Source organism: Microchirus variegatus (assembly GCF_963457635.1).
Source record: "Microchirus variegatus genome assembly, chromosome: 12".
Taxonomy (NCBI): domain Eukaryota; kingdom Metazoa; phylum Chordata; class Actinopteri; order Pleuronectiformes; family Soleidae; genus Microchirus; species Microchirus variegatus.
This window is the reverse complement of record NC_139813.1, coordinates 23882518-24026696: the sequence shown is the minus strand read 5'-3', so window position 1 is coordinate 24026696 and position 144179 is coordinate 23882518. Positions and strand designations below refer to the sequence as shown.

Sequence of the window (144179 nt, the reverse complement as noted above, 5' to 3'; positions counted from 1 at the left end):
AATGATAATTCTATGACTGTGATGTGATTAATAACTGATACAACTTGGTTTTTTTGCCTCTTCACTGTCTTTTATATTTAAAGAAATTGGTCAAAATCAAAGAGATTATAAAAGTTTTGTTCGTCCACTTTTGGTCCGACTTCCTTTTATGTCGGTTTAAACATGCGTAAAGCTGCCGGGACACAAAAACTAGCCCTTTACCCAAAAATTAACCATCACACCTAAGTGCTTAATCCTAACCCTAACCCTTCATATAAACCCAATTCTAACCCTAACACAAAAACCAGGTCTGAACCCAGAAAAGGCCCTTTAAAGACATGTGTGCTCACAATCTTTTGGGTCCTCACAAAGATACAAATACTAGAACACACACAAACACACACATGCAATTAAAAGCTGCAGGATTACTGTCAGTAATGTGACCTAATAGCAGCTCAGGTCAGATTATGACACATGATAATCCCACGGGCCACATGTCCTTAATCTGCTTCACCTAGCGCATGTGTGTGTGTGTGTGTGTATGTGTGTTCTTCTTCTGTATTTGTTGCCTCTTTCTGTCATAAACACTGACTTTGTCAAGACCAGACGTCCTCAAAGAGACAAGAACCTGGTCCTAATGAGGCAGAACCTCATTTCTGAGGGGACTGCTGGTTATGTTTAGGGTTAATATTTGGATCGTGGTTATGATTTAAGTTTAGGGATTAGGCTTTTGGGTCCTGAGAAGAATAGCTGTACAAACGTGTGTGTGTGTGTGTGTGTGGAGACAGAAAGACGATATGCCAAAAGCCAACGGCTAAAAAAAACTCCATGAGAACTGAGTTTACTTTGTTTGCTGAAGATCATCAAACTGAAAAGCCATCATTTTGCCAAGTTAAGCTCACTCAGTTTCATTTGCTTCCTGTAAAATATGCTGAAAACATGGAAAGATTGATTGATTGATTGATTGAAGCTGCCCTTGCTATGAAGGAGAGGCAGTCGTGGGTCATACTGTTTCTGTTAAAACTGCATGAGCAGCAAATCAGAACCTCGCCGCTGAATTAACACAACATTAACATTTAGCCAAAGACGGCTGATTACAGCTGTGAGGCACAGGCTGCAACCATTACACCGTAATTACATTAGCTTAAGTGAATAATCAGCAGGAAACTCTGATAATTGATGTTGATCGGGAAAAGAAACAAAGACATTGAGCCAATTCCAATTCAACCCTTAATGTTAACTGGCCCTCAAAACCAAGTGCTGAGGGTTATTTTGTCACTTAGAAATGGGACACCCCTTAAATGCAGATACGTCTTCAGACTGTAGGGGGCAGAATAACGCGGAAAGCTGCGTACAGTCTGTCAACTCCAAAAAAGAATAATACAATGGTTTTCATAATTTTTATATCTCTATTAACAAAGAAAATACTTATAATTTGTAGAGTACTCGTTTCGCTGCTTTCGGCACCATCTTTGCTATGTCAAAACACGCAATGCATTCTGGGTAGCCCTTGCTCCCAAGGGTGGTCTCGGAAAATCTCAATATTGAGGGCGATACAGCCCTTAAACTTGCCCCTCAACTTATTTTTTCCGAGAATCGGGACAGCACTTGAACTAGAGGGAGCGCACATTTTTGAGATTGAGGGTTAAGATTGAGGATTAGGATTGAGGGTTAGGATTGAGGGTTAAGCAAAGAATTGGAATTCACCCATTGACTCGATTTGGTATCACTTTCACGTCCTTTGTGTCTAGAATGAATTGTGTCATGAAGGAGTGAAGGTACAAAGACAGGAAGGACTCTGGATGTTAGGTCTAACCTTGTACTTGGCCGTCAGCTGCTCGGTGGCTTCCTGCTCCTTCCTCAGGTCTCCCATCATCCTCTCCTTCTCTCCCAGCAGCCTTTGCTTCTCCTCGGCCAACATGAACTGATCGCCCCTGATGGCCTCTGTCTCCCTCTCCAGCCGCTGCTCCTCCAGCTTCGCGTAGTCCTCTGCGTCCTTCTCCACCTCCAGCTCGCCGTCGTCCTCCTCCGCCTCTTCGTCCCAGCTCTCGTCGCCGCCGCCGTCGCCGTCGCCGTCCACCTGCTCCTTCTTCTGTTTGCTCCTCCACTTCCTGTGGTTGAGCTGCGCGCGGAGGCGAGCGATCTCGTTCTGGAACTCGCGCAGCAGGGCGTCCTTGGGGTCCTCGTTGACCCGCGGTTGGTTCTGGATGTTCTTGGCGCGGTTGGCGTAGCGCAGGGTGGTGAGGGTTTCGTCGTAGTGCTGCGGCGCCGGGCCCAAAGTGGCGACCATGACCGTCTTCGCGTTCCCGCCTAAGGAGTCCTGCAGCAGCCGGGTCAGCTTGGAGTCCCGGTAAGGCACGTGGCTGCTACGTCCGTCTGCTAGCGCTGAGATCACGTTCCCCAGAGCCGACAGGGAGAGGTTGATCTTGGCGGCTTCTTTCAGACGTTCTCCCTGGACGCCGGTCTTGGCTTGGCGTTCGCTGCCAGCCAGATCTACCAGATTCAGGCGTCCGACTCGGATGTGCTTCCTCCCGTCCGGTCCGGGCTGGCTGCACTCCACCGTGATCAGGAACAAGGCGTGAGACCTCGAGGAGTGCTCGTTCATGTCCGTCGCGCCGACCGCCCTCGCCTGGTTCCCCACGTTCATCACCTCCTCGATCTCCTTGATGCTCTTGCAAACGCACGACGTGAGGTCTTGGACGTAGACGCCGGTTTCCGGTCTCTCCCTGAGCTCCAGGGCTCTGGCGGTGCCGTGGTTGGGGTCGAGGAGATCCCGGACCTCCTCGCGATAGATCTCGAGGTAGGACGCCCGCACCAGGTACTGCCTGTCCGACTGCGAGCGGGAGATGTGAGTGAAGATGTGGTCGAAGGCGTTGGGGATCACGCCGCGCTTCTCCGGGTCCATCCACGCGCCCTGCATGGTGTACGTCTTCCCGGTTCCGGTTTGCCCGTACGCGAATATGGTGCCGTTGAACCCCGCGAGCACCGAGTCGATCAGCGGCCGCACGCTCTCGTCGTACAGGTCCCGCTGCTTGGAGTTTGCGTCGTAGACGCCGTCGAACGTGAACGTTTTCTGGGGCTCGCTGGCCGTTGCGCGGGGGTTCCTGAGGATCACCTGTCCGAGGCCCAGGTCCATCTGCACGATGCCCCCTGCTGGCCCGTTGGACTCCTCTTTGCGGTTCAACGGGCGCAATCGGACGACCACCTTCACCGACTCGCTGCTTTTGTTTTTCGACATGACTGCTGTCTGATTATTGTACAAAATGATGAATGATTATGAATCCTTCTCAGCGTAAGTATCCTCCTGTGTGACATGTACAACCATTGATTTCTTATTTTTATATCAAATTCAGTATGGCTTCTTCATCATATCATGAACAACAATGGCTTCACAGCTTCATATTACAAATATGAGCAGAAATAATGAGATGCCACAGTGTCTGGAGGCTAATTATCTTTGCTTATTGTCTAAAAACAAACGATCAGCAGCAGCAGCAGCTCTCACGCGGTGGATCGACGCTCCATTGCAGATCCAGGTTCCATCCGTAGAAGAAGAAGGAAAAAAAACAAAAAACAAGACATCCAACGACGCCGGTAACGGATTCATTCAGTTCACGTCACTATAATCACGTCACGTTCATGTCTCGGTGTCAAACAGCCGGTAACATCCGCTCCGCTCCGCTGCACACATCCGTGTCCCCCTCTGTCCCTCTGTCCCTCCGACCGTCGGTCCCTCTGTCCCCAAAGTCCACCGCCGAGGACTGATGCTCGAATGTGGATGTGGATGTTGAGCGGAGACACGGAGCTCTTCTCCTCCTCCTCCTCCTGCTGCTGCTGCTGCTCCTCCTTCTCCTCCTCCTCCTGAACGCAACACACACACACACACACACACACACGCACACACGAGACACACACTCACCACCACACCCCACACCACTGCGGTGGCGAGCAAAGGATCATGGGAAATGAAGTGCTTTTCATATGCATAGATAGATAGATAGATAGATAGATAGATAGATAGATAGATAGATAGATAGATAGATAGATAGATAGATAGATAGATAGATAGATAGATAGATAGATAGATAGATAGATAGATAGATAGATAGATAGATAGATAGATAGATAGATAGAAAAATAGATAGATAGATAGATAGATAGATAGATAGATAGATAGATAGATAGATAGATAGATAGATAGATAGATAGATAGATAGATAGATAGATAGATAGATAGATAGATAGATAGATAGATTGCTCGCTAGCTTGACATCTTGCTAGCTTGACATGAGATTGATAGATAGACTTTTGTAGAACAGTTAGCATATATACTATAAATTATATATATATATGTATATGTACATATATGCATTTCATTTTATCTAATTTCAGTCTTATTATTCTCTCTTTTTAAAAATTTTTTTTATTAATGTTGTATTCAAAACTCTCCTAATCCTCTAACTATTTCCTATTTTATTTTCCTTAAATTATTCCTCTCTCTAACCCCTAACATTAAATTACATTATAAAATACATCAATGTTGTATATTATGTTGTTACAGTATGTTGACTTCTATATAAATACTTATATACATTGTTTTTTCAAAAAAGTTCTAAAATGAATAAAACATTTTTCTTACATTTAGTTTATTGCATTACCTGGTTTTATCTCATTTTCATGTCATTTAAATAATAAGGATGTATTATAAATTATCTTCAAGTTTAAAAAAATATATAAAGAGGAATAAAAGTAAATGATGATCTATGAATAGATAAGAGATATGAATTTGAAAGTGATTCTTATGGGATAACAATTTCAAGACTTGTTTAATATTCAATAACTATAACACTCTTTTCAAATATAACACAACAGCACCACCTGGTGACACAGCTGTGGAACACACCTTGACCTGCGGCTGTTTCAATGTCACCACAAGGGGGCAGAAGAATCCAGTGAGCATGGGTGACAGTTTTCCAGGTGTGGGAAGGTGACACACAGACACTGTGGGAGGATATATTCTCTCTCTATATATATAGAACCATGATGTTCTCTGTGTGTTATTCATGTATAACTGCTGATGAAGCACTAAACCTCGGCCATGTTGTCACTCAAAACACGACGTTACTCGTCTCTCGGAGGGAAGCGATGTCACAACCGCTGACTGATGCCACCTCATGTCGTTGTGTTGAGTGTAAACTGGCAGCAGAATCAACAGAGTTCTGAAAGAATAAACAGTGTGTGTGTAGGTGTGTTGACATCTCTGTGGCGTGGAGCCAGTGATGAAAATTACCCACATGATGTGGATGAAAATCCCCTTGACTCGTGGCGTTACCCTGTTTGAATCACACCCGAGGAAGTTACAGGTCAAGGTAGATTTGGTAAATTTGAGAACAGGATGAGGGGAATATTTGCACGTCAAACTAAATGTACTGTGCATTGTGATTAATGTCAAACGTTTTAGTTTTTCCTGGTGTTTTCCATTAAAATTACATGTTTTGTTGTGATTAATGAACATTTAAAGCTCAAATTGTGTCACATGTGTCATAAAATATAGAGTATGATGCAACCCAGTGATTCCCAAAGACTGGGTCGGGACCCACAGACGGGTCGCGGGTGATTTTTTCCGGGTCCCCAAACAAATTTCCAGAATTTTTCCAACCTTTTATTTCAGATTTATACAGGATGTTTGGGAAACAAAGACGTGGTCTGTTTGTCTAAAACTGAGTCAAAGTTGCCTGTTTTCGGAAGAACTCGAACCAGGAAGTGGGAACTTTGCCAGAAGCTATGTGCATTTCAACGAGCGAGAACAGGAAGTAAAAGGAATTTTCAGGTCAATTTATTTATTACATTTATTTTTTTTAGCCCCCAAAGGAAACTTTGGTATGGATTTTATTATCCATTTACTGGGAAACCTATTCATACATTATCAATTATCCATAGAATGTTGTGTTAACTATTCTGTTTAATATTTAGCTTTTAAAATGCTATTAAATGGCCCAATAAAATATGCAATTTTTTTCCAACTATTGCTTCCTATTTAGCTTATTAATATAATAGAATGACATGTTTTAAAGGCGCCATATGTAAGAATGTGGCCAAAAACGGTTACTACACTCAAATTCAAAATACCGAGGTCTTTTAGGTTTCGTTTTCTGACGTGACTGGCAACCCGTGGTTGCTCGGCAGCTGAGACTCTACCGACTGCAATGATTGGTAGACGGCGGTAGGTGGCGCCACATGCCAAAACATGATTTCAAAACATAAACATGATTTGCAGTCTGCAAAAGTACTTTGGCTGTACTGTTGTTGTTGGTGAGTTCAGTTTCAAGAAGGGGGAAAAGCAGTATTTATTCAAACTAAACATAAGGATGGAGCTTCCTGTGATCAGCATGCATACCATATACTGTCGCTCAGTTATTCCCCCCCCCTCCCTCCCTCTCTCCCTTTCACTTCCTGTGATCTTTCCACATTTTACTCTTCTTTAAAGCAAAAAAATACTCACCAAAAAAGTCATATAATTGACTTGTCAAACAGGTACACATGTACACACACACAACTCCCCGACTTAACAGCTGTAATTGTGAGCACAGTGCGGTCGTTTCATTTGCATGGTATAGAGCGTGAGAGTGTGAGGCGAATCCATGGGGCCCCTCGCAACAAAAATTCAGGAATGCACACTGATCTGGGAAGACGAGTTCTTGCATTAAAAGACGTGATTTATTACAGTAACACAGATTGTTTCCCCCCCCGGAGAAGGAGGAGGAAGAGAGAGAAGACACGATTAGAATATGAACCACGACGAAAACTAAGTTTCAGCCTGGAGAGAATCTCCAATAAAACTATCTGCGTGTCTCTTTACCATCTGTTTCGGGCTCGTCTCTGCGTGAGCTGGTTCTGGGTGAGATGTCAGCATCTGTTTTCTTTTTGGTCGTACTACGAGCACGCCTCAGCTAATGGCGCTCTTTGTTTTTGACATGAAACCTCATTGTACGTGATTTTTCATTTATGTTCCCAGAGGAAGGGAAAGTGTTCTTCATTAGCCTTAGGATCGCTGTGGAAAAGAACTGTTGTATATTTGTGAAATTACACTCATTTAAACAGTTTTTATAGGAATTGATACACTATGTAAGTTGGAAACTTTCCATATGAATTAACAGGAATTATTGTGAATTAATGGGAATAAACTGGAAATGTTCAAAGTTGAAGGTTGGGAACATAAATATAGTTGGTAAAAAATAATATTAGATCTATGGTTTTTAAGGTTTAACTAGCAACCATTAAATCAAAATGTATTATGCTAAATGTAAGCTAAACTTAAGCTAGTGTGAAATAACTCCACAAACAAAGGCATACGTGGCATTTTCTGATAAATAATATGATTTAAAAAAAAAAAAAAAAAATGCAGATATGTAGATAGTTAGCTGAACTAATAGAAGGGTATTCAAAATATTTTACAACTGATGTGTGAAATATTGTGTGGCTACATAAAACCACGTAGCAGGAGGCAGAAGAAACAGCATCACATTTGAGGTAGCTAGCTAGCTAGCTAGCCCCATGAAAAGCTAGCTTCTTTAATTAAATGGTGCTAGCTAGCTAGTTAATTCACCAAAAAATGAACCGACCAAACTATCGTTTCCATGTTTTACGTACATTTTTGTTTGTTTGTGACATAAATCTTTATCCGAAAGTGGTAAAATTCCAAAATCTACCTCTTCCAGCCACAGCAAATGTGAATATTTAGATTCAGGGAACACTAATGACAACTTATACACTGAGAAATTCAACTTATTATTGAAGAAACCTACTGAAAATGTAAGTAATTGTTTAAAACAATGAAGGAATAACCTCCTGCCTTGTTTTTATGTGCATTTTTACTTGAAATTCGTCACATAAATTGGGCATTAAAGCTAAATAGACAAAAAACGTGTGTCAAAACAAGATAGTTGCTCATCTGCAGAGCCAGTCCAAGCCTTTATGATGAGTCCTTCAGCTGCAGCAGTGTTTAAACTGTGATCCGACTCATTACACCGACAACACTTGACTTGTGTCAATATTTGATCGTTCACACTGTCGGCAGACGGAATTGATTGGACGTGTATTTGGTTTCAAAGCTGTTGACATAATGTTCATCTTTGTATGTTTACCACTGATACAATGTGACACTCTATTGTGAGACACGCTCAAGTACATGTCTCTGGGACATGTCCTCAAAGGCTGGGGTAACAGGGAACTCAAACTGGCAACCGTCTTCCACTGTGTGCTATATACTAGCGTCCCATATCAAAACAAACACTTTCATTTTGAAATTCGCTCCGACCTAGAGTGGGGAAAAAAAACAACTTTCAACAACATTTCGATGTGTCTAGCTCATTTATGTAGGGTGCAAATCGCCAAAATTCAAAAAGGTCGACTTCCTGTTGAGTTGAGGCCATGGTCTTCCCGCCAAGTTTCAGGAAATTCCGTGGAGCTCAATCTATGCCAAAGTTATAGGGCAAAATTCGCCAAGGGTTGCCATGACGAGTGCCATGGAAGGACTCATCATAAAGACGTAGATTTACTACGTAGATTTGTAGAAACGAAGATAGAGTTGTAGGAACATACGTACATGGATTCGCAAATTGCCAAAATGAACGCCAAAATTCAAAAAAGGCCGACTTCCTGTTGAGTTGAGGCCATTATAGGGCACTTCCTGTATCGTGGCGAATGGGTTGCCGTGGTCACGCCGTTTTGAATCCGCAAAAACTTTCGACAAGTTTGCTAACATTGATAACAAACAAATATTATGCCTCAGCCTTAGCTATTGTGCGTTAGCTATACACTGTGTTTAAAAGACGTTGAGGTCGTGGGCCATGTTTTCATTATAAAATTTAGTGGGGGGGCCGCATGTAATCGATTGGGGGTGGGCCGCATACGGCAGTTTGTCACCAGTGCTCTAAGGTTAAAAAACTACAATTACTGCAATTTATCGTGTTAAATTCCAATCAATTATCAAGCTTGGGGGCCCCATAAAGGCGTGGGCCGGCCCTGCATCGGGGGGTCATGAGGGTGAAAGATCCCGAGCATTTTCCTGTTTTCCACAGTTTGTACACATCCTGCACCACAAGGGTCAAAGATGTCCACTACTTTATTTATTATTTCTTTCTTCTTTCACAAAAAGGTGCAGCAGTTTGTTTGTGCCATTCTTTTATTCCTCTTTCTGTCTTTCTTAATGCTTCCTTCTTGGTTTGTTTCAAGTCTGTACTCGGCAGTGGAGAGCAGGGCATACTCAGCATTCCTTAAGGAGTGTCTTAGTCCAACTACTCTGACAGGCGGAAGAAGGAGGAAAGAGTTACTAACACACGCACATACACACACAGCCAAGTTGAGTGTAATGCTTTGTACAAGCACTTTACAGCAGGCTAAATGCCCGGGACTCTACACAAAGCAGAGGATGTGGGGGAAACGCCCGTCATTGGCACACATGTACTTATATGTATATGACATCACTTTTTGCCTGACTCACAGCTGGGACAGTCACCGCATCAAAGGCCAGCTTCAACTTACCGTGAAAAAACCCAACACACCCCGGCCACGAAAAGGATCCGCGTGAAACCCGCCGCCATGTTGGATCTGTACATACGTCTCTCCGCTTTCCCGGAAACGGAGCTTTGAGCCACAATGTCGGAGCAGCGTACGTAGTAGCCGCTGCTGCCCGCCGCTGTCACTCCGAGACACGCCCCCTTGTATAAGTTAACGTAAACAAGCAGGGCCAATCGCTGTAGGGAAGGGAGTTGACTGAAAGCAACGCTGGCCAATCGCAGGGTAGAAGAGGCGGGGTTTACGGCCCAGGGTGTCGCCGCGGCGGCTCCCACCCATTCGAAGGCGACGGCGGTCGTCTACATTTTCAGTTCTAATCTCTCCCGAGATAAAAGGGTGAAATAAATCCACGCACTGACAGCGGAGCTGACACACTTTTCACCTCGACTTTTTCCGTCCTATCTCCTCTCGGTCGAGCTTGCGGCGGGGCTCTGGAATGACGGGGTGTGCCGTGAATTTGAATTAGCTCGCCGTTAGTTTGAAGACAGAGTGAGTCGGGATAGAGAGAGAGTAGTGTGTGTGTGTGTGTGTGTGAGAGTGAGTGTGTGTGTGTGTGAGAGAGAGGGGAGCCATTTTGTCCCGACTGTGTGGGAGAAAAGAAAGAGTGGAAAAGAGGAATCACACGGGAGGATATCCTATTTTTTCTCTCTCTGTGTTCTCATGCTGTAGAGAGTGGAAAACAGTCGGACTCGGGACTTGTTAACTCCTCGGACACGTCTACGGACACGTTATTTTGGGTGGTATTTAGCCAACTAGCTCGCCAGGCTAATCAACAAATCCCAGCTTGTTATAATAGTTAACAGTCACTTTGGCGTTGGAGCTGGCTTTAGACTTGACATTTGCGTGTTAGACTGTCACCTTTTCTTTTTTTTTTTTGGGTTCATATCTGGGTTAATAAAAAACACAAGCTGTTCTTCCAATGGCGAAGAAAACGTACGACTTGCTGTTCAAGCTGCTGCTGATCGGAGACTCGGGCGTGGGGAAGACCTGTGTGCTGTTCCGCTTCTCCGACGACGCCTTCAACACAACCTTCATTTCCACCATAGGTAAGGAAACCCGGGGACACTGTGGTGCCTTGTGTTTAGTCTAGTCTGACGGCTGGGAAAACTCCCTGACAACTGCCCTTCAAGCGGGACGTGGTTATTCACGGCAAACCCAGTTAGCCTGTGTGCTATTGGCATGCACCGCCTCTCCGGGCCTGCACGGGCTAGCCGGGGTAGGTACTAGCTTGCAGTAGCTTCACGAACTCCCCCCTTTTGTCAGCCACTTTTTTTTTTAAAAACGCGCGGAACTGTAAATGACAACAACTGGGTGTTGATTTGAAGCGGAGCTCGCCAGCATTGGCAAGTAGAACCGGTTTCAGGACGTGGGGAAGAGCTGTCATGACAGTTGACCCAGAGGCTGCTAAGCTAACGAGGCTAGCAGTCGTAGCAACACAGTGACAGGGCCGGAGCGGCACTAAAAATGATTCAAGAACACTTTTGTATGACTACAATTTCGCCCAGGTTATGATTAGCGTCTTTAACTCAAATTAAACTTCCTTCCTATGACGTAAAATAACCCTTAATTTGTCCCACTTTGAGAAAATGTACACTGCTGAAGCAGCACAATAAAGAAAGTGAAGGTAACGCACTGTAAACCGGCATCATAAACATAAGAAGGTACAATAAGTACATTTTTTACTTTATATAATATAAAGGGGGTGTGTATTCACACAATTACTTAAGTAATTTCTAGTCAAAAAAGTCGCTGAAAAAATGCACCTATTAGATGTACAGTATGTTCTGCGATACTTGTTTATTATTACTATTACAATGATGTTCAAGCAGCATTCTTATGCTAGGCCTTATCTAAAAAGAACTACATCCGTTATGGAGATAATGTGTCGTACAATTGCAATAATAGGGCAATAAACTGATTAGTTGTTTGGAAGAACATTTGTAAGCTTTTTATTATGAAAGTATTTCCTTTGCAGCCACTTTGAGCAAATATCTGACGTTTTGAACACAAATACACAACAGCAGCATATTTAGGGTTGAATATAAACTTCCAGTCCTTATAGTTTATATCACTAGTTTGAATCAGTCATGTATTTATATCTAATTGTACTGAGAAAACCAGACTTTCCTCTGAAATGTAGCTCAGAAAAATGTTAAAATGCATGTTCATACAGTTTTTGTCCCGTGTCCTTTAGTACATGTACACAGAGACATTCCATGTATCCTCAGAGGAGAACTATAAACAATTCATCATAGTGGCATCATCAGCTTTTTTCCTCCCTCTCTCCGTCCTCCACGCATGCGTCCATCCCATCGTCATGCTCTCATGAGTCAAGTGTCCAGCTATGTGAAGTCCCTGCACGGCCGAAGTGAAGGCTCCATTTACTCGCGTTGCTTAAGATCAGCGCTGAGTAATAATGTAACGTTAGACGTGTTTTGCTAAATCCCAGTGAAGTGTTTGCTGCGGACTGGCATTAAATCCCTGATCTCTTGATTGAGCTTTGCGCTCATGCCAGGTTTTTTCGCAACACAGGTGTTGACAGGCAGACTCCTCCTGAGTGTGTGTCGGAAGGAGGCACAATTGTTTGTGTCCCAGACACATCCCGGATAGATTAAATTTGTTCGTTTACAGTTATGAACCACAAGTTTTGTTGCGAAGCTTGGCGTCACACGTAGGTGTTTATGTATTTGTCACTGTTTTGCCTTTGCTTTGTCTTGTAATCCACCTTGTATTAAAGTAATATCCTCTTCCTCTAAATGTTGAGTAGTAAAAAAAAATAAAAGTAGGAGCAGAGTCTTGGTGATGAGCGTTAAAGCTGTCATATCTGAGCTCTGCCAGTTCACGACAAAGACGTGTGATGTGGAGATGCGCGGGAACAGACGGACTGACCTTTGCCTTATTGCACTGGTACTTCCCCTGTTTTGTTGTGCTCTTAGTCAAGTATTGATTTTGAATTGGAGGTTGGTAGTTTATGTCTTTCTGGGAAAACCCTTACCCAGCAACAGCATGTTTTCCATGTAGCCCTGCATAATATTCTAATGTTTCAAAGACGCTAATGTCGTCGTTTGCAGGCAGTGAAAAGGTTAACGCCTAAGAGAAAGGCTCACATTGTCCAACTGGATTTCATTATATTGTGAACGGGGATAAATACAAGGCACCATTTAGTCCAGAAAGTGCTCACTTATGTTTGTCCAGAACCACAGCCTGTCTGAAAAGTCTCTGTGGGAAGGAAAGCGATGCAAAGCAACACAAAACGATTACAACTCACTTGTCGTTTAGTCACATGGCATCGCTGTCATCATCGAGGTAATTAAGTGGATTTCTTAGATCTTGTCAAGTTCCAGTCAGCTTATCACCACTGGCCCACTTGGCCTGTCGATCAGAGCCGTACTGGCTATTTTCACTAGCCTAGCTGCCAAAACACTGAAGTTACTCACTTTATAGTTCAATAATCACAGTAATTCATATTGCATTACTTACAGTAATGACGTTCAATTTGTTCCCATCATCGTTGTTATTATTAACAGCCCTTGCCTGAAGCAAGGATACGAGTGAGGCAGTACACAAATTAGTTAAGTATGTGTACGTTTTTAATGAATCACACCCTTGTTTATACCGTGTTGTTTGATATTATGGTCCGCGGGCGTCATTTGTGTCTTGTTCAGACCGATCTCTATTGTTTGTTGTTTGAATGGAACACAGGATTTGGCCGCTTCTTGAGAACTCTCTGGATGAAATTGGCTGCTTGGTAAATCCACGTACGAATCCTTCAAAATAGTCACGTTTCTGGTCTAAACAACGTAATGTGTTTAAGGTATAGATGAGTTTTGTACTTTGGTTTTTATGAGACGGGCCATAAGGCAATGTCCACTTAAAGATATTTTCTTTTTTAAAACAGGCTTTGTTGCTTGTGCTGCATTTTCCTATGTTGACTGTCCTGAAAAAGTCGGATTTATAGACCTGTGGTCCAACTTGTGATAACTTACTATATGATTGGCATTTCAAACTTGTAGTTTTGAAGCACAGTGTGATCACTGACTGTCATTGAATAGTTTGGAAACATTTAATAGATGTATTACGTAGATTTTTATGTATTTCAGATCTGGCATCTGACTAAGGTTAGAAGACTTATTCACGAGATTTGCCCAGCCAAACCAGGAGAATAAAATTTGTTTGCATGAAAGCATTATAGCACAGTATAGAAAAGACACTACATAGGTCTTGTTCTAAACATACCTGTGACCTTTTAGCACATGATGTGACCTACATTCAGGACATCAACGCAAACCAAAGACCACAAACTGTGAGGGGGGGGAAACAGAGTTTACGAGGAAACGGCAGAACCAGGACACAGAAGTGTGTTCTTCCTCTGACACAGTGCTCATACCTTTGGAGACGCGGATGCTTCTCAAAATACCCTCGTCTGGAAAGCCCCCCTCTCTCATCAGTCACTCATCCTCATTTCCAGCCCCTTTCTCTGCACCCCCCCTGCCCTCCTTCTTCCCCTTATATCTCTGGGTTTAAGCATATCAAGAATGCTGAACATGCATAATGTTGCATTGTGCAATTGCTCTCAACAACCACAACATGCATCATGCATTTTGCATGGAACCTGGCAGATGGACTCGGTGGGATCTGCACTCGTGGCTCCTCTTGGATTAAAAAAAAAAAGAAAGAGGGAAAGCCGGTCATAAATCATGACGTCTGTCCACGTCTCTAGTTATTGAGTCGGTTTCGCACTATTGCACAACACCAATATTTTCTTGACGCTTTGCCAGTGCGCTGCTCCGAGGAGAAGACTGCCCTGTGTGTGTGTGTGTCCGCTCCTCACTCGGAAATTGCACACAAATTTGTGGTGCGTGCTGTCAATTGTGAGCAGCAAAAGCTCAAATGTTTTGTGCTGAATAATATCGCTGCAAACAACTGCGTTTCATTTGCAGATCATCAATATCCGAATTCCTGCTGTCCCTTTTCATTCCATCCATCTGTAGCTCTCTCTCTCTCCTCGTCCCTCCTCCCTGTCTCTGGGGTGTGAATAATATTACGTGAGTCATACTTTGGCACTCAGGTCGTTCATTATTGTGTGACCCTGCCCCACCTAGAGCACAGCTGGTTCTCGCTCTTTTAAGCTAACCACAGTTTTTGACGAGAGCAGAAGTTGATCACTCCGTGTTCAACAGGAAGAGGTTATTTAATGGCCAAATGTGGGGTAAAAAGGGTTCTGAAGCGACAACACAAAGCTTACACTTTTTGGCCAAGTTGTTTTGTTTATTTTCCCAATGAATCGTTTGGTCCATAAAATGTCAGAAAATGCATTTTCATGACGATGTTCTCGTAGGTCTTGTTTTGTCCTCAAACCAAAATGATTCATTTTTAATGATTTCTTTGTGTTAAGTTGCAAAAAACCCTGAAAACATTCACATTTAAGAAGCTAAAACAATCAAAAATGTTGTTTTAATCATGAAAAAAGCGTCAAACCGATTAATTGATTATCAAAATAGTTGACGATTCATTTAGTAATCAATTAATTGTTTAAGCTCTATAACAGACATATTTTTCACCTCCGCTAGTAGCATATGTTTTCGTCGGAGTTTGCTTGTTTGTCTGCCAGCAACATAACTCGAAAAGTCGCAGACGGATTTGGATTATATTTCGTGTGATCTGTAGACACTATCACTATTTTTATTTGGTGGGGGGGCTGAACTGCCTTGGACGGAGAGCTGTGCTCTTTGAGTGCTTTTCTATTCTAATATTGGATTCCAAATAATGACTTGTTCCAGTTGCTGCTTTTCACTCCATTTGTGTTTTAACATCTTCGAACTTGAGCAATTCAGGGGATTTTTCACTTTTTTGTATTTTTTTAGGTTTTGTTCAATTTTACTTAGGAAAAGTAAAAGTCTCCACTCGTTTTTAAGTAGTTTTCCGTAAAACACTGCATGAGTCATTTCGAGAATTGGCTTCATACCTGCTACCCCAAAGACAAGAATTTGAAAATGACAACCGGCTGTGACAAAAATATGTACGGTGTCTCTTTAAACTTGTGTGTGTGTGTGTGTGTGTACGGCTCTTCACCTGCCAGTTAAAGCTCCAAAAAACAACAACTACGGATTATAAAGGGCATGAAACGCAGGATTAAACTTGAGGAGAGGCCAAAAGAAGAAAACATGGAGGAAATAAACTTCTCGTCTCCAAACACACACACACACACATCATCTGTGTCCAACAAGAATGTCATTCCAAGTCCAGTCTATTACAGAAAGTGAAAAATAAAGTTTCCACTGTCGAAAAGTTGGTTATTATTAAATAACGTTGCAAAAAAACATGCAAGTAAAACGCATATAAAGTATCTATAATCTCAAGTTTCGGTGCAGCTGCGTTAACGCACTCAGTAATGAGGTTATTGTGGTGAATATAAACATGTTCTCAGTTTTCATGCCATAACCTGATTTCACTACCTTGTTGGTGCTTGTGTGTGTGAGCAGAGGCTCATTGTGATCCAGCTGCTGATCCCATAACTCAGCTGCTCATAGGCTCAAGGTCTGTGCATGACACGGCAGAATCAGGAAGTGAAAGAGATATTGTTATTGTCTGCGTGATGGAAACAGCTGTCACTCGCTTTCCATTTTTCCTCCCCTCTCTTTAAACGACCGCGGCTGTTTCTCCTTCTTTATCGTTGATGTCTCCATTTTTTTATCTGTTCATCCTGACATCGGTGCTTCGATCGCCATCTGTGCTTCCATTTATGTAACTTTTCTTTTTTTAACCCTATGCGCTGTTTGTTTCTTTTTGCTTCACAGGAATAGACTTCAAGATCAAAACTGTTGAATTGCAAGGAAAGAAGATCAAACTACAGATTTGGTGAGTCTATATCAATAACAAGAAGCCCCTCTTTACTCTTTTTGCTCACGATTCAAAATGAAATTCAGGACAATTTAGTAACATTATAAAACCATATATGTATTAGATTATCTTCTTTCCTCCATCTGATTACTTTAATTATGTCAAATAATGCAAATATAATAGCTCAACTAACTATAATGGTCCGTGTCTCCAATCTACATCTTATGTCTGCACTGCAGTGCAATTGTGTATAGATTTTTCGATAAAAATAATGTATAATTTAAATATTTAATACATGAAAAGGGAAGTGACTAAAAAGAGACTAAAAAGCGACTTGCGCAACATTTATCAAGTTCCTAAGAACAAAATTGCGTAATAATTAGCTGATAAAAAAATAAATAACCAATGCACAGCCATTTGATTGCTCGTTTTGTTTCAAATCGGTCCAAATATGTGTTTTATTACACTAGATTTAGACTTGTTAATTAATTTTGTTATGTGTGTGAGGGAATCTTGCTGTAAACACAGTTGTCTTCTCTTAACAAAGTTTGCTCCACAGAACAGTAAATTATAGAGTTATTTTTCTCTGTTTATGAAGAGGTGACCGTCTCCTACACATCGCACGCTAGAGTCACATTATTAATTATTTCAAGGCTAATTATTTAATGTCATCTAGAAGCCAGAGACGCACGCCTGCAGATCCACACCCACTGCTGTGTAACACAATAGTGGTTAAAAAAACAAACTTTTGCTGACATTTAATGCATCACTTGGGGAGATGTGTGTATGTTTAGCTGTTTTTGATTAACAGCCTTGTTGACGCAGGATTTTAAAACAACATTTTAAAGTGTTATTCAAGCAAGAAATGCCAGAATTAACGATGTTTCGCGTCTCAACTGTTGAATGTTTCTGTGATACAGAAGAAAAGGTATTTTCCATCTGGTGAAATTCAATCTGGTGCTTTTTATTCTGTTTTGGACAAAGAAGTATTTGAGAGAATAATGGAGAGGTAGAAAATATTCAATCCCTGCTCATGTTTACTTTTCTGTAGCACGCATGCTCTCCTCAAAGACGGCTTAGAAGGAATCAAATCACTGAATATTGATGGGAATATTCCAGATGATGCAATTAAAGTTTTATTGAGGTCAATCAGATTTCTTTGGATGGTAAATTATGTCATAAGTAAACAGTTTTTCAGGCAAATTAGAGTTTAATGGGGGGAAACACTGGTAATAAAACCAATTTGTTTTGAATTAAATGAATCATCATGTGGTGCCACCCACATGGTCGTGCATCATCGGTGACACATGAAGGTTGACTGGTAGTTTCCCCAGACAGGAAGTTGTCACTTCGCGACAGAATTGTGACAGGGTGGTGAAAGTTTTGCCGGTGGTGAATTTTAATGCGTGCCAACCAGATGTAAATAACATGGTCTCAGACGCATGATAATAAGGCCTTTTTTCACATGGAAACAGAAAGTTTTCTCTTTTAAACACGGCATAAGACCAGCTGCACGGCACTGTAACATGGCTACATACGCAACTTTATTTATACGTTATTTAAACGCAACTTTATTTATACGTTACAATGTAAACGATGACAGAAAAGGAGATGGAATGAACCAAATCAGGGTGGCATAGGAAAGGAAAGTTTTTTTCATAAATAAATTTCATGGTTAAAACAAGATTTCTGATTGTTTTAGCTTCTTAAATGTGAATATTTTCTTTGTTTCTTAACTGAACTGTTTTGGTTTGTGGACAAAATGAGACATTTGAGAATATAGTCATTTTCAGATTTTTTTAATTTTATGACATTTTATGGACCAAACGATTCAACGAGAAAATAATTGACAGATTAATCGATTATGAAAATAATCGTTTGACCCAAGTTCAAGAGACGGAGAGAGAGGTGGGGTTATGACATCATTGTTTTCACAAAGTACCGTATTGGTTGTGTATACAAACAAAATTATTTCCCAAAATGAGCGTGTAAGGGTTCCCAAAACACCAGCTCTGTTTGGATAAAAAGCTGTTGGGATTAAAAACATTGAAGGGAGATTTTCCTGGACTTGTTGTCATTTGTTTGGCCCCTTGTATCAGCCTCCTTTTGGTTGAGCAACAGAAAAGGAATAAAAACAACACATTAATAATCATCACTTTGTGTGATATTAAACTGTGACAGATTAATATCACACTTAAGATAATCAAAGCAGAGCTACGACACCAGATAAAGATAATAAGCTAATGCATTTTTCCTTTTTAATGATGAGTCAGAGGAGAATATCTTATTTTAAGAACACATAATTATGTTGTGTTATTGTGTGTTTTTAGGGACACGGCAGGCCAGGAACGGTTCCACACCATCACCACCTCCTACTACAGAGGAGCCATGGGCATCATGCTGGTCTACGACATCACCAACGCCAAGAGCTTTGAGAACATCAGCAAATGGCTGCGCAACATTGACGAGGTAAGAACAGAGTCTTCAACCCAGCTTCATCTTCTTTTTTTGTTTTTATAGAGTCTTTGCAGTGAGTTATGATGTTGGCGTCGATGTCGTCCTCTGTTTTATCTTCTGGCTTTAATGAAAAAGAGGAACATGGAGAACTTGTTTGCTGATTTGTGTCAAGTGGGATCATCTGAACATTGTTCATTTAATCGCTAAACTCAACTCAAATGGACGTTGGAGGACATTTAGAGCACGTTGATATACACTACCGTTAAAAAGTTTGGGGTCACTGATTAAATTTTTGTGTTTTCCATTAAAGGTCAGACTTATTTATCATAAGAGTTGCAAAATGAATAGAAAATATAGTCAAGACATTGACGAGATTAGAAATTATGATTTTTATTCCAAATAAAGAACCAGCAAAACTGTTTTCAGCTGTGCTAACATCACTGCACAAGGGTTTTCAAGGGTTTTCTAATCATCCAATAGTCTTCTAACGCCATTAGCAAACACAATGTACCATTAGAACACTGGAAATGGGCCTCTATACACCTATGTACATATTCCACTACAAAACAGACGTATGCAGCTAAAATAGTCATTTACCACATTATAAATGTATAGAGTGTATTTATGATTCATTTAATGTTGGATTCATTAAGAAAGAAAAAGTGCTTTAGTTTCAAAAGTAAGGACATTTCTAAGTGACCCCAAACTTTTGAACAGTAGTGTACATTTGAATCTATACAGAGCAATAACTACCAGATATTATATAGTAAACTCCACATTTCTTAGAAAGCTTGATCATGTCGGAATATTTGACAAAGGTGGAATCAAATGGACAAATGTAGATGATAAAATGTTCATTAAAGAAACCCTGATTTGATCTATATTGACAGAATGGTTGTTTTTATGTTAAACTGTTATCACGGACTATCCTCTGTTAACTGATTACATTTTTTTTAACCCATATTCCCCCTCCACACCTGGGGAATATATAAACACCAAAACAAGCTTCCACAATTACCTGAGTGCTGTAGGAGATCGTTAAAGACTGCGTCCATTAGAGGATTTAAGTGGATCTGTGAGGACCAGCGTTTGAATCTGTTTTTGCTCTAATGGATTTAAGGTCACAAGGTCGTTTCAGACTAATGTACGGTACGGTGTGGTTTGGCGACGTCAGTCTGAGAACAGGCCTGATATTTCAGAAAAGACGAGGCTGTCTGTAACATATGGTCTGTTTCCCTCTGCTCTGTCAGCGGTCGATGCATCTCTGTGGGTGATTGTGTTACTCATCCATGTCATTTTGCCCCTCCCTGTTTACACCTCCCCTCTTTTTGTGTTTTATTACTGTTGTCTTAATCCTCATCTCGGCGAGTAATCTCCTGGGATCCTGTCCAGATCAAACAACAACAATCAATAGTTCTTTATTATCTACCTTTTTATTATTCCAGGGTGAAACTAATCACATAATCAGTCTTGTAATTTTCCTCGCCCTCGCACGAGTTTTCTTCGACTCTGCTAAAGGAAAAGGAAACACATTGGCTTTCCTGCAGACTAAGAACATGACCTTGTTCGTGTGTGTAATACACTTTTTTTTCTTGACTCAAGAGAAATGGATTTCTGCTTCTTGGAAAAAGCTCCTCACGTCCATATTTGCATATCTCAGCTGTGACATCATCAACCCTGGAAGAAAAAAAAGAAGCTTTACTCAGAGCAGCAATAATCGATCGATCCAATGGTCTGTTATAGGTATAAAGGACGTTTTACTGAGCTCCAAATCTGATTTTCAGATTAGAATCAAAGCAAAGATTACGGAGGCTTCAGCACGTCTGAACGCAGTATGAAAATACATAAAAGCAAAATACTACAGGTCTTGCTCGATGTTGAGCATCTTTAGGTGAAACTGTGAGTTTATTTCTCGTGAATAAAAGCACACAAATGGAAGAAAACATTTAAACATAGTCGAGTGTGTTTGGGTTTTCCTTGGACACAAGTTTCCCACCACAGATTTAAATACCCTCAGATTTAATTAATTAGTTATTAACTAATTGTATTTATTTATTTATTATTATTTTAAAGGCTTTACATTTTTTTTAAGGGTTTTTAAGTAAAATAAAGACCCTCAGATTTGCATTAAGGTTCATTACAGATTAAATTCTCTGTATGTTGGCACTGTGACTGTGATACATGAATGTGTTTGGGAAAGTGTAATGAGAGTTGGGTAGTAATTGGTTGCTGACCCCAAGTTTCATTTATTTAGACATTCCAAAATTCCAAAATGTTCCTTTTTATCTCGTATCAGGTTCCTTGAGGGTGTCCAGAATCCACTGATCTAGATTTTAAACATCTATCTCTGTGATGATGGGCAGATCTAGATCTAAATCCACTTCTTTTTGCCCCCTAGTGGCCATTGTGGAGAATAGCGTTTATGTAACTTGAATGTTTTCATTTCCGCTTTGTGGTTGTTTGATTGACACGTGGGATCCCGTCCAAATAGGAACAAAGAGTCAAAACAGTCATTCCAGTTCAGCCTGTGTGTGTGTGTGTTTTTTTGTATTTGTTGCCCTTTTAGGACCTTTCCCTGGCATCAACACTTAACTCCTTGTCCAAAACGAGGCCAAACTGAACTGGTTATGGGTTAGAAATTGCCTGGTTATGGTTAAGGATGAAGCTTTTTTTTTAGGCTGTCTAAATGGATGAGAGTCCTTGTAACGATGGCTGGGTGAACCTGTGCATGTGTGTGTAAGCAGCTGTGAAGGTCAACGTTACACGTAAGTGTAAGCTATAATAATAATAATAATCTCCTTTCTTCTCCCGTCCCTTATCTGTTTTCCAGCATGCGAATGAGGACGTGGAGAGGATGCTGCTAGGCAACAAGTGTGACATGGAGGACAAGAGGGTCGTACCAAAAGCCAAGGGGGAGCAGGTCAGATGGTGCAGCCCTTCCTCGGCACACATATATACGCGTGCTGATTGGCTCATTAGTTGCCGCCGCTTCGCAGAGACATGATGAATCTATAGTCCTGAATATAGAAAAACCTTGTGATCACTTAATTACATTTCAGTCTCGTCTCTTCACACTTCGCAGCGTGACGTACGCAGAGCAGAGCAGAGGGTTTGTTTGCTTCAGCCTCGTTCAACACTAAAGCAGACAGACGCAGCAAAGCAGAACATATAGATTTGAAAAGGGTAGAACGTCGAGGATTGTGTCACTAATGTAGAGAATGTGCAGTGAGACCTTTTTGTGAACATTTCCTGGTTTCTTTGCTCTGTAGAACAAAGAAATCATTAAAACTGAATGATTTTGGTTTGTGGACAAAAACAAAGACATTCCATCACATCATAAATTCCAGGTTTGGTAAACACAGATCAATATTTATTTATTTATTTTACATATTTTATGGACCAAACAAGTACTTGTTGCTCCATAATCTGCCAAAAAATGTCTTGTTTTTGTCCACAAACCATAATGACTGAGCTTTAATGATTTCTTTGTTGTGTGGAGCAAAGAAACCAGAAAATATTCACATTTAAGAAGCCGGAAAATGTGCATTAATTCTTATAAAAACAGTTGACAATTACTCCATTAAGCGAGTAATCGTTGCAACCCTAGTTCTGTTGGCCACCGTATATCATAAATGTGACAAAATGTGTTGGGTTAATGTGGGCGGAGCATAATTCTTTGTTTACGTTGTACGCTTGTGCACCAAAAAAACGTAAAGCGGGCGCTGTATTTTATTTTCCGTGGAAACATGGCTACATGACAAGACGACGCAGTATCGTGTCTGGGTGGGAATCATAACCTCACGATGCAACGATTCCGTATTGATCAACATATTCTTATAACAATATTTGTCTAACTGAAAAAAACCTGACGTTAAAAGTGCAGGATTTCTCCGTTTATAACAAGTTGTATTGCATGAAGAGGGACGACGCTTTAACACCAAGTGGATATATTTTGACCCTCCCCAGCTGTGATGATGATGATGACGACACAGCATTTTCCCTGTTTTACCAGGAAAATCTGCTCAATCTTGTTGTGTTTTAGATGTTTGAAGAGCAATCTCACAGTGTTTTGAGCTCAGCTCAGCCAGAACAAGTGAAAACACGTGTAGCCTTCAGATATCTGGCTCATGAGCTAACGTATGAAGAAACCAGCAGTGACTCGTCACTCTACTCTCTCACACACACACACACACACAGGCATACACACAGCTGACTGACTGAGTGAGTGGTGTTTGACTCGGTCAGTGATACCTGATCTGTGCTTTTATTTTTGGACTTGGACTCTCATCTCTCTCTCTAACTCTTCTCCACAGATTGCGAGGGAGCACGGCATTAGGTTTTTTGAGACGAGCGCTAAGGCCAACATCAACATCGAGAAGGCTTTCCTCACGTTAGCAGAAGACATCCTCAGAAAGGTGTGTGGGCAACTCTTATTTATTAACAAGTATCTGTGTGTATAAGTGCTGGTCAGTAGGTTAACGCACGCGTGACGTCATGTTTACGTGCCGGGACACCGGAGTCCAGGCACCGTTTACCCGTTAGCTCCTTTAGCGCCGTTAGCGCGCCTACAGTCGAACTGTCGTGGTCTGTTTATTAAAGAGCAGCGCTACAAATAACTAGCGTACCTGTGTACTGCGTATGTGTGCCTCTGTTTTTAAAGTTTAGCGTTACTTTAGAGACTCATTTTAACAATCGGGAGTCACTTAAACATGACGTAGCGCACATCTTTATCCGGTCAGTCGTCATTTAAACGTGTCATGCATTAACGTGCGTTGACACGCCCAACACTTGTATATATTCTTCTCTAATTTCTGACTGGTGCTTCACTATCACAGACTCTTTGAAAAAAAAGTTTCATTATCCATGAATCTGTTGATTGATCATATGTTTTGTGTATCAGTTTTAATGATTTCTTAGTTATACGTAGCCATAAAACAGAAAAACAAAATATTCCCATTTTAAAAAGCTGAGTATTCTGAATATTAGTTAATCCCATCCCATTTTTGCAAACCTTTTTCACTTTTTACAGGCTGTATATGTCAGATATAAGGACGTACATGATTCGAGGTTTAAACCGTAAAGTTTAAATGCTTAAGAATGAATATTATGTGACACTTAACCACTTATACTTTTTTTATATATGCTCTGCTTTTACGATCCACTCGGGAGGACATTTAAACTGGTTTTTGTCCTCCAATGACGCCACACGACAGCAATTATGTTGCTTTATCATCATGAATTCTTTGATTTTTGATTACCAGACCTGGCATGAATGTAGGAGTGAATGAGTGTGAATGGTAAAGCAGCTTTGAGTGTTCATCAAGACCAGAAAAGTGCTGTATAAAGAGATGGAAATGAACATTATTGTTGCGTAAATCGGTACAGAATTATGATTTTGCTCTGATTTTCACATGTTAACGTGTTTATTTGTGTACTTGTTTGTGTGTATTAACGTGTGTTTGTGTATTTTTCTTTGTGTGTGTGTGTGTTCAGACGCCCGTAAAAGAGCCCAACAGTGAAAACGTGGACATCAGCAGTGGAGGCGGAGTCACAGGGTGGAAGAGCAAGTGCTGCAGTTGAACGACTTCTCCGTTTCGGTCACACTAACGTACACACACACACACACACACACACACACACACACAGACACAGACACACACATACACAAACCGACACGCACACACATCGTCTCTCTCTCTCTCTCTAACAGCTAACTCTAACTCTCTCGCCCTCTAACCTGTCCATCATGAGTTTTTCTTGCACACCGACTCTCTCTCTCTTTTATCAGAATAAAACAATAAACCACTTTCACGAGTTCATCCTCCCTGACCCCTCCTCCTCCTCCTTCTCCCCCCCACTCCACTCCTTCCTCCTCCTCCACATTTTTTCCACCTGATGATCATTTTTATTTCTGATAAAAACAGAAATCCACTCACGTTTCTTGTCATTTGTTTTAAAGGTTGTTAAAAAAAAAACTCAGAAAAAAGTAAAAAAAAAAAAAAGTGTGAAAAGACAAAACTCATGTTTTTAAACTTTCCTTTGCCTGAGCTCACACCCCCCTCCAACCCACCCCTCCTATCTCCACCCTTTAACCTCCACCCTCACATTCAGTCAGAGGAAATAATAATAAAAAAAACAAACAAAAAAAGAAGTCAGATTAGGATTAACATTTTGTACATTCTGTTGTCTAACCATATTCCGTCATTTATTTACCGGGGGGAGGGAGGCGTGACCAGCTCCTTTTGTACCGTGGGGGTTTAATTTTGTCCTGTGCCTTATATGGAAGACAGGGGGGCGGGGCTTTGTGTGGTGGGCGGAGCCACATCCACCCAAATGAAATTACAGTTTCATAAGTGAAGCAGAAGCGTTTGAATTTCTCCTCCGGCCAAGAGAACGGCATTAAACAACAGTATGTCCTGTTTCTTCATGTTTTTGTCGGTTTTGTTTTTTTCCCCTTTTTATTTGGGTTGAATTATTATTATTTTTATTTGTTGTTTTTTTTCCTGCATGCAGATTTCTTTGGGTTGGAACGCGTCGTTTCTGTAACGTTGTGTTAGCGTTTGCCACTGGGTAACTGTGCGGGGAGGGAGAGGGAGGGAGGTTTCACCAGTTCTCTTTGGAAATTCAAACAGTTTTGCAGATCCATTAAAAAAAATAAGCTTGTTTAAGTTAACTTGTTTGTCCTCAGTGATGTTCACACACACACACACACACAAGACAAACTCTAGACCCTAGGGCAGCCGTCCGCAACCTGTGGCTCCTGTAGCTTTGGAAAAACTATGTTTTTCTTTCTTTTAAATTATTTATTTCAAAGCGAACGCTAATATTTCGCCCTCAAAACGTCCTAGAACCCAACAAATGTGTGTTTTGAGACATTCCCAGCACCTAAAATGAAGTCTTTTGTACACTTTTATGTAGAAAAATGTCTATTTCAACACTAAAGGTTGCAGACTGCTGCCCTAAAGTCAAGTAAAGATCATGTTTCTGCCCATTTTTTCCATGTATTTAAGTTGTTTTTTCCGACTTAAGTACACAAACATTAAGGAGATGCATGGTTAAATCTTTTTAAATGTTAAGATTAACTTTTCCTGCTGTTCCGGACTGTTTAAATAAATGTTGTGATCTCGCTCTCCTGCACCAAACCCTCATAGAGAAAAGCAGTGTTTTTAATCCTGCAGGGGACACAGGACACACTGATGGTTTCTCTACGTACTCGGTAAGTTTCAAATCCCAAATGAAAGGATTTCAAACGCTGACGTCGCACAAATAACACGTTTAAAAACTTACAGATGGAAGCACCAGAGGATCCAGAACTCCTGTGAACCGTGAGGTTTAAAAATGGCTGATTTTCTCCATGGACTTTGGTGCAGGAGAGTGAGAGAGAGCGCAAGGTTTATAAAAGTCAAGTTTCCAGCAGGAAAAGACAAAGTAATGGTAAGAAACGAGTGGAAAATGTGTTACTTAGATAATGTTAAACTTAAGAATGTGTATATTCTTTAAGTAACTATTGATTGGCTGTGAGAGCGATTGTTAAGGTCATTAAAAAAAAAACCTTAAATATCTCTTAATTAATCTAATCTGGAGTAATAATTTTGGGGCTGATATAATTTATGTTGAGAAGTTCTTGATGAGGAGGCCTGTTTACTGTGTGGCGCCCTCTGGTGGCGACACACCCGAATATCGACACTGACCAAAATAATGTTAAAGGACAAACACAAAAACTAGTAGTTTTTGTTTAGTTTTCACTCATTTAATCAAAGATGGTAAATAAATAGTCAACTAACTAAACTGTTAATTGTTTTACATGGTTTTAACATGCATTAATATTAAAAAGTAACCGAAATAGGCCATTTAATATCATCATAATTACATATTTTATGTGCATATCACGGTAATGTCGCAGCTTGTGATGTGAGAATTGTTTTATTTACTTTCTGTAATGTTGGGAAGTTTTAATCTGAAAAAAATTATTAATGATTTAGGTATTAGTAATCCAATAATCTTAATTTCAGTATATACCAATGTCAACTTGTGACTTTTCCTCAATTTAGTCTCAAACTAAAATTATAAGAAGGTTCATTTACAATGTAAATACAGTGATGTAATGCAAAAAATAATCAAAAAAATACTTAAGAACAGTACTTGAGACCATTTGTAAAGTGGAGCTCTAATCCCTAATCTAATCTGTATATTCCAGTGATTTGCTGCTATTAACAATAGAACCAGGTCGCTGTGTTGATGTATTTTTACATTCTTTATTGATCACCCTCGTCCCCGTTTTCCCCCAGAACAACAAAAACGTACACAAAAATAAAAACTCTCTCTGAACAATGAAAAACACACAAACACAAAAAACAAAAAGAAGAAACCAGTGCAGATCGGTGCTGCCGGCGATCACCGTCAACGTCCACAGCAACAACTACATTCACAAAGAGACGTTAACATCGTTATTATTGTCACCGTGACGACGACGACGTTAGGAAGAGCGGTCGGAAAACTATAAAAGGATGAATTTTAAAAACCAAAAAAAACTGATGTAGTGCTTTGGTCGAGAGATGAGACTAAAATGTGAAAGGAAAAAAACAACAATATGGAGACGTTTTTGTTCGATTTAGCGTCTTTTTTTGCGATTTAGTGATCTTTTTTTTACGAAAACTACACGACAAACACGACGACAGGAGGCAGCAGCAGTGGACACTGACGAGGGCCTGCCCTAACACACACACAACATAATAATTATTATAATAATAAAGAAAAATCAGCTTGACAGGAAAAAGGAAATATTTACATCGACTGTGTACAAACTTAATTTATAAATACAATTCAGGTATAAATTAGAAAAATAAAAACCAAAAAAACCTACTGGGAATCAATCGATCACGCTACTGCTACTGTCCTTTTAAAATGCCACTCTGATTATTATTAATATCATTATTGTTAATAATAACCCTCTTTATATTTGGTGAAAGAAAGAAAAACAATTAGAACATTTTTTTTAAATCCCTGTCACAACACTAATAATAATAATAATAAACCCACCCATGTTAAAATATAAATTAAGACACTTTTTAAAGTTGTTTTTTTTACTAATTAAAGTAAATCCAGCAAAGAAATTATCACTCAAACAGCATCTACACTTAAAACACCACTTACTCTGTTCTTAAATAAATTAAAGGATTTTTTAAAAGCGAGCTAACCTGATTTTTTATTATTTTTGTTCTTCTTCTTATTATTTTTGTTCGTTCTTCTTAAAACTCAGCATATTTACAGTGAACCTTTCACACATTCAATATAAAGATTGAAAGCACTCGGCATCATTGGTAATGAACCAATACCGATAAATCAAATATCGTAAAAAACAAACGAAAAAAACCCCCACAGATTTAACAAGTTACATGTTGTTTGTTTGGGGAATTAAAGAAAGAATTAAATTATTAAAGTCAGAAGTTGCAAGTTTATAAAATGGCCGCCACAGGAGTAAAAACAGTAAAAAAAAAACCACTGTTTTATTTCACTTCCGTCTCGTTTCACGCTAAATCAGTCGTATACATCGTACCGTTAATGTTGCTACGCGGTCTACTCCCAATTCCGACTTATTAAAATGGAACGCCGATTTTACCCCGAAATCCACGACGAAAAAAGAAATTTAAGGATAAACGGTGCCTTCGCGCAAACAAAGGAAATGTCGTACACTGTAAATAATCCTCAGCTGCAGTCATATTAAAGATTAAACCTTTAGGAGGCGACGACGACCGACAGATTCTGCGACTTTTTACACAGGAGCCGCGTTTGTTTAGCGTCTTTAAGCGAAGATAAAACCTGCTTCATATTTATCGTAGAAACGCGGAAAAAGCCGGCGAGACGGAAAACGAGTGCGTACGATATGTGTTCAGACCAGAGCTGCAAACAAGAATATTTTCTGTTTTCTTTGCTTCCAAAAAAAGCAAAGAAATTGTCGTTATTTTGACAAAAATAAGCGTTATTTTCAGCGCTAACTCAGACTGATGAAGGTTTTTTATAAATGCTGTTGTGTTGTAATCCCCTCTACACACACACACACACACACACACACACACACACTCTTAGTATGTACACACAGACGGCTCCTTGAGTTCAGGTTCTACACATACACCAAGTCTCGGCCCTGGGAGGCGGAGCTCCCGGCCGCCTCCAGCGCCGCCGCCGACGCAGCGCCCCCCTCTGCCTCTGCCTCGTCCTCGTCGCCCTCCTCGTACTCGATGGGCTTGGGGCAGCTGTACGGGTGTCCGTTGTCGTCGAAGAAGCGTCGGAAGGTGAACTCGTAGAAGGCGTGCTCGGGGTGCTTGCCGTTGCGGATCCAGCAGCCCAGCGCGTCGTTGAGGTCGTCCTCGCCGTCGCTGTCGCTGCTCCACAGCTTGTCCGGGTCCACGGGGTCGAAGTTGGACGTGTCCGTGGAGTGGGCGATGGTGGGGACGTACGGCGCCGCCTGCTGCCGCAGGTCGCTGGAGAAGTCGATGGCCCGGAAGAAAGCGTGGGCCTTGATCTCGTCCGTGCCGTTCTTGCCGAGCCGGTCCTCGGGGCCGCGGCACAGCTTGACGATGAGGTCCGACGCCTCGGGGCTGAGCTTGGCCGGAGGGGGAATGAGCAGCGAGCTCTTCCAGTTTATTACCTGGTTCAAAGACACAACGAGACGCGCGAGGTTAGCAAATAAATGATGACGGAGGATGCTCGAGATCTCAGCGCGGGACTCGCACATACCTTCACCTGCGTCTCCAGAGGCGTGGTCGCCAGGAAAGGAGGCTGCCCCACGACCATTTCATACAGGATGACGCCCACGCTCCACCAGTCGCAGAGCTGAGTGTAACCTGGACCAGAGACAACGACACCTCCAGTTATCCTTCATACTTTATTTCATCTACAAATTTAGCGTCAGCGTCGTGTTGTCGCGTACCTGTTCGCAGCAGAACCTCAGGTGCGATGTAGTTGGGCGTCCCGACCAGCGAGTGGGCCAGACAGCGCTGGTGCTGCCGGGCCTTCCTCCTCTCCAGAGGCTTCAGGCGGTCAGTGCAGCGACAGTTACCCGGGTCCTCCCACTCCTTACTGAAGTCCATGCTGTCCTGCCTCACGTGGTCTCCTGGAGAGAGAAGATCATCGAGAGGACAACGGTCACAACGGTCAGTTTCCTTTTCCCTGACTGTTATCATTCTTGTCAGCTGATGTATCTTCACCAGTTGAAATTGAAGATCTCTCATCCAAGAGACCAAAACATCTATATATACTCAGTCTGAAGGCTGGATAACGGACAATAGAGTCTTCTATATAATGAGCCTTCAGAGGCTAAATACCTGGATTTTTGACTTTTTCACTAAAAGCCCAAACGAGAAGAATAAGTTCAGGAAAATCCACAGAAGTTTTTGTATCATATCAGATTTTTTTCCACATGGAACCTGTGTTTTTGGAGTCAGAAAATGCTGCTTTTGGAAAATGAAAAACCCAGAACTGAAGAAGCCTCTTGAATGAGACGTGAAACATATTTAACTTTACTCGAGCACTTTCTGCTGCCTTCAGCTAAACTGCTGAAGATGATTATGACTGTGTTCTCCTTATTCTAAGGGAATGTTCACATTACTAGACTACTTGTATGTTCTGACTCAGATCTGATGTTATGTGGACAAGAATCTGATTCTCATGTCACTCCAGTATGTAGTCTTAGATCGGACACATATGATATATCAAATCAGAATTCCTGCAGCTTTTTGCCAATAACAACACTGACATCACCAACCTGCAACCAGAGCTCAGCAAAGCCAAACAAGAATGGAGTTAAGTGGCGCCCTCTACAGCTGAATCACCCTTTCTGGCCTTCAGTGCAGAATGATCTCGCAGAGAAAATAAAAAGTCGCACTCACCGCTCTGGTAATACTTGGAGTCGTGCGTCCAACGGAAGCCGGTACAGAGTCCAAAGTCGGTGAGCTTTATGTGTCCGTCTCTGTCGATGAGGATGTTGTCGGGTTTGATGTCGCGGTGGATGAAGCCCATCCTGTGGACGCTCTCCACGGCGCAGGTGAGCTCTGCGATGTAAAACTGAGCCAGCTCCTCTTTGAAGATGCCGAGCCGGATGAGGAGGCTCATCATGTCTCCTCCCGGGATGTACTCCATCACAAAGTACAGGTTGTCCTTGTCCTGGAAGGAGTAGTAGAGACGCACCACCCACTCGTTGTCGGCCTCGGCCAGGATGTCCCGCTCGGCTTTCACGTGGGCGACCTGGTTCCTCAGCAGCACGTCCTTCTTACGCAGCGTTTTCATGGCGTACAGCGCTCCCGTGTCCTCTTTTCTGGCCAAACACACCTCGCCGAAGGCGCCGATGCCCAGGGTCTTGATCCGCTTGAACATGGACTTGTCCATCTTTGCTCTCTTTAGCCGGATGTAATTGGACTCTTTCTGGCAGAGCATCATGCGCATCTGCTCCTGGGCTTCTGGAGACAAACCCACCTGAGCACAGGACAAAGTAGAGGGAGTTAATCTCAGATTATTGTGTCAAGAAAACATAAAACGCATACAATAATCAACACAACCAAATGAAACAGGGTGCAAAACAAGACAAGACATGATCATTGAGATGAAGTCCATGACATGCATTTCAAAAGTCACATGTAGTGCAGTTAAAATACACAAAAAAACAGACTCAACAGCAGCTTACTTGAATAATTGATGTGTGTGTGGACTATTGTGTGTCACAGGACAGCAGAGATACCTTTACCTTTTTTAGATCGGCTGTTAGTGAAAGCGAGGAGAGACAGGAAGAGAAAGAACAGCTCAGAAACAAAGTGAAAATATACAATAAAGACATTTCAGAGACAGGAAAAAAAGTCGGAAAATAGCAAGAAGATTCATCGTAAATTGTGATAATATTCCTTCTACGGAGGTCGTTATTCATTCCTCACCCTTTGCATCTCGCTCTCCAGCTGCTTCCTCCTCCTTATCCTCATCTGATGGTTCTTGAGGATGTTCTCCACGTGCTGCTCCATGAAGAACTTGAAGGCCTGAGGCGAGTACAGAGCCACTCTGCCGGACTCTCCTCGCCGCTCCTCGTCTTTCTTGTTGCGGCGCACGGGAACGGGCGACGTCGTGATCTGTTTCTTCTCCTTCTCTGTCGGCGTAGAACTTTTCGGGTTTTCTGTCGCCTTCTCTCTGGTACCGTCACCACCACCGCTGCCGCCCTCCTCCTCAGCGGGGTCATCCCTGCCCGAGCTGAGTTTATTCACGCCTGGATCGTACGCAGGAGGGAAGGGTGCTGCTGCCTGCTGGAGCAGGTGTTTGGGGTAAGGTGGAGGAGGTCCCTGGTAGCTGGGAACTTCTGCTACGACGGGGATATGGGAAACGGGAGCTGGAGGTTCTTGGTAGGCGGGCGCAGCTGCAGGGGGTGGAGCCTGCTGCAACCACGGCGGGTGCGTGGGGGCGACGGCGGTGTGCAGCTCGGGCTTGTGAACGCGGATGCTCTTGACCGGCTGCAGGATGGGAGCCTGGGTGATGGCGGTGACCGTGGTGGCGGAGGGTTGGGAGCTGGACGGATGCGGCGCTCTGCCGTTCAGCTGGTGGTTGTTGAAGGAGTTGGAGTGGACCGGCTTGTTGTGCTGCCACGACGGGGACAGGTCCTGGTTGCTGCTGTTGCCGGACGACGACTGCGCTTGGTTGGAGACCAGAGGGGGCTGGGACCAGGACTGAGGAGGACCTAAGTTGCACAAGTCGAGGTTGTGACTGTTCCGGTTGGGCACCAACATGGACTGAGGGATGTTTCCGCCATTGACATAAGATGGAGAAGATGAAGGTCCGCCTGTCTGTAACTGGAGCTGGTCTGTAGGACTGTGCCGGCTGCTCTGGTTGACCGGATATGGTGGAGGAGGAGGCTGTCGGCTGTTCCCAGCCATGTAGTCTGGCTGTGGGGAGCCGTTCTGAGACCAGCTGGAGGGAAAGTTGAACTTACTCCCTCCCGAGCTTTGCATGATGATGGGCTGGTGGCCCACAGACACTGGACTCATCCCACGCTGGTTCTGAGCCGCTGCAGCTGGATAGCCATCGGGCCAGGCCCCCTGAGGTACCGGGGAGATCCGAGGCACCAGGTAATCCATGTTCCCAGAGTAGCGCTTTGTTGACGGGTTGCTGTCCCAGGACGTTGTGCCGGGCATGGCGCCGCGATTTGGTGGAGGGTTGCCTCTCTGGTTGTTAGCAGGGTGACCCTGAGGGAAGGCAGGAGGAGGTCCGGGGCTGTCAGAGCGGTACATCATACCATCGACCATCATAGGAACATGTCGAGGGGCCAACGACTCCTTAGAGCCTTTCCAGCTCGGCCTCCTCAGCACAGCCTGTTGCATATGGGAAGAACCTGTGGACAAATAAAGCCACTATATGAGTCAATAATCGGGTTTATTCTAGTGCTGGGTGGCAACGTTAACGCACGCATGACCAGAAAAAGACGCGTGTGACGTCATGTTTACGTGCCGCGGCACCGGAGTCCAGGCAACATATACCAGTTAGCTCCGTTAGTTCCCGTGTACTGCATATGTGTGCCTCTGTTTTTAAAGTTTAGCGTTACTCCTCACAAATCAGGAGTCACGTAAACATGACGTCACACGCGTCTTTTCCAGTCAGTCATCCATTAAAGTGCCCAGCACTAGTTTATTCAGTAGTGACTTTAAAGCATTTTTAATATTCTTCAATGGTTTAGCATGAATAGAAACATTTATAATAACATGCAACAGTTATATAACACATTACTCTGTCTTGTCTCAACAATTCTGATTTTATAGTGGAGCATTTCCATCTTTAAGATCTTTATCCAAACTAAATCCTTGTTTTTGAACTTCACACGAATAAACAAAGTCACTATATTTATGGAATTTATCTAAAGTAAAACAAAATAGTACAATAAACGTAATCACATTTTTGTGAACCGCTGTAGTCGTATCATATTGTGGGTTTTAGACGATTCCTGGCTCCAACACACCTGATTCAAATAAACGGCTCGTTATCAGGCTTCTGCAGACCATTTAAATCAGGTGTGTTGGAGCCAGGAAACATCCAAAACATGCAGAGCGGTGAGTCTCCAGAACCAGGTCTGAGAACATTCTATGTGAAAAAAACCATGGACCTAATTTCAAGTCGACCTCTTTCTTTCAATGATGCAGTGACTTGCACTCTTTTCTGAGAATGCATTGTCATTTCTTGAAGCAAAAGCCCTGAAATCCTACGAACAATATCGAGGCTAAAGAGAACACGCCTGTCTGGATGGAGGATAAAGAAGAAGAAGCTGGTCCCAGAGGACTGCTCACATACCTGGGGCTTTTAGGCCGCTCGTGTTGGGGTTGTTGACGGCCATCTGTTCTCTCATCGAGTCCTGGTAGGTCACCTTACCCATGTAGTCTAAAGACACCCCCAGACTGCGGGGGTTGCTGGGCTGTGGACAAATAATAAAAAATATATAATTGAATTGTTTTTAGGCCAAGTTTAAAATGTTGCAAATGTGCCGTTAATATATTTAGTTTGGGGTTAATTACATTCACAAGCTGGGAAAGTTGCACACACACATGTAGAATAATAAACTCATTCCAGACTAACTCATTACGGTCGCACCTGTTTTTCTCACACTGGCTCAAAAACAAGCGGCAGCTGCCCAGGTGAGAAAAACACTTTGGTATTGTTGACTGCACGAGCTCGTCATTCCACTTTTCATACTTGTCATTTCCCAAATAATTCTCACGAAAACAATGTGCGCCGTGTGATTGTGCTCCATTACAGAGTTATGTACAGAATGACATTTCTCACAACCTGTTTTAGCGACACTTTAACACGCATTAACACACAAAAAACACTGTTCTCACCTCCTCAAACCCTGCACACGGGGCTTCCAGCGACATGTGTTTGTTCAGCTCAGACCCTGAAGTGTTGGGCTCGTTTGCAAAAGGCATGAGGGATTTCCGGATCTCCTGCAGGGCTTTATGGTGAGGGTTTTTGGGGTTGGTGCAGCGCCATTGTTGCCTCGGATCCTCTGGAAGCCCTTTCCCAGCTCCGCTTGTATCCATTTTCGGTGGGTCTGAAGGTTTGGGCAGGTTGCGCAGGCTATTCCTTATTTCCTGCAGCATTTGCTGGCTGTTGCCGCTGTAGTTGCTCACGGGGAACGTTTTGGGCCTCATCTGTCTGTATCCTTCGGGTTTCTCGCCTCTCTTCATGTAAAAGCATGTACGACAGCGACGAAAGGGGATGAAGAGGATGTCTCTCAGTCTGTCCGCGCTCTGATTTCACGCTGGCATCCTCCTGAAAGGAAATGCACAAAGAAACAAATACGCGATGAGTTGGAATCCAGGGTGCATTGTTATGTTACCTAACAGGTTGGACAAATCAGACGCCGACAGTAATAATTAACTGACACCAGATAAACATTAGGAGTAAAGAGTTTATTATCGGTCAGGAAATAGTTTTTGTGAGACAATTAATTGTTTCATTGATTCATCAGATTATCTGTCAATACTAACAGACGGAATCTGAGCATCTAGGATCTTACAAACTAACTAAGCAACAACCTGGAAACTCAAACATTTAGTGACCTACTTTTTTTTAAAGACAACAAACCACTGTGAGCCAATTCACGACATGTAAAGTAACGAGAGCAAATTTGTGGATAATAAGCCTCGACTCCGAGTTGGTTTTAATAGCTAATTCTGCAACACCCAATTATCGTTTTGGATAAGTAGGTCAGATATTCCAATGTCATGAATCATAACTTCATGTAATTTAAATCAATTACACGTAATGTTTAAGTAAAAGGTTGATCTGGCCAAGCCTCTGGGAATGAGTGGTGTGTAGTAATTATATACGGGCTGCAACTTTGGTCCATAAAATGTCAAAAATGATGATCTGAATGTCTTGTTTTTCAGTTTTAATGGCTTTGTTGTTATATGGAGCAAAGAAACCATAAAATATTCACATTTAAGAAGCTAAAGAAAACACTAAAACCTATAAATCACTTATCAAAATAGTTGACGATTTATGTAATAATCGATTAGTCGTTGCAGCCCCAGTAACAACCAAAACAAAGTGCAAAATGTATTGAAACTATATTTAAATGAAGCATCATTGACAGGTGGATTTAATTGCTATATAGTAGTAATCTCAGATAACACGACACGCTTCACTGATAATAAGCAATTTAGCACCATTAACAACATTTTTATCACTAAACAGCTTTTATTTCACCACATACCTTTTATTTTAAAAATAATTCACTGACATTAAGATGTAAGATTATCAGCCTCAGAATCAAAATAACAACCTTCGCTCGTCCACTTGCTGCTAGCGTCGTTAGCACAGTCGGCTAACAGCTCGCTAACTTTAACGCTAATCCTCCTGCGTCGAGGATGCTAACATTAAACCCCCAATTTGATCGCCAATTTTAAGCTGAACACCTCCGACATTTGGCGGCCGAAACATGCCGCAGTGTGCGGTTGTCTTAATTGTTTTTATCGGCATTGAATCTAACGGCGCAGCTGTTTCCTCCGCGGGCCTGTGTGCCTTAAAGGCATCCATTTGCTGCTGCTGCTGCTGCTGCTGCCACTGCTAGGCTAATTCAACAACAGGTTGGGAATTAGCCTGCTAGCTCGTTTGCCATACTGTTTGACAACTCACCCGTGTCTGTAAGTCGACCGCTTCTCTCGACGCTCGTCCCGCTTCGACCACACGAACGTGTTACTCGACGTCTAATCGGCGACGAGGACACGCGAATTAGTCGTCTCACAATGTCCTGGTTGTGGCGAGCAGGTTGCTCGTTGCTAGTCGTGTTGAATTCCTGGGATGTCTGAATGACAAGTAACACACTCGAGCCCCAAAGCGAGACACAGGAATGTCACGGAGAACTTCCGCTTCTTTCACAATAAAATACTATTATATAGTATAACTATATTACAACTATATAATCATTACTTTACGCATCAACGAACGAAATGATTTACCTCAGCATTCGGAAAGTTCTTTAAAACAAATTTAAATTAATACATTAAAGACCGTTTCAATCTATGGAGAACGGCGCTACTGTACACGGATTTTAATTTGAAAATAATTTCCAGAAACACTACTCGATGACACTGTGGTGAAACTTTACAAATTTCCCGGATGCATTCTCTGCTCTCCTGCCCACACCTCTGAACCTGTGATCCTCAGACATTCATAATCCGATTTATCATGTTTTAAACTCAACATGTAAGACATTTAAACATTTAATAAACTTTTTTGTTTTAATGCTTTTTATTGGTCATTTTTATTTTATTTATTTCAAAACATTTTAACACGCATCCATACGAAAAAAAAAGTACTGCTGAATTAAAAATACTCTGCTGGGAATGGTTAAGAAAATCCTTGAGCGACGATGATGATGATGATGATGATGAACCTTGGATGCACGAACAAACAAAAACAAACACTGAAAGAGCAGACAACCCAAAAAAACACTAAATATTTCAAACTGGGATCTGTCTGTTGACAAAAATGGCCTCCTCGTCCGTCCCACAGACGAGACACTGTCCGAGCACGTCCAGGCTGTTGACCGACAGCGTCTGGCTGGGCAGCATGTGAGTGGTTTCCAGACGAGCTTTACTGGTGTCTCCGCTCATCCAGGCGCTGATGAGCGACTGGTTGCCTCCAGCTGGAGCCATCGCACTGCGAGACACCATGCTAGTGTTCCTGCCACCTGGAAATAATAGAATTACACACATTACACTGATTTTTGTGGTCACTTTGATCACCAAAAAGAACTGTTAGGGATATGAATATGGCTGAAACTAATTATTATTTTCATAATTCATTAATTTGTTGATTATTTTCTCTAGTAGTTGATTTGGTCCATAACATGTCAGAAAATGTTGAAAAACGTCAACATTTTGTAGAGAAACACAAACTGATTAATTGTTAGATGATGTTTAATTTAGTAATCAATTACTGATCAATTAATTGTTAAATATGATGTCGAAATATCCTCTTAATATGTAGGATTTAGCCGTCATGTATAATTAGCAATTAACAGCTCTATTATGTGATGTCCTGAAGGCAACTAAAACAAACTTATTTGCAATTTTGTTAAATGTTTTAAGGTTATAAAATAATTTTTTTTTGCAGAACTCGGCAAAAATTTATTTGGAAAACCAGTACTTGTCATATCTGTAAGTTAAAATGAATAGGGAACATGTAATAATGAGGCTTACCTTGTAGGAAAGAGGGCATGTCTGAAGGCGAGGATGTTTCCCAGTGCAGCAGCGAGCCGTCCTCTGAGCAGGTGAACAGATGGTCTGGGTTGGTTGGGTGGAAGTGGACCTCCCACACTGGACAAAAACGCACAGAAATGTTTTTTGAAAAATCATACTTTTTAACACATTCCTATATAAAACAAATTAAATGATAAAATGTGGTTGAATTACATTAACTGGTCACAATGAACTCTTACTTTCAGCAGAGTGTGCCTCCATGAGTGAGAAGGGAGCGTTGCCTTGCCTCACATCCCAGACACAGAGCATGCCGTCCTGGCCTCCTGTGGCCACAATGTGCTGCTGGTTTGGATGTCGGTCTACACAGTGCAGAGGAACTCTATCGCCTGACCTGAGAGGCATAAACACGTCATTATTGCTTATAATGAAGGTGTAACGTATAGAACAGAAAGTGTATTTTTTTTTGTGTGTGTGTATAACTAACAGGGAGAGAATCTGGGATGGCGAGTTGCTCTGTTGTCTGAAGTCCCACAGCTTGAGTTGACCGATAGAGTTCACCGTCAAAATCTCTGTCGTCCTCAGGTACGTCACAGCATGAATCGTGCTGCTGTCTGCGTTCTCTGGTCCAAAAAACAAACCAACATGTCAGCCATTTTATTTTGTTCACGCAAATTCAACTTTCAAACTTCAATTCAATTCGATCCTCACCTATGGTTCGAATCACTCCTTCCTGGTCGGCTCTGAAGACGACGATCCTGCCGTCTTCACCGACCGAGACGATCTCAGGACTGCTGCACACCACGCCAGTACACGGGGCGTTGTCACACGGGTAACGATGTGTTCTCGCCCATTGCTGAGTAACGGATATCGTCTGTAATCACAGGAGAGAGAGGATTAAATAAGAAATCAGATCATTTATTTGCCCCAAGTTTCTTAGGGAGACTCTGAGGGTGTAACAGTCTATACCTGACTGTTTGGGTGGTGGCGGTAGATGGTGACGGCTCCGGTCGACGATGCTGTGACGATTCTGTCTTGATCCAAGAACTGCAAAACAATACAGAACAAAAGTGAAATAAGCCTTGTAGCTTTATATCTGTGTCATATGTTGTTTTGACAAAAAGTCTAATTACTTGCTCTCATCAGACGATGAAGCCAGAAATAATCTACAACATTTGGAAGTGATTAGGAAACTTACCTGAAGGTCTAGAACATCTCCGTCATGCTTGTGTTCACATAAAAGCTGTGGTTCTCCTTCGAAACCATCGTCCATGCCAGGACTTCCATGGTTCGCAATGGACCAGAGGGATATCTTGTTATTCTGCAATAAACACATTAGGACATAGTTAGTGCTCTGATACCAAATACCAGAGTGTTTACTGGTGGAAAGAAACATTATATACTGACAATTAACACATTAAAATGCTTCTTACGCGTTACTACATAAATAATATTTACTTTTATACTATTACATTTAACAAAGTAGTTCTGAAAGGGACCATTCAGCTCAGAAAGTAAGACTTATAAAAAGAAAATCAACAAAACCTGACATGCTACTTCTGTCCTCCTTTTACCACTTACTACCAATAATCTGCCTTCTATTCGGTAATTTATCAGCCAAGTCTATGCTAACGTGTATGACTACATGCTAGCCAGGCATGAATATGTATAGTTTAATGTTCCCTGCAGCAAATAGAAGATGTGTCAGTGCTCTACATTCACGCCGAACTCGCACTCAACGATCCATAACACGTCTTAAGTCATTATCTGACAGTGACCGGACTTCTTCGGCACACAGGCACGAAATGAAATAAAAATATCGCTTTTATCAAACGTAGTTTGGTGCATTCAGAGTAAATATAACAACTGTCAACTTTGCCCACCTCGTTGTCCCACGAGCCGGTCGCAAAGATGTCGGGCTGCTGTAGAGTCGAATGTGATACTGGTTTCCATCTGGTTTTACTGATTTTCTGGGACACGTATTTAGCATTTACACTCTCCATTTAAAAGAAGAAGAAAAAAAAGAAACAGACTCAGGCACTTTAGATTCAAAAGACGTTAGCTGACACTAGCTTAGCATTCGTAGCCAGAACCAGGAGATACGCGCCTGTAAATCCACTACGGTAGCGCAGAGGGGACAAACGAGCCAAAATCAGTTTTAATGGTGGTTGGCAACCGCGGCTGCTACTCGGCGCATTACCGCCACCTACTGGTTTGGGGTGAGGAGTAAAAGATTGGCAGGCAAAAACTACAATACCACTAATTCAAAAGACTTTAGCGATAGAACTCGAAAAACAAATAAAGAAAACAAAAGTCAGTTTTGACGCTAAAAAAGAAATGGACATGTAGTTTTAAGAGGAACTTAAATGACAGTAAAGTAATGTAAAATGTGATACTTTCAAATAAAGCGAAACCACATTCATATTTCTGTCATTTTAATGTTTCACTGGCTATTGTTACACATGCTTTACTCCAGTAAAATGTGATACTTTCAAATAAAGCGAAACCACATTCATATTTCTGTCATTTTAATGTTTCACTGGCTATTGTTACACATGCTTTACTCCAATACATCTCATTTAAATTTTTCTTGAACATTTACAGTCCATGTTTCATTCGGCATCAACTAAGCATATTAAAGTTAAGGCTAACTAACGGTTTTTCCCCCCCATAATATGACCACTAAAGGACAAGTGTTTCACGCCACCCAGCGGCCACCACCGGTGTCACAGCCTCTAATCTGTGACTGCACCTATGGAATTCAAGTCTTTTTCCTTTTAAGTGGTGATGTCATTTCAAGAGATAGTGAGATCAAATGGACAACTTGTAGATGTTTGAATTTCTCCAGTGTCCTCCTCTCTGTTGCATGTGTCCGCGCTGTGCCACAGTGTCCCCGCAGTGAAACCACCTCTGGATGCCCGGTGACGTGCTCGCTGCTGCTCCGCCGTCTCCTCTGGAGGTTGTCAGCTTCCTCGGTAAAACCGTCGGCGCAGGCGCGGCATTGACAGCTGCCGTCTACTTACTCCGCAAAGTCTGCTTGATAATGGCGTGGAAATCCGGAGGAGCCAGCCACGCAGAGCTCGTCAACAACCTCCGCAGTGAGTCCCGCGCGCTCGTCTGTGCACGGCGTCCGAAAACGGGCGACGTTCACCGGGCTTCGGTGAAAACGCAGCCGCGGCGTGAGCAGCTAGCTAGCCCCTAGCCGCTAGCTGGCTAGCCGGTTGCTATGCCGTGTGTAGTATGTTGTTGTTGACCCAGCGTTAGCGCTCTCTCCACCCCTCTGCCAAACCACGCGTACGCCCTAGAAGAGCCACACGCCTCCGTTGTCGCATAATATAAACCGCCTGCCTTTTTTAAACCAAAAAAACCCAACACCACATTATATTTATGTATGTCGCAGAGTGTTTGTGCACCTTTTCGGGTTAGCTCAGCCTTAGCCTGCTAGCAATATGTGCGTCATTTGGGACGCTTTAGCTAGCTGGCGTTAGCCGCGCTGCTGCTAGGTGCCCTGCCCACCCTCATTGATATCTATACCCTGCACCATTCACTTCAGCCCGGTGTGAATGACACTCTCAACCCGTTAGAAACACACACACTGGGTGTATTTTATATGTATTATATGCTGTCATTGTACAAAGGTAGCCACCAAAACAGCATATCAGTGTGTTAAACTATAGGTATTTTGTTTTGTCATTGTAAATTTGACCTGCCAGAACAGGATATCACTGTCTAAAATTAGGTATTTTATTTTGTTAGGGAAATTAACTCATTAAAACAGCATACAAGTGTATTAAACTATTTTATTTTGTCAGCATACCAGTGTATTAAACTATAGGTATTTTATTGTGTCGGGTAAATCAACCCATCAGTATAGCATACCAGTGTTAATCTATAGGTATTTTTATTTTGGCATAAATGTACCTGTTTAATTGATTAATCATGTCAGTGATATGATATACAGGTATTTTATTCTATCTATGTTATTTAAATGAAGTAGCCTCAGCCGATTAGAAATAGCTTTCAGTTTGCACAACCTGTAAACTATTCTGGGATGACACTGCTTGTCTGTGGTGCATGTTTCCCTTTTTTTGGGGTGTGTGTTAGCAGTGATTTGCTGTGTCACACACCGGTGCTTTGTTGTTTATTCAGGCGTCAGTGAAGGGCTTAAAAAAAGAGCAGTGACTGCACTGTAGACCACTGTACATGGCCTGTGCTGCAGTGTGCCGTGGTGTTAAAGTCCATCATCTGAAATCAGGTTGTGTTAACAACTCTTGAGACCTGAGAAAAATGATCTTCAGATGCTTGTCGACTCTTATCATGCACGACGTCCCACCTTCAATATAAAATATCCAGCAGGGCTATTTATATTCTGTGCAGTCATGATGAGTAGCATTGCAGCAGGCGGGCGTTTTGGTCTGGAGACTCTGTGACTCGGTCTTATCCTATTTGGGTCAAACTGAAAGCACATTTTACTTTAATTTTTGTTTGTCCTGCTGCACCTTTCGTACAATAAATGCAGCTCAAAGTGCTTTACCCGGTGCGATAAAAGATAATGATGCCACAGATAGGAAATGAAGATAAGCCCAATAAAATAGGATGCAATGGAACACAATAAAATTGAAATTCACTCGGTAGAATGAAAACTAAAATATATAAACCGGGGTCACATACTGGGGCCAATGAGTGACAATTATTTCATAATAATATTCCACCTTGATACTGCAATAATAATATTCATGATGATATTTCACAGACCTTAAACCTTTTTTGATATTCACATTTAAAAAAAACATTTATGATGCTAATTTAATCTATAATTAACAGAAAAACGGACAGAAATACAATAGGATTCAATATAAAGAAAATAACATATGGACAACTGTAATTAAAACACCAAACAAGAGTGTATGTATTTGATTTAATGAAGCGATAGTTTGACCTGGTAAGTCAGAGCAGTGGGACATTTGAAACCTAGGAAGCTAAATGGAACTCAGCCACTATCTCATAATCCTGAGTTCACTTACTTTCACAGAATTCCCCATTTACCTGATGATTATATTCAGTTACTGGTTGTTTTTTTTACTCTTACTCAACACCATTCAAACACTTAAATGGCTTAAAATGACCCGTGAACCTGCATTTGATGCGTTTTAAGCAGGTCGCACACAGGATGCATGCTAATTCACGACACTCATCCTGACCACAACTCAGAAAACAGTCCTTTCAGAGTCATTATAAGATAATTATTCACTTGGTTGCTTTTTTATTTCAACACCAGGCAAATTTAATGTGTCTTCCGAGCGTTTTTAGAGTCTAAAATGTGGCCGTAGTCCAACTGCTTTTCCCCCTCAGGCTTTGCTAAAGTCTGACGATGGATTTCAAATGGAAGGAAAAACAGCTTGAAACCTGCTGCCAGTGAGGTTTAGCTTAATTTCTGCAGGAATCACTTGTAGGTGTGTCCATCTGGCTGCTGTGGGTTTATATGGGTAATGTATCCCAAAGCAGTGCTTGCATAGCTGTGAGGGTGAGGGTATGGGCTGTAACGGGAGCAGCACCGGCTGTCGCTGGCTTTCCTGCCTTTGGCAGCAGCTGCTGCCGCTGCGGCGATGCTGCCTGTTGGAAAAGGATTATTGTGAAGACACTCGCTTTTGTGCAGGGTTTTTTTTTTATTGGGGTTTTATTCTTCTATGTCCAAGTTGTTTACAAGCGTTGGCACTTTACTATCGCTTTTAATATGCATGTGTAGTCATGCCGCCAATAATGTGCATATCTATACATATTTATGCATATAAAACATAGATGAATGTCTGTTTATGTCAATTAAAAATGTAGAAAAACAATTTTTTCACACAGAATACATTAAATCAGTGTTAGTTATCCAAACTCTTATTCTACATATTAACTACCTATACTGTAGGTATGCACAGAAGACATGGTCTTAGTTTTAGACGCATTGTGTAATTTACTGAAATATACTGGTTAGCTGCAACTAATGATGATTTTTTAATCTCCCATTGATTCTCTTGATTCATGAATTAGTTATTTGGCCCTTTAAAAATGTCAGAAAATGTTGAAAAATGTCGATTGGTGTGTCCCCAAACATCAAATTTATGTCTTGTTTTGTCCACAAACCAAAAAATTATTCAGTTTTAATGATGTATTTGCTATGTGGAGCAAAATAACACCATTTAAGAAGCTGAAAAATCAAAGTACTTGTTTTAATTATTAAAACTAACACTCAAACTGACTTGGTAATCATTTGATAATTGTTTCTGCCCTAAATTGTACTATTTGGTTGTGTAATATTGAATATACTTGGAATATTTCTTATCTATATTAAGACATATTTTTTGTACCTGCTAGAAGATTAATATTTTCACTGTTTATTACCTTCTCAATTTTACTATCAGTGCTGCTAATGATTTATTAGTCCCTCCATGGGATTAATAAACGATTATCAATCATAATCTATATCTCGCTGTGTGTGTTTTTTTTGCGTCCGCAGAAAATGGCATTATTAAATCCGACAAGGTTTACGAAGTCATGCTGGCGACAGACCGAGCCCATTTCTCTAGGTGTAATCCGTACATGGACTCGCCACAGTCAATAGGTACGTGTGTCATCGTTCAGTCTCAGATTATAAATCCAGTCACGCTGTGTCGTGTCGTGTGATGTGATTTTTAACTAAAAATCTTTGCCTCTCTTTAACACAAAGGTTATCAAGCAACCATCAGCGCTCCTCACATGGTAAGACATGGTGAAGACTCTCATCTCTTTTATTTATATATATATTTAGTTATTTAATTAATTCATTAATACTAGTACTGATGAGTCGCATTGTTAAAAAAAAGACAAAAAGCAACAGGAGAAAAATGTGTTTCCCACTTAATTTAATCCAATTGTATGACATTTTTCTAAACTCCAGTGCATGAGAGCTAGTGAAGGTAATACAGGGCTCATAATGTGTTGAGCTAACATCTTAATTAATAAAGTATCTATCTATGTGGTCTCACAGCCGGTCCTTGAATTTGAGAGGAACCGGTCCTTGAAATCGAGGGGAACTGGTCCTTGAATAGTCCTTGAGTTTGAGGGGAACTGGTCCTTGAGAAATCCTTGAATTTAAGAGGAACCAGTTCTTGAATAGTCCTTGAATTTGAGGGGAACTTGTCCTTGAATAGTCCATTGAATGCATTGACCTTGTTGACCTCTCCTCTTTTACCCAGCATGCCTACGCCCTGGAGCTTCTACATGACCAGCTGTACGACGGAGCCAAGGCTCTGGACGTCGGCTCGGGCAGTGGAATCCTGTCGGTCTGTTTTGCACGAATGGTGAGACGCACACAAACGTGACGACAAATAAACACATAATATATATATATATGTCCTCTCTGTGCTGTGCAGTAGTCAATGTTAAATATATGAACTTCTTCTTTAGGTGGGTCCTAAAGGGAAAGTAATAGGCATCGATCACATCCAGGAGCTGGTGGACGATTCTGTAACCAACGTGAAGAAAGACGACCCCAGTTTGATCACGTCAGGCCGAGTCAAGCTAACAGGTGACGCTTCATCGGAAATCTTATTTTGTAATGTTTTAACCAACTTTTTTTTTTACATTTACCCACGTTTAATGTGATTATCCTGTGTTTCAGTGGGAGACGGGAGACTGGGCTACATGGAGGAGGCTCCGTATGATGCCATACATGTTGGCGCGGCAGCAGCCACCGTCCCCCCAGCTGTGAGTCTCTCTGAATACACTTTAAAACTTTAAATGATTAAGTTCAGATTTATAGTTTTCTGTCTTTCTCTCTTCCAGCTTTTAGAGCAGCTGAAACCCGGCGGTCGGCTCATCCTCCCCGTGGGCCCGGCGGGAGGAAACCAGATGCTGGAGCAGTACGACAAGCTGGAGGACGGCAGCACCAAAATGAAGACCTTGATGGGGGTGATTTATGTGCCTTTAACAGACAAAGAAAAGCAGTGGTCCAGGTGGAAGTGACTTCCTTCTCCCTCTCCTCCTCCCTCTCTCTGCTTCTCACAGTGGCAAAGGTGAAACCGCGGTGTGGCGCGGAGCAGGCGGCCCACGCTTTGGCCACGCCTCCTCCACGCCAAACCAGCCAGCTGCACGTTTCCTCCATTACTTTTTTATTTGTTTTTAACCCCTCTGACACCTTGTTTCCACTGGGTTTTTAATGACGTTACAATTACTGTTGCATTTACTGCCCTCTAGTGTTCAAAGCACAGCAGCTGCAAGTATTTACTGCCTACGAGAGATACTTAACTATCAATATAAAATCTATTGATTTATTAGTAAATGTAGGCTTTATGCATGTTTTAATGACCTCAATCATCAATGTATACACCGTAAACCACACAAAAATACATTTAATATATATAAAAAAAAATTTAATGTAACTTAAATGTATTTATTTCACAAATGACAGTAATGAAATGCAAAATTAACTGAACAAGTGTATATTTTGTATAATTTAGGCCTGCAAAGATGGATAAATGAATAAATTACAAAATTAATGGTCAAATACTGTGATAATCAGTAGTTTTAGTGTTCTTTTTTTAATAATTAAGCACTTTTATCCACTGTACGCATGGAAAAAAACAACGTGGAAACAAGGTGTTTGTCTGAAATTGGTTTCCATAAACCCTGCCTGACTAATGAAATTTGACGTCCAACACAAAAAAAAGCAAGTGAGTGAAATGTGCTTGGTTTTCAGAGCATGAAAATAATTCATTTGGATTCTAATCAGACATTAATCACCATTTTTGCCTGACTATTATTATTATTATTATTATTATTAAGTTTGATCTTCTTCTCTGTGAGATGTGGAAAAAAATGTCTGTCAAATATCAACACGTTCTTAAAATGTATCTGTTTGCACTTTATTGTCACCAGGGTTACCACAGGTCCTTGAAAATCCTTGAAAGTTTGTGAATTTGACGGGGAAAAAAACAACTGGAAGTCCCTTGAAGGTTTTTCAAAATTGCGCCTAAATTAGACATGTGGTCATTGAAAGTGTGTCGTTGTAGTCACTAGCGATGTCTTTCTCCACCGTGAGATGTGAGATGCAGAACAACGAGCGAGTAAAGTTAAGCAGGAGAGCAAACGACCATGTGATGCAAATTCCAAGAACTCTGTCTCCCCCTGGCTCTTGTCTCCGTTTCTGTTATTATTATATCTGTAATGTGTAAAATGTCTTCTTCTTCTGTTTATTTGGTGTAGCGTTACAGCGCCACTCACAGTCCTTGCATATGTACTACAGCGCTTTGACTGTCTTTACGTGGGTGAACTTGAAGTTTGAAAACGGCAAAGAAAAAGATTGCTTATATTTCCGTCTGGACGCGGTCACAGTCCTTGAATTTGAGAGGAACCAGTCCTTGAATAGTCCTTGAATTTGAGGGGAACTGGTCCTTGAATTTGAGGGGAACTGGTCCTTGAATAGTCCTTGAATTTGAGGGGAACTTTTCCTTGAATTTGAGCGAAACTGGTCCTTGAAAAGTCCTTGAATTTGAGGGGAACTGGTACTTGAAAAGTCTTCGCATTTGAGGGGAACTGGTCCTTGAAAAGTCCTTGAATTTGAGAGGAACCGGTCCTTGATTTGAGAGGAACAGTCCTTGAATTTGAGAGGAACTGGTCCTTGAAAAGTCTTTGAATTTGAGGGGAACTGGTCCTTGAAAAGTCTTTGAATTTGAGGGAAACTGGTCCTTGAAAAGTCCTTGAATTTGAGAGGAACCGGTCCTTGATTTGAGAGGAACAGTCCTTGAATTTGAGGGGAACTGGTCCTTGAAAAGCCCTTGACTTTGAGGGGAACTGGTCCTTGAAAAGTCCTTGAATTTGAGGGGAACTGGTCCTTGAAAAGTCTTCGAATTTGAGGGGAACTGGTCCTTGAAAAGTCCTTGAATTTGAGAGGAACCGGTCCTTGATTTGAGAGGAACAGTCCTTGAATTTGAGGGGAACTGGTCCTTGAAAAGTCCTTGAATTTGAGGGGAACTGGACCTTGAAAAGTCTTTGAATTTGAGGGGAACTGGTCCTTGAAAAGTCCTTGAATTTGAGAGGAACCGGTCCTTGATTTGAGAGGAACAGTCCTTGAATTTGAGGGGAACTGGTCCTTGATTTTGAGGGGTACTGGTCCTTGAAAAGCCTTTCAATTTGAGGGGAACCGGTCCTTGAATTTGTTGTGAACCACGGTGTGGGAACCCTGCGTGACATTTTGCATGTGATTTCTTTAACACTTTTTGTGTTTTTCTTCTTCTCTTCCTTCTTCTTCTTCTCGCTAACGTCTCTTCTGGTTGTTCCCCGGTTTCTCGCAGGGATGAACTTTGAAGAGGAAGAACGTCCACAATCCACCTTTAAGTTTGAACCCCGGCGAGAACGTGACATCACATCCAAAGCGGAAAAAAGGAAAAACATGCTCTTTTTTGTTCACGTCTTAACGATGATGGACTGGAGAACCACACTAAAGATAGCGGCGGCGGCGGCGATAGCGGTGATGGTAGCAGCAGCAGCAGCAGCGGCGGCGTGTGAAGACGGACTGCTTGAAGCTCGGCACAGAAAATTCTGCAGAGGGAGTTTTGATTTTCCTATCAGGCGTGCATTGTTTTTGTTTGTTTTTAGGGTTTGTTTTTGTTTGTTTTTGTTTCATCCGTCTGCCATTTTCACAGAGACATTTACATGTTCAGCAGCATCAGCGCTGAATGTAGAGCAGGAGGAGGAAGAAGAAGAGGAGGAGGAGGACGCTGGACAATGACGACGAGGACAAGCCTGGGATTTTCTTTCTTTCTTTTTTTTTAGTGAGTGAGTGAGTGAGGAAAGATCATTTCACATCTCGGGGCTAACACGTTAGCTTCTCTTCCCTGACCAGCAGTATTAGGAACACACACACACACACACACACTCTCACGCGTAACATGCTGTGTTTGTGACGCGCGTCACTCTTGTCGCTTTTCCTGCACACGACGTAGAACACGCATTTATAAGCGCAAAGCACCAATAACAACACTGACACACACACACACACATATGTGCTGCTTTTTCTGCCGCCGGTTTCTCACTAACAACAACAACAACTCGCGCAGGCTCTTTTCTGGTGACTCGTAAAAAAGTGAATGAGTGAAGAAGAAGAAAAAAAAGAAGTCACTTGCTTTGCCAAAATATTCTCCAATATTATTAAGCAAAATGAATGTGTGTTTTCACGAAATAACTACTATAATAATAATGATGATAATGAGGAATTAAAAAAAAAAAAAGTAAAGGAAAAAAAAAAAAGCACATGTTATTTTTGGGTGATTATGAGTGATGAGGGATTATGTTTTTGGCTTTCACAGATTATGGAATGGCATATGGAAATAAAGAGATGCTTATGTTTTTGTCGGACTTCTCTACTTGAGGTGAATTCTAATCCTTGAGAACACTGCGAAGTAATCTGGATTATGTACCATTGTTCACGAGATGGTCAAAGGTTTCCCGTTGCCCTTTCAAAGCACATTTTTCAGCATTTTCCACCAAAACCCCCACAAATAATCTGTTAATATTAAGTACAAACGTTAACTTGGACTCAAAATGAGATCATTCGTTTTTTGTAAGTAAATTTATTTAATTTATTTTTTTATTTTTACTTCACAAATCCCTTTAAGAAAGCATTTAACTTGGATTAAAGTTTGCTGAGACCTTCTTAAAAACACATTTTGGCTTTTAAATAGTTACAATTAGAAATGGGGGAACATGAGGTGCAATCTTCTCCTCTAACAGCAGAGGGCGCCCTCAGCCCAGTTAAGATCACTGTTGACTGATGTCCTTCAAACCGTTGAAATACAGTATTTCCTCAATTTCTTTTTTTAAACGAAATCAGTTTTCAAACTTATTTTTGCATAATCTCTGATTAACTAAAACGAAAACAGTGAACTGGTAGATTACAGCAAAGGTTTAAGGCTCAGCAGTAGATTATTCGTTCGTAAAACCAAAATGTTCAACTTCAAAGGCTTGTTGAGTTATTTTTAGTTTAAAATTATAAACCCATAATTCTTCAGGGTCATGAGTTAAAAAAAGGTCAAACTTTACTGAAAAAAAGCAACTGTTTAGTTGATACAATCACGATATTCTATCGTGATATCACAACGACAGCTTTTGTGACGATAATTTGCACGAATTTCAAAATAAAAGTGTTTGTTTTGGTGCCGAATGGCGTGTATTTCACGCAAAAACACATTTATGATGCAAAATACCAACAGTAAATTTGAAAACACACAAGAAAAAAAAAACTATAACTTGATATTAAATGGCAATCTGAGTTTCGCGTGGTTACACCCGCTATGCATGTCCAGCAGGTGGCAGCATCGCGTCACAAATTGCCAGGTGAAGTGAAAAGCCAGAACTGGGAAAAAGTAAATAAGCACTTGACAGCCTTGTATAAAGTACTTCAAAGGTGATATTTGAGTAAAAGTACAAGTATGTGACCAGAAAATTACTTTACTTTAATAATATTACTTAAGTAAAAGTCTTAAAGTATCTTAACCCTTTAAGGTACGCACCAAGAAAAAAGCGAAGGAAAAATAATTTCTTTGCTTTTTTTTTTTTTTTTTTAACTTATGATAATAAAGACAATCAATATTTATTTATTTATAATTATTATATATATATATATATTTTTAATTAAACCCTACAGTACAGACGTCTGCGCATAATAAATAAGTCCCATTAAGTGTTAGTGAGTTCAATGAGTTAATGCATTTTTCAATGAGATATAGTGACTTAAAGTGTGCTTTACCAAATGGTTGATTAGTACCTTAAAGGGTTAAAGTACATTTTCTGATATATAATGTACTTAAGTTTTAGAAGTCAAACGATTGAAAGCAGCTCATTAAGACTATAAAAGCTCTCTATATAAACACAGACCATAATACCAACTCTTCTGATTTGATTTGGTAAAAGTCAAAGTTAACATAAATGTAAATAACAAAGTTTTCTTGTCGCTGTGAATGAGCTCAGTGTTCAACACTTTTCAGTGAACTGCTCCTTTTTTATTTTTCCTCTCGCGCCACACTCTATATATGGTAACTTTGTCCCCGCCCACTTTACACACGCTGACTCCTCCCACCCGCGTTGCCCCGCCCAGTGCGTGAGTGCAGACGGGAAGAAGAAGATAACAGAGGGACGAGAACAGGGCAGGGTTTGTCTGAAGGTGTTTCTCTCTCTGTGTTTCCTGACGTGACGCGGAGCGCGTGCGTGTCTTTCCACGCTCTCTGCGCGCGACCAGCGCTGCTGCTGCTGCTGCTGTGGGCGTTTCCTGCGCAGACAGCGGGGCGTGTTGTTCCTCAACTTCTGGAAGTGCAGCGTCAGTTTGTTGTGAGCTGTGAGCGCAGAGAGACGCGGACACAGAAGCAGAAGAGGAGGAAGAAGAGGAGGAAGAAGAAGGAATGCGCGGATTTCACTCCTGCGCGTTCTTGTCGTGACTTCGCGCGTGCATTCCCCCACGGCAGACATGCAGGATCGCGTGCAGCTGCAGCCGCGCGTCTAACAGCGCGACACAGTGTTGTTTACCTGCGTGGATGCATGTGAGTGTGTGTGTGTGTGTGTGTATGTGTGTGTGCAGAGGCTACATGGGTAACCGCCGCCGTGCGTAATCCTGTCACCTCCATGGAGGAGCCGCCTCACCGCGAGGACACACTTCCACGCACTGAGTGACACTCGAGAAACACACGATGAGCCAGGACCAGGACGGGATTTCCTTACAGGTGCCCTGCTTTGCTGCGTCTTGTCCCGGCAGAGAGAGCTCCTCCGGCGGGGACACTGGCACTGGCACTGGCAGTGGCGGTGCTGGAGGTGGCGCGGCCCCAGCTGGGGTGCCCGCGGCAGGCACCTTCTGGCATGACTCCATGGTGGGCAGCAGCAGCGGTGGTGGTGGTGGTGGTGGTAATAGTAGTGGTGGAGGTGTTGTTGGAGGAGGTTGTAGTAGTGGGTACAGCCACTTACCCGGGGGGAACTGTCCCCTGGACACTGGGGGGCTGCTGTCCACGGGGAAGGGAACCAAAAGCCGACCGGTGACCGTGGCCTATGTGGTCAACGGTGAGGCGGGTCAGCAGAGCAACTCTGAGAGCATGGCCCTGCAGTGTCTGAAGGACGCCTGCGACACCGTGGGCAGCAAACTGGAGACGGTCCACTTTAGTAAACTGGATTTTGGGGAGACCACGGTGCTGGACAGCTTCTACAACGCAGGTGAGGACACACACACACACACACACACAACTTCCTAGAAATACATCTAACAGTAAGTTAAAAGATATAAATATTGTTATAAATTGACTCTAAATAGTTTCCAATTGATTTGTTTTGTCGTGTGTTTAAGCCTCCGACCACTAGTTGGCAGCAGACCAACTATAGGCGTGTTAAACACTATAGATACACTCATATATCAATATCTCATTACACGATTCTGTACCAATTCTGTATTTTAAAGCTCTTTATTGACATATATTCAGTATTTTCTTTATAGCAGATTTCTCCTCCGACCACTAGTTGGCAGCAGGCCTACTTAGGGGTGTAAAACGGTGTCAATACGCTCATATATTGTGGCATTTTTTCAGGTGTTTATAATTTACCAAATACTTTAAAGCACTATACGATATGGAAATATTTTTTTAAAGCGGTTTTCTGGCACTGGTTTTGTGTTGTTTTTAAGCCTCCGACCACTAGTGGGCAGTGTGTATTTTGGTAGGGGCTTTAATACAATATTAATACACTAATATATCATGATATCTCATCGCATGATTCTGTATCAATTCTGTATTTTGAAGCTCTTTATTGACACTTTCTGTGTTTGACGGCAGTTTTGTCCTCCGACCACTAGTTGGCAGCAGGCTCTTGCAGGAGTGTAAAACAGTGTCAATACACTCATATATTATGGTCTTTTTTAAAAGGTGATATATTTGACCAATTATTTAAAGCACGATAAGATATAGAAATATTTTTGAATGCTGTTTTCTGGCACTGGATTTGTGTTGTTTTTCAGCCTCCGACCACTAGTTGGCAGCAGCAGGCCTTTTGTAGGCGTATAAAACAGCATCGATACACTAATATATCATGATATTTTTCATGTGTGTTTCTTTACCAGTTCTTTAAAGCTCTTCAGACAATATGGAAATATTTTTGAAAGTGATTTTCTGGCACTTGTTTTGTGTTGCATTTAAGCCTCCGACCACTAGTTAGCAGCAGCAGGCCTTTTGTAGGCGCGTGAAACAGCATCGATACACTAATATATAATGATATCTTTTCACGCGTTATACTTCTTTAAAACTCTATAAAGATATGTAATTTTTGGAAAGTGATTTTCCGGCACTTGTTTTGTGTTGTATTTAAGCCTCCGAACACTAGTTGGCAGCAGCAGGCCTTTTGTAAGGGGGTATAAAACAGTGTATATACATTAATGCGACATGATATTTCACGGTGTGATACATCAACAACAACAACAAATGTTAAGCTTACGTACTACAGCTTTAATTAAAAGATTGGGGGGTGGGGGCCCCAGAAAATGTCCCTGTGACCCTTGACCTTTGACCTCCGGTCAATGACCACTCTTAATGCATCATCACACTCTTTACTCTGCGTTATCATGATTACTCTGTGAGGTCAATCCACCTCTGTCGTGCACGGCTGCTGCAGGAATGTTCACGTCACTCTCTTTTTTCTCATGGGGTTAAAGGTCACACACGTTTGCTGCACTGTTGTTGTTGGGAAGTGGTCGCTCTGAGCTTTTATTTTAGACAAAATATGAACTTATTTAAAATGGATTCTGTTATTAAATGTCCGCATGTATCTTAACATTTAAATGACGCACAGTAAATATCAACAGTACCAGTACGTACTGTGTCTCACGCATTTTTCTTCGTAATGAGCCGCTGAATAAAGACAACGTCCGCGTTATTGTTAGCTTAAAGCAGCAAACGTGGGTTTTTGTCCGACCTGGTATTGCTAACGCGTTTTTATGGTATTTTTGTGCGTAAAATACTACGTCGTTGACCGGCATTGCTATCGTGTTCTACACTATTTTTGTACGTTAAAGGTGCATTATGTAATAAATCTAAAATCTAATATGTCACAGAGACTCAGGAATAATGTTCATATAACAAACTGAACTCACCAACAACAACAGTACAGACAAAATTTTTGCATTTAAAAAATATATTTTGCAGACTGCAAATCATGTTTATGTTTTATAATCATGTATTGGCATGTGGCGCCACCTACCGCCGTTTACCAATCATTGCAGTCAGTAGAGTCTCAGCTGCCGAGCAACCACGGGTTGCCAGTTACGTCACACCTGAAAGACCTCAGTATTTTGAATTTGAGTGTAGTAACCGTTTTTGGCCACATTGTAACATATGGCGCCTTTAAATATGACGTAGAGCGTCGTCGTTGACGCGGTATTGCTAACAATGCTCCCACAAAGGCTAGCTCGAGATACATTTGTGTCCATTTCCCCGACTTTTCAACTGGAACGCGGTGACGTTTCTCGCTTAATTGTTTATCGTAATAACGTTTATGACCCCAGGTTGATATATACAGTATATACAAGAATGTATGACCTCACAGTGTGTGTGTGTGTGTGTGTGTGTGTGTAAGAGAAAAAGTTTGATTTTGTTTAATTTGCTCCACAAACGTAGGAGGGCCCGTTTCTTTAATATATTTTTCCCCAACACACAAACTTTCCCTCACTTCCATTGTGTGCACCTCCTGTATTATTGTGTGTTATTCAGAGTCATGGCTCTGATTCTTTCCACAGTGGAATCTCCGCGTAGTAGAAAGCAGCAGCTTTGAACCCCGTGACTGCGTTGGTTCGCTCCACATGTGTAGTACACTGTCTCTGGCTCGGAATTGGTCTTGGAAATGTTTTATAATAAGAAGGGAGTTCTCTGGAAAGCAGCAGAGCTTCCAGCAGAGACTGTGGTGAAATACAAAGCAGCTGTGATGATGTTCAGAGCAGCAGCAGCAGCTCAGATATGAAGAGTCAGCAGGTATCGCACACACACAGACAGTCCAATAAAAAGCCGTCTAGTTTCATTCTTGGAGAATATGTCGTCAAGGACACCTTCAGAAAGAGAAAACCATGCTTGTGAAAGTGCAAATTCATGATATAATGTTCACAAATGTGAATTCATGTGCAGTAGAGCTGCAAATAATGAACATTTCCATTGTTTTGTACTTGTTTTCGGTCGAGAAAATGTTGATCAAACCTCGAAAATGATGTCTAGAAGTCTAATTTTAACGATTACAAAACAGGTTCCTCATCCGAAAGTGAAACTCTTAACTTAAGTGTGAAGACTTTTAAGTGCTTCCTGTGTGTGTGTGTGTGTGTGTGCATGTGTGATTGACAGGTCTTAAAAGTGCAGTTTATCAGAAACAGGAAGTACTTTTACTCGTAAGAAAAAACCTTAAGTCGGCACATTTTTTTGTGACATAATCTCCCTGACAAAAATAACACAAAAACCTTGCTATTATATGTCGTTTAAGGATTATATTTCACTTTCTATTGTTTGCCTTTTGCCAGAAAAACCAGTTTACAGCTGGAACGCTTGCTTCTGCTTTATATTTTTTACATTTTTCTCGCCCGTTCACGCCCATTTTTACAGTTGAAATGTGTGAAAATGTGCATAAATTCAGTTTTTTTCACTTGTCGAAACATGATTTTACAGCTTCCTGCCTCATAATAATGTAAATTCATCTTTAAGGCTTATATTTGACATATTATAGCCCATTTTTTTTTAAATATATACAGTATAAAGGGCCAATGCTTTGTTTTTATTGTAGTATTTGGTTTAATATCGACCTAAATATCTGGAACCACACCAAATATAACCCGTTTGTTAATATACAGCAGATGTATGTACTTGTTTGGGCTGTAATATATCGTAAAACGTTGATCCGTGTTGACCAAACGTGGATATACTGATGTTCTTTGTTTATTTGAAGCAAAGAAACCAGAATTATCAAAAATCTTATTTTAAACCTATGAATCGATGCAGCTAGAGTCAATATTAGCCGTTTACATTTGGTTAAGGTCTCATTTTCAGTGCCTTTTTCTTGTAAAATGTAACAAAAATGATGTTGTGAATGTGAATCTTACTCTTTTTGAAGGGAAATCTAAAATCCTTGTATCCGAAATGAAATGTTTGTTTTAAATGTGAAGTTTCCACGTCACACAAATCCATCACGTAGCTAACGTGAGGTCACGCGGTGACAAAGTGAAGAAGTGTCAGGTCAAACACAAACACAGACCTTGTTGCCTGTCATAACATCACGTTATTAGTTGTACAAACACTCTCCTCCTCCTCTTCATCCTCCTCCTCCTCCTCCTCCTCCTCCTTCTTCATCTGGAATTCACTCACAGGCCTCATGGGAGGTCCGAGGCATTTTCCCAGGAACACAGTGTGGTTTCTTTCTTTCTTTTTTATCAGTTAATTCACACACTGCCTTTATCCTCTTCCTGCACAAGTGTGTGCGTGATATCATCACCAGCACCGCCAGACAACAATGAGCTCAGAGTTGTGCTCCTGCACGCCCGATTATATGGAAAGACGATTTGCCAGATTCAAATAGTGTCCTTAAATGTCCTCGTCACATGATCCCGAGGACAAAGATCGTCCACACGTCTAAGTCTGCACGACTATAATTCACTTTTTGAGTTTGCTGTAAGCTGTTAATCAATTATGCAAAAGCATAGCAAGTTTGACTGATGTATTAATTATTTATTCATTGTTTGTGCTCTGCTTAAATGTGTTTTCCTGTCGACCGTTTACTAGAAATGAATGTAGCCTTTCAGTTTCGGAAATGTAGGAATGAAGTTGCAGTTAGCCACCAGGGGGCGACTCCACTGCTTGCAAAAATGGAAGCATATGGGACTGTTTATAACGTGTAAAGTAAAAAAAGATTTTACTGATCTTGTTACAGGTCTCATGGAACATTTGTAGGAGCCATGTTTTATTCCTCCTGAACACCAGGGGGCGACAGAAGACATTTAACTTCATGTCGCTGATTTTCGGAAAGTCCATAAGTTTCGGCATCAGTTTCAATCGACCATTTAGCAATCAGTAGCGGCTGAAAATGGGACTTGGCCACTACACCATTAACGACAAATGGATGTAGCCTAAGTTGCAGTTAGCCACCAGGGGGCGACTCCACTGCCTGCAAAAATGGAAGTCGATGGGACATTTTTTTTTACTTTATTTATTCACGTCTAAAGGAGCCACGTTATATTCACTTGTATTTTCTGGGTTTTATTCCTCCTGAACACCAGGGGGCGACAGAAGAAGATAGAATTTAACTTCATGTCACTGATTTTTGGAAAGTCTATACATTTCGGTATCAGTTTCTCCGAGTTACGCATACGAACAAGTTAGCAATCGGTCGCGGCTGAAAATGGGACTTAGCCACTACACCATTAACAAGAAATGGATGTAGCCTTTCAGTTGGCCACCAGGGGGCGACTCCACTGCTTGCAAAATATGAGAATCTATGATGTCAAATTTCTAAATGATGTTGACATGAATGTGATTGACAGCTGGTCTGTGTTTATAAAGCTCTTTTCTACTCTTGATGACGTGGGCTTGTCCAGCAGGCGCCTGGTTGATGTCACCAGTCAAATCAAATCAGAAGTCTTGAGACTACTGATTTGTCTTTGCAGCTGGAAGACGACGTCCTTTTCTCATTCACAGTCTGTGATCATAAGGAAACAAACTCTGGAAAATAGTTGTTGCACAAAAAAATAAAATAGTTGCACAATCTGGAACTTTGATTAAGGAGCTGGAGGTGGAGCAGTTCCATGGATGTTCTGAGGACATTTGTGTTCCAGGCAGTTTCAGGAAAAGTGTCCCGAGTGCACGTCTGAAAGCAGCTGTCGGTGCTGCTTCGTCTGATCGTCCATGAGTGGAGCTCAGTGTCAAAGGTCAACGCTGAGGACGAGGATTGGTGTTTTTGAAAATGTGTTTCTGACAAATTGGGGCCAGGTTATTGTGTTTCTCTGTCAGTCTGTTTGATAAAACCTGGTTTTGACGGCTTTCTGAAGCTCTGTTGATCAGATTTTAAGGCGAGACGAACAACAAACCAATCGACTGTCTTATAATAAATATTTAAAGGTGCATTATATAATAAATCTAAAGCAACTGGCCATAAAATCCTCCTAATATGTCACAGAGACTCAGGAATAATGTTCATATAACAAACTGAACTCACCAACAACAACAGTACAGACAAAATATTTGCATTAAAAAAAAAACTTGCAGACTGCAAATCATGTTTATGTTTTGAAATCATGTTTTTGGCATGTGGCGCCACCTACCGCCCTATACCAATCATTGCAGTCATTAGAGTCTCAGCTGCCGAGCAACCACGGGTTGCCAGTAACGTCAGAAAACGAAACCTAAAAGACCTCGGTATTTTGAATTTGAATGTAGTAACCGGTTTTGGCCACATTCTTACATATCATATGGCACCTTTAAACCCTATAATCTGAAGAATGACGTCCTGTAATCTTGGAAAATGATCAATGATTTTTAGAGGATTGTCGTGATGTGAGTGGAAGAATCAGAGAGGGATGGATTGACGTCCACTCAAGTGGACTGAACGAATGATCGGTGAGTCCAGTTGACTGAAGATAAGAATGACTCAGACATTCGATCAAGTCAAAATAACCCAAACCTTTTTATTATGTAATATCACACAAATGCAGCAGATCAGGAATCCTCTTCACGTCTCTGTGTGGGTTTACTGTGAGCCTCTCTCCTCTCTCTCTCTCTTCTCTCTGGCTCGTCGTTACGTTGCATTACTGCCGCTGTTTGCTCAGCTCTCGTGTCGCGCTGAGAGAGCTGTAGTCTGCTGGCACTCATGCCGTTCACCTCCTCTTCTGTCCACTCCTGCCTTATGTTCTGTTCTGCGCGACGCTGAGAACGCTACGAGAGGGAGAGGAGGAGCGCAGTGTTGGAATCCTGCAGAGAGTTTTCTCGCTGATGTTCACGTCTAACTGTGGATTTGAACGTTTTTGGATTCAAGAGTTGACGAGAAAACGAGCAGTTGAAGCGTTTTCTTCTTGAAAAAGAGAGCTCCAAAGTCAGAGGCGATTCTAGAGTCTTTAGGGGCCCAAGAAAAAATCCCCAGGGGGCCCTTCCTTCCAACCAGGGTTCATCACCATTATGTTACAAATAATCTGACACAACGAAAAATCAGTTCAAAATGTTTCAAAATGGACGAAATAACATGGAAAAACCTTGTTATTAAACAGTATGTGTAAATAAAAATGTAAAGAACAGTAAAATACTATAAATAGCTTTTAAAAAAACTATATAAACTTAGTAAAAAAATACTTTACACTGTAAAGAACCCACATTATGAAACAATATAAATATATAGAACAATAAAATACTGTAAATAACGGAAAAAACACATATAAACTGAGTAAAAAAACATATGCATTACACTGTAAATAATCCTCTTCATTTTCCAACTTGCAGAACGATAACGTCACAGAGGTTAACGTGAGGTGGGGCCCCTTTAGGGAGGTTTTGGGGGGGGGCCCCTATCAGCTCGGGGCCCCAAGCAGTTGCCTGCCTTGCCTGTTCACAAGCTGCGCTGCTCTTTTCGTTTAATAAACAGGCCGCTACAGTTTTGACTGTAGGAGCGCTAACGGCACTAAAGGTGCTAACTCAGCTAGCCTGGACTCGTGGTACGTAAACTTCATACGCTAATGTGCGCTAACCTTCACGCCACTGACCGCCGCTAACGCGTTAACGTGCCCAGCGCTAGTAAAGTAGTTATTCAACCCTAGACTCTCAGGAGCTGACATGTCCTCTAGACTAGCGCCACCTTGAGGTTTCTAATATCCTTTCCGTCTCTGCTTCCACTGACGCTCGGAAACTCGCTCTCTCTGCTTGTTCACCTCAAACAAACCCTCCCCGATGAGAACCTGGAACAGATTCTTGTTTGAACGCCTGCTCTCATTAGCTCGTGCACAGATGTCGAAAGCAGAAAAACCTGAAGCGACTGTAACTGTGAGAGCTTCGCTGACATAATCCTCACTGTCACGCAGATTTCACAAGAATAATAATATGAAGAAGAAGAAGAGGAGCAGCTTCCGATTTTGCCACAAAGCTCTACTTCCTGTTTGAGAAACATCAGCATGAAACGACTTTCCCACCACATGTGCTGTCAGCGTCGCTCAGATACTGTAACACACCTCTGCCACTCTTCCCAGACGCCACTGAGTGACCTCTGACCTCTGACCTCTCAGCATTAGCAAGGATCAACAACTTAGCACAGGGAAGCGGCTGATGGTATTTCTTATACTGGTGTTTGTCCTTTCACCACAACCTGTCTAGGCAGACGGCCGCACTTGTTTGAGTCTGGTTCTGTCAGAGATTTCTTGGAGGTTTTTTAGTATTGTAAAGGTTTTTCCGATCATTTTTGAGCGGGTTATTGTGTATAAAAGGCTAAACTTGAAGCCAAATATCAAATTTGAGAAACGGATAAAGACAGAAATGTAGAAATATTAGATTCTGAGCGGGAAAATAAACAGCACAGAACAGAGAAAGACAAAGGAAGTGTTTTGCTGTTGTTGACTTGTGTGGCTTGTGTGTCTGTCACTGTCTGTATCTCATGTGGACATTCCTTCCTTCAGTGTGACCATGGGCGTGGATCCATATCTCAGCTGTGCATGGACTCTGTGACGCGTGGACTGTTACTGTCAGTCATTGTTTCTAAGAAAACATTCTTTATTTCTCCATCACATGATATTTAATGGGCATTTTTATGTATATTTAATAGGAAAAAGACGCGCATGTTTACGTGCCGCAACACCGTAGTCCAGGCACCGTTTACCAGTTAGCTCCGTTAGCGGCATTAGCTCCTTTTAGCGTCGTTAGCGTGCCTACAGTGGAACTGGAGCGGTCTGTTTATTAAACGAAAAGAGCAGCGCTACAAATAACGTTAGCATACCTGTGTACTGCGTATGTGTGCCTCTGTTTTTAAAGTTTAGCGTTACTTTAGAGACTCGTTTTAACAATCGGGGAGTCACGTAAACATGACGTCACGCGTGTCTTTTTTCGGTCAGTCGTCACGGAAACGCGTTTTTTGCGTTAACGTTGACGCCGTTAAGCGCTGTTAAACTTGAGAAAAGGTCATTTGGTACATTCGGAAATTCCCATGGAAGGTTTCTGGACATTTACCAGGAATTTTTTTGCCCCTTTACAACCCTGCTTTTAATATAAGATAGAAGCTTAACTTCCGGGTTAGTTGTCGCTAAGGGGAAACTTGCACTTTGTAACGTTAGCGATCAAAACTTCCGATATTGATCTATTTACGGCCTCTGCTAAATTCTATAATTTGTCATTTAATTGTCTTGGTGATTAGCGACAAACAGGTGGGCTGGAGAAAATGTAGACGTTTTAATGGTTTCAGTCATGGTAATCCATATAGTTTAAGTTCTCTTTCTTGCATTATAAGAATATTTACGTCACATTTTGATGTCAAAATTGAACCACAGACAATACTGAGGCCACGGTACGATGACGTTACTTTGAATAATGACCAATATCCACAGAACATACAGTATGACAACAGTACAAGTCAGTGTTACAGCAATCATGGTAACGGTGGAGGAGTTTGAGATAACAATAGTTGCGAAGTCTTTCATCCAAAAAGGTTTTTCCGCTTTTGGAACGCGTTCCAGTTTTACCGCTCTGTTCCCATTGAGATACAAGATCTCTTCTTCCAGGGAACCCTGGTCAATGAAGCAACACAGATGGTACAAGTAGTTACAGAGATAAAAAGGATTCCAGATAAAGCTAAGAGGAAGTAGTTAAAGGAGAGCGACGTCATAAAAGTAAAGTGCAGAAGAACACAGGCCATAACCAACAAGAGACTTCATCTGAACCTCTCAGAAAGGCTACGTAAAACAACAACGTGGAATGTAGAGCGCGGACGAAGCCTCCATCTGTTGTATTTGTCTCTAAGACTGAGATTAAACGAGCCAAACGTGAAAGGTTTGACCTGTTTTCTGCCAATTCATCATGAGTTTTATACCAAGTCATCCAATATTTACTTTGATATTAAGTCAACATCAAAGTTTTGTCGTCCGTCCGTCTGTTTTCTCAAGCCCAATCACAGCTGACACAGGGCTTCCCCCCTGAAGACATACCAAAATAATCCAATAATCCTTCTAAATACCACTTTATTTTTTATAAACCTATCCCTTCCAGCAACTTTTTAAGTTAACAGGTCCAGAAATCCTCGATTGGTGGTGTTGTGGTGTAATTTTACCCCTCGTCTCTGCCGGGCACTGCTTTATTTCAAACGTGTCCTGTCAAGTGAGGGTTTTTAAATCATTGTTTACTTTGCATAAAAACAAATCCCCCTCCTTGTTTTTCGGCGAATTCAGTTTCAGCAGAAAAAAAGAGCAAAGCGAGCAGGAAGTAAATCAAGCAGCCAGCCAGGCAAGTCAGGACAACCAGCGAGCAGCGAGGGTTTCTCCCAGCGTGTTTGTCGGCCACACATGAATTCACATTCTGTTCTCAGCCCCCCTTTACCCACCCTCATGGGGCCATGGCACTGCAGTTTGCAAAAAAAATTAAAAAACATCTCAGCATGTGAAAAAGGCAACAAGAGGTAAAAAATAGGGTCTATTCTGCCAGAAAATATGTGCAACAAAGACAATTTCTGGTCTCATTTCCTGCATCGTGGTGTTTTCAGGGTCATTCCTTGTGTCTAAATAAAGGAAACGTTAGTCCCTGGGCCGAGCAGGGCATCTAAACCACTGAGTTACCATTGTCTCTGTGTCCTCTGGGAGATGAGATGGAGTTTTCATTCCCAGGCTTGTATTTTTGGGACATTTCCCTCCTCACACTGGTTGTTGTTTAAAATCTGTGCAGCTTTTTTTGGGGGCCTCACATTTTGCGGAATATGACTTGGAATTTATTTGTTGATGTTTCCACTTCTTAGGTCATGTGCCTTCAAGAAACTCCTTTTGCCCCCCCCCCCACCCAAACTCCGCCTGAGGGCAATCATCGTCTGAGTTTTCTTGGAAAACTCTTTAAAAGCAAAAATGTTCTTCATTTTGAGCGATTTTGAGCAGATGACATGCTTTCGAGTATTAGCCGTTAGCTTGTCGATTAATTGCCGTCCTGTTTCCTTTTGTCTGTGTGTCATTTCTATGTCAGTACGACTTATACCAAAGTGCTATTGTAATTCGCGGAAAAAGAAGTCGTAAAAACAAATGTAACATAGCTAGATGGCGCAGATTCTTGCTCACGACTTTGCAAATTCACGTAAGTGACTTAAAGCTTGTTGACTGGCGTAAAACGACCGCAACGGACCGTATTTCCTCCAATTAGCCAGATTAATATCACGCTGAAATCGAGTGCCGCCAACATACGATTCCATGTCATTACGACTTATACCAGCAGAGGGCGTACGTCAACCAAACAAAGTGCTATTGTAATTCGTGGGAGAAGAAGTCGGGGAAAAAAACAAATGTGACGTAGCTAGATGACGCAGATTCTTGCGACGCTGCTGCGTTTGGATCGCGACTTTGCAAATTCACGCAACTGACTTAAAGCTTGTTGACTGCCGTAAAGTGACCGTAACGGACCGTATTTCCTCAGATTAGCCAGATTAATATCACGCTGAAATCGAGTGCCGCCAATATACGATTAATATACGATAAACGTTGTTCTTAAAGTTATTTATCGATAGGTTAAGTAAAATACAGGAAATGTGCAACCCTAATTTAACCCTAATAATACAAATTAGTAAAGTATGTCCTTTGCGAGTCCAAATTGAGCGACCGAGATCACAAGAAACACTTCCTGTTCTAGGTCCAAACTCGTGATCAGCGACCTTCGGACAGTCCCGAGAAGTTTATCGATATTAAAGACTCAAGAATCCAAAGTTCAGCCACTTCAGGTGTTGCCGGATCCAATCTATGTTCACTCACCACCAGAAAGTCGGACGCTCTTCAAGAAAAGTCGCTTAAAACAGAGTGCCGTCAAACGTTGCTGAACTGCATCGTGGGTAAGCTTTGCTCCCGTTGCATGCGACAAAAGTTGAGAAATGTACAACTTTCCAAGTCCAAACTGAGCTCTTCAACGAGACCGTTCTCACCGTCGTCGGCGTCTTTGTCGGACACGACTTACGCCACCAACGTTTGCAACTCTTGCCGCAAAGTGTGCCATGACGGACAACTTCCACGGACCAAAATGTCAGACACGACCATCATCGTCCAACGTAAACGGGACGGAGAAAGAGGAAGGAACGTGTCAAGAGTGCATCAGTCAGTTTGGTCAAAACAAACTTGATGATTGGAGAAACCAGAATTCTTAGTTTTGGAAGATTCTCACACACGATTACAGTCTGTTCCTGCAACATCCATCCATCTACTGCTTTATCCTCCACGTGAGGGTCGCTGGTGCCAATCCCAGCTTGACGTGGGGCTAATGGTGGGTAACAACCATTCACACCTACGGTCAGTGTCCAGTTAACCTCTGCATGTTTGTGGACTGCGGGGGAAAGAAAGGCCCTTGTTTTTCCGACTGGATTCCAAAACCCACCGCAGCGTCTTTGCTAACAGAGCTAACCACTGTGCCGCCGCGTGGCCCCCGACCTGCAACACGACTCCTTATTTCAGAAAACATAGGATGTATGGATGGAGGAGGCGATTACGGTCAGAGGCAATCATCGCGCAGCTGCCGCAAAATTTGCAGTCGACCGTCCTCTCTGCCTGTTCCTGGAATTTTGGCATCGAGTTTGACATCAAATGTTTTTTTGTTTTTTTTCCTTATAGAGAGGGAAAAGACGACTCTCGAGTGTGGGAAATGGTTTCCAGTGGCACTCGGAGACAGTATTTCCACTGTCTCCTCGTGTCCTCGGTGAGTTTGGGCCAAACTCCAGAGAGAGAGAGAGAGAGAAATCCTCCCACTGAACTCTGCTCCACTCACATGAGCCTCTTTCCCTCGTGTTTCACATGAAAACACCAAAAATAAAAAACTGCTCCATCCACACTGATGGATGGCTTGATTTACATCTCTTACAGCAGCCTCCTCCTCGCAGAGTATCCATGGTTACCAACATCTCATGTCGACTTTGTTATGCAAGTCATTTTAAGGAGTGCTTTATTTACCGACTCTACGTGACCTTCTCGCAGTCGCACGGAGTTTCGCGAGACCTTTGCAGCCTGACCGACGTAAAAACACGGCCGCTCGTGTAATTGTGGCGCTTTTAGCATCGGCATGCGATGGCATTTTCACACATGCTAAGTATTTAAAGGCCAAGGCGCGGGCGTACGCAAACATTTTAACCTTCGTTTGGGCGGCTGCATGAAGTGAATTGTAAAATAGGACGTAGCACGGTGAGACGTGTAGAAAATAAAATAATCACAATGTCATCAGCGAATGTAAAGATAAAAATCAGGGCTGTGCAATAGGTTAGCGAGCGTTAACAACAGCAAGTACTTTTACTATTTATATTAGTGATGTCAAACGGTAACAGCGTTTAACGGCGTCAACGTTAACGCACGTTAGCGCATGACACGTTTCCATGACGACTGATCGGCAAAAGACGCGCGTGACGTCATGTTTACGCGCCGCGACACCGGAGTCCAGGAACAGTTTACCAGTTTGCTCCGTTAGCTGCATTAGCTTCTTTTAGCGCCATTAGCACGCCTACAGTTGAACTGGAGCGGTCTGTTTATTAAAATGAAAAGAGCAGCGCTACAAATAACTAGCGTACCTGTGTACTGCGTATGTGTGCCTCTGTTTTTTTTAAGTTTTAGCGTTACTTTACAGACTCATTTTAACAATCGGGAGTCACGTAACATGATATTGATAATTTTAAGTACTTACTGACATTTACTTTTCGGGTCTTTAAGCCTGAAAAAGCTATAAGCAGGCTACACACTTTTAGCTAGCTCTGGTCTACTCTCTCATCCAAGCTCCGCCCACAAAAACTCAAATGTTTGAATCATTCTCTGTGGTCCAAATTAATGTTGCCTCAGCTACAGAAACTGACGCGATAGCTGTGTCTTAGCTATGCTAGTAACGAAAGAGACGGCATCGAACTTTCGGTTCAAATTTTCCTCAAGACGAAATGAACGTTGAAAGAGAACTTTTGGTTAAGGAATTAACCCCTGGTTCTCTGAAACATGAGTGAGGTAGTGAGATGTTGCATAGTTCAAGTCTGGAATGCTAGCAACAGAAGTTACACAGTGCAGCTTTAATTTCAGACGTGTGAATAATAGTATATTTTTATTTAAACACAACTATAGCTGTTCTGTTTTCTGCCTTTTTTTTCTGTAGCTTTTTTAGGCTCGTGTATAATATCAGTGTTGTTTATAAGTGTAGGCTGTTTGGAGTCGGTGTTTACATTTTTCCAACAGCCCACGCTATCAGAATAAAACCTTTTCCAATCAGCAGATGTCGACTGTTGTTGTGATAAATGTCACGAAAAGACAGATAAAGACCGGTTTGTGTTTGTTTTTTTTATCTTGAGCGAGGTTTTTATGGACAAACACTGAAACACTGTCACATTTTACAACACCTGACGTTAAACATTGCGAGCGATTACATGTATTATACTTTCAAGGGCGATCGTGTAATGAGTTATGCGTTATACAGATTTGTAGAACCTTTGCTGTATTGCAAATAAAGCTTCTTCTCTAGAAGAGAAATAACTCGTACTTTCAGAGTATGTGTTTCTGGTGGACGCTCTCTGAGGAAAGCTGAGATAGATGGTTAAATACCCGCTGGTTTCCATTCTGCAGACTGTTCACCACACATTATCTCCCCCACTCAGAGAATTCACTGGGCCTAAATAAGCTAGTGCAACATGCTAAGAGCTACAGAAACAGTCAGGTTTACGGTTCATTGTGTTCGTCTGACGAAAACCAGACTTTCAAAATCCAAAAATAAACATGTTAGTCTACGTTAAATTCTACTTAATTGAATTTCTTCTTGAAGTCAGACTGACACAGAGTCGAGCTCCGATCAGAGTCGGAGCTAGCAATAGCCACTCTGGCTAATACCGGGCAATAACAGAAGAAGCTGGAGCAAAAACATGGCAAAATTCAGGCCAGGACATTTGTGACTGACGAGGAGACTGATTTGATGCCCTGGCCACTTAAAGAATTGGATATTTTGAAGTTAATGGGTAGCCTGAAATGCTAACAGCTAGCAAAAACTGTAGCTTGACTTGACTGAGGCTTTATCCAGTGTGAAAACAGAATGAGGGCTGGGTGAAAATATCAATATTATGATTTAGTGATGTGAATCAAAGGGAGGCTCACGATTCGATTCGATTCATATGATTCTCGATGCAAGAATTGATACAATGCATAGTGTGTTAAGGCAAATTATGGCACCAAAACAATACAGTTTGTATAATTTAATGTGATAATGTGATCACACAAAGGCAAACTCAAGACATAAGTTAACATTTATTCATTCAAAACAAATAAAAACTTACTTATACTTATATTACTTACTTATATCTTGCATAAATAAAAGCGAGTTAGGCTAGCTGCCTTTTTTTCTCCCAGAAGTTACACAAATAAACTGTACACAAATAACACAAACTGGTGTTTTTTTTCAAAATGAAAACTTCAAAAAAATAAATTAATAATTTTTTTTTGTTTTTTTTGTTTCAAAAATCGATTTGTGAAGTTTATGAATCGATTCAGAATCGTGGGTGATTAGAATCGCGATTCATATGTGAACCAAATTTTTTCCCCACCCCTATTGTGATTGTCATCCTTACCTGTATAATACACCAGCATATGAGCATAAACATTGTTGTTATGTGAAGTTAAAAAAGGTGGCATCAGGTGGTTTTCACGCAGCTAACACAGATGTGGCGGTTTGATATATTTAGAGCTTCCCGAAAAAAATCCAGTTCCGTGAGAAAACTACAAAATCACATTTTCTCTTTAACTCGTTTTCATGTGTACGGACGCTGAGTGTTGATATATTTCCCCTCCTCTGTCTGCTTTGAGGAAATCAATGGAGTTTCAGTCATGGAGGAGGTGATGCATGTTCTGTGCTTCTTTTCTTCCCCGTTTGTTTTATTTCTCCCTGGTGTAATCACACACACAGTCAGTTTTTTTTTTTTTTTTTTATTGTGCTAATTTGTGATTGCAGAGATTACAACAACAGATGAGCGAGCACATGTGAGTGTGTTAACAGGCGGACCGGGCGTGTCTGCTTGGTGTCGCCGCGTTACTGGCGCCGCCGTTGCAGCCTTCTGTCAACACTGTGTTGGCAGCTGTGCTGTTGTATTGTGGAGCGCTGACATTCAGACGCTCTGCAGTTTCAATCACAGTCACTGTATCATGGGATGATGTGAAAATGCCCGGTCATTATTAATCCGGACCCAAATGTTTAAAGGTGCATTGTGTAATAAATCTAAAGCAACTGGCCATAAAATCCTCCTAATATGTCACAGAGACTCAGGAATAATGTTCATATAACAAACTGAACTCACCAACAACAACAGTACAGACAAAATATTTGCATTAAAAAAATATTTTGCAGCCTTGAAATCATGTTTTGGCATGTGGCGCCACCTACCGCCGTCTACCAGTCATTGCAGTCAGTAGAGTCTCAGCTGCAGAGCAACCACGGGTTGCCAGTTACGTCAGAAAACCAAACTTAAAAGACCTCTGTATTTTGAATTTGAGTGTAGTAACCGTTTTTGGCCACATTCTTACATATGCAATTTTGATATAATTTCGATTAATTGTTCTGCTCTATAGTGCACAAAAACAGATTAATGACTAATTTTACAAAATTATTACTTTCGTGACCAAAGCATGTTATAAAACGTTATAATATTTTTAAAAAACCTGTTAATACGTGTCCGTTTTTGTGCATATTTTCTGAAAACCTACAGAAACAGAAGAAATAATGCGGTTTATCGTCTTTTTGGAATATAGAAATTTGCTTGATAGTAGCTTCTATGTGCAACAATATCGTGTCTTGTTACATCCCTATAATCCCACTATTTTAGCGTATTTTTCAGCATTTTACTTGAATAATGCAGTGTTTGTACATTCATGCGTTCATTAGGATTAACTGAGGTAACCTCACAATTGTAGAAGTGCCTCATTTGTTTGCGTTGCGGACAGAAACCACACTTCCCTCCACTTTCTCTCAGAACCAGACGTCAGCTTGACTTCCCTGCAGCCACAGACAAATAAAGCGATCATTGTCTCTCTTGCATAAATGCTCTGTTTGCTTTTTTCAAACATAATACGCCATGTGACTAAATGCCTCGCGCTGCAGCCAATCGGGGCTCAACGCTGCACTCCAATTGACTTATTTGCAGATCGGTCGATTTATGAATGAAAATAAAAGCAAGTCCATAAAGAGAAGAGGAAGTGAAGCTAATGATCGCTGCAGTAGGAGAGCAAACGAATGACTCTCCTGTGGTAAAGGAGTCCTGGCAGGATCACTGTATGAGACCACTGGACATAAATGGTCAGGGCTTCGGGCCAGAGCTGCTGTTTTAAGTGACATTTAAGCTTGAAAAGGCAATAAAATGACCACAAGTTGACACAGAACTCTGACGACGAGACGCGGAATGACTCCTGAGAGATGCAGGCCGACCACAACATGATGACAACCATAGAAGAAGAAGAAGAAGAGAGTGATTCAGTACATGGGGAGAGACGGAGAGCTGCAGTGAGTCAGTGGGACACGACAACTGCAGAAGAACTACTGCAAGATGTCGATCCACCAAACAGTGACGAAAATAGTTTACTCGCTGCAGCCCGAGGTTATTAGTCTCATCTATGAATGACAACATTACCCTGCCCGAGTTCAAGCGTAACTGTCAAAATAAAAGTACTTTTAAAAGGTCTTTTTTTTTAATCATTACCAAAGAATTCGGTTAAACATTGACTTCAAATCTACTTTTGAGGAGAAACAGTTAAGAACTAAATCTCTTTATTATAAACCCACCTACTCACCTACCTCATACCTATCTACCGACCTACCTTCCTCCTCTCTACCCACCTATCAACAGACCTTGGTCGAGTCTACCTAACTACTTAAGTACTTATCTACATGGATTAAACCCACCTATATCCATCCATCCATCCACCAATGAACCACAAACTTGCTATTCCCTTCTGTGCCCAATAAAGCAGGCAACGTTTTGAAGCAAACGATGCTGAAACCTACCTACTTACCAACCTCCTACCCATCTACCTACCTTACTCCTCTGTACCAACCTATCTCCGACCTACCATACGGGATTCTACCTACCTACATAACCACCTACTATCTACCTAGAATAAACCTGCCTACATCCACCAGTCTATGAACCATAAAATGGCATTTTCTGGTGAAGTTTTGAAGCAAACGATGACGAAACCTACCAACTTACTACCTTCTCTACAACTCTACCTACCTTCCTTCTCTCTATTCTATCAACCTACCTCCTACCCATCAACATCCCTTGCTAGATTCTACCTACCTACCTAGATTAAACCTACCTCAATCCATCCATTCACCAGCCCATGAACCATAAAATTGCATTTTCTGGTGAAGTTTTTAAGCAAACGATGCTGAAACCTACCAACTTAACTCATATCCACCTATCAACCTACCCACCCTCTACATACCTTACCAGATTCTACCTACATAACCACCTCCTACCCACCTACCTATCAGCCTTCCCCCTACTTGCCTTGGTAGATTCTATCTATCTATCTATCTATCTATCTATCTATCTATCTATCTATCTATCTATCTATCTATCTATCTATCTATCTATCTATCTATCTATCTATCTATCTATCTATCTATCTATCTATCACCTCTTACCTATTGGCCTACCTACTTATCTACCTAGATTAAACCGACCCACCTTCATCCATCAGTTTATATGAACCATAAAATCTTACCTGTGGAAATTTTTCAACTCTCGCGAATAGAGCGAATTATGTAAAAACACGATATACGTGCCGACTTGCGTCTGTGCATTGACCTTGTGGCCCTTTAAAAAAATAAAGAAAACTTGTCCCGTGTCCTACGTGACGGCCCTGCCCTTTGACAGACGTCAGAGGGTTTCCCCTCTGTGCCAATAAAGCAGCTGAAGTTTCCAAGCAAACGGGCGCTGAAATAACTCCACCCGTGTCACAGCTGCGCTTTAAAAACACAACCGCGACCTTTGCCTCCACCGCATATCACCACTGCTGCCTTTTTTTAACGACATGTTTGAATTAAGATCCACGCTCGGATGAAATATTGATGAGTTTCCTGTTTGCAGAGAAACGAGACAAGCCCGTGTTTTATTAAATCCGGGCAACCTGCTCTGTCTGTTGACATTCAGTTGCACCTTTGTGTGTGTGTGAAGTGAACCTGTTTTATTCCGTGTGTGCTCAGGGTTGTTGAGGTTACAAGTGGGATTAGCGTGTTCCTCTTGTTAACACGGCTCACTTAGTGTCATTAGTTTTCCGCTCGGACGTCAAACGATGTCCAAACATTCCGTCGAGTCTGAATATTTTGTTTGCTTTCGACGACGCCGCCGCCGATAGAAATGCGTCACGGACGTGGAAGTAACGCGCGGTTGTTAAGCAGAGGTCGAGCCGAGCGAGGATTAAGGTGTGCTTTTCCCTCCCTGCCTTGTGCGTCAGTAAGTGAAATCCGACTTGCAGTCAATCAGACGCATCCTGATGTGAAGACACTGGAGGGGACAAAGCCCTCGTTGATATCTCACATCGCTGCGCAGATGCACAGAGCTTGGCCACTTGGCTATAATAATAAAAAATGTCAGGCTATTTGTCTGAAGCTGCCGTGTGATGACGATGATGACGATGATGATGATGATGAGATCCTGCGGGAGCAGCAACAAGTACCTGCTTCCCGGTTGAATTTGCATGCACTTAAGAGGAGAATGAGGATGTGCACGGTGCCTCATCACTGACTGAAGCTCTCCACGTCGCTGCCGCTGATTTCCTACTGTGAGTCTACGTGGTCACTCAGACGATTCAGAGAATAAGTGATAAAGGGAAGAAGAAGATGATGACTTATTCTCATAGTAGCTACAGTGCTTGTCCTCACGTACACTTTAATGTCATATTTTATATTTATATTTTTTTAACTCTGTAAAGCTGTCAGTGCAGTGCCCGTAGGAAGTATGTATTCCTGTAGTGGGAGCTGAAGACGATTTTTCAGTAATGGTAATTCATTCATTCAAGGCATACAAACATAATACAAACACTGTGCAACCTCATTAGGCACAACGCAAATGTGCTAATGTTTTTTTGAAGAAACTCAGCTCACTGTCAAAATGCATCAGGGCAAGTGGATAATTTCCTGAATTTAAAAAAATCTTTAAAATTATTCCTTAAGAGTTTTGCAAATATTTTCAACTGATCCTTGTTCAGGGCGATTCCGACTGTTATGATGGTGAATTTCAAGTCATTCCGAGATACTTTTTGTTTTTGAGAAAAAATCAGCTCACTGTCAAAGTGCATCAGGACAAATGGATCATTTCCTGAATTTCAAAAATTCATTAAAATTATTCCTTAAGAGGTTTGCAAATATTTTCAATGGATCCTTGTTCAGAGCGATACCGGCTATTATGATGGTAAATTTCAAGTCATTCCGAGATACTTTTTGTTTTTTGAAGAAACTCAGCTCACTGTCAAAGTGCATCAGGGCAAATGGATCATTTCCTGAATTTCAAAAATTCATTAAAATTATTCCTTAAGAGGTTTGCAAATATTTTCAACGGATCCTTGTTCAGGGCGATGCTGACTATTATGATGGTAAATTTCAAGTCATTTCGAGATATTTTTTGTTTTTGAGAAAAAAGTCAGCTCACTGTCAAAGTGCAACAGGGCAAATGGATCATTTCCTGATTTTCAAAAATGCATTTAAATTATTCCTTAAGAGGTTTGCAAATATTTTCAACGGATCCTTGTTCAGGGCGAAGCCGACTATTATGATGGTAAATTTCAAGTCATTCCGAGATACTTTTTGTTTTTGAGAAAAAAGTCAGCTAACTGTCAAAGTGCATCATGGAAAATGGATAATTTCCTGAATTTCAAAAATTCATTCAAATTATTTCTTAAGAGGTTTGCAAATATTTTCAACGGATCCTTGTTCAGGGCGATGCCGACTATTATAATGGTAAATTTCAAGTCATTTCGAGATATTTTTTGTTTTTGAGAAAAAAGTCAGCTCACTGTCAAAGTGCATCAGGGCAAATGGATCATTTCCTGATTTTCAAAAATGCATTTAAATTATTCCTTAAGAGGTTTGCAAATATTTTCAACGGATCCTTGTTCAGGGCGAAGCCGACTATTATGATGGTAAATTTCAAGTCATTCCGAGATACTTTTTGTTTTTGAGAAAAAAGTCAGCTAACTGTCAAAGTGCATCATGGAAAATGGATAATTTCCTGAATTTCAAAAATTCATTCAAATTATTTCTTAAGAGGTTTGCAAATATTTTCAACGGATCCTTGTTCAGGGCGATGCCGACTATTATAATGGTAAATTTCAAGTCATTTCGAGATATTTTTTGTTTTTGAGAAAAAAGTCAGCTCACTGTCAAAGTGCATCATGGAAAATGGATAATTTCCTGAATTTCAAAAATTCATTCAAATTATTTCTTAAGAGGTTTGCAAATATTTTCAACGGATCCTTGTTCAGGGCGATGCCGACTATTATGATGGTAAATTTCAAGTCATTCCGAGATACTTTTTGTTTTTGAGAAGAAAGTCAGCTCACTGTCAAAGTGCATCAGGGCAAATGAATAATTTCTTGAATTTCAAAAATTCATTAAAATTATTCCTTAAGATATTTACAAATATTTTCAACAGATCCTTGTTCAGGGCGATGCCGACTATTATGGTGGTAAATTTCAAGTCATTCTGAGATACTTTTTATACTTTTTAATCATAGATTTTTATAGATATATATAGATAGATTTAAAAAACCCTGAAAACACAGTGTAATTAGAGCTCGTAGATCAAAGACACTCAGGACATGGACGAGTGCCAACATTTCCTCATTGACTCGAGATGTTTTTGGTGCTTTTCTTTTTTCCCTCTGCAGTGGCAGCAGCCAGTGAGAAAAACACAGTCACTGGAGAAGGATTTGCTTGTGTGGTTTCGGCGACTCTTCAGTGCTCTGTGGGCCCCGTGTTATGTGCTTGTTGACACAGAGAGGCCGAGAGTTGGAAACAGATGAAAAACACAGGGTGCAGTGTTATCTCTCTGTGACGCTGCGAGAGACTCTCTGTCATTACTGGAGCGCAGCCCAAAACTGTTTTTGTTGTTATCAGTGGCTCGAGGCGAGGTCCGTGGACGGAGGGTGGCCTCGATAACACGCTCATGCTTTTTCTACAAAAAACTTCAAGTGGAAATAATGGTATTATTATTATAATAAAATAACAGTGATTTATATTTATTTATTGTAATGTGGGGCATATATTACTCTGGATGTTTGTGATGAAAGTAGGCTTTATAAGCTTCAGTCATTAGGTTTATTTAGTCTATTTTTGCTCTTTTCTGTTATTGGATCGCTGAATTATTCAACGTACCATAAACATTAAAGGTGCATTATGTAATAAATCTAAAGCAACTGGACATAAAATCCTCCTAATATGTCACAGAGACTCAGGAATAATGTTCATATAACAAACTGACCAACAACAACAGTACAGACAAAATATTTGCATTAAAAAATATATTTTGCAGACTGCAAATCATGTTTATGTTTTGAGATCATGTTTTGGCATGTGGCGCCACCTACCGCCGTCCACCAATCATTGCAGTCAGTAGAGTCTCAGCTGCCGCGCAACCATGGGTTGCCAGTTATTTTGAATTTGAATGTAGTAACCGTTTTTGGCCACATTCTTACATATGGCACCTTTAAGCGTGACTGATGAGTATTTTTGGAGGCTGGTGCCATAAAGTGGTTAAAACAACAAAATAGTTACTCCTAAATTGTCATTACCATACTTTTTTACAGATAAATATAATGTAGGCATGATATTTGACAACGTAATCATTAATTTGATTGTAAGTAATCACAAAAGCATTCGTTATTATGTAAAGTGTAAACAAAACACCATATTTTGATCATCGTGAACATCTCAAGACTGAAAAAACAACAAATAATGACACAATATCCAACTGCACAAGTCTTTTTAATGAAGACATCCATCGAGTTCTGCTCTAAACATAGGTTTTCAGGACCATGATATGAGACGATATTGATCATTTGAACGACGTGTGAATGAGCTCCGCAGTGACACAGGTGTTTATTTTACCAGCCGGAAAACACGCGAGTCAGTTCAAGGCTGGGAAATCTCCACCCTCTCGCCAGAAGCTGTAGCTCCTGCTGTCTTGAGTGACACTGGGCAGTATTTACTCCTGTTAACCTCCTGATCCCGATCACACGGCTGAATCCAGCTGCACAATCAGCGTTAGCGATTATTGAGATGCGTTGAAATGGGTCAAAAGCGGTAGCTTCTCTGAATTAGCGCCCACTTGTCTCGCTCGGTGTAACGCGACAAAACACTTGATGGCCTTTCATGATGGTCCGTTGACCTTTGACCTCAGAAGTGCATCCCTCACAGAACAGACAAAGAAACATATAATTGTTGTTATGTTAAAGCTAAAGGAATATTTGCTTTCATCTTGATAAGATACACATGTGATTAAATAGGTATTAGCGTTTGGCCCGCTATCGAAGTTTCACATTTTAACGCAGTTTCTCCTTCCAGATCTCGCTGTGGTGGAGATGACGGACGCGTTCCGCCAGCCTTCGCTCTTCTACCACCTGGGCGTCCGAGAGAGCTTCAGCATGGCCAACAACATCATCCTGTTCTGCGACACTAACTCCGAGTCCCTCCAGTCCCTGCAGGTGAGCCGTCGCTCTGAGCCGTCGTCAGCCTTCACGACATGCTAACAACTGAAAATCACTGTGATCCGCGAGGGTCGTCATTAAGGGCTTTATTTAGACGACAGCGGGGCGGACGCGGGATTGACAGAAATGTAATTTTGTGGCAGCAGCACACGAACCCATCAGTCGTTTGACGGACGGAAACGCTTTTATGAAAAGTGTTGAACAGAGGCCTTGTTTAAATGTTCATGAATTATCCTGAAAAGCCTTTTCTTTAAAGCTAAAACACACAATTTCACAGTCCCCCCCCCCCCCCCCCCCCCCCTGCATGCATGTGTTGCATGCCGAGTGCTGCTGAAATAATCTGCAGAAAGGCCGCAACACAGTCTCACTCACATGGGTTTCTTGCTGTGTCATCATTCGGGCAACAGAGTGTGTCCTGTGCAGCAGACAGGATGTACTTCAGACATTCAGACGCTGCAAATCCTCCTGCTGCTGTCGGTGACGTGTACCTGAGGAACACTGATGCTACTATTGGGCGCAGTCTACGTCGAAAAAATCATGTTGGATTCCATTTTAATCGGAGGTTGCAAGTCAAAACTGGTAATGGTGCCAAATACAGTTGAGAGACATGAACATGAACCCTTGGGCCCCTGGGTCTGGGCCCCTGGGTCCCTGGGTCTGGGCCCCCGTTCAGTCATCCATCCTTGACTGTTTGACTGATTTATAGTGAAACAAATTTAACAGTAAAAGTAGTGACACAAGCAGCAGCTATCTTAGAATCCCTATGTAAGGTTGGTCCGGCTAAAAGTGGAACGCACCATGAGTCGCGTGGCGACAGAAATCCTCCGTGAACGCACAATATCGCCTGTGTGTAGTCGGCGTACGCACAGTAGCAGCCCTGTCAGAAAAGAGGGTTTGTCTGCAGCACGAGCACGACATAAAAAAAAAAGCTAATGCCCACTCTCGGCGCTATTTAAAACTGCTTACAGTGACATTCCTGGCTCCTATAATGCACAGTGGTAGGTAGGAGTTCTGTCTTCCTGTGGTCGGGCCGTGGTGCCCACCGGTCTGCTCCTCCGCCCGTCTGCACCTCCGCCCGTCTGCACCTCCACCTCAGCCTCACAAGACTTCTTCTCTCTGCTGGTTTCCACTGATCTGTGTCACGCAGCCCCAACTGTTTCAGAGGGCGATGTTTTAAAGTCATGGCATTTCTTGAAATAGTGCGGCGCTCTTTGAAAAAGAAGCCTTTGTGTACTCAGTGTGTTCATGCTGGTATAGATTATTTGCTCATGAACTGAAGGTCAAGAGTTTATGATGATTTTTATCATTTCTGTTTGGCTCTTGAGACAAACATAACACTTATTTATTTGTTATGTATATGTATATTGTAGAGAACAGTGCCCATTTAACTACCTACCCAACAAGCTAGCCATTCTTTAGCTAGCTAGCACTCTATCTAGCTATTTATTTGTCGAATTATCTAGCTATTTATCTAAGTAGCCAGACGTCTATCTAGCTAGCTATTTATTTATCCAAGTATCTATCTATCTATCTATCTATCTATCTATCTATCTATCTATCTATCTATCTATCTATCTATCTATCTATCTATCTATCTATCTATCTATCTATCTATCTATCTATCTATCTATCTATCTATCTATCTATCTGTCTGTCTGTCTGTCTGTCTGTCTGTCTGTCTGTCTGTCTGTCTGTCTGTCTGTCTGTCTATCTATCTGTCTGTCTAGCTATTTTTTTTCTAGCTATTTATTTACCTAAGTATCTAGGGGACCGTACCTATGTTCCCCGGGTCCTATGTTCCCCGGGTCCTATGTTCCCCGATTTGTATGTGACCGGGGAACATAGGACCCTTTCTCTAAACCTAACCCTAACCCTACCCATTTTCAAAAAAGGGTCCTATGTTCCCCTGTCACATACAAAGTGGGGAACATAGGACCTTTTTTGGAAAAAACGGGGAACATAGGACCCGGGGAACATAGGTACGACCCCGTATCTAGCTATTTATTTATCGAATTATCTAGCTATTTATTTATCTAATTAGCTAGCTATTTATTTATCTAAATAGCTAGCTATTTATTTATCTAAATAGCTAGCGGTCTATCTATCTAGCTATTTATTTATCTAACTAATTAGCTATTTATTAATCAAATTATCTAGCTCTTTATTTATCTAAGTAGCTAGCGGTCTATATATCTAGCTATTTATTTATCCAACTAGCTAGCTATATATTTATCGAATTATCTAGCTATTTATTTATTTAAGTAGCTAGCGGTCTATCCAGCTATTTATTTATCTAACTAGCTAGCTATGTATTTATCCAACTCTTACTATTTATTTATCTAACTAGCTAGCTATGTATTTATCAAACTATCTTACTATTTATTTATCTAACTAGCTAGCTATTTATTTATCTAACTAGCTAGCTATTTTTTTTTATCAAAGTAGCTAGCGTTCTATCTATCTATCTATCTATCTATCTATCTATCTATCTATCTATCTATCTATCTATCTATCTATCTATCTATCTATCTATCTATCTATCTATCTATCTATCTATCTATCTATCTATCTATCTTACCAGCTAGCTATTTATTTACCTAACTAGCTAGTTATTTAATTATCTGGCTCGTTAGCAGTCTATCTACCTAATTGGTGAAGTTGTATGTTGCAGCTGAATATCCCTGATCTCACTCTATTTCATAAAATCCAAACGTATCCAGACAACATGTAAAATAGTTACAGGAACGTCTGGTTCAGCTGCTGTGAGAAGTAAACTTTTTTCCCTGAAACGTTTCCTTTTATGTCAAATTTATGTCATAATCTGGGGTTATTATGAAACCGCCATTCTTATCTGCATTACTGGCACCAAGTGTTTCCACACACTGTACTTTTCACAGCTTATCGGGAAAAACACAACGCGACTCCTCGTCTTTCTTCCTGTTAAAATGTAACCTGTGATGTATTGATTTGTACCTGCACTGATTCTCTTTGTTTCAACGGGGAATGAATTTGCCGTGAGGTGAAAATGTTCCTGTTGAATCTCTAACAGTGTTTTTTTTTCTTCTTTTCTCTTCTTTCAGGAGATAATTTGCCAAAAGAACACTGTAAGTACACAAAGCAGTGTTTATTTCTTCTTCGCCTTTGCCTTTCACACATTAGTCACCCGTTGCTCACACCTCACACAGTATTATGTGGTGTAAAGAATATGCTTTTCTACAACATGCAGGGAGCAGAGTGTCTTTAACACCTTATGTTTCTCTTCTGTGTTAAAATGGGGGTTTTTTCTCTTCAGTCGCACAGAAATGTCTCGTCTCCTCTTTTAAGACGTTTTCTTTCTTTCTTTTCTCAGATGAAAGCTGTTACTGTGACTGCAAAGGCACAATCTGCATTAAAAAACACAGAAGCAGTGAAAATTTGACTTGCAAAAAAAACACATTATTCAAATAAGGCGCCGACTCAAAGGAAATCCTGTTCTGTACTGACTCACCTTCTACTGTAGTCCATAATAAAAGATTATTATTAAAAGCATGCAAAAGTAGACACTTTTATAGTGATATAATAAACCACAGACGAACAAAAGCTGCATTTAAACTGATGTAAATCATCAAAAAGCAGCTGCACTTGGTCACTTTTTATGCATTATTGTTTGTTTGCTTATTAAAAACAAATGTTTGGCCATTAAAGCTCACATAGAGTGGTCCTGTTGCACATATGTTAGTTATAGAGATCTACTTACATACATTAACTTGTTTTTATGGTCAAAAACCTCCTAGTTGCTGCAAACGAGCCGATAGAAATCTCTCCTTACTGACGCTCTCCTCAGCCGCGGTGTTTCAGACTGAAAACTCACCCCCAAAAGACAGACTGTGTTGTGATTGGCCAGCCAGCGTAGAGCCTTCCCAACTGTCTTGTGATTGGCCAATACCCGGAAGTGACATAATTAGCACAGAAGCGCAGCTCCCCCCTCTGGACCGGTGGATGCACTGCTACTCATTATCAAAACATTGTTTTAAACCATTGTTTGAAACGAAAACAACTAATTTAACTGATACGAATCATGACAAAGCAGTAAATCCTCTGCGAGTAGAAACATGTCTTGAATCTGTGCACGTTTGCTTATTAAAAACACATTTTTGTAGTTTGCTGACATTACAAACCACTTATGACAAAAATACATTTAACAAGATAAAGATCATTAAAAGTGAACAAATCACTTTAGATGCTTACATTAAAACTGACATAAATCCTTGCATTTAAAAAGCTTCGAGCACAATTATAGATGTCATTTTCAGTTAATCCACTAACTGAGCAGTGTAATGATGATAATAATAATAATCCAGTGTAGATTACAGCAGGAGCAGGCGGACTCTTGTCCGTGTTCAAGAGTCAGATGAAAGGCTTAACTCACTCTTAAGTGGCTTTTCAGAGCAGAGAGGAGGTGGAACTGATCTCTGACACTGACTCGGACCTTGTGAGAAGAGCTGATTATCACTCGCTGTCTTTGCTCTCGCTCTTTTCCCACTGGCGTGAAGACATTTAAGCCGATCCTCTGCATCTCTGCACCGCTGCACCTGTCCTTCAATTGATTTATTATGATTTCTTTTACTTTAAAAGCCTGAACACCTTCTCCGTGCGATAAAACAGGGGCCTTAAAAATAAACTTCTAGTCTGCTTTGGGAGGGGGGTTCCAACACCTTGGGTGACATCAAATTCAACGACTTTTCAATGATTTTCCAGGATCGATTTCCTCAAATTCAAGCACCGAATGTGCGTCTTCGTCCGTCATGGCGTCCACGTTTATTGATCTGCAGCACGCTCTGCATCTGGTCAAGTGATTGTCCTCAGGATCTTGGTCAAAGTCGGGTCTTTTTCAGTCATTTTTTTGGAGATGGAATTGGATTTTTTCATTTCCCAGACGTCGTCACATCGTCATTTGCGCTCTCTTACTTAGCGTAACTCGCTCATTGAATCGTGGAATCTCACGTCTACGGCGTAGAGAGAGGCGTTGTTCTGCGTTGGCGTAGTCTACGTACATCGAGCAGTGCAGGGCGTGAAACAGCAGGTGGCGTCGTAAAACAAACATTTACCCAAAAACCAACTTCTTTACTGCACAAACAAATTCAAGCACTTTCAATGATCCATGTCTATTTATTATTGGTATCGTGCACGATACTTGGTCCACGATACCAATAATATCACCATACAAGGATTCTGTGATAATCAATATATCGCAAGACAATTATATCGCGACACATCGCGATATCCGTTAGCGCGGGAAAGTCAAAAGTGCAGAGTTTCTCTATTTATTGACAACATAGAGAGCAAAGTGCGTAATATCTATGCGTTGAACGTGGATGGAGCATCTCTTAATGTAACGGCGCCACCGTGAGGAAACATGAAGTACTAATTTGTTAATTCAAATATCAATATTTGCATAATTGGCATAATTATCGATTATCGCATTGCACAAGGTAGGACGACGATACATCACCAAATCGATATTCAGTGTTCGGTACTAGCTTAAAATTAGATAGCGATATCGTATATGCAGTTGGTGTAAAAAAAAAAAAATTGTTCACTATGTTTTGAATGTAACTAACACTTGTTTATCTTTAAAAAAGTTACACCCCGCAGTATTTATTAAATACCCACCATTACTGTGGAAATCCGTGTAATTAGCCTCCGTTGGCGTTTATCAAATTAGCGTAATTGCAATTGCACTTTAATCCTTTGTGTTGGTGTAAAAAAAAAGCCCACAGGTACACACTCACACACACACACTCACACACACACACACACACACACAGATTCAGGTCAGGCTGACATGTGAGTCACAGCGACTGTAGCTCAGTGGGTTAATGACTTCCTCTGCGTGGTCGTGTAAACGCAGCGCTAATACCACGCGGCGAGTGGGCAAACGCTCCGCTAACGCTCCTGCAGCGGCTACACAAACGCACAGACGGACCCTGAATCCACGTGACTCATCGCTCGTGGAGTGACTGAGAATGAGTGACTCATTCTCAGTCACGCCGACAAGAATCCCTCTCTGAAACTGTCGTTAACTTTACGCTGAAATATGCAACAGGTGAACACACGCACACACACACACACACACACACACACAGGTCAACCTGTGGATGCTTAGACTTAACCACAATTCAAATTTCACACTCTCACTCGCACACACACTCTCACAGGAGGGACTAAATATAGTGGCAGGGTTTTGTAACCCCGTCTGCTTGCGCTGCACATCGACACGGTTATTTTTGACAGACGGCCAACGAAAACAATGATGTCATGAAAGCTTTGTTGCAGCCTGGCGGTTGTGCAACAACGCCTCAAACGGTGCAACTTTCCTCTCACTTCCTTTTTACAGTTGACAGCGAGAACAAGCAGCAGCAGCAGCAGCAGTCATGTGATTTCTTAAAAAAGAAAAGCTGTTGAAAAGATGAACCTGTGATAGAATATTCAAAGGTTCCTGCAGCGGCTCAACATGTCGACTCCGGGGAAACGGCTTCTTTAAGAGTGTCAGTCGTGGTTTTTCCTGCCTGTCTGTAAACACGCCGCGCGCACACACGTGTTTCCTCCTGGTTTATTCAGCTGCAAGAAGCAGCAGAATATACTGTGGAGCTGGAACAGGAACAAGAAAAAGAAGCACCTGTGCAGATAATTACAGCCAAAATTGTGTGACTTTTTAAAGCCATTCAAATGAGATCACACAATGCTGATTAGGCCGATGCCAGCTGCACACTCTTTGCCGCGTCTACGCTCGACGATGCTTTCACATTAGTACCTGGTACTTTTTTTTTGGCCCATACTAAAATGGGGATCATCCCAATGTTCCTAAATGGATCTTTTCCGTTTCTCAGTTATTTAGACTGTTATGGTTAAAATTACGTGCAAATGGCACACAAGAACACTGGGCATTTATCTTTCAGTACGAATCTTTCATGGAAATTATGGTGGAAAAATGGGGAACATAGGACCCCGGGGTGTGCTCCCCTAAAATGTGACGTCAACACACTGCCGGCCACTGATTGGTCAGAGCGTGTCGTCACTGGAAGAAGAGTCATGAGCGATCGCAACCCCCGCCTGCTTCGTCTCGCCATCTGCAGCCAAGTGCACCGTCGCCTCGATGTCCGCCAATGTTTGCGTCGCGCGCAGTGCAAAACAGAAGATTTACGTCAGTTTCTCGTAAAAAACCGCGCCGCGACGACCTCGTACCACGTTGCGTTGAGGCGGTTCTACGAAAACGACCGATTAGAGCAAACTGAGTCGAGTCGAGCCGAGTAGCACTAGAACCGTATCGTGGAAAAGAGCCAAGAGTGACGTGTTTTACGTCACGACTGATGGGGGGAAGGCAGAAGTAGAACGGCCGCGCTAGTAAAGCGAGCTAGCAGCGAACCATCGTAGGGTAGGGTCGTCTTTTGAGAAAGCTCTGATGCCACTGCCGTAATCGATTAATCTGTCGATTATTTTCCCGATTAATTGATGAATTGTTTAGTCCATAAAATGTCAGAAAATGTTAAAAAAAAAAATGGACCAGTGTTTGTCAAACCTGAAAATGACGATGTTTTTGAATGTCTTCCAAAATTATTAAATTTTAATGATTTCTTTGTTATGTGGAGCAAAGACTCGAAGAAAATATTCACATTTAAGAAGCTGAAATGATCAGAAGTCTTGTTTTAATCATGAAAAATAAACCGATTATCGAAATGGTTGACGATTAATTTAGTAATCGATTAATTGTTTCAGCTCCACTCTTATTACCTTTCTGACGCCAATCGTGCCATTGTGTTCATTTTAGTGCAAGTCGCGTCTTTTGGTTCGCAAGAGAAGAAATAATTAACGGCCATTACGCTAACTTCTTAGCCTACATAGGATCAACAACAACACCCTTGGAAGAGAAGAGTGAAATAATAGAAATGCTTTATTGCATTCGTCTTTGTTTTCATGTACATAAATGAAAAATCCAAAAAAAATGTACCAGGTTCAGTTTGAACATCCATCACACCTCGAGGCAAACAAAATAATCTTGTGTCTATAATTAGAGCTTTGTAAACAAAACGTGAAGCCTTTTTACTGCTGAAATCTCGCTTAAGACAAAACACAAACGAATCCCAAACACAGCTGTGGGACTGTGAGCGAGCGGCGAAACATCTGCTCGATCTGCTCAGACAAAAGGGGAAACGCGATAAACTTATAGACTTCCCGGCAAAGAAACCTGCTTCCACCACAACGTCTTATCATACAGAGAATTTAGACATGGTCGTTTTCTGGTAAGTGTTTATTTTTAATGTAGGCCGTGTGAGGATACAGTCTTAGTTTGGTCATGTGCCTCATATTAACTATTCATATTAAACTTAAGTTGTTGTTCCGCTTTGTTGCCCTCTTTCTATGTCTTTATTTTATTTATAAGGACACAGTAGGAAACAGATACAACGTACTTATTTTTTATTTATATGCATTAACCCCCATGTATTTGTGTCAGGAACACTATATGTTTCTATGACGTATAACAAACCCATGATCACGAGCTGAACGTTTTATCGTTCTGACCTTAAAAAAATGTTCTGTCATCGTTAAGAAGAGCGAGTCGTCGTGGGGATTGCGATCGTGTTTCATGGACTTTTTCCGCGACGAGTCCATCAGGAGAACGTTTTTATTTGCTCTTGGACGCCAGAAAAGAAGGGTTTTTATAGCAGTTGGAGAAAGAAATGAAAAGTAAACTTTTGACCTCGAGGCAAACTACATGTGCAGAAGAAGCTCGTGTGATGCTATCGAAAGACACTAGGAAACAAATTAAGTTTCTCGTCGAAGAATCAGCGACCTTGTCCTTTCCCAAGTGCGTCAGTGCCAACGACGACATTGTTTTCTCAATTGCGTGGTGAGCTTTTCATTCAAAACCTGTGACGCGGACTCTGTAATCTCTGTAATCTTATTCTAAGATTACAATTAAACACTTACACAAACATAATAAACGAATAAACCCTCCTAATATCTTGCACTCCGGGCCTTTACGCTCGTCATTGAAGGTCTTATTGCATTCATAACAAGATTTTCAGTTTTTTTTAAAAAACAAGCTATTCTTAACCCTTTAAAGTTATAGTTCGAATTTTGGACATAAGACCTATTTTCCAACTCAGCCGGTGTGATGGAGACTTCTGGAAATGTTTTCAAGAAATTTCCTTCAGTTCTTCTAGTTGCCGAGTTCGCTGGTGCTATGGCTAGCGCAAGTCAATGGTACCTGCTAGCATGGCATTAGCAGGTACCGACTCCACAGTGCACCCCGAGGCAAATCAGTTGTAACTGCCGAGTTCGCTGGTGCTATGGCTAGCGCAAGTCAATGGTACCTGCTAGCATGGCATTAGCAGGTACCGACTCCACAGTGCACCCCGAGGCAAATCAATTGTAACTGCCGAGTTCGCTGGTGCTATGGCTAGCGCAAGTCAATGGGTACCTGCTAGCATGGCATTAGAAACACTCATACCGACTCCACAGTGCACCCGAGGCAAATAAATTGTAACGGCAAACTATCGATGTACATGTCTGTGTTGATAGAATCATATTTGAAACAGAACTAACCTCGCATCGCATGAATTTTTGAGGGGGACTACTTTCATGCTAGCAGGTACCACTGACTTGCGCTAGCCATAGCACCAGACGTCTCCATCACACCGGCTGAGTTGGAAAATAGACCTGTCTTATGTCCAAAATTCCGAACTATCACTTTAAGGTACTACTCAACCATTTGGTCGACCACCCTTTAAGTCACTACATCTCATTGAAAAATGCTTTATGAATTATGCAAACCAGGTTTATTATGAACAGACATCTCAACCGTTTGGTAGAGGCCTGTATCTAAAATACTGTAGGGTCTATTCAAAAAAAAAAAAAATTGATTGTCATTATTGTTATCATAAGTAAATAAAATAAAATAATAAAAAAATGCAAAGAGATATTTTTTCCTTTGCTTTTTTCTTGGTCCGTAATTTTATCCTTTCTGGATGCAATATACTGCATTTTAGAAGTTATTACGCCCTCACTGAAACACTGCCGATGCCTCTCCCACACCAAACCCACAATGCCGAGAATATCCTCCACTATGCTTCAACACACTCTTGTGTCTCTTGCCTCGACAGACGTGCTCCGCCAACTACACCTTCATCCCGTACATGGTGACGCCTCACAACAAGGTGTACTGCTGCGAGAGCAGCCTGATGAAGGGCCTGACCGAGCTGATGCAGCCCAGCTTCGAGATGCTGCTGGGGCCCATCTGCATGCCCCTGCTGGACCGCTTCATCCAGCTGCTCAAAGTCTCACAGGCCAACTCCCAGTGAGTGGAAAAAAGCTTCGAATTCATTAGAAATTAAGTCAATATTTCATCTGTTTACACACTGCTGAGACTGAATTTAAAGCACATTGACGCTGAACAAGTCAGACTGCTTTTCTTTGTCAAGCTAACTACTTTTATTTGTTAGCTAGCTCACTTTGCTAAAGGGACAACAATGGGCAAAAGTATGATTTAAGTAAGAAACTGTGTGACTAAACAATATTTAAATATTACAGAAGTTACATTTATTCCAATAGCATGTCTTGTAGTGGAGGAAATTAAGAGTCAAGCTAAACGTTTTCAAGCTAACTATTTTGTTTGTCACTCTAACTACTTGTATTTGTTAGCTAGCGCTCTATACTAAAGGGACAACAATAGACAAAATAATGATTTAAGTAAGAAACTGTGTGACTAAACAGTGTTTAAACATGACAGGTGTTAACTTTATTCCAATATCATGTCTTATATTGGTGGAAATCAAGAGTCAAACTAAAACGTTTTCAAGCTAACTAATTTTCTTTGTCAAGCTAACTAGTTTCATTTGCTAGCTTGCTTTCTTTACTACCAGGACAGTTAACAATGGGCAAAAGGATGATTTAAATCAGAAACTATCTGACCAAACAATATTTAAGTATTACAGGAGTTAGATTTATTCCAATATCATGTTTTGTATTGGTGGAAATCAAGAGTCAAGCTAAGTAGTTTTCAAGCTAACTATTTTCTTTGTCAAGCTCACTAGTTTTCTTTGTTAGCTAGCTGTCTTTGCTAAAAGGACGGTAATAGTGGGCAAAAGTATGATTTAAATCAGAAACTGTGTGACTAAACAACATTTAAACATTACAGAAGTAAGATTTATTCCAATATCATGTCTCATATTGGAAGAAATTAAGAGTCAAGCCAAGTAGTTTTCAAGCTAACTATTTTCTCTGTCAAGCTCACTAGTTTTCTTTGTTAGCTAGCTTTCTTTGCTAACAGGGCTGTTTACAATGGACAAATGTTTGATTTAAATCAGAAACTGTTTGACCAAACAATTATTTTGACATGAAAGCAGTAAACTTTATTCCTATATCACATTCATATCAGAACGACTGTTCTTTTTGTCCTCCAGCCAGTATTTTCGTGAGACGATCCTGAGCGAGATCCGTAAAGCCCGGGAGCTGTACACTGGCATGGAGCTGGCTGCCGAGCTGAACCGGATCCAACAGCGGCTGGACAACGTAGAGTGCCTTTCAGTCGACATCGTCATCAACCTGCTGCTGACGTACAGGGACATCCAGGTACAGTGTAAAAAATCAGCCAAATGAAGCGGCTCATTGTGGCGTGGTGACCCCTAGAGCAGCTGGAAGATGAAAAAAATAAAACAGGAATAAAATATGATATAAAACCAAAAAATCGCAGAAGGACATTTTGTGTTTTGACGTCCCTGACCTTGTCCTCGACCTGTGCGGCGGAAGCTGCTCTGTAAACTTGCCGCACCGTCGCGCCATTGATCAGCCGCCGTCGCCCTGCGTTTTCATTATCGTCTCCTCAGTCTGGACCGTCTGTCCCTCGTCTGAAATCTGCAGCGATTTCGTCTCCACGTTGCGATGGCACTCGCCGTCCGCATCCTCCCACTCACCATAGGCAGCGCTCCGCTTCATAAATCATTCATTAGAACAACGGGGCAATGTGGACACTCTTGAATTATTCAACGTGCTTTAGGTATCGCGACTGAGTCGGTAAGTGGGAGCAACAACAAAAAAAAGGGACACCCCCATTAATTATTGAAGTGTCGTTGGTGTTAATCAGACAGTTGTGTCTATCAATTGTTCAGTCCTTATGATCAGCTGTAACGAAAACTTAAAAAAAGACACATGAAAGGCCTTATAAGATGCTTCTAAACAATATGCTTGTCCCTACCTTTTACCCCCCCACCCCTCCAGGATTACGAGTCCATCGTGAAGTTGGTGGAGACGCTGGAGAAGCTCCCGACCTTTGACCTCGTGGCTCATCCTCACGTGAAGTTCCACTACGCCTTTGCACTGAATCGGTGAGAGGAAAATTCAGTTTATTAGACATTTATGACAAATTATTATGGAGTTAAGGCAGCCTGAAACCATTTCTACAGTTGAAATTCAAACTTTTATACTGACTTTGTTACTTTGCTCCACTTTACTATTTACATAATAGTAAAATTAAGCGTTTTTTTGTCTTATATTCGAATATTTAAGTGAAGGAGAGACAGGAGACGGGAGGGAAATGACACCCAGATTAGGGTCCAGCTGGCTGGTAGTGAAACTAGGACGTTGCTCCATCGAACTTTATTTGTATAACACATTTCAAATACAATTCAAAGTGCTTTACAAGTGATTTGCTAAAACATAGGATGTGAACATCAAATGAGTGTAACAGGTGTGAAGTTGCCCTACTTTTCTACATACGTTTTCTGTAGTTTATTCAAATTCGAATGGAACTGCGTTGATTCATCGGCCACTGCCAAAGAAAATGCTGTGTTTTTTTCTTCGCCCTGATCACATTAGAGGACAAAGCAAGGATTGGTCAAACAGCAAGCAAAGTGCAGTACATTGAACCCCCACGTAACCATAGCAACAGGTACCTCTTGAGACTTTGGGTTGTGATGTGCCATAGAATGACTTTCACTCAAAGTGGCTTCTTCAATCGACGCGGTTTATATTTGCTCTAAAATGACAGCGAACGCTCATATTCTGTCAAGGACAAGAGCTCCGTTCACTTTGTGATTCATAAAAAAAAAGGGCAATGATGCACTTTGTGACATGGAGAATATAAGTAAGTCTAAGTTACCTTACTTATGACTTATTTTCTTGTATAAACAGTAAAACGATAGTAAAAACGATTGTATGAACAAGACGATAGAATCCAAAATTACATTATGGACGCATAATGTGATATTATTTCATTTCATCAACAAGTGAAATGGTAGCTACATGTGTTAGAGTGAATAAATAGGCAAAACATAGAAAGGAGAATAAAATACATATTTGCCATACATCTATAATTTGAACCAATAAATGGTAATGTAATGTGTGTAGTTATTATACTGAATATATGAATTTGTCTTTAAATGTAAAATTGGATGCATTTATGAATTATGCATTGGAAATAATAATGTTTACATAGTGTAGACACCTTAAGGGATAGTTGCCAAAGAATGAATCTTCAAATAAATATTAGGAATGTATATATATTTTTATAAATATTTGGTTGAGCCACCTGACATTTTATATAAATAGTTAAATAGTTATTCAATAAATGAGACTTGTTCAAATACATTGCTCCAGACTCAAAAATATGCATTACATATTGAAAACTTACTTTTTTAAAATACCTTTTTAGAAGCTGTATTTTCCATTGACCTATATATAAATGCTTATATGAATAAAATTTGTTTTTGGGCGCTTCATATACAGCTGAAATAAAACTATTTGCAGTGTATTTTTAGGCCTTAAAGGCATTATTTGCTCTCTGAAAGACAGCAGTGTTCTGTTGATTGTTTGGATATGAGCTTCCTGTTTCTTTTAAAAGCAGCAGCAGATTCAGGTTTCCCAAACAGCAGCAGTAACAGCAGCAGTAACAGTGTGATACTATTAGTAGCACATGTGTACACTTACTGGGCTGCTCATGAAACAAAACCCTCCAACAAAAAAAAACCCAGACAGATGCACAACACAGGAGGAGGACGTTTCAACGGCTTGTTTTTCTCGCCAGCTGCTTCTCTCGTAAACTTCCTGCGGTTTCTGGCGATGCTGCTGCGTCAAACAGCGATATAACAATATAACGTACGTCTGTGTTGCAGTGGAGGCAAAAAAAGATGGCTGTTGGTTTGCGTTTGTGTTTGCTTGACGATCAGGACGGAGAGGTTTCATGTGCAGTTAAGATTGTGTGAAGACGTTATTCCCCTCCTCACTGCAGCATCAGCAGCAGCAGGATGTTATGAGACAAGCAGCTGTTCAAGGTCTTTTTATTTGAGTCAGAGTCGCTGCGGATGATTCATGTTCACTGTGATTGTATAATGATGGCGCACTAATTAATGTGACAGGAGTTCCATATGGATCCGTTTAATAGTCGCTTTGATTGTTTTAATTTAAAGATTTGTGTGAAGTGGTTTCTGCACAAAAAACACCCACAGTGTTTAATAATCTGACATTTGTTGTGATTTATTGTATTATTGATCGACTTGAAAATACTGTTACAAAGGTTACAACACTGCAGTATAAAAATATGATTTTGCACTTAATTAAAGGGGCCACTTTACCCCCGAAAAATACAGTTTTTACTGCATTTCCAGAGATAAATATGTTATTTAACGTCGGACAGTGGATCTGAGGAAGTTAGGATTGAAAAAATTAAAATAACATTTACAAAAAGTCGATGTCAAAGTCACTTTTGACGAATTGAATACAATTTAATCAAATTTAATCCAACTAAACAAAACTGTGTATTCTTCTTGATGTGGTTACTGTAGCTTCACAACAAGCTAACTGTTAGCTTTTAAAACAGTAACATTGGTATGAACAAGAGACTGCAAATACGTTTTGTTGTGGTTAGTGTAGCAACAGAACATGCTAACCAATGTTAGCTTTATAACAGTAATATTAGTTTAGAAACAAAAGACTGATAATACGTTTATTGTGGCTCAGGTAGCAACAGAACATGCTAACCAATGTTAGCTTTAAAAGTAATATTAGTTTATAAACAAAAGACTGATAATACGTTTATTGTGGCTCAGGTAGCAACAGAACATGCTCACCAATGTTAGCTTTAACAGTAACATTAGTTTATAAACAAAAGCTGATAATTACGTTTATTTGGCTCAGGTAGCAACAGAACATGCTAACCAATGTTAGCTTTAACAGTAATATTAGTTTATAAACAAAAGAGTGATAATATGTTTATTCTGGCTCAGGTAGCGACAGAACATGCTAATCAATGTTAGCTTTTAGTGTTAGTGCTACATTTTTTCAATGTTAGGTGACGGTGTCGCATCTTTTAAGACCGTGAAAGTCTTAAATGTTATTATTTTACACATTTGCTGTTGTCTGTGCACATTACAAAAAAAACAAAACTATTTTATTCCTATTGTGGACCTTATTGAATCCTCATTTAAATGGATTTTGGACCTTGATAAGGCCTCGATGATGGATGAAAGATGAAGCTAATTGGCTCCGGCTTCTCTTCTCGTCGTCTGCAGACTTGTTAAACGTTGAGAAAACTCACCGATGTGCCGTCGCCAGAGCCGTCTGGACAGAAAAAATAGAAAATAGAGAGAGACAGTGAGAGAAGAGGATGAGGAAGAGCGAGTCTAGTCTTGCTCTCTCCCCTGCTGGACCGTCTCCATAGTAATATCTGTCAGCTCGTACGTTTTATGTAACCTTCGTGCTCTGGGAAAGGAGACACATTATGCGCTCATCCATTTCTTTATTTATTTCTATCTCTATGAGACTCAAATGAGAAGATGTTGACATTTTTCTCAGAATTCCTCAGCACAAATTAGCCCAACAATGAAGAAAAGTGATTCCCCCCCTGAAGCTCGACGACCTCGCGTTGATGTTGTTTGACGAGAACTTCCTTCAAATAGACTTCTTCCTCGGTAGTTAATGATCAACGTGCGTTATGGCGGGTCGTAAACGAGGTCGTATTGAGCAGCTCAAGTGGCTCTTGTTTGATTTTTTTCAAATTATCGCCGCGTGGTTCGGCGTCTAGTCAGTCGACGGCGTTTTGTTGCGTGATTTGTGCAAACAGGAAGTCATTTGTCGACACACACACACAAAAGTGTTTGCTGATCTGTCAACAGGGCGACATCATGTCCCTGTGTCCTCTTATAATTATAATTGCGAAGGGTTCTTTTTTTTGATTGAAGGGAAGATATTGGTTTTGCGTTCAAATTACAACTTTGTTAATGTGTTGTCATGGTTACCATCCGTCCTCACTGATGTTCTTCCGACACATCCGACACATTCTCTTCTTTTATTGCAAGTTTTTGCAAGTGCTTTTATTTTGTAGTTGAAGCAGATGCAGTTTCTGCTGCCTTGGTGACTTTGAATATGAAAGCCATTATTCCGGAGAAACCCCACACATGTTTATATCAATAATACCTAAGAACAGGTGACCCCAATAATCAAATTCTTGGGCCAAAAGCAAAACAGATATTCAGTATTAACTTCCTGAAGAAGTTGTAGCAACTTTCTCAATTTATTGTACAAACTCTACAAACTACAGCTGTTTTCTGACAGGTCACTTCTAAGACAACAATCTGTGGCTGAACGCAAGTACAGTACAAGAACCCAATAACCTCTGTAATTTAAGTCAGGCTGCTAATGACCTCTCTGAGCCTGGTATTATGTGGCACAACAAAGGCTGTGCAGCAGTTTCCTAGCTACACAAACACACACACATACAGTTTGCTGGTGTTGCTGATTTGCATTCACGCCGGTCTGTGCACGCAATAACGTACAGGGTCTGATGCATTTTCAGTCCTGTTAGTATTCATTTACATTTTTTACATTCCATTTAAAAAAAAAATTTATTTGACCTATTGCAGCAAAAAAGTGATGTTTCACGTTAAAGTTGAACTACAACAGTGTTCCAAGAAGAACTAGATCAATTTCATGTAATTCTGTTTACGTTAAAGCTTTCAAAAAGTGGGATTTTCGAGTAGTTTTCCTGCCATTTTAACGTCAACTTTGTTGGAGCGCTGAGGCCACACCTTTGACAACATTTAATCATTAACTCGAACATATGGACCGAGATTGACGCGGCTAGCTCAAACGTGCTAGGACGACTTTGTTCAAATGTGTAGACTAGCCATTTTTTGTTTTGTTTCGAAAATGGCCGACTTCTGGGTGGGCGGAGCCCATGGAAGTACATTAGAAATTTGTTTGGAATCATGAGAGCAACAAGTGTACCAAGCTTGGTTAATATCAGAAAGACTAATCCAAAATTTTGCATTTAACGCAATTTCTCCAGCGTCAAAAATTCCCAAATACGCCCAATACACTAACCGAATTTCTTCCCGATCTGACGACTTTTACCTGACCCTGATCCGACTTCTGGGGGCGCTATAGAGCCCTGGGGCTACAAACGGGTTTGTGACCTATGCCACTATCGCATTTTTTGCCGACCCGCTCGCCATGCCAAATTTCAAGAGTTTTTATTCACCTTAACCTGCGCAAAAATGAGAATGTTGGAGAAAAATAATAATGTCATAGTAATCTCTGGAGTATAACACACCTAAATCTCACCTCTCATTGATCGTGTTGCATTCTGGGTAATGTGCGTGCCAGGTTTTGACACGTAACAATGACACATTGCCCTGACAATGTCATTTTGCTTGAGCGCAGGTTCACAGGTTCACTTTAGCGTCACGCCCTCCATGATGTCGTCAAATCTCATTGTGTAATAATTATCCAACGTAGAAAACAATTAGGGTGAAGTGTTTATGTGACAATTCGTTTTTAAATGGACCGTCAAAGAGTTTAAACCTCGCATTTCAAACGTTGTTGGAGCCAATTTTGTTGAATTTTTTATGAACCATTAAATTAAATGCAGCTCATGCCAGATTTAGAGCATTGAGAGGAGAGCTAAATACAACAACGGAGTTCACTTCAGTTCAAGGATTTATTGCCCATGGAAGGGGAAATTTGTATTGCAGTTGGCGTTATAAAAAGCAATAAAAACAATTAAAGGAACTCGATAAACACGCAGACGTGGGACAACATGGACAGAGCTCCACAAAACTGGGTTTAAAACAAACACAGTCAGATACCAACTGTATAAGAACTGCTAATTAACGGTTAAGAACAGTGTCATCAATAAAATAATTAATAGTGTTGCTAGTGTTGATTTCACATGGAAAAACTGTTTTAAAAACACTTTTTATTTACTATATTTATATTGTCAGATCAATGAATAGTGAAAGCATCATCATTCATTTTAGTGTGAGTGTCCTGACTCTTTATAGTCAAGAACACAATGTTGTATTTCCCATAATGCAATTAAACGTTGCCCCCAGAAGACATCACAGTACCACTGGCGTTGCCTGAGGTCTTGATTCTTTTCTCAAAAACTTTGTGCAGTGACTCTTTATGATCTTTACACTCAACAAACATTCATAGGTAGAAAATCCCTGCACAGTTTCCAGTATCTTAAATTTCCCATTTTTATATTTTTGCAGGAGGAACCTTACAGGTGACCGACAGAAAGCCCTGGACGTCATGCTGCCCCTGGTGGAGGATGAGGAGAACGTGGCCTCAGACATCTACTGCCTGGTGGGACGGATCTATAAAGACATGTTCCTGGAGTCTCACTTCACCGATACACAAAGCAGAGACAACGGAACACTCTGGTGAGAGCATGTTTTTCATTTCTGAGGTTATTTTTAATGCTTTTCCTGGATCTTACAGCTTTTTATTTGATTAAAAGAGATGGAATATTGCTATATACAACCAAAATCTTGTTTTGTAGCTCCCCAAATAAAACATTTACATGGATAAATTTCAAATATATAATTTGAATTAATGGGAAGTAATGTTCCTGTCATAAAGCCATTGAGATTTGCAGTCTCTTGTACATTTTACTGTCATGAAGCTAACATTTGTTAGCATGATGTGTGGCTACCATAACCACAACAACATGTGTTTGCAGTCTCTTGTACATAATGGTTAAGGGAGCTAACAGTAAAAGCTAACATGGTTTAGCACATTGTGTAGCTACACTAACCACAACAAAACGTATTATCAGTCTGTTGTTTATCAACTAATATTACTGTTATAAAGCTAACATTGGTTAGCATGTTGTGCAGCTACACTAACCACAACAAAACATATTTGCAGTCTCTTGTTCATACCAATGTTACTGTTTAAAAAGCTAACAGTTAGCTTGTTGTGCACCACATCAACACATATTTGCAGTCTCTTGTTCATACCAATGTTACTGTTTAAAAAGCTAACAGTTAGCTTGTTGTGCACCACATCAACACATATTTGCAGTCTCTTGTTCATACCAATGTTACTGTTTAAAAAGCTAACAGTTAGCTTGTTGTGCACCATATCAAAACATATTTGCAGTCTCTTGTTCATACCAATGTTACTGTTTAAAAGGCTAACCATTAGCTTGTTGTGAAGCTACACTAACCACAAAGTTCCTTTTACATATTGATTAAGGAAACTAAAGTTACTGTGATAAAACAATATTTCCTGAGATTAAGATCATGATAAATAGTAAAAAAAAAATCTAAATCAGCTCCAAGGGGTTGGGGTGAAAATGAGGAAATGGGATTGGGCCAGTTATTAATAGACTGATTTAGTCTTTCAAGGTCATAGTTAGCCATTTTACCACTGCTAGGAAGTCAGTTAACTTTAACTGGAACTGAAAAAAACCAATAACGCTCACGTGGTCACATTCTGTGGTTAAAAAGGAAATCGGGAAGCTCAGGTTTCTGTTTCAGATATGGCCCACATTTTCCTGTAAAAGCTCTCTTTTACAGATGACAATAAAGAAGTTTATATTAATTAAAATAAGTAAATAAAAAAAGAAGTTTATATTAATACCCCCCCAACATACAGAAAAAAAGCACCAAATTATATTAAAATCAAAATCACAAATCCAAAAACACAGTTTGAGTTTTGCACCTCAGAGCCACCGTAGATAATCAACCTCTGGCTGTTGTCAAAACTTTGAGAGGAGAGACCTTATAACAAGTCAAGCAGCAGCGTCCCTCCTCAGCAGAACAGATTGGTCATTAAATAAATTACATTTCATGTTCTGCGAGGACAGCCGCTGTCGTCGTTTGCCGTTCTGTGGCCCCAGCTCAATATAGCTGTAATTGTTTTTTTGTTTTTTTTTTTCTCTCTAAGTGTACGTATGTCGCGGGGCCTTAGGGGAGCCACGAGAAAGAGCCCGTCTCAGAGATGCTTGGGATTTGAAGTGACGCATTTCTTGGTAGAAAGGTGTTTATTGGAGTCGTTTGTTTCCCCGCTCTCTCACGACAGGTTTAAAAAGGGCTTTGAGTCGGAGCCAACGCTGCACTCGGGTATCAACTACGCCGTCTTACTCCTGGCAGCAGGACACCAGTTTGACACGTCCTTCGAGCTCCGTAAAGTGGGTGAGTGGATATTCTGCGGTGTTTGGGCCCCGAACGAAACACATGCAGCTTTTCCTTTTATTGCACTGAGCCTTGATGACTAACGGCGGTGAGTAATCACTCTCTGCTCTGCGAGCAGTTTGCTCTTGCTCCGCTGCATCTAACCATGGCAACGGTTCAATTAGGTTACAATAGACCAGGCTTTTAGTTCAGGATTTGCATCTCGTAGATTAAAAAGCCGGACACATCAATTTTGGATTTGCACCAGAAATAAAACCTTACTTTTTTTTAATTACCTTGGAGCTTTTTTGTCAGCTCATTGTTTTCTGTTTTACACGCAGCAACAGGAAACTTCACCTTTATATTATAATACCAAAGGAAATTGGATCTGCAGCAGGGAACAAGGCACATAACAAAAAACACTCCTGATTGTACTGAGAGACTTTGAAGGCAGGTGTATTATTTTGTGAATCAGTCGAATCTGATTTTTCTCCCACAGAATTTGATATTTTTGTACTTTCTCAATTCATTCAGGGATAGTTGTCAGTTTCTGAAATCCTCAGACCAGCCTGTCAAAGTCAGAGAGTAATTTACACCACCTTTCTTTCACATTCTCATGCTCGAGGTGTGAGCTTCGGCAGGTCGTATTGACCATGTCTTTATGACAGAACGCAGAGATTTGCTGCCCTGTGATTGGCTGATGAGATGCACTACCGTTCAAAAGTTTGGGCTCTCTTAGAAATGTTCTTATTTTTGAATGAAAAGCACTTTTTTCCCCAACGAATATAACATTAAATGAATCAGAAATACACTCTATACATTGTTAATGTGGTAAACGACTTTTCTAGCTGCAAACGTTTTTTAATGGAATATGTACATAGTTGTATAGAGGCTCATTTCCAGTGTTCTAATGGTACATTGTGTTTGCTAATTGCATTAGAAAGCTATTGGATGATTAGAAAACCCTTGTGCAATGATGTTAGCACAGCTGGTAAAATGATTATTATGAATAAAAATCATTATTTCTAATCTTGTCAATGTCTTGACTATATTTTCTATTCATTTTACAACTCTTTTGATGAATAAAAAGTGTGACTTTTAATGGAAAACTTGGAAAAGTTGTATGGGTGACCCCAAACTTTTGAACGGTAGTTTTCTGTATATCAGAAAACAATTTGGGCCATTTATTGGCAGTTTATCCGCCGTATTGCGACACACTTCTGTTTCTCACAGGACTCACATGTATTCACTCACATGCCCAGAGTTGTAAATGTCAGGGCCCAGGTTGAAATCCAGAAATTCCTCTGACATCCGAGGCTCAAAGTAGCTCAGGAATGTGGGAAACGGAGCAAACAATCCTGGGAATTAGCCTGCAGCCTCTCTGAATCGGCCTCGCCCTCGTCTCCCTGCTGAGTCTGCTTACCCCTGCTCTGTGACCCCCGCACGTGACTCAGCGTGACTGTGGTCGGTCTCTGCAGCAGCAGCAGCAGCAGCAGCAGCAGCAGCAGCAGCAGAGTCTGTGCAGGACATGTCGCTGCAGAAACCGAAAAAACATTACAGAACACTTGTTGTATCCTAAAAACTCTGGCTGAATACAGTGGGAGCGTGTAAAAATAGAGCTCCCATGCTGCGTGCCGTGGCACGATAAATTCTCCTCCTCTATCTCATCTTCCTGAAATCTCACCTGGCGACGGTCCACCGGGGAAACACAATAAATATGATGAACCCTCTTTATCTGTTCTAATGTTTCCCAGGGGTGAAGCTGAGCAGCCTCCTGGGTAAGAAGGGCAGCCTGGACAAGCTGCAGAGCTACTGGGATGTGGGCTTCTTCCTGGGCGCCAGCATCCTGGCCTGCGACAACACGCGGGTCATCCAGGCCTCCGAGAAACTCTTCAAACTCAAAGCCCCCACCTGGTGAGAGAAAAACACCCCACCACCGCAGCTGCTGCTGCTGCTGCTGCTGCAGCAACAGCAACAGCAACAGCAACGTTAGTTTGCAGAAAAGCACATTTTAGACCACATTCATCACCGTCTGTGTCACTGTGATCCAAAGTGCGCTCCGGCTTTCTCTTGAAACCACGCCGACCATCTGTGGCTGCAAGCGTCAAAGAGACACAGAAAATATGACGTGGAAGTGACTTTTGCTCGTTTTTACTCTTCACACATGCTTTTACTGGCGATTAAAGCTCGATGTGGTGATGGATTCGATGACAAATATGATAGGAAACATATGTACAGACTTAAAGTGTTGCAGCACCTGCTGATTTTTGTGATTTGAATAGCTAATTTTAACTAATTTTTATGTTGCGTATACTTTCTGGAGGGCCTGATTCCAATCTGTAACACTTTTATGTATTTTTCAGATCCATATTGTCAATTAATCTATCTACTGTACATACATATCTATTTACAATTTTATTTACAATTTTCCATTTCAAAGGGCTTTTTTGGCATTGGGAAACATACCTTTACATAGCCAATTGCAATAATTGTGTAGTGACCAAATAAAAACAAGATAGGAAACATAAAAGAATATAAATATTTATACACAGGGGACAATAAAATAATACATACATGACCATGTTGTGCAGGATTATTGCACTTAGGTATATGAAATATGACATAGAATTGTACATCTATATTGATGGAGATTGAAGCCATTTCTGTCACAATTAGATAATAAGAGTCAGCACAGCACAGCACAAACCGACTTTATCGCTATTACGTAAGCATTAAGCTAGCTGACTTTATCGTTAACGTGCTAACATGTAAACTAGCGGGCTTTATCACTAACACGCTGACATATAAGCTAGCGGACTTTATCGCTAACGCACTAACATTCAAGCTCGCGGACTTTATCGCTAACACGCTAGCATTTAAGCTAGCAGACTTCATCGTCACAAATCAAACATCACTGCAGAGCTGAATCTTGCATAAGGCTGTGTGAAAATGATGTAAAAATGACAATAATAATAGTTGTTATTATGATAAATTAAGAGATTAAATATCTTTTTATAATGGCGTTGTGTTGTGATCAAACACAGTCATTTAGAAACTAAAAAAAAATACCTTTCATATATATATATATATATATATATATATGTGTTCCAATGCACTTCTCACACTTTCTCACATTTCTCTTTAGCGTAGCCGCTGACTTTAACCTTTAAAATGCCACTTACATCTGTGAGCGAGGATCTAATGATGTTGAAGAAAATGACAAATACAAGGCCCTAAATATCCTGTAATTTGACATTTCTATGCCCACAGTCAAGCTGCTGTAGATTAATTGCCCTGAAGATGTAATTTCACTCTGCACGTGTGTGTGTCTCTATGTGTGTGTGTGTGTGAATGTTAGAAACCCTGCTGTTCTTTATTTGTGCTGGTGCTGTGAAAAAACTCTTGAAGCTTCCATTAATGTCATAAAAGACAAATGTTGCCGAGCACGGAAAACACAATCATGTGCTATTATTTGTTTTTCCCTCCGATTTTCATAATCTTAGTTACATTTGTTTGCGTCATGATATGAGAGTGTGTTTTGTTTTATCTTTGGTTAATAAAAGATTTGGTTTCAGGTACCTGCGCTCGTTGGTGGAAACCATTTTGATCTACCAGCACTTTAAGAAGCCCGGCACAGAGCAGGCGCCGCCCAAACAGGAGCTGGTGGATTTCTGGATGGACTTCTTGGTGGAGGCAACCAAGAAGGACGTGTCCTCTGTCCGATTCCCGGTATGTAATGAACTAATGATGGCTCATATTTAGCGGGAAACTCTCAGGTTTCATGATCAAATGCCCTTAAACTATTGTGTGTGTGTTTTTTTAGGTGTTAATCCTGGAGCCCACAAAAGTCTACCTGCCTTCGTATTTGTCCATCAACAAAGACGTGGATGACAACACCGTGTCCATCTGGCACGTCGCACCTGACGACGAGGTGGGTGACGATCATCTGTCATTACACGTTATTATTAAGCTCATACTGTTAATATATATATATATATATAATGTATAGTCTATTCTATTTTATCATCTTAAATATATCTATATCTTTTTATACTATCTACAGTCATAGATGTGGACATGTATGTTTATTATTTGTTATCTTTACTGTCTTTGCTGATGTGACACTGTCAATTTAACCCATTGTATCATATCTTATCGTATCGTAGCGTATCTTAGCGTAGCGTAGCGTATCTTATCTTATTGTATATTATCTTATTGTATCTCGTATCTTATTTTAACTTATCTTATTGTAGATTATCGTAGCATATCTTATTGTAGATTATCCTAGCATATTTTATCGTATTTTATCTTATTTTATCTTATCTTATCGTATCATAGCGTATCTTATCGTATCGTAGCGGATCTTATCTCATCGTATTGTATTGTATCGTATCGTATCTTATCTCATCGTATTGTATCGTATCGCATTGTATCTTATCTTATCGTAGCGTAGGGTATCGTATCGTATCGTATCTGATCTGAACGTATCTTTTTTATTGTAGTAAAACTCTTGCTCTGAAACCTTGAAATTTTGCGTCAGATATTGCAGGTTTTCCTCTAAATTCTCATATATATAATTTACAAAAATACAAACAAACATCAGAGTCCAACACTGCAAATCTGAGCGTTTTAAGAACTCATTTGTCCCACTCTCAAACCCAAGAAACCAAGGTTTCTTATTGATGTATTTATTTCATTTCTATGGCATTGTTTATTTGAGGCTACCAGTTCTTTATAATGTTGTTTTCCTTCTCTTGCTTGTGAGTCGAGAAAATGTTACCCATGAGGACAATAAAGTATATATAGTACATATATATATAAGTATCGATTGAGACCATTAACTCCTGAGAAAACTGCTTAGTGAGACTATAAATCAAGTGAGAAGTAGGTTCAGTTTTCCCCGTAGTAGACTTCTGTTCAAACTGAGTTATTTTCATATGGAGTAAAAAAGCAAATAGAGTAGATACAGGAGGAATCAAACCTTGACCTAGAGATTGAAGTACACGTACTCACTCAGTGCGTTCATTTGATCAGACTTATTCATTATTTTAATTTCGTTTACCCACGCATGCATAAAAAAGTCAGAGAAAACCTGCAACATCAGCAACTGCGGTCATTTCATCTGCTTCAGCTGACGCTAACAAGGCCTGCTAATGTCTCTTAATGGCCGTAAGGGTCACTCGACTAGTTTGGGATTAATAACACGAGCCGTCCGTCAGCAGCAGAGTGCATCACGTGAGTGTTTTTTAGAGTCTCCTCCATCAGCTTGTAACCATGTCGTGTCCTCCTCCGCAGAACAAAGGAATTCACGAGTGGAACTTCTGCGCCACGTCGGTACGAGGCGTCAGGTCAGTATCACACACACACACACACACACATTAGAGCTGAGTGATGTCCCAATAACCTCACACTGTGTCTCTCAGAAGAAGCAGGTGCTGGGTTTTATTTCACATTTATGTGCAGATGTTTTAAATGACATATATAATCTTTCATCTTCGCATCTTTCAAAGAACATTTGGTAAACCCTGCGTTAAATCAAGCCATTGTCACATAAGCTAAATCAATGCTGTTGCTAGCAGCATTAGCTGCATTTTTGGCAAAGTTTTTTAAAGCAATCCAATTCAGACGGTTGCCGACGTGTCACTGCAAACTTTGAACAATATTTGAAACCTCAGTTAGAAGAGAGATGACAAATAAAGTGATAAAATCTACTTTTTGTAGAGAGACCTGGTCAAAAACATACAAAAAAACAGCGGTAAAATGGAAAAATGGAGCACAGGGGAAGTTGTGGACAGACGTGGACGTTTAATTTATGCGCTGTCAGCTTAAATAATAATATTTTTTGAAGTTATCAGAGGATAGAAAGTACACAAAATGGCGTCAGACATGTTTCCAATTACCCGTCAGTCCATAAAACATCTGACAATAAGCTAGCTTAAATGAAAATAAGCCAGCTCAACTGACAATAAGCTAGCTCAACTGACAATAAGCAACCTCAACTGACAACTTAACTGACAATAAGCTTGCTCAACTGTCAATAAGCTACCTTAACTGACAATAAGCTAGCTTAACTCACAGTAAGCTATCTTAACTGGCAATAGCCTATCTCAACTGACAATAAGCTAGCTGAAATGACAATAAGCTAGCTGAACTTAACTGTCAAAGTACTATCTAATACAGCATAAAAAACACAGGATAAAGTCAAATAAACAACATCCATTCACACAAAAGCACCCAAAATATCCAAATTTAATGAAAATAAAAAGACATTTCCAAGTCCTTTTGTACAAAACACTGCACCTGTGCCATTTAAGGTGATTTATATTATACTGATACCTATAATACATGTGATTTTGTGACTGTTTTGATCATAAATAACAACAGAAACATGTATGAGGAAACCACTCACAGCAGCACCAGGGCTGCCTCGTGAAAAGCCACGGGAACGACATCTTCGCTCCGCGGCTGCTGCTTATTTCCAGCGTCCTCAGAGGAATCTCGCTGTCAGATGAGAGAAAAAGGTGGAGGGCCGCGCTCGGGCAGGTTGCTAGGGAACCACTCATCTCTCTCTCTCACTATCTGTGCCCACTCAGCCTGCAGACAGTCAGCAGGACACAATCACAGGCAGCTATAGCATCACATACTCTGGCGCTCCGTCGTTTTGTCTGACTCAGCCTTGGCAGAGTCGGGCAAACGCTCGGCACCGGAGGATAAAAAAGAAAAAAAAGTTTCAATTGAGCTGTTGAATAAGAGCCGTTTTACTGTGTGCTGCAGGAAAGAGCTCATACCACATAATACTAACCATCAGTGTTGTTGATGATTGTTACGTCTGTATGTGTCCAGACGCAGGAACAAACAAGTCTTTTATTGCGTCCCAGAGAGTTCATGGCTGACGTAACGTAATGCCCGAGTGAAAGAGGCTTCATTCACAGTCTCTGGAGTCGCTCATTGTCTGTTTGCACTCCTCTGGGTTTATTGTCACACTCTCTTATCTTTATCTTTGTCCTCTTCCTTCAGCATCTCCAAGTTTGACGAGCGCAGCGCCTTCCTCTACGTCCTGCACAATGCCGACGACTTCCAGATCTATTTCTGCACCGAGATGCACTGTAAAAGGTCGGTCTGACCCTTCGCTAAGTTCATTAAGAGTTAGTGGTTCTCAAACTGTGGTACGTGTGCCAAGAGTGGTACGCGATCTTTGCTATACCAGTGTGACTTAAAATCCATTTTTTAAAATTGTTTTTATATGATTTTAAACCTTTATTCACATCAATATTAGTACTTTTTGTTCCTTGTTGTTGGTGTTTTTTGTGTCTTTTATCTCGGGCCTTAACCTTTGCTGTTGTTTGGCGTCATCATTTCCCCAACCTGGTCTGTCAAAGCACGTTTTTTAGTGCTGGGAACTTTAACGGCGTTAACACTAACGCATGCCGCGTTTCCATGGCAACTGACCGGAAAAAGACGCGTGTGACGTCATGTTTACGTGCCGGGGCACCGTTTACCATTTGGCTCCATTAGCTGCGTTAGCTCCTTCAGCGCCGTTAGCGGCAAAGTTTAGCGTTACTTTAGAGACTCATCTTAACAATCGGGAGTCACGTAAACATGACGTAGCGTGCGTCTTTTTTCCAGTCAGTCGTCATAGAAACGCGGCATGAGTTAACGCCATTAACGTGCTTTATAAATAAAGTTATTATCGTTGTTGTTGTTTAATGGTTAAAGGGACAGGAATCGGTATCTGTCAGTATCAGTTCGAAATAATGTCATAAAGATCTGCAAAAGCATTTTGGCCGAGTCATTTTTGCACTGTGTAACGACAATATTTGTTACACGGTTGGACAATTATTTATTTGAAATGACTCTGCACAAAATGTGTCGTTAACAGATTCATAAATGTGTACAGCTAATATCGGTAATTGTCGATACTCCAGTTTGTTTGTTAACTAAGAAATGCTATAAAGGCACAGTTTTATGATGATTTCTGTTGCTAAGGGAGCTCGCGATCAATGTTTTTATTGTATTATTGTATCAAAATGAATCAATACATCACCATTTAGTCATTTCTAAGTAGGGAGAAAAGTTATATCTAATGTTCTGTGCAGGATTTTATTCCCTTAAAGTTCACCTTGAACTGCTGTGACATCATTCCTTTCGCTCTGAAGAATGTCAGAACGTCTTGTCTCGTCTGGTTGAACATTTTTCGCACCACAAACCTCCACAAACACACCTTCCTTCCCTCTGTTTGACACCAGCGTGTTCTGTGTGTGTGTGAGCTGCTGCTGGCTGAAGAACTGACTGTGACTGTCGCTTCAAAGACTCCCAAGCTCCTCCTCTGTCATTATTATATCTGTAGTGTGAGAGAGAGTCAGTGAGTCACTGCTGCTGCTGCTGCTGCTAATTCTGCTGCTGCTGCTGCTGATTTCAATACAGAAGAGAACCAGTAAGGGAAGAAAAGAGAAGGAAGGAAGGAAGCAAAAGAGGAAACCTGATTATATTTGTGATTATGCATGATTGGCATGTGTGCATGCACAAGAACACACGTGTGTCACTGAACACCTGCAGACGTGTGTGCGTGTGTGTGTGTGTGTGTGTGACAGCCAGACAAGGTGACTAACTCTCAGCATGTGTGCAGTCAGTCAGTGATAAAGGTCATTACGTGTGTGTTTGTGTGTGTGTGGTGATGTGTGCACACAATGTAGCCCCTTCAGGATGAAAAACACCGGGTAGTAAATAACGCCACTCGCTGCAGTCACACACACACACACACACACACACACGGTGCAGCGTGAGCTCGCAGTCGTTATTTTTCCGGTTTTGCGAGTTCTATTTGCACCGTGCAGACGCCGTGTTTGCGTCCGCGGATCATCATTAACCTGACAAATCACTGATATCTCATTGTTCTCGCTCCATTTGGATGCACTCCCTGTTCTTTTCATAAACTTATTTAAAAAATTTACTAATAGAGCTGTAAAGCTGTCCTTGAATTCCTTGAAAGTTTGTGAAAATGACCCTAATTAGACATGGAGTCATTGAATTACATGCAAGAAATTAGTTAAGTTGTTTGTTACAACGCCACCTACTGTTGAGCAAGAGAGAGAGAGAAAATGACAACGTGATGCCTGGGAAATGAACATTTCCAACATGGCCGTCTCACCCAAAGAAAAATAATAACAAAGACTAACTTTTGTTCTCTCCCGTCAGATTCTGTGACCTGGTCAACAGCATCACTGAGGAGAGCTGGAAAGGTCCAGAGGAGGGAGAGTGTGACTCTGACACCTTAGAGGTGAGGAAAACTCCACACTCCACACAAAAAGTTTCAAAAAGTCTACCACTTAAATGTCCTGGTATTTATTTACTGCAGTACTAATACTGTATTTTGGGTAAAATAGGATGAAAATTAGGTGATTTACTAATTTTGTGCACATCTTTTCACACCGTGTACCATCATCCTGTGATGCTTCCACCAGACTATTCAAATTAATCAATTTACACAGTATATACAACAAAATATTTAAACAATAATTTACACAAAATAAAACCAAAAAATATTAATTTGTTAATATGCAAGTTATTAAAATGTCCTTAACATACTGTTTTAATTGAATTTTTAAATGTAATATAATGTTTGATGTCTACAGTTTAAATTAGCCATAAATTACATAAATGTAGCAATACTAAGCATTAAATTCATCTTTATTATGCAACATGCATAGAGTTTACATTTCAAAAGTAAAAATGCTGTAAAAAACAAACAAAAACACCTCCCACAATATAAGATAAATAAATATAGTAAGTTATATTCCTGTTATGGAGGGGAGTATTTACAAGTTATGGACTAATAAATATGTAACGCCCTTTTCTGACAGATTTTGTAGAGGTGTCAAACAAATAGAATGTAATTAAAACATGGTTTAATTGTTGTGAAAAGTTCATAAAGGTCTAATATTGTGGGCTGCAAAAGCCTGCAGATGCTTTTTTAAAATTATAATACTGTGTGTACATAAGTGTTCATGTTCAATCAATGCAGTCCAAAAATAAAGATTTAAAAAAAAGAGAATAAGTACAAAATGTGTCACGTAATAACTCACTGTAGCATTTACTTACAAGTTTGGGTGAGTTTTTACTAGTTAAATGCTATTAATTAAAATGCTATAACATGCTATAAAATGCTATATATGCTATACAAAAAGATGTGAAGGACATACAGATGTCAGAAAAATTAGACCAAGTCAAATTGAAGTAACACTGGTTTGCGACAACCATATGTTGTCCTTCCTGTGTGTGTGTGTGTGTGTGTGTTTTATAGTTGTCGTCCCTCTGTTTCCCGCAGTACGACTACGAGTACGACGAGCACGGCGAGCGCGTGGTTCTGGGAAAAGGCACGTTCGGCGTGGTGTACGCGGGCCGAGACCTCAGCAACCAGGTCCGACTCGCTATCAAAGAGATCCCCGAGAAAGACAGCAGGTGAGAAGACACCAGTGTGTGTGTGTGTGTGTGTGTCCATGTCATGCTACAAACAGTCTGACGCGTCAGACTCCGACTCGTTCTCTTCTTTGCATCGCACTCACTCACAGCCGCTGTTTATGTTCGAAACAAAGTCCCACACAAACGTCATTGAGTTTTTATTTATACAGCACTTTTCACACATAAAGGCCGACTCAGAGGAAACTGTAACAATTACAGTTCATGACAAAGTGTGAAGAAGAAAGAGCCTTAAATAAGGTGGAAATTTAACACCATTCAATGCTTTAAAGGAGTGGAAAGGTTTAGAAAATAAACATGATATTAAACTTGCTTTGCCACCTTGTTTCAATAACTCGTGCTACTTTAACGGCTAATTGAGCAAGGAATGTGCAAATGGGGCTTAAAACCAAGATTATTGAATGAGCCGTCGTGACTAATTCACTGACTGTTATTCAACTCAATGTGCAAATAAGCTGCAGGGTAATTTCCTCTCCTTGTTAAAAACAGTTGTTTTAGATCTGCTTTACGGCTTCTTAACCTGCGTCTTGTTTGGCTCGTTGTTACTCAGATCTCTGTGTGTGTGTGCTACACTTGATCCGAGCTCATGCATATTATTGCAAACAAGACGGAGAATTCCCAGGTGGTGCATGGCTGAAATGTTTTGGATGCATACCACACGACCACAACATCCACGGGCAGGAAATACCAGTCTCTATGTCCTCATTTCCTCTGTCTGTCTCTGTCTCAGTCTCTCTTTAAACTGTCAAATAACTAATAAATACACAGTGGCGAGAACAAAAGACAAGGGATTTTTTTCCAAAGCACTACTGATTTATGTGAACATTTAATGTCCCCTAGTGGATTCATCTGCTTCAGGAGTCACTCAATCGGTATTTCCCAAGTAAACAATATAAGAAATATGAAATATTTGCAGCATGTTTTCTCCCTGTGTCTGTGGGGGTTTCCTCCGGGTTCTCCGGCTTCCTCTTAAGGTCCAAAAACATGGGGATTAGGTCAATTGGACACTCAAAAATTGATCAATAAACGGTAGATAATGGGTGGATGAAGATTATACCTCTTTTGTGGCCACAAATTAGTATTTCATGTGCACGTTTGGCCTATTTTGTGGATACAAATTTGTATTTCATGGCCACAAATTAGTATGTCGTGGCAACAAATTAGTATGTTGTGTGCACGTTTTACCCATTTGGTGTGAACAAATTAGTATTTAGTGGCCACAAATTAGTATTTCATGTGAAAGTTTGACCCATTTCGTGGGAACGAATTTGTATTTTGTGGCCACAAATTAGTATGTTGTGGGAACAAAATAGTATGTTGTGTGCAGGTTTTATCCATTTTTGTGGGAACTAATTAGTATTTCGTGGCCACAAATTAATTTTTTATGCGCAGGTTTTACCTATTTTGTGGGAACTAATGAGAATTTCGTGGTCACAAATTAGTATTTCATGTGCACGTATGGCCTATTTCGTGGATATGAATTAGTATTTTGTGGCTTGGGAACAAATTAGTATGTCGTGTGCACGTTTTATCCATTTTCGTGGCAACTAATCAGTATTTCGTGGGCACGTTTGGCCTACTTCGTGGGAACGAATTAGCATTTCATGGCCACAATTTAGTATTTCGTGTGCACATTTGACTTATTTCGTGGGAATAAATCAGAGTTTTTTTCCATGTCTGGGGCTCCGTCGATTGCCTATAGGTTGTGCTGAAAAAAAGGCTATAAGACGCTCTATAGTACATGTTCTTACAGCCTCTGTGTATACGTTTTAACACAGTGATGTAAATAAAAACAGCCTAAATGCTCTGTGTTCTCAAGGATACGCTGAGATTAACAAGCACACACCATTATTATGTTCCGTCACTGCATCCACATGTGAGCGACTTGTCAGCACAGAGCATAAATCTTTTCTTTTATTTAAATTCCCACCAGCTCGGCCTCGGCCTCATCCTCTGCCTCTCACAGTTCCACCTACTCGTGTCAGACTCTCACACTGACGCCACACTTTGTTCCACTAATCACATCAGCGAGTCAGCAGGGCGCTCAGCTGAGAGGAATGTGGAGCATTTTGGGTAAATAACTCACGAGTGGATTGAAATCCAGGGGGAGAGAAAGAGGGGGGGGGTGATTCATGCAGAAAGCTGAATGTGAGGACAAGAAACCCTGAGGTTTACAGTGATCACAGTGTTTTTACTCTTTTCATCAACTGTGTTTATCTCGTGCCTAAGATTCATATCAGTGACCTCCATAATCCTAATCTCTCTTCCTAGAAACACACGTGTGATCCTCTAACTATGATTTCTTAAGTCTGGATTTGTTTTGGACATATATATAAATCAATCAAATAAAGACTAATAAATAAAATGAAAATAAAAGTGAGATTGATTGATAAAATACGTTAAAATGGTTGTGCAGTTAAATTTAATATCAATCCATAATGTAACATTCCTATTTTAAAAGACTATTTTAAAGACACCGTAATAAAGCTGCTTCTGTTTATATCCTTGTATCAATATTATTACTATTATTATCTAACATTTGAAAACCCTCAAGAGTCAGCGACACTTTCTCCCCCGAAGCAATTTGCACATTAAATTAGAAACGGTACAGAGAATGAGTCGCCCACGCGTGCTGCCACAGTATGCACTCGCACTTTAACACACACACGCAGATTATTTATTCTGGTTTGTGAGCATATACTGTCATTTTACTCTGATTATTTTTTCTTTTTGTTTTCATGTTTGCACCATAGAGCGGCAAACATTAAATGAATTGTATGAATATACATTCTGATTATGAATTTCATTACTTTTTCCACTTTTGTTTGTTTGTTTGTGTTTTATAATCTGGTTTCTGTCACGCAGGTACTCTCAGCCGCTGCACGAGGAGATCGCTCTGCACAAACACTTGAAGCACAAGAACATCGTCCAGTACCTCGGCTCCATCAGCGAGAACGGCTTCATCAAGATCTTCATGGAGCAGGTTCCTGGAGGTGAGACACACACACACACACACAATCTGAAATATGACTTAATTATTAATTATTTATTATACTTTTATGTGTTTTTCTTGTATACTTTATCACTTTAATATGAATGGACTGTTCCTGTTGCACTTACACTGTATGATTTTATTCGAATAACACATTTTCCATAGAATGAAGCAAAAATAATAACAGTACAAACAGAAAAGTGTAAAACACACTAAGGAACTTATACAGCAATAAAATAGGTTAAATAATGTAGGAAAACTTAGAAATGTACACTTATTGCAAGGCTTTTTTAAAAAGAAGTACATGGCAGGAGTTCCACAACTGAGGGGCCCCGAGTTGAAAAGTTCTGGCCCCCGTTGTGTCAGTTCATGCAGGACACTGTAATCATGTACCTGTAATCAGCTGACCTCAGTCGGTAAATCATGCTCTAATCGCAGCCAATGTAGTGCATTTAAACATCACCCTTCCCTTAATGTAGTTATTTCTTGCTACTCCCATGATGCCTCACACCGCAAAACAGCCTCCATCTTCCTAGATTTGAGTCTAAAAGTGTTTAAATGGTCTTTAAAGCGGAACTAGACCGGAAGTTCCTATTATCGCTGTTTTTTTTGGTGTGTATCTGCGTCATTACCTTGTTTATGAAGCCTGACGGTTCGAAACAAACAGTTCAGCCATTGCTGAGAACGTTGTGTTTTATTGTAATCTCGGGGCTCAACGAGATCACTGAAAATCCCGTAATAGTTACGTAAGCAGCGGTTCTCCTGAACAACCGATCGTCCTGCTCCGGGCACTAGTCCGGGCACATCCGGTTGCGTACATTGAACCGCAGAAGAAGAATAACATCCATTGTGGAGGTGTTTCACGAGCAACAGTGTCTTCTGACTCTGGGTCTGACTCCGGTTTATAGTCATAAAGGGACTGCGGCGGGGAGTCGTGACGAAGCTATTTTTAAACACTGTTAAAACAATGTTTTGATAATGAGGAGCAGTGCATCCACCGCTTCAGCGAGGGAGCTGCGCTTCTGAGAGCTGACGTGATAGATTACGTCACTTCCAGATACCTGGCCAATCACAACACAGGTGGGAAGCTCTTGTTGGCTGGCCAATCACAATACACTCTGTCTTCTCGGGGCGAGATTTATGGCTGAAATAGCGCGACTGACAAGCGATTCGAAAAGGACAGATTTCAATCGGCTCGTTTACATCAACTAGGAGGATTTTGACCATAAAAACAACTTAATATATGTAAGTAGACCTCCATAACTCACATATATGTGCAACAGGACCACTCTATGTGACCTTTAAATGGCTTTAAATGACAGTTCATGCAGAACAGTTCTATGCCAGTAAACACCAATAGAGGAATGTTCATGCACACATACCGATCATACGTAACATACCTCTGACGAGCAGACGAGTCATTCAGGTGAGAGTGAGAGTGCAGTAGTGATTGTTTGTGTGGCTGCGTGCAGGGAGTCTGTCGGCGCTGCTGAGGTCAAAGTGGGGCCCGCTGAAGAACAACGAGTCCACCATCGGCTTCTACACCAGGCAGATCCTGGAGGGACTCAAGTACCTGCACGACAACCAGATCGCACACAGGGACATCAAGGTAACTACGTGTGACTTATTATAACAATGAATCATTGTTTATTCATCTGTATGTGTTTAGATCAGTGTTTCTTACACTTTTTAACACTTTTTAAAAAAAGATTAAATACCAGTGTGATCAAATTCGCATGTTTATAGTTTGATAAATGAATCACAACTTCCTGTTTCTGTGTAAAGCTTTGAAAAACAATTTCCCCTTCCCCATAAGGAAATGAAGATTAATGAGGAAAGTGACTAATTATAATCTCATAATGTATAATAATCTTCTGTAATATTCTACCAGGCTGCATTTGGGGGATTCTTTCAATTATCGTTGATTACGACTGTGTTTTTATTTTTTTTAAAAGATGAATTCCCTAATTAGAACTGATCTTTATTAGAAAGATTAAAAAATGTGGAAAGGTGTGTATGTAATTTAATTTAATGCTTTTAAAAAAAAATCAGCTTCAGCTTTATGAGAACGTAAATCCTGCGCGGAAAACGCTAATTTTCTGTCCGTGGCTGTTAGCGTGAATATTTTGTAGCAATTCTTACTTTTTTTTTGTAATATCATATATGTATTTCATCATTCGAATCATCTAAGCGATTGATTTAAAGAGACTCCATGGTAAAAGACGCAAAATAATAGCCACTGTAAAATTTAAGTTTAAAGTTTAATCCTTTGCTTTGTTTTGTTTCTGGCACATTCGGGATGTTTTTCATGGGGTGAAACCAAACACCACAGGTGTTTATCACAGCGTTTTTTTAGTGGCTGCACTCAGGTTTTAAAAATCCTTTGAATACCCTGTAATTTTATGTGGTAAGAGGCTTCAGTTGAACCTGAAAACATGGTCTGGATCGTCGGGAGGCTGCGGCTGGTGTCGTTTTCGATTTTTTTAAAAACTGCACTAAAGCTTTTTATTTTGCCGTGTATCCAAGCCAAAGGAGTGCCGTGAGAGAAATAATCCCTAACTGAACATGAAGTAGAAGAATCAGTGTTGATTCTTTGTGAGGATCACAGCTTCTGTTGTGTCGTGTGTTGTTGTAATAAGTAAGCACCAAACCGTAAAACGATGCTCCCCGCTCACAGAAACCCGAGCTCCGCGTCTTCACAACCTCCAGGGGGGAAAAGAGATGTCAGTGTTGGCCGACGGCCACGCTGTGTGCGTGACTGACAGGTGAAAGAAAACAACAACAATAATAACGCTGTGACTCCCCCTGCAGCTGTGACAGATTAGACTTTAGCGAAAGCTAAGGAGCTGTGTGTGAATGTCACGTCGTTACCGGACGGTTTTAACGTGCAATCTCCTGTTTGTACGAGACATGAAGTCCTCTTGTGTTCCACGACGAGACACAATATTCAGGACACAGAATTCTTACCTGGACTTTAATGATTTCTTTATGAGTAATTAACTGTAACACATTTTGGCTAAAATTGACATGTTTCCAATACTGTAACTAGACTAGATAGATAGTTAACCAATTAACCCAAGAAAGTTGACCCTTTTACTTTAATGGTCCAGTGTGTAAGAAGTAGTGGCCTCTACTGGTGACACTACAGATTGCAGTAATCACAGAGAATGTGTCGGGAGAAATACGGTAGCCTTTACAGACCAGAAAGTCTTAGTTTTGAAACACTAAACAAACACACTCTGGCTATGTTGTCCTTTTGAGCTTCCGTAGAAAAATGGCGACACAAGATGGTCTCCACCGTAAAGCAAGACCTCTGCCTCAAGTACACATAAAAGGCTAAAAATTTAAACATTTTAAGCTATTATACACATTTTTATGGGACGTATATTCAATTTCTGCGAGAAAAAAATACTTCTAAATGACACACTGGATGTTTTAATTGAAAATGGTCCAGCGTGTAAGAAGTAGTGACCTCTACTGGTGAGACTGCAGATTGCAGTAAACACAGAGGATGTGTCGGGAGAAATACGGTGGCCTTTACAGACCAGAAAGTCTTAGTTTTGAAACATTAAACAAACACACTCTGGCTGTTTTGTACTTTTGAGCTTTCGTAAAGCAAGGCCTCTGCCTAAAGTACGAAAAAAAAAAGTTTTATTTTTAGTAATTATACAGATATATATGGGTAGTATATTCCATTTCTACCAAAAAAATAATACTTCTAAATGTCACACACTGGACGTTTTAATTGAAAATGGTTCAGTGTGTAAGAATTAGTGACCTCTACTGGTGAGACTGCAGATTGCAGTAAACACAGAAGATGTGTCAGGAGAAATACGGTGGCCTTTACAGACCAGAAAGTTTCTCATTTGACTGTTTTGTCCCTTTGAGCTTCTGTAGAAACATGGTGACACAAGATGACCGCCTCAGTAAAGCACTAAAGTACACATAAAAGGCTAAAAATGTAAACATTTTAAGCAATTATACACATATTTATGGGTAGTATGTTGAATTTCTGCCCGAAAAAAAACACTTCCAAATGTCACACAGTGGAAGTTTTAATTGAGAACATGTTTATTCTTTTATAGGAGAATAAATAAATAAAATAGACGAGAGAGACAATGCGAGGCGAGACAGGTTTATATTCGCACAGCGTGTGTTTTCCAGAGTTCAAAGACGAGCTCTCTTGTCTCCCTCTTGTTTTATGTCGGCGATGAAATAAAACAAACATTTATCACAGAGATAACGCTGCTGCGCTCACACACACACAGTCATTAAGTTCAAGCATCCTCCTGCTGTAACAGCTGGGGTCACATGAGCACGACTGTAGCGGCGCGTAAATGTTAATTACCTTGTTTTTGGCAGGGTGAACCTTCCTCCTCCTCCTCCTCCTCCTTCAACATCATGTTTTAGCGTTCGCTAACACCTCATCTCACCTCACTACACTGAGCGTCTGTGTTGTCACCGACTGTCTTCTCATTGTTGTTGATTGTTTTTAAATCTGCAGGGCGATAACGTTCTCATCAACACCTACAGTGGCGTCCTGAAGATATCGGACTTCGGCACGTCCAAGAGGTTGGCCGGGATCAACCCCTGCACGGAGACGTTCACAGGTACTGCGGCTGTTCACACCTGGCGTTTTAAAGGGGGAATTACGGTATTTTTTCTCAACCTGAGCTTTGAATAAATGTGTAAATGCGCAGCGTAATGTTACGGGACAATCGCGACAGAGTTATGGCCATAAAAAGTGCTTGTCTCGTAATCTCGCCTGGTCTTGCGTAGTCTCGCGAGACCTGAGCATTGTTGCAGGACGAAGGAGACGCTGGAAACGTGAGTGAGAGTGAGTGAGGACTTTGAGTGACACCACTGCGCTGGTGTTGTTGTCAGACTCCTGCAATAACAATACCAGCCATTTACTGGCGATAAAACACATGAATTTGTACATACTGTGCAAAACAGTGGTTCCAAAAGACTGGGTTGGGACCCAGGGATGGGTCGCGGGAGATTTGTTTTGGGTCCCCAAACAAGCTTGCAGAATTTTCCCAACCTTTTAGTAAAGATTTATATTAGTGCTGGGCACGTTAAGGGCGTCAACGGTGTCCGGAAAAAGACGTCATGTTTATGTGCCGTGGCAGCGGAGTCCAGGCACCGTTTACCAGTTAGCTTCCATTTCTAGGCCATTTCTGTGGCTTGTTGTTCGACATTCAGACACAAATATTGAATTCTTCGAGGTACAGAGCATCTTTTCTGTCTCCTCATCATTCCCAAAAATGTGCCAGCCTGGATTCCGCCATGTTTTTCTTGCTGTTGGCTTTTTCTTCTTCTTCATCTGTGTGCAAAGAGTCCAGGTTAATCTGGATCTTATTGAACATATACATTCAGTAGAAGTTCAATTCCCCACCCCCGTTATCTGGGTGTGTTCGTGTCACATGAAATAAGGTTTAACCATTGCGCAAAAGCAATCAATCATGTGCTTAAATTGCTAAATTAATCATCAACTCTTTTAAAGGTGCATTATGTAATAAATCTAAAGCAACTGGCCATAAAATCCTCCTAATATGTCACAGAGACTCAGGAATAATGTTCATATAACAAACTGAACTCACCAACAACAGTACAGGCAAAATATTTGCATTAAAAAATATATTTTGCAGACTGCAAATCATGTTTTGGCATGTGGCGCCATCTACCAATCATTGCAGTCAATAGTCTCAGCTGCCGAGCAACCACGGGTTGCCAGTTACGTCAGAAAACCAAACCTAAAAGACCTCGGTATTTTGAATTTGAGTGTAGTAACCGTTTTTAGCCACATTCTTACATATGGCACCTTTAATAATCAAATAATCAGTTTGAGCATTTTTGTTTTAAGTTATTAAAAGCTTTTTCAGCTCATTAAATGGGAATATTTTCCGGTTTCTTTGCTCCATAAAAAAGGATTTAAAAAAGACATTTGAGAACATACAGCCATACAACAAATTAATTAATTGAGAAAATAACAAGGCAGATTCATCAGTACCGAAAATAATAATTCATTGCAGCCCTGTAATAAAATATAAGCCATCAGAAATGTGTTAAGGGTGTGAGCGGCAGGTCTGCACGTGGTCTCTGACTCACTGACCTCATTACTTCTCTGTCACCCTCACACAAAGCTGCTAAATACCACGAGAGGCTCAACTTTGCTCAGTGCGGCCATAAATAAAGCAAAGCGGTGAGATAATCATTTTTTTTCTTTTGGCGGGGTCGCTCTTCCCGAGTAAAGTAATCATGCCTCAGTTCCAGGAGGTGATATCACTGAAAATAACCGAATGCTGTTACTCGTAGGCTGTGTGAGGTCAGATTTTGGCCACTTTGACAGAACGACGTCGGCCAATTGCACGCGGTCTGACGGCTGATTGGATCAGACGGGGACTCACCCTGACTGGTGGAGTTGTGTCCGTCAGGAAACTCCTCTGCGCCGCTATAAATGTGAAGCCTGTCTGTTTTTAGCTCAGTAGCTCGCTCAGCTTTCTAAAAGCAGGCTGAGCGCTATTCTTAGAACAAAAGAGTCCTTTCAACGTAGAGCTGAAAGTGTCAGTTTGGACTGAGCGGTGATTATCCTGCAGCAGGGAGAGGCAAACAAGTCCATAATCCCCCGCTGAAGCTTTTGTAACCCGAGTGGTCGCCTCAGCTCCAGCACACATACAACATAACTTATAATTAGGTCTCATTAAAATGCTATTTTTGGTATTTGCACGTGATCCTTTCACGCAGTGGTGGACGTCACGTTTTCAGGATTGTTTAAAAAGTCAGTCTTTATGACTCTGCATGATGTCATCCTTAGAGCTGGTGGAGACACAGTCAGACATAAAACATTAAAAATATATATAATTTACAAGCCTATAATACCTTTTTTAATTGAATGTTTCACCTAAAACTTCCTTGTTTCATGTAGAATGTAATGTTCTTTATTTCTGACAAGCCACAGTTGACCTAAGTGCTTTTACAAAATAAAGCATCACAGACACGCCAAAACAAATCAAGGCTTGAAAATGACAAATAAAAACACACAAGAATAAAAAAATTAAATAGAATTTGTTTTATTTGGGATTTAAAAAGTCTTTAAATTCAATTCATTTGACTGTAATTAATAATTTAAGAAGAAAAAACACAGTAACACACTAACACACAGTTAATCCACGTTGTGTGTTATTTATACTATTAATTCAGAATGTATTATATGATATGAATCCATCACAGTCATTATAGATAATGTGTTTAATGTGTCTAAAGATTTAAAATAAACTCATATCAGGGAATGTATGTTTCCACCATGCGACGTGCATGTGTTAGCTAGCGGTAAGCTAGTTAGCTTTTAGCGTTAGCTTAAAAATATTCCATTGGGAGACTTGTTCCAAGACAAATTGAATGTTTCTGAAGTCTGTAAAACTAAACCTATAGTATATTAACATCTGTTAAACAAAAAAGAAGAACAAGAACCCCACATCTTGCAAACTCTGAGCTTTCTGAACCTTTTACCACTTGCGAGAGCATGAGTATGACGTCAAATCTTGTAAACACAACCCTAATTTCTTGCTTAAATATGCATGAGAAAATATTTGTACCACTTTGAAGCTCATGAGTTCAAACAGAAGTGTTTGTTTCCCTCACAGAAATGATGAAAAGAATCAGATTTTTTTAGCGGTTAGTGAAAAATTAGTCAATCTCACGTGTATTTGTTGTTGTGTTGTTGTTGTTTTTCAGGAACGCTGCAGTACATGGCTCCTGAAATCATAGACAAAGGTCCTCGGGGATACGGCAAACCGGCGGACATCTGGTCCCTGGGCTGCACCATCATCGAAATGGCCACCGGGAAACCGCCGTTCTACGAGCTGGGAGAACCGCAGGCCGCCATGTTCAAGGTGAGTCGTGAGCTATTTTTAGCAAACGCATTGTGGAAGGGACAGTGAACAGCTGTTTGTTTGTGTGGTACAAGGTGTTTTTAAGGCATTAACAGTCCATCGTCTTAGAGCTGGAAGAAGTCGAGGATTCAGAAGTGTTTACTTTCATTATGCACGTAAAATGAAGAAGTTCCCTGTGGTAAGCTAGTTAGCTTTTAGCATTAACTGAAAAATATTCAATTGGGAGACTATTTTAATGTTTCTGAAATCTGTATAACTAAAATGATAGTATATTAACATGTGTTATACACATAACACACACATATATATATATATATATATATATATATATATATATATATATATATATATATATATATATACATATATACATATGTATAGATATATAAGCAGTCCACTTTATATGTTTCATATGTGATTATTGCAGCATAAAGTGCGTAAATTATCCGGCAACACAAATTAACGATCAAATAAATCATTCAAATTAACAAATTAACATTGGCCGCAAGTACAAATGAAATGTTCCTACACAAAATATCACTATATTCTTATATATATATATATATATATATATACATACAGTATATACCTGCTGTACTAGGTCATATTTGAAATAACTCATCATTTTGCTGAATAATTGTTTATTAAAAATGATCGTATGTATTTTACAGCAGTTTACAAAAACATTTATCATATATATATATATATATATATATATATATATATATATAATATTATATAGATAAAAAAAACACTGACCTAGTCAGGACCATTAGTCCTCATGGTGACCAAAAACCTGGTCCTAATGAGGCAGAACCTCATTTATAAGGAAATTGGTTAAGTTTAGGGCCAATTTTTTGAATTGTGGTTAAATAAGTTAAGTTAAGTTTAGTTAGTCGTTAGTTGTTTCTGCAAATGAATGGAAGTTAATGCAGTGTCTTGACAAGTGTGTGTGTGTTTGTGTTTGTGTGCGTGTGTGTGTGTGTGTGTGGACGACCTTTTGTCATTGAAAGTATTAGCCCAGTGTGATGGCAACAGACACATGAGCCCTTACTGTACATGTTCATATTGATAAAACTCTTATTACTATTATTATTATTATTACTATTAGCCTGTGTTTTCATTACGATAATCATTCTCTCTCTCGAACTTCCGTGAAACAGTGGCGGTTGGATTTGCGTCACTTGGCGTTTGTTTATCCAAAAACCCTGACGGGAAAAAAAAAGCGTTCTACCCAGCATCCACTGTGTTTTTCACACAGGGAGGGTTATTATGACACGACACACACACACCGCCACACCCTCTCTGAGTTAAAAAAGAGTGCCTCCCTCGCTACTGCTGCGTCTTTACTTTTCATTTTAAATAATCAGCAAATCTGCTTTTTCGCCTCTTATTGAATCAGCCGTCGTGCACCTGCCTCGCGTCTCCACCTGCGTGTCGAGGCAGGAGTCGCTGTGCAGCGTCGAGGACTTTTGTTGAACCACAAACAAAAGGAAATCTGTGTGCATTGAAATCTATACTGGCTGTGTTTGCGCTGGACGGAAAAGTTAAGTGCCGTTCGCCATGTGTCATTCATTAAAGGGCTGTATGGTGCTGTATGTTCACGGCTTTGTCTGCAGAACAGCAATTCAGTGCGTGAATCATGGAAAGTTCCAACCAGAGCGACTCAATTAAAGGGATTTGAGGCATTTGTTACCATGTAAATAACAAAAAATAGAATAGAATAGAAAAGAAAATTGCTTAAATCAGGGGTCTCAAACTCAAATGACCTGAGCGTCTCGTCTAAGGGTGGGTAAAATAAATTTGAGATGATAAACTGTCTCAATGTCCAAACACAGGCCAAAAAAAATTATATACAGGCATGAGTGAAATTACCATAATAACCTCAGGACTTTGACGTGCAACTTCTCCGCTTTCAGAAACTGTCGGAATTTTTCCAAAAGCACAAACCGTCGCGTTAATTACGGTGAAGCAAATTGCGCTTGTGCGACATGTGTCGTCTGTGATACGCTCAGGTGTTAAAGGGTTAAAAATTCAAATTTAAAATACAATAGTGCATTAACACAATTAGCCTGCTATTATAATTGGCCAGTATGAAAAAGTAAGTGAAAAAAAGCTAATTTTGCGTAAACAGGGAGTGATTTGAGCTTAAAAAATATCATGATTTTCCATCGTGATATCGCAGTAATGACATTTGTGATTACATTTCAAAAATAAAAGTGGTTTTATATTTGGAAAATTCACAATAAAGTCCAATTTACGATGCAAACATTTGTCTGCAAATGCTAGGGGTGGGGCTTAAACGATACAGTGAAATATCGCAATATTTTTTCGTGCCAATATATCTATTTTTAATTGCGTATAATTTTTTAACGGATGTTGGAAATAAACATTAAACTCTACAGTAAATAGTCAATTGACGTTTCATTGCACTAGATGGCGCCAAGTGCTCGCTCGCTGTGAGTATATCGCAATATATGATTTCACGATATCGCGATAATTATCGTATCGTGACCTAAAGAACTTATTGATGTTACTGTAAGTGGCGGGAAACACTGAGACACAGGTACTTTATTAACCCCCCCTGGTGGCAACTAAAGGGCAAGCAGCTACAAGTCTAACAAAAGACAGCAAGAATATTTCAAATATCACAGTAGATCAGCTGTGTCCCGTCTGAAAAAGATATGATCTCATGTTTCATCTGCACTTATCTGCGTAGGTGTGTAGACTTTTTACGATTCTCCATGTACTCTTCACTCATCCTTGTGGAATTCCTCCAGGGAGGGAGGGGCAGCATCTCCCCGCCGACCCCAGGTCAACATTCCTCGTCGGCCACGAGAGGAATTTCTGCCGTTCCCATTGTCATGAGTGTCTTTTCTCTTGAACTTGGGAGTGTTTTCTGCTCTCAGCTGTTGTCCCACAGCGGCAGAAAAACACTCACTGTTGCCCCCTTGTGTTGTCTTTGTGCAGGTGGGCATGTTTAAGATCCACCCAGAGATCCCAGAGTCCATGTCGCTGGAGGCCAAAGCCTTCATCCTGCGCTGCTTCGAGCCCGACCCGGACCGCAGAGCCACCGCGCTGGACCTGCTCACCGACGAGTTCCTCACGGTCACCAGCCGCAAGAAGAAGAGCAAGGGCAGCTTCACAGGTGACGTCTGGGTCAAGAGCTAGGGCTCAACCATTCATGGACACTTTGATCAAAAATCGCAATACTGACTGCTGCAATTTTCTTCTTTGTTTCTCACAGATCTGCACAAATATCACACAGTAATCTTTTTGAATACTTTAGAATAATCACAAAAAAAGTACAGTTCAACCATATCAAAATCATTTTGCACTTTCAGTCAAAATAATCGCAATAGTGTTCCAATAACATCGGAAGTCGGAACTGGTTTGTGACGTCGCCTTTCCCGATTTGTCCGCATTCAAGTTGTAAAGTCGGAAAAACAACAAAAAACTGCTGCCGCGTCTTTGCCGTAGCCATTGTTAGCCATAGTTAGCGATACCAGCTAAACACGGTATTTTACATATACGTAAATAGCGTAGCAACATGTCCACAGATACAAAATCGACTTAATGTGAAACATTTATTTTTGCTATACTTTGCACCTTACAGTGAAATTGGGGCAGAGCTATCGTTTCAGTGGACTAGCATACACACATTCTTGCGTACATTCACTCAAACATTTAACAGAATATGCGTCTGTCATTGTTTATGCTAACATCTATGCTAACTCTGTCAATGTAAGAATGCTAGTGCAATTTCCCAGCACTTGTTCAAGCTTTCAGGGTCAGTTTATTCACAATTTAGCCCCAAAAAAGTCGCAATTATTCACATAAACACTAACTTTACGTTTAAACGAGGGTAACGCTAGCTTCCCCGAGAAACACTTGAGGCTACTTAGCGTGTTTGAGATTCCTGCTGCCGCTAACTGGACGTTAAAAGATGCTTTTAGCGTCACTTAATCCCAGGCGGTCAGGTTCCCCCCCCACCCCCTGCAATCTGCAGAAAATGATGAGCGTAAATCTGTTCCCAACGACACTGAGGTCGATTTTAAGAGCCGACAATCCCGCGTTATCACTGAAGGTCAATATGTGCTTTGTTGTGAGTGTCTTTTAATTGCAGATTGATTAAAGTGTCACGTATCGTGTTTCCATGTGGCCACAGCTCCTCTGTGTGCTTGTAAATGATCATTTTTGTTCTATTTAAACTGAGAAATAACGCTGTTTTATCCTCATAATGACACACTTTCTTGTTTCTTTATGTTTGTTTCCCTCACAGCTCTGTCACCAGGGACCGGTGAGTTTGTTTTACTCTCTCCTCTCATTGTTTCACACATATTTACCACTAGAGGGAACACTTTATAAACACGGCGTCAGCTCCAGGAAAAGTGGAAAAGAATCAGATTTGATTTAATTTTTTTGTTGTTCTGCCCGTGGCTTCCTGACTTCAACAACTCCATGATCTCAGAAATAGATTTCTCCATAAACATTTTAATCAGAAATCAAACATAGTTCAGTGTTCCCCCACAGGGACAACAGCTGCAGAACAAGACACAAGACAGTTTATACAGGAAGTAAACATGTCGTAAAACACTTAAGAACGGTAAAGAATGCATGAAAAACAATGTAGAAACAAGGTTTGAAGAACCGGAAACTACAGTACACGATGGAATTAGGATAGTTTCATAATCAATGAATCTGTTTTCCCAAATAATCCATTCATTTGGTCCATAAAATGTCAGAAAATATTATAAACCAGTGTTTCCCAAACCTGGAAATGTCTTGTTTTGACCACACACTTCTTAAGTTTAGGTTTTAATGATTTCTTTGTTATATGGAGCAAAAAAAACAGAAAATATTCACATTTAAGAAGCTGAATAACTTCTTCTTCTACGACAACAGCGCTCTTATTTTGATTGTATTTTTCTGTTCCTCAGAGTACATCCGCAGTATCTCCCTGCCGGTGCCGGTGGTGGTGGAGGACACGAGCAGCAGCAGCGAGTACGGCTCCGTCTCCCCCGACAACGACCTGAACACCAACCCCTTCATCTTCAAGCCCAGCACCAAGTGCTACAGCGAGAGGGACGTCAAAGGGCCCAGGTCGCTCTTTCTCAGGTACTTAACGCGCGGAATAATAATCAAGAAGAAAACCACAGGTAATTAAAGCAATTGACCCACGTGACGTTTTGTTGTTTTTGACGCAGCATTCCCGTGGAGAACTTCGAGGACCACAGCGCGCCGCCGTCCCCAGACGAGAAGGACTCGGGCTTCTTCATGCTTCGCAAGGACAGCGAGAGACGAGCCACGCTGCACCACATCCTGACGGAGGACGGGGACAAGGTGGTGGCAAACCTGATGGAGGCGCTCTCACAGGTGTGCTTCAGGGCTCAGAGATGTTCTTCTGCTTACTTTAGTTGTAACAAGTCGTTATTTCAATTGTTTGATCTGTTTTTCGACGATTCTCTGTAAACCCTAGAGATCGCTGTATGCTAAAATCCACATAGTTCATTTATCACCATGTAACTTGACCAAAGAAGCATTAGTCGTGTTCTTTACAATTTCAGTTGTAAAGAACTGTTAAAAATTCATATTTAAAGCAGCTGTTGTCAAACTTTATTGACTTTATTACAATACCAATTGTAATTCTGTCTGCCGTTACCAGGGGGCACTGTTTTTTTTTTGTTTTTTTTTAATTGAATATTTTCATATAGACGTCTTCAGGGCTGGAATATCATCAATCCAAGGAAGTTTGGTTTAGATCGGAACAGGATTCACAAAGTTATAACAATTAGTTTTTTGTCGCAAAAATCCGAATTTGCGCCCTGGCCGTTGAAATACCGTTAAACAATGCGTTATCATATTCAACACGCATCATCTACCATGTGTTCTGAGTGTTTTCACCAATTTTGAGTTGGATACGACAATCTCTGTAAAAGTTATTCCCGAAATCGTAAAAAAGTAACTTTTTTTTTGGTTTATTTTCTGTCACCACCAGGAGGCGATGTTTTCAAACTTGACGTTTTTTACATAGGCATTATAGGTTATAAGAGTTTGGTCTGAATTTTCGCCAACTTGCGAACTAATGCGACATTTGAAAAAAACGTGCTAGCACTTAAAGGGATACTTCACCGATTTGAATGTGTTTGTATTGCTAGAATAGCAGGAGCATTTTTGAGAAAATGTGCTTCCCTCCCTCAGTTTTTCACTGAGTTGAAAAAAAAATCTGTTTTCCATTTTCAAAATTTGCCCTATTGTGATGCAAAACGCGTCATTTGACTCACAGTAGGGCACATTTGGATAAGGGAAAACAGATTTTTTTACAGTGACCTCACCACGTTTTGACCATCACACCTGTTATAAATTGATGTACCGTCAAAATAATCCATCCAATCAACATTGTGTTGCTTTAAAATGCTTTTGAAAAGATGCCTCGATTCAGTCGCTCTTTATTAGGTACATACGGTGTGTACCTAATAAAATGGCCTCTGTCCTCACCCTCCTCTCGCCTCCAGGGCTCGGAGGTGACGAAGCTGAAGCCGCAGCTCATCTCCACCCTCGTGGTCAGCCTGGCCGACTTTGTGCGCATGGCGGACCGGAAGATCATCGCCAACACGCTGTCGCAGCTCAAGCTGGAGCTGGACTTTGACAGCACCGCCATCAGTCAGCTGCAGGTGGTGCTGTTCGGATTCCAGGACGCTGTGAGTACGCCGTGTTTGAGTCTCAGCTCTGTCTCTCTGAATTATTTAATCAGCCTGATAATGAATCAACCCAAACCCAAAATATTCCACCTCTATCTCTCTCTCTCTCTCTCTGCTGCAGATCGTCTATCACACTCACAATTTGCCGCAGTGGCAAAACAAACTGTCTTTATCTTGTTTTATGACACATTTGGATTAAAGTCTTTTCTCTTTTTCTCCCCCTACATCTTTAACATGTGATTTGCTGTGATCGCACATTTTTGTAAAATAACCGCTAACCTTTAACGTGACGCAGTGGGCGGAGTCGAGCTGTCACGACTAATTGCACCGTGGCGTTCTGCGTCTCCTCCTCCCGTCACAAATGAGACTGAAATTCAATTGTGAAAAAGGAGTCAGTGGTTGTTTTTCTATCAGGAGGACTGGTTGCATAATCCTGCTCCAGGGTGAGCCTCTGATGCCCCCTAGTGGTCATCAACGGAAACTATTAAGTGTAGATTGTAGAAGTAAATTGCAAACATGCCACTTTAAATTGTTCAGTTTTAATTGTCTTGCTTTATTTTAGTACAATTTTAAGTAATGCTTTCAAAAAGTTGTTATTTATGTGGAAAATAACAACCTAAATTCACATTTTTATGCCCAAATATGAGCCTTTTTACAAGTAAACAACTATAATTTAACATCTTAATCTATAATGTGAAATAATAATGAGCTTTACTATTTTTTCAGTTTTATAATATAATAATAATTATTTTATTTTATCATTAAAAAGTATAGTATAGTATAAACACTGTACATGTGTGAAACCAGTGTAGAAGTTCATATTTTGATGGTGTTATATTATTTATAATTTGTGTTTTTCACGTTATTTGCTGTATTTTGCATGTTATTGTATTTTATTTCACATATCACATCTTGTTAAACACTTTATTGCAGGTTTTTCACAAAAGGTGCCGCGTAAATGAAGTTTAATGTGATATAATACAGTAAATATTGACCTGAAGCTTGACTTAATCAATGTTTCTTTAAGAAGAAACTCACAAATAAACAAAAAAACACACACACACACACACAAAATACAGAATATACACCACCAAAATCTATAAAAAATAGTCATAATAATAAAATAAAATGATATAAACCCCTGTATTAAGACACAATCTCTGTGTGTTTTCTCGTCTCTCAGGTGAACAAAGTGCTGAGAAACCACAACATCAAGCCTCACTGGATGTTCGCTCTGGACAACATCATCCGTAAAGCCGTGCAGACGGCCATCACCATCCTGGTGCCAGGTACACTCATAATCTCTCTGTGTGTAATCTGGAGCAGAGCAGTCATTAAAACATTAGCCGCTCTGGCTGTCCGATAACAACATTTAGGCTTAATCTGATCCTAAACTCAGATTAAGAATCATTGTCTGAAGTAGTCTTCGTTTGAGGCAGGAGCTGCTGCACTAAATCACATGTATTTCTATAAATTTCCTGTATTTTCACTGATTATCAGCCATTTTAATCTTCTCAAAATGTGTTTACAGACACTTTTAAAGGTCCAGTCTGTAACTTTTTAGTGTTTTTTTAGTCGAAATTGAATCTACAAACTCCTTTTTATTGTGTTTTATTGCGCCTTTTGTGTCTTTTTTTTATTATTAATACCTTGTTTCTGCAGTGTTACTACTTAAATACTACTTAAAATAATCTGTGTGTGTGTGTGTGTCTAGAACTGAGGCCTCACTTCAGCCTGGCGTCCGAGAGCGACGCCGCCGACCAAGCGGACGTGGACGACGTGGACGACGACGGCGACGCGGTGGGACGCTCCGCCCACCAGAGCCGGGCGCCGCCCGTCGTCGCCCACGACGACACGGTGGCGACGTCGGGCGTGAGCACGCTCAGCTCCACCGTGTCGCACGAGTCGCACCACGCGCAGCATCGCTCCGTTAGCATGGAGCTGGGCCGCATGAAGCTGGAGACCAACAGGTGATAACAACACGTCGTCGTCGTCGTCATCATCTGTCGTCTAAAGACTTGTGATTGAGTTATTTATGAAGTATAAATGTGACGTGGTTTGACTGCAGGCTGCTGGAACAGCTGCTGGAGAAGGAGAGGGAGTATCAGGCCATTCTGCAGCAAGTGCTGGAGGAGAGAGAGCAGGAGATCAGACTACTGAGGCTGCGATCTGAGCCCGCAGGTATGACATCATCTAAGATTTAGGGCTGCAGTGATCTAATATTTTTGTCAGAAGCATCCAGTTGCTAACGCTTCCGGCACACACTAGCGTAAACATTAGCTAATGTAGCGTACCCCGGCTGCAGCTATCGAATATTTTTGTAATCGAGTATTCGACCAATTATTTTTCAATGGGCGCAAAATTATTATTAGTATTATTTTATTTTTTAAAGTAAGCTACATTAAGCTAGATTGATGCTAGCTATTACATCAGCTAGCATCAATGTTTATGTTAGCGTGTGCGTCTGCTAAAATGGTCCGTGTGGAGCAATGACGCGAAGGCATTTATTCTTAAATTTCTTTTTCGTCGTGGATTTCAGGGTAAAAATGGCGTTCTATTTTAATAAGTCGGAATGGGGAGTAGACCACATATTTTTTTATATTTTTTTTTCAATTTAAAAGAAAAAAAATCCAATTACTTGATTAATCGAGGAATAATCGGTAGAATACTCAATTACAAAAATATTCGATAGCTGCGGCCCTAGTAAGCTACATTTAATCAGCTAGCATCAATGTTTACGTTAGCATGTGCCGGCAGCGTTAGCAACTGGATGCTTTGGGCTCAGACGCTGGATCATTGCGGACGCGCTGTTGTGGTACGCCAGTTGTTGTTGTTGTCCTTGTTGTCTTCTTGTTTAAGGGTGAAATTACATTTTCTGCCGTTTACGGCCTGTTTCGCCCTCGTTGCAGCCCTATTCATGTTTATTTCACCAACTATACAAACACACCTGAACTGAAACTACTTAAATTTGGCGTTGATTCCTCTTAAACACGTGTTATTCTTCGTGCAGTTTTTATAGCACTCATAAACGTTTGTCCTCCCTGTCTTCTCCAGCAGATGTCCCCATGTCCACCTCAGAGGGACAGACACAGACGAGTCCACCTGCAGAGAGACGTGAAGACCCGGAGCTGAGCAGCTGGCTGAGGCTTCACGGCGCCGACCAGGACGCCATAGACAAAGTGAGTCACACGGATTAATGGATTAGCCAAAGCAGCTTCTGTAAAATATTATCAGCATTGTCTCAATGAAGGAACTCCACTTCTGCTTTTTTTTTGGAGATTATTTTGCTCATAAACACTCAAAAACACTATTCACAACACAACATATCTCAATAAAATCTTGTGTCCTCCTGTCTGTGTCTTCAGATACTGAACGAGGCGTACACGCTGAACGACGTCCTCCACGATGTGACGAGAGACGACCTGAAGACTTTAAGACTGAGGTAAAAAGAAACGGTTTTCTTCTGCATTCAGCTTTAAATTGCATTGTCGAAATTTGTTACGATCACAACAATTGACTGATGTGGATCCCATAAGGGTTAAATGTGGCAAATTACACAGGTCACATATAGTTTCAGCAACATGACATTTAAGTGTCGTCTTACTTACTTGCAATTTCATTTCAAAAGTTGCCTTCAAGCCTGAAAGGAAGTAACTAGCATTTATTTTCGTCGTTGACCAAAAGCGTTGTCGCACTCTCTGTTGTTGGAAACGTCTCCGCAGAATAAACCGCTGCCATGTTTCAACCCGAGTGAATAACGTAGATTACACTGGTAGATTACTCCTGGAAAAGGGTGGTTTCGAGGTTTTGTTACACGCTTAAAAACAAGTTTTTGTCAAAAAATGCTGCCTTACGTTAACGGCGTTAGCGGTGTCAACATAACGCACGGTAACGCATGACGAGTTTCCATGACAACTGACCAGAAAACACGGCGTGCGACATCATGTTTACTTGACTCCCGATTGTTCAAATGAGTCTCTAAAGTAACGCTAAACTTTAAAAACAGAGGCACACGTACTCAGTACACTTGTACACTGGTTATTTGTAGCGCTGCTGTTTTCGTTTAATAAACAGACCACTGCAGTTCAGCTGTAGGCACGCTAACCGGTGCTAAAAGAGCTAACGGAGTTAAAGGAGCTAACGGAGCTAATGGAGCTAATGGAGCTAACTGGTAAACGGTGCCTGGACTCCGGTGCGCGGCACGTAAACATGACGTCACGCGCGTCTTTTTCCGGTCAGTCGTCATGGAAACGCGCCATGCGTTAATATGCGTTATGCTAACGCCGTTAGCGCTACAGAAAACTTTAAAAAATGTTGATCAGTGTCCACAAACCAATGTGGTTCAGTTTTAATGATTTCATGGAACAAAGAAACAAAGAAAATGATCACGCTTAAGAAGCTAAAACAATCAGTAATCTTGTTTTTATCATGAAAAAAGCTTCAAACTGTTGACGATTAATTTTGTAATCTATGAATTGTTTCAGCTCTGGTCTCAACAATGACAGAAACAGTGTTGACAGATGGTCCTCTCTGCTGTATGTTGTATAACTAACTGTCTCTGTCTCTAACAGAGGTGGAATCCTGTGTAAACTATGGAAAACCATCACAGACTACAGACAGACGCCGACCTGAGGCAGAGACCACTCCAGAACCTTGATCGTCCTCCTCAGCTCAGTCTTCTTCTTCTCTTTACCTCAGTATTTATATCAGAGCTTTCAGACGTTCAGGAGAAGAAGAGATGTCGGCCGTTTATATATATATATATATATATATAATGTGTGTATATGAGTGTGTTACATACACACACACACACATAGAGAGAGAGTGAGCGGCAGAGTCGTAGTATTTCATAGCTTTTTTGATGACGACAACGAGGACTTTTGAGGTCAAACGATTACTGACAAGTGCCACTCGTTTATTTTGTTACAGGTGTTTTAAAAAAAGAGAGAATTTGTGGGACAAGAATCAACCATTTGAACCTTAAAAATAACTATTTTCCTCCTGTCTTTAAGAGACGTTTACAGAACTGACCGTTTTTTCTAACACAAGCCTGAGATACAAAAATACTACGTTCAAAACATCGCATCACTACTTTATTTAATTTTTTTATTATTATTTAATCTTAATCTTTAGGTAATCTGAAGGATGTCAGCGCATGCCATGTTTTTTTTGTTTTTTTTCTGTACTAAGACTAATTTAATTTTCGGTTGTTTTTGTTTCTCACATTTCTTTTCTTTTTTATATCAAAAAAATCTCAATTTTTTTTCACAAACGTGTAAATATTGTGTTATAATGATAATTATGTGTGAATCAAACATATCGATAAACATGAATAACCTATGACAAACACGTGAAAGATTAAATTTGATATTGTTATTATTATTGTTGTATTTTCTAGTGTCAAAAGTCATAGGAGGTTAACATTTAGTTTGTAATTTAACGTCGCATCGGATCATTTTGTTCTGTTTTTAACTGTCGTTCGCTGACTAAACTAAAAAAAAAAATTGTGCCCGTGTGATGGAGTCATTCATTCATTCAGTCACTCATTCATGTTGTCATGAAAAATATGATGAAATATGTCACATGGAACATGATGTCAAAAACAATGGAGGGGGGGAGGGGCTAAATCATGAGCAGTGTTTGTTTTGTTTTGAAATTCAAGATTCTTGTGTCATTGTTTAATAAAAAAGTTTTCATCTTGAAATTGTGAAGCAAATAATGTGTTACAGACATGACTGAGTAGAGATTACATTTGGATTATTTTTGATTATTTTACAGGACAATAAACAAACAAGCCATTTTTAAACACGTACAGCAAATACATGTCGTAAAATATTAATCTTAATATATAGAAATATAGACATATATATATATAGAACTCTAAAATGGTTGACAAACTTAAATACTTAAATAAACTACCATTGGTAGCATCCAATTAATTAAATTAATTAAGCAATTTATCTAAAATATAAATGTAAAAATGTAATTAATACATTATTCGATTCATTAATATTTATTAATTATTAATATTAAACATATATTTGTTAATAATTAATTATATATACACACATCACATGAGTAAATGTGTGCATATTTGTAGCTAATTTATATATATTTCTTTGTAAAATCATCATCAAAAATATTTTGAATTGGCAAATTAAGAATTTCCACAAGATGTTTGGTCAATTGCATTTTATTGTATTAAAAAAAAAATTACGCATAAATATCGACATAAATTTTGGTTTAAAAAAAAAATCTGAAATATTTGTGTTGGGACCCCCAAAAATATTACCCGCGACCCATGTGTGGTCCGCGCCCCAGCCTTTGAGAACATACTATCAGTCAGGTGCAGTTGCTGGAGGTAGTGACGTCACTGCCGTGCGGAGGAGAAGGAGGAGGAGCCCGCTTACATCTCGCGACAGTCTCCGCCTCACCATGACAACAACCCGGTTTTTTCCGGCTCTGCCACCGAAGGAAGCGTTCACCTGGAGCCTGAAATAGCGTCATGGTAATAATGTGTGTTTTTAGGTGAAAATGTTCACGTAAGAATCTGATATTTCACGCGTCGCAGAGTCTCCGTGGGTTGAATCTGCGTGACCGTCCTCCTCCTCCTCCTCCTCATCATGGCTCTGCCTCAGCTCCAGCATCCTCCGCCGCGCCTCCCTCTTGTCCTCGTCCTGTCGTCGCTGTTGTTGTTGTTGTCCTCCGTCCATCGCACGGACACTCGCTCCTCTCAAATATCCGACCTGAAATCCAAGATTTCCGGCGTGGAGGAGCTGCTGGAGGAGTTCCGCAAGCAGCTGCAGCAGGACCAGGCGTCGCATCGAGCCGGAGACGCCGCCGCCGCCGCCGCCGCCGCGGCGATTGACTCCTGCGCGGGGGACTTCGACGCCGCCGGGGAGCGGATCATCCGCGCCCGGGACTCCATCGAACAGGGCGCCACCTTCCTGCTGGCGCCGGAGCGCGTCTTCACGTGGAGGGACTGTCTCCACGCGTGCTGCTCGCAGCCGCACTGCACCGTGGCGGTGGTTCAGGAGGAGCCGAGGCCGGAGCCCGGCGGCGGGCTCTCCTGTTACCTGTTCAACTGCACCTACCGAGGCCGACACGTGTGCTTCTTCGCCCCGCAGCAGGGATTCAGCACGTACAGCAGGACCGGCAACAGCAGCCAGGGACAGGGACAGGGACACGGCGTCCTCCCCGCTGCTCCATCCAGAGGCTCCTCCAGGAGGCCCGGGGCGGAGGAGGACGAGCTGGAGGAGGCGACACAAGGTGAGGCATGATGCTGCTCATCATTGACTGTGGATCTGCGACGATTATTCGATTGATCGGCTATTAATCAACTATTTTTGATATTCAATTCATCGGTTCAGGTGTTTCTATTAATAATAAAAACAAGATCAAAGTTTGAGTCTTGTTTGTTGACAAATATAATGCATTATTATTACTATTATTATTATTATTATTATTAATAATAATAATAACAATAATAATAATAATAATAAAACAAGAACATCATCTTTTCAAGACATTTTCTGACATTTATTGACCAAATAAGGACTGGATTATGAAAATAATTGTTATTTGTGCTCATAAGAGAATGAATGAATTTATGAAGGCTTTCTTTCTAACTAAAACATTCACATTATCACAAAAATGTGATATTCCATATCAAGTATCATTGCAATAATCCAGAAAATAATCTGCAGATTATAAAAATTATCATTAGTTGCTGCACTGAATGAATGAATGAATGAAGGCTTTATTTCAAACATATAACACTTTAAAAAACAAAACAAAACCCACTCTTAATTGAGAAAATTATGACAAAAATTGATATTTCAATACACAATATCATCGCGATAATTCAGACAATATATGTATGTATGTGTGTGTACAGATTTATATGTTAGTAAATAAATGATGAGACTTCTGCTTTCCCTTTTTCTTTGACTTTAGGTCAAAGTTCGACTTTAATGAGTGGTAGTTTAGTTTTTATTTCTCATGTAAAGAGGATTTAATGTTTTTTATTGTGTAAAAACACTCCCATAATTCAGCTGTAGCTCCCACAATCTGCTGCTTATCTGCTTAAACCTGAGTTAATGATTTGTCAGAACACTGAGAGCAGAAGCAGAAGCAGGTGTTTTCATGGTGTCGTCTCCTCTCTTTAATTACGAATGAAGCCTCATAATCAGTCACAGAATGTGTTCAATTAAGTCTAAAACAGAGGATATTTGACACTTTCAGCTTTTTTTATGTTTTATCTGCAATTAATGGGGAAACTTTTTTTTTAATGTTTTAGCTATAAAATAAAACTGTTCATGTTTAAATCGCCTTTTACTAAATGATAATATGTAGTAAAAATTTAAAAATCACGCAGCTTCTGGTCAAATTGTCATGTATTTTACCAAGAAACAGAGCGATTTAACGTACGTTAAATATGTATATGAAGTTAGGTAAGTAAGTACAGAGTTAGGTAAGTAGATACGAAGTTACGTAGGTAAGTACGAAGTTAAGTAAATAGGTACGAAGTTAGGTATGTATGTATGTACGAAGTTAGGTAAGTAGGTACGAAGTTATGTATGTATGAACAAAGTTAGGTAGGTAGGTACGAAGTTAGGTAAGTAGGTACGAAGTTAGGTAGGTAGGTACGAAGTTAGGTAAGTAGGTACGAAGTTAGGTAAGTAAGTACGAAGTTAGGTAAGTAGGTACGAAGTTAGGTAGGTAGGTACGAAGTTAGGTAAGTAGGTACGAAGTTAGGTAAGTAGGTACGAAGTTAGGTAGGTAGGTACGAAGTTAGGTAAGTAGGTACGAAGTTAGGTAAGTAGGTACGAAGTTAGGTAAGTAGGTACGAAGTTAGATAGGTAGGTACGAAGTTAGGTAAGTAAGTACGAAGTTAGGTAAGTAGGTACGAAGTTAGGTAGGTAGGTACGAAGTTAGGTAAGTAGGTACGAAGTTAGGTAAGTAGGTACAAAGTTATGTATGTATGAACAAAGTTAGGTAAGTAGGTACAAAGTTAGGTAGGTAAGTACAAAGTTAGGTATGAATGTATGTACTAAGTTAGGTAAGGAGGTACGAAGTTAAGTAGGTAGGTACGAAGTTAGGTAAGAAGGTACGAAGTTAGGTAGGTAAGTACGAAGTTAGGTAAGTAGGTACGAAGTTAGGTAAGTAGGTACGAAGTTAGGTAAGTAGGTACAAAGTTAGGTAAGTAGGTACGAAGTTAGGTAAGTAGGTACGAAGTTAGGTAGGTAGGTACGAAGTTAGGTAAGTAAGTACGAAGTTAGGTAAGTAGGTACGAAGTTAGGTAGGTAGGTACGAAGTTAGGTAAGTAGGTACGAAGTTAGGTAAGTAGGTACAAAGTTATGTATGTATGAACAAAGTTAGGTAAGTAGGTACAAAGTTAGGTAGGTAAGTACAAAGTTAGGTATGAATGTATGTACTAAGTTAGGTAAGGAGGTACGAAGTTAAGTAGGTAGGTAGGTACGAAGTTAGGTAAGAAGGTACGAAGTTAGGTAGGTAAGTACGAAGTTAGGTACGTATGTACGAAGTTCGGTAGGTAGGTATGTACGAAGTTAGGTACGAAGTTATGTAGGTAGGTACGAAGTTCAGTAGGTAGGTAAGTATGAAGTTGGGTAAGTAAGTACGAAGTTGGGTAGGTATGTACGAAGTTAGGTATGTATGTACGAAGTTCGGTAGGTAAGAACGAAGTTAGGTATGTACGAAGTTCGGTAAGTAAGTACGAAGTAATTGATTTCTTTGTTCTGTGGAGCAAAGAAAATCAGAAATGATTCACATTTAAGAAGCTGATAAAGCCTGTTTTAGAGTCACTGTTTCAGCTCCATTTGTGTCTTCTTCCAGACGGGGGGGACGAGCCTCCTCGCAGCGACGCGGGACAGGACGTGGTGATCCAGCTGCCCACGGACTGGGCCGTGCTGGACGGCCGGGACAGCGTGGACGACCACGGCATTGGACGCTACGAGTGGACTCTGGTGAGAGGAGACACGGCCATTAACATGAAGGTGAGTGTTGACTTTATATAGAAACACACGTGTATGAAGAGCAGCAGGTGTCGGAGTCGAGTTACACGCATGTGTGTGTGTGTGTGTGTGTGCGATTGTTGAGTTTCAACAGAGATAAGAGCTGCTTGTTTTGTTTTATGTCCCCGAGGACATCCTCTGTCTGTCCACATCATTACAGGTGAACATGAGAACCTGTTTTTATTCAAACACTCATTCACAACCAGGTTTCACTTTTATCACAGATAGATGAATGGATAGATATCTTGCTAGCTTGAAAACAGATAGATGGATAGATTGCTTGATGTCTTGCTAGCTCAATAACTTGCTAGCTTGAAGGAAGATGGATAGATTGCTAGCTTGTTGTCTTATTAGCCTGATAGCTTGCTAGCTTGAAGATAGATTGAGTTCTTGCTAGCTTGATATCTTGCTAGCTTGAAGATCGATAGATAGTTAGATAGATAAATGGCTTGCTAGCTTGATATCTTGCTAGCTTGAAGATAGATAGATAGTTAGGTAGATAAATGGCTTGCTAGCTTGATATCTTGCTAGCTTGAAGATAGATAGATAGATAGATAGATAGATAGATAGATAGATAGATAGATAGATAGATAGATAGATAGATAGATAGATAGATAGATAGATAGATAGATGTCTTGCTAGCTTGAAGATACATAGATAGATAGATGTCTTGCTAGCTTGAAGATAGATAGATAGATAGATAGATAGATAGATAGATAGATAGATAGATAGATAGATAGATATTTGGTAAATAAATGACTTTCGAATTAATTTCATATATATCTTGAGATATAACGATAACAAATTACATTTAAAAAAAGTATATTATGATATCATTTCTGTTGCCCAGTCTTCATTTGTTTTTTAAATAAAATGTGTATTAAAGGTGACTCATCCGGGATTATTGAAGATTAGCGGCCTTCAGGAGGGCGTGTACACATTCCAGATGACGGTCACGGACATGGTGGGTCAGCAGAGCTCCGACAACGTCTCCGTCACCGTGTTGGCGCCCAAACACCAAGCGGAAGGTGAACGTTTTGCCGACTGAATCTTTAAATCTTTAAACGTTTCCAGGTTGTTTATTCATTATTGACATTATCGCGCTCTTGTGTCCACAGTCTGCACCGGTCACTGCTCAAACTACCAGTTCAGGTGCGACGACGGCTGCTGCATCGACATCACGTACGCCTGCGACGGGAAGCAACACTGTCCAGATCGCTCTGACGAAGACTTCTGTCCCAACTGTAAGACACAGTTGTTATTTATTACATTTGTTGGGGTTAAATATTGTAAATAATGTCTAAAACGCTCATAATAATGTACATTTTTAGCAGTTTAATCTACGACCCTTAGGTGTGTTTGTGTTAGTGTATAATCACTTAAAAATAAAGCTTATTTTGTTGTTTTTTTAGCCTACTTCAACTGAAATCATTAATCTGTTCTGTTTCGTTAGTTGACAGCAACAGGAAGACGGTGAATCACCCAGTGGACATTCCCAGTCCTCATGAGTCCATAGAGCAGGCCGCGGATGTGTCCATGCTCCAGACCGGACCCAGGAAGACCAGTCAGGACAGGACCAAGATCCAAGATCCTCCTCAAAGTCCCAGTGAGACGAGGTCTTCAGTTAGTCAAGGTACGAGAGCGTTTATCTAAAAAAACACTTGCTGCTTTGTTAGAGTTTGAGTTTCTGTTTCGACTGAAAAACAAAGACATTTAAAAAAGACATCCTGAGTATCTATCTTTAATGCTTTAAACTAGTATGTAAGGTAGGTAGGAAGTATGTAAGGTAGGTAGGTAGGAAGCAAGGTAGTTAGGTAGGTAGGAATTATGTAAGGTAGGTAGTTAAGTAGGTAGGTAGGTAGGTATGAAGCAAGGTTGGTAGGTCTGTATGAAGTTGGGTAAGTAGGTAGGTAGGAAGTTAGGTGGGTAGCTAGGAAGTATGGTAGGTAGGTACGTATTTGTGTAGGTAGGAAGTAAGGTAGTTGGGTAGGAAGTATGGTTGGTAGGTAGGTAGGTAGGTGTGTAGTTAGGTAGGTAGGTAGGTAGGAAGTATGGTAGGTATGTAGGAAGGCAGGACATATGGTAGGTAGGTAGGAAGTATGTAAGGTAGGTAGGTAGGTCAGTCGGTAGGTTGGTAGTATGTAAGGTAGGTAGGTATGATGTTAGGTAGGTAGTTAGGAATATGATAGGTGGGTAGGAAGTATGGTTGGTAGGTATGTATGTAGGTAGATATTTAGGTAGGTAGGAAGTACGGTAGGTGGGTATGAAGTATGGTTGGTAGGTAGGTATGGAGTTAGGTAGGTATGTAGGTAGGAAGTATGGTAAGTAGGTAGGTAAGTCTGAAGTTAGGCAGTAGGTGGGTAGTTGGGTAGGTAAAAAAAATAACATCACATTAGTGTCATTAGGTCACATGGTCAGAGATTGTTTTAGTGCATGAAGAAGCAGATGGAGCTGCAGTGAGCAGCCACTGAGTCACAGAACTGAACATCCTGGTGAAGCCACAGGGTCTCTGTCTGTCTGTCTGTCTGTCTGTCTGTCTGTCTGTCTGTCTGTCTGTCTGTCTGTCTGTCTGTCTGTCTCTCTGTCTGTCTCTCTGTCTGTCTGTCTGTCTCTCTGTCTGTCTGTCTCTCTCTCTCTGCGTTCCCACAGAAAACAGCTCCTTCAGTCAGAGCAGCAAACAAAGCAGCTCTGTCTGGTCTGACATGTGATCTGTCACTGAGCCTGAGAGTGGACTAAAGTGCCTCCTCCTCTCTCCTTTAACTCTGTGACAAACACACATGAGACCTTGTTGTTTAGTAATACATTGTTGTGTTTTGTCACTGAGCTCCAGTGTCTCACTCTCACTCTTGTCTCCTGGTGCAGATCCGTGTGCTGCAGCTCCAGTCGTCGGGCCGTGTAAAGGAACGTTCCCGCGATGGTACTACGACCAAACCGCTGGAGAGTGTGAGCATTTCCTGTACGGAGGTTGCCAGGGCAACCACAACAACTTCCTGCAGAAATCAGACTGCGTCAGCGAATGTGTACAAAAAAGTGAGGATTATTTTACTTTTGACTCTTCATACTGTAACGGCAACATAAACATACAATCATTTTCTCACTTAATATAAATGTTTCAGGTGCAGCTTTGAACCCGGCGACTGTGGCTCCGCCCATCACCAAACAGACTGAGATAGGTCAGTTATTAGGTTTTTTATTAAAGATTTGTTCACAGACTTTAAAGAAATGTAGATAGATGGATTGTTAACTTGACGCCTTGTTAACTTGATATCTTGCTAGCTTATAGATAGATAGATAGATAGATAGATAGATAGATAGATAGATAGATAGATAGATGGATTGTTAGCTTGACACCTTGCTAACTTGATATCTTGCTATCTTATAGATAGATAGATTACTTAAAAGACTAGTTGTAGTCTTAACTAAATGACGTATTAGTGAAGTTGTTTGTTTTTATTTTTTGGTTGCTGCAGCTGCTCCTAAAATCTCCCAGAGTCAAACAGAGAACGACAACAACAACGACGACGTCCCCGTCTCTAAACCATTTCCAGCCATAGGAGGACATCCTGTCCCAGAGTCTGGTCAGACCACGTTATTATGTCTTTGTCCACTTCCTGTCAATAACTGATCCGTGCAAGTGCAGCCACTTCCTGTCCAAAAAGCTGACGCCAGTTTTTCAAAATGAATTTTAGTATATATTCTTATATAATAAATAAATAAGTTAATCTATTTATGTAATCTTTAGTCTTGGAAATTTTAGTATAATAAAATACACATTTTTATTTCATCTTTTTTTTTTCAGTATTTGTCTTAGAAAATAAAAATATTTTTTTTTATGTTATCTTTAGTTTGAGTTATTTCTAGAAAATAAAACCTTTAGTTTTTGTAGTTATCCTTATAAAATGACATACACATTTTCATGTTATCTTTAATTTTAGCAATATTTTTTAGTCAATAAAATACACATTTTTATGTCATCTTGTGTTATAGTAGTTTTTCTTTAGTCAATAAAATACACATTTTTATGTTCTCTTTAGTTTTAGTAGTTATTCCACAGCTGTCATTAAATGTCAACAGTAACAGGAAGTAGTTTGTAGTAGTTCATTTACACAGAACAAACCTGTTTCCAGTACAGATCACATTTGTTTATTTTCCAGTATTCTGTGTGTAATGTCTCTTGTCTCTGTTTCCCCTCTCCCTGCAGCTGCCATCCTCCCTCTGGCTCTGGGAATCATCATCACGGCGTTGCTGCTGCTCATGATCGGCTGTCGCCTCAGACTCGTCCGTCACAAGCTGAAGAAGGCGCGGCCTCTGACCACCGAGGAGTCCGACTACCTCATCAACGGCATGTACCTGTAGACGAACACGGAGAGTTTGAGCAAAAGGACTTCTTTTTAAATTTGCACTCTCAGCGTCTCGTCTCTGGACCTGAAGAACCCTTTTAAATCTGCTGCTGTTTCTGTCCAAACCAATCACACCGTCATGCTTCTGTGGAGAAATATCAGCCCTGCTGTCTGTGTTCTCCCCTCTGACGTCTGGGACACACACCACATTCTCTTTTATCATTCTTTTACTAATAGTATTTGCTGCATATAAAAACCTGTTGTATTTCTGCCACTGGGTGGCACTGTTGCACCACATTTCATGCTATGCAGTGCCTGCTGTTTTAAGGGTCCCAGAGTAATAGGAAGCCATAGTGAAATTCTCCTAAAAATGAATGTGTGATGCATGTGTTCATCTTGCAGTTAACACATGTTGTACACATTTACTTGTACCTGTGTAGATGTTTTTTCCCCTCCCAAGTGCTGTCTGTCCTGTCAGATTAAAGATTAAAGTTTATTATATATCAAGGATTATTTGTTTTTCTTCCATAGGACAAAACAATCTTTGTTATATGGAGATAATGAGATAAAAAGTTGTTATCATGAGATAACGGTGCATAAAAAGAAGTAAAATCCATATAAAAGTCCACTATATTCAAGCACATTATTATTATTATAATGACATGGCACGGAATATGCTTTATGGGTGAAGGATGAACTACTTTTTGCTTGTTTATAAAGCTCTATAAAAATAATAATGACAATAATAACAATAACAACAGTAAATAAAATATAAATATAGATTTTCTGCTTCAAGGAATTGTGGGGTGCATTTGCTATATGTATATATTTATACTTAGTCAGCAAATTTGACTATTTTATTATTAATATTATTATTATTATTATTATTTTGCATTATTACTACTTTGTAAAGACATGAACTTTTCATCTTCACTTCAGTATAGTCACTATCTTTGTTTTTGTCATTTATTGACAAATCCATGTTTTTAATAAACGACGTCATCATCGTACTCCCATCATGCCTTTCGCTGTTCATGAACGCGCCGAGCACAAGTCGAGAACGCGGACGGACGCGGCTCGTTCACGGGATAGAAGTAAAACTACTGCGCATGCTCTATGTTGGCACTACCCGGAAATTAACCCGGAAGTCAGAAATCCCTACGTTCTGATTGGCTGACCAATTGACGGCAACGTTCAACTCGCGAGGGAGCTCGTCTCTAACGCAAGTTCTAATTTTTTTGTCTAATTATCAGTAAGTAAACGCTCACATTTGCTGCTTCTTACCGGTTATTTCCTGTTCCCGTTCTTATCTTCTGTTTACTGGTACAGACTTCTCGCTCCGTGCTACAAAACCGGACCGAAATCCATGGACGGGCTGGACCGGGACTGGACTGGGTTCGGTTTTCTGCTGTAAGTACAACAGAAACCCCGGTTTCTAAGTTTGACGTTTTTTTCCTGTCCTTTCCTATCGCCACCTTGTGGTTGTAACGTGGCATTACAGGGGGATTCATTGTCACGTGGGTGTACCTATTAAACTGAACAAAACAAAGTGTATTTTAATTAGTTTAATTAGTGTGGTAAATGTACTAAACTAAACAAAGCCTAAAATATGTATTGTCAAAGGGAAAAAAAGTATTATGAATTATAATTAATTTTATTTTACAACCAATAAAGACTTGTTTGAATTTACGATCATTTAAAATTAGATTTTCTTTATTTTTTTTATTTATTTATTAGTCCCGTCACTGTAGTTACTAAGGTTTACTTAAATTTAAAATGCATTTTTAAAAATGAATTAATGAACTATAAGGCAATAACTCAAGTTCAGGCCTCATATCAGAGACATTGTGTATATACATGTATTTAAATGTACATTAATACAAACAATAATGATACAAAAGTTATAAAATTACAATTCAAATGCAAAGTTTATATTTGTTCACTGTGTAGATTCATCTGGTGTTAATATCTTTTGCTATTGCAGTAATACAGTGCTGCATGTAAGTCATATAACTCTATAAAACTATATACAACTGTATAAGAACTGCATTTTCAATTCTGTCTATTCTATCTATTTCTATTTTAATCTGGAAGTCCATTGGGACAAACAATAATATATTAAAAACACAAAATATAAAAACAAACAAGTGTATGTAAAGAAAGATACATTTTGGCTGTGTTTCTCCCCATCTTTGCCACTAGGTGGCACACATCACTCACAAATCCCCAGATGAACGTTTACACTGTGCCTCTCAGTGCTGAAGCTGCCAAACCAAACAAATCCACAGGGCTGTGATATTTCCAACACATCTGTCTGTTCTGCTGCTCCTCACTCACAGACTCACAGATTACACACTCACTCTTTAATCCAGGCGTCACCACGTGATGCTGCTGCTGCTGCTGCTGCTGCCCTTGTGAGTCAAACGTAATTGAATGTCATTAAATCAAAGAGACGTTCTTGTATGTTCTTTCTAGAGTATTATGACAGAGCTGATATGAAAATAATACATTAAAAATGATAAAATATAGGCAAAATGGAACAACAAAAATGTTACTTAAAGTTACAGTATGTAAAATCACAACAATTATTGGTAAAGTTGCCATATTAATATCCTTCACCTTGTTGATTCTTATATAGCCTTCAGTTATAGCATCAAAACTCAAAAAACATGATTAGTTTGTCCCTTGTGGGCTGCTGTAAAATAACAGGGTGGTCCCAAAATGGCCGCCTCTGCGGAGCTGACCCTGCTCCTGATGTGTAAATATAAAAACTTAAAATTCCACTATAAGAAAAATAACGTGACTTAAATTTTAGGCAGTGGACCTTTACCAACAAGTACTTGAAGTACTGTAAGTTTCAGATTGAAAGTACTCCTTATGTAGTAAAATTATTCAATAAAAGTAAATACACCTTTTTTTTTCACCTATAATATAAGTTGTGGTTGTTTTGTCATTTTCCAGCAACAGAAAAACAAGCTAAAATGTAATGTATGTAACATTAAATATCAGCACTCTATGTGACTTGTTATTTTATTGGACATTTAGCTTCATGCACCATCCTGGTAACAAATGTGTTTTAATCCACTGCAGGAATGAATCGTTGTGGTTGAGCAACATTTGCGACTAAAAAAAAAAAACCCCTGCAGTGTCCACTTGATTTATTTATTTGTTTATTTATTTTTCAATAGTTTTTTTTTTTTTCTAGGTTTAGTGCCTCAGGCCATAGGGCTGAGGAAATTAAAAAGCACTGAGACATGGACTAACACAAAGTTTGTCTTGTTGTTGATCAAATCAGTTCAAATTGTCCTGGTTAACAAATAACTCAACACACTGTTAAATACATATCTAATTGGTCAATATTGTTATCATTTTAGTCAAAAACACAAATAGCTGTAATGTCTCTTTAATCCCTCATAAACACGGGTACAGGTTTAACTGCTGATTTAATCACTTTTTACACTCATCATCTGTTCTACCCATTAAGTTTAATGTCCATTTATGAACATATTACTGTATAATTATGGGCATATTGTTTTTTTATTACTTTTTTTTTACATTTCAATTTCTAAATAATTAGATTTATTTAAAATAATTGGTAAAAATAGTACTTTTCCTTCCTTAACATTTGTACGTGTCGTAAACATTCGACAGATAATAAATAACGCCACCTAATGGCTAGCAGCGGTGTCGCACATGTGGCTATTTCCTGTCAAAAACAGGCTACTTCCTGTCATAAAATTCACAACATTAAAAATTAAAAATGATACATTTAATTTAAGTAGTTATTGCTTTAAAATAAACACACATTAAAGGTTAGTGTTAGGGTTTATTCTCTGCCTTAAAACAATAGTGCTAACAGGAAGTAGCTGTTTCTGGAGGAAAACTTGCCTTAAATCATGCTAACAGACATTTGAACGACTGTAAGAATGCAGTTGTGTGGCACTTAGAAATAACTACAAGCTAGTTTTAAAGTCACGATAACAAGAAATAACCATTCATGATTAACCCAGTGATCGAAATCTCCATGATACTATTGTGTTGATGTTTTCTGCATGCTAATACACTGTACCTCACCACACTGACCTCACAAAGTTACGCTGACTCATTTAGCAACATTAGCATTAGTTCGGAGCCATGTAGCAACATTAGCACTACACTGGACTCGTATGTTTGGCATACAGGGTTTCTAACTTCCTGATAACAAAATAAGGAACTTGATTAATGACATAAAATCACGTTGTCTACGCAGTTATACTGTTTATTGCACTTTATACACATTGCACCACATTGGACCTGATATGCTGCACTTAGCATAAGCTACATTACCCTAACATACCCCAAAGATGCAGTTTTGCTGTTTTACAATAGTATTTATATGCATGTAACTTTCTAATGAGTTTAATATGAGTTTAAAAATCGATATTATGCTATTATTAGTGTATTCACTCACTGCGTATCTAGATGCAGAGGATGAAATGTGTCCATTTTTTGTTGGATGGTAATGAATAGGGCTCGGCGATATGGCCTCAAATCAATATCACGATATATTGAGCAGCTCACCTCGATAACGATAAATGAACGATAAGTTCGAAGTTGCTAAATGACGTCATCGCCTAATTTGCATAATTGACCATTTGCCTGATATAAGTGTCTGAGTGTCTTAAAGAGACATGAACATACAGGTAGCCTGCACACACAGCCAAAAACAACTTTTATTATTATTATTTTTTTTTTAATTATTGAATGTATCGATAACGGCAAAATGACGTCGATTATCGTCGTAAATTTTGCTAACGATGAATTTCCGACATATCGCCCAGCCCTAGTAATGAATATAGTCAACTTTATTATAAGACGAATCTGAAATTTTTTCGGTCATGGTTTTGCACTGACTTGATAATCAAAAATAAGAAAACAACGTGCGTTCTGTATCGGTTTAATACGGAACACATCTTTTATCTTTCAAATGTCTTTTTTAGTTGTAAATATCTTAACTTTAGCAGCTAAACGCTCAAATAGCTGCGTTTTTAAGCTGAACAGTAGCTTTGTTTCCTGGCTGTTTGGTGGTAAACGGGTAACATAGCGTGCGTTTATTTATAATTTGCCAATTACTCAGTTGGGAGCAAGCTAAACACGTGATGTGTTTAGGTAAAAATACTGATTAGTGCCGCTTTAAATGACTAAGAAGAGCAACTGTAAATGTTTTTTTCTGACCTCCAGTGGTTTAACTCGTTAGCCCGCTCACCTTATTAAGTCCCTCTTTAATCAGGACCTGATTAGGCCTCGTTCCAACTGGACCGTGTGCGGTAAAAGTCC

The 144179-nt window shown here is 40.5% G+C and overlaps 7 protein-coding genes across 7 annotated transcripts in view; 4 read left to right on the top strand and 3 right to left on the bottom strand.

Moving 5' to 3' along the window:
* The window catches only part of kif3ca (kinesin family member 3Ca), a gene marked incomplete at both ends in the record, with an annotated part of 15956 nt that extends 12739 nt beyond the window's left edge, over positions 1-3217 (bottom strand). Inside the window, one exon of the mRNA XM_083899151.1 lies at positions 1796-3217. Within this exon, the coding sequence (XP_083755277.1) occupies positions 1796-3217 (1422 nt within the window). The remainder of the gene's footprint in view (positions 1-1795) is intronic.
* Positions 3218-9850: 6633 nt separating this feature from the next.
* rab10 (RAB10, member RAS oncogene family) lies at positions 9851-25428 on the top strand. The gene is made up of 6 exons (XM_083898726.1): positions 9851-10601; positions 16353-16413; positions 18726-18864; positions 21683-21772; positions 23166-23267; positions 24346-25428. Exons 1-6 carry the CDS (start codon positions 10475-10477, stop codon positions 24430-24432), a joined length of 606 nt encoding a protein of 201 aa, XP_083754852.1. The 5' UTR covers positions 9851-10474; the 3' UTR covers positions 24433-25428.
* A 2733-nt stretch (positions 25429-28161) lies between these two features.
* On the bottom strand, positions 28162-36561 carry lats1 (large tumor suppressor kinase 1). The gene is made up of 8 exons (XM_083898967.1): positions 36511-36561; positions 34710-35142; positions 34165-34285; positions 31776-33214; positions 30741-31323; positions 29783-29965; positions 29590-29696; positions 28162-29500 (listed from the first exon to the last, which is right to left on the bottom strand). Exons 2-8 carry the CDS (start codon positions 35055-35057, stop codon positions 28973-28975), a joined length of 3309 nt encoding a protein of 1102 aa, XP_083755093.1. The 5' UTR covers positions 35058-35142; positions 36511-36561; the 3' UTR covers positions 28162-28972.
* A 776-nt stretch (positions 36562-37337) lies between these two features.
* Positions 37338-40078, bottom strand: nup43 (nucleoporin 43; the record flags this gene model as incomplete). Its single annotated transcript, XM_083898355.1, has 8 exons — positions 37338-37567; positions 38079-38195; positions 38318-38469; positions 38563-38698; positions 38787-38949; positions 39045-39122; positions 39274-39396; positions 39959-40078. 8 exons carry the CDS (start codon positions 40076-40078, stop codon positions 37338-37340), a joined length of 1119 nt encoding a protein of 372 aa, XP_083754481.1.
* A 920-nt stretch (positions 40079-40998) lies between these two features.
* pcmt (protein-L-isoaspartate (D-aspartate) O-methyltransferase) lies at positions 40999-49457 on the top strand. The gene is made up of 8 exons (XM_083899030.1): positions 40999-41173; positions 44581-44685; positions 44791-44822; positions 45299-45403; positions 45510-45630; positions 45724-45809; positions 45888-46117; positions 48395-49457. Exons 1-7 carry the CDS (start codon positions 41119-41121, stop codon positions 46065-46067), a joined length of 684 nt encoding a protein of 227 aa, XP_083755156.1. The 5' UTR covers positions 40999-41118; the 3' UTR covers positions 46068-46117; positions 48395-49457.
* Positions 49458-51533: 2076 nt separating this feature from the next.
* On the top strand, positions 51534-130022 carry map3k5 (mitogen-activated protein kinase kinase kinase 5). Its single transcript, XM_083898614.1, has 30 exons — positions 51534-52295; positions 75851-75990; positions 79074-79097; positions 86136-86329; positions 87435-87603; positions 88249-88355; positions 94518-94688; positions 96334-96446; positions 98180-98339; positions 100001-100154; positions 100249-100356; positions 101721-101773; positions 103443-103538; positions 105621-105702; positions 106750-106883; positions 109767-109894; positions 111366-111502; positions 114398-114503; positions 117631-117788; positions 120759-120936; positions 122071-122088; positions 122729-122906; positions 122996-123164; positions 124304-124489; positions 125673-125778; positions 126204-126459; positions 126558-126670; positions 127547-127668; positions 127855-127931; positions 129061-130022. Exons 1-30 carry the CDS (start codon positions 51782-51784, stop codon positions 129119-129121), a joined length of 4212 nt encoding a protein of 1403 aa, XP_083754740.1. The 5' UTR covers positions 51534-51781; the 3' UTR covers positions 129122-130022.
* Positions 130023-131112: 1090 nt separating this feature from the next.
* lrp11 (low density lipoprotein receptor-related protein 11) lies at positions 131113-138879 on the top strand (the record flags this gene model as incomplete). The annotated part of the gene is made up of 9 exons (XM_083898613.1): positions 131113-131758; positions 134345-134505; positions 135410-135551; positions 135642-135767; positions 135977-136156; positions 137386-137553; positions 137640-137696; positions 137994-138101; positions 138725-138879. 9 exons carry the CDS (start codon positions 131113-131115, stop codon positions 138877-138879), a joined length of 1743 nt encoding a protein of 580 aa, XP_083754739.1.
* Between the last annotated feature and the right edge of the window lie 5300 nt (positions 138880-144179).

What these genes read in the sequence shown, in the direction of transcription:
- pcmt (XM_083899030.1), top strand. Translation starts at nt 41,119, where the DNA reads ATGGCGTGGAAATCCGGAGGAGCCAGCCACGCAGAGCTCGTCAACAAC. An exon ending in GGACTCGCCACAGTCAATAG is followed by an intron (nt 44,686 to 44,790) that starts GTACGTGTGTCA and finishes TTTAACACAAAG; the next exon opens with GTTATCAAGCAACCATCAGC. An exon ending in AGGCCGAGTCAAGCTAACAG is followed by an intron (nt 45,631 to 45,723) that starts GTGACGCTTCAT and finishes CCTGTGTTTCAG; the next exon opens with TGGGAGACGGGAGACTGGGC.
- map3k5 (XM_083898614.1), top strand. Translation starts at nt 51,782, where the DNA reads ATGAGCCAGGACCAGGACGGGATTTCCTTACAGGTGCCCTGCTTTGCT. An exon ending in TGACGTACAGGGACATCCAG is followed by an intron (nt 87,604 to 88,248) that starts GTACAGTGTAAA and finishes CCACCCCTCCAG; the next exon opens with GATTACGAGTCCATCGTGAA. An exon ending in TACGCCTTTGCACTGAATCG is followed by an intron (nt 88,356 to 94,517) that starts GTGAGAGGAAAA and finishes ATATTTTTGCAG; the next exon opens with GAGGAACCTTACAGGTGACC.
- rab10 (XM_083898726.1), top strand. Translation starts at nt 10,475, where the DNA reads ATGGCGAAGAAAACGTACGACTTGCTGTTCAAGCTGCTGCTGATCGGA. An exon ending in AAGATCAAACTACAGATTTG is followed by an intron (nt 16,414 to 18,725) that starts GTGAGTCTATAT and finishes GTGTGTTTTTAG; the next exon opens with GGACACGGCAGGCCAGGAAC. An exon ending in CAAAAGCCAAGGGGGAGCAG is followed by an intron (nt 21,773 to 23,165) that starts GTCAGATGGTGC and finishes TCTTCTCCACAG; the next exon opens with ATTGCGAGGGAGCACGGCAT.
- lats1 (XM_083898967.1), bottom strand. Translation starts at nt 35,057, where the DNA reads ATGAAGAGAGGCGAGAAACCCGAAGGATACAGACAGATGAGGCCCAAA. An exon ending in CGTGTGCAGGGTTTGAGGAG is followed by an intron (nt 34,286 to 34,709) that starts GTGAGAACAGTG and finishes ATTTGTCCACAG; the next exon opens with CCCAGCAACCCCCGCAGTCT. An exon ending in CTCCAAGTATTACCAGAGCG is followed by an intron (nt 29,966 to 30,740) that starts GTGAGTGCGACT and finishes TTCTCTCTCCAG; the next exon opens with GAGACCACGTGAGGCAGGAC.